Source organism: Moschus berezovskii, chromosome 16 (assembly GCF_049115385.1).
Source record: "Moschus berezovskii isolate FMDL1 chromosome 16, NW_MosBer_1.0, whole genome shotgun sequence".
NCBI classification, from domain to species: Eukaryota; Metazoa; Chordata; class Mammalia; order Artiodactyla; family Moschidae; genus Moschus; species Moschus berezovskii.
This window is the reverse complement of record NC_142475.1, coordinates 82882278-83006668: the sequence shown is the minus strand read 5'-3', so window position 1 is coordinate 83006668 and position 124391 is coordinate 82882278. Positions and strand designations below refer to the sequence as shown.

Below are 124391 nucleotides of genomic sequence, written 5' to 3'. Positions count from 1 at the left end.
CCATGAAGGTAGATAACAAGTGAACATCTGTTGAATGAAAACTCGTCACCTTCTTTCCTGGAGAGGGTGCCCTTTCCTCGGGATCTTGGATTTGGTTGTCAGCCTCCTCCTGGAGACATTCTATCTTGGACACCTGGACAGGGGGCTATGCTTTCTTCTAGCCCCTGGTGCTCAGAGCCTTTCTCTGACGGCTGGCCCAGGGGCTCCCTTGGCCAGGTACTCAGCTCCCTACAGCTTGGATTTTCCATTTTGTTGACTCAGCTCCCCTATTCCAAATTTCCCGGTGGTGCCCTCCTGTGCCCGCTATTCTCCGGATTCTTGAATTTTCCTATTGTCCTTCAAGAACCCAAGACTTCATTCCTCATCAGTTTCTAAGAACGCAGATTTCTGAGTCCTTATAGCACTTTCCCGTTTTAGAGCCATCTACTGAGAAATTTGCAGGTCTGACCTTGGCAGCTGAGTGAGGCCGTGTCCTCGTGACCTGCACTGGTTCTGCGAGTGTCTGCTCTTGAACAGGAGGAGGTGGTGACATCTTGGTATAAGCCAGAGTGCTCATGCTTGACATGAGAGTGGGGGTGAGGACGCAGTCGAAGATCAGCCAGGGCTGGGGTCAGTCTGAGCTGAGCATTCTACCTGGACCTCACAATGGGAGGCCTACCCCCAACCCTCCTCCGACACCCCAGACTGTAATCCTGGCTGAATCACTCTGGCCCTGGGGACCAGGACTGAGCTTTCTTCAGAGGAGATCTCCTCTCCATGTGCTCTGCTCTTAATAGAACATGTCTGCTGGGATCTCCTCCAGCGTGTGAAAATAAGCTTATCATGGTCCAAGCCTCTTCCACCTCCAGTATTATCTCACTGTTGCCCTCTCCTTGGGTTGATGCTTTCTTTGCCGTCTGTGATGGTTACATTTTCTGGGTCGGCTTGGCTGGGCTATGGTGCTGCCCAAGAATTTGGTCAAACATTAGCCTAGTCATTGCTGTGAAAGTTTACTTTAAAGTAAAGTAGATTATCCTCAATCATGTCCATGGGCTTTATATTGGGCTAACCAACCAAAAGCAATCATTCAAAAGCCTTAAGAAGAGAAAACTGAGGTTTCTGGGGGAGAAGTAGTTGTGCCTCAGCACTGTTTTAGAAATTGTCTGAGTTTCCCGTCTGCTGGTCTGCTCTGCAGACTTTGGACTTGCTATTTCCAATTGTGTGAGCCAGTTCCTTAAAATAAATCTCTTAATATGTAAGAACTCTGATACACCATCTGTATTTCCCTTTGGACCAGTACTGCTTTCTTTATATATATGTGTGTATATAGTAACATCAACTGTATGGAGAGCTTTGTGCTAGAAATTAGGGGTTCAGTGTCATAATCAGGCATTGTTCCCAGCTTACTGGCCATATTGAGTACAGAGGAGAGCAGCTGTGAATCAAACAATCACACATAAATGTCAAATTACTGCTGTGATGAATGTGTGGTGCCCGGAGAAGGTGTGGTGGGTGGGTTAGACCCAGTCAGCTAAGGGCAGCCTTCCCAGAGGAAATAATGATTGAAACGATACGAGGGAAGTCTCTGGTGGGAGAAGAACTTTCTAGCAGGCATGACAGCTTATGCAGAGGCCTTGGGTCAGTGCGCTCCACGGAAGGGACCGAATGAGGCTGGCTGAAGTGATCGGCCAGAGGAAGGGAGCTGCTGTGTGTGCGGAGGAGGACAGAGGGCCCAGACTGACCGGGCCTGGTGGCCATGGCACTGTTGATCTTCATCCTAAGGGCCTCTTGAAAGCTTGAAGGGCTTTAAGAAGGGAGTGTGGGAATGGACTGGAGAGAAAGCCGCTGAGTGGAACACAGTAACGAGGCCGCCACAGTTACCCAAGCAAGCAACGCAGGTGGCTTGAACACGGGTGTGCCAAGGAGCGAAGTGGATGGGGTTGAGAAAATTTCAGTGGGTACTGGGTGGACTGGCATCCAGCATGGGTGTGAACAGGGTTCACAGTTGCTGGTATGTGTGCTAGAGCCGCTGGTGACACCAACCCAGAAGGAACAAGACCAGGTTTAGAGCAAAGACCCCGACTCAGGTTTGGAAGTGATGCTGAGAGTGGGTGCCGCTGAGGCTTCCAAGGAGCTCATTCAGGGAGGCAATGCTTCCTGCTCCGGTCCCGCGGGAGAGCCCGCCATGTATGCTAGAAAGATGTCATTTGGGGTTCATCAGCCTTTAGACAGCAAATGAAGCCACGGGAATGGGTGAGGTCACCCAGGAATCAGTAAGTCAGAAAGGCAACAGGCTTTAGGCCTCCTGTGCCTCAGAGCAGCACAAGCCTGCAGAGGGCACAGGACAGAAGCGCCGTGGGGACTCGCGCTCCCCTTGGGCTCAGCAGGAATTCTCTGCAGACAAAACTTCAGTGTTTCCCACTCACTTATGCTGAGTCAGACACCCTCTGGTGTTGGGCCACTGGCTTTTGCACAGTTTGTCCCCATTCAGATTTGCCTCATTAAATTCTGCTCGGCGTGCCAGCTTGGCGAGGCCCTCAGGGATCTTTGCTCCCATCTTGGCTGAGGATGCTTTGTAGGTTTAACAAGCTTCCTTTTAAAGTCATCTTCTGAAGAAGATGGTTGAAGAACAGGGACCTTTATTTAACCTGGAGCCCTCTGTCTGCACCCCCTTTCACTTCCCATACCCCCTGTGGGGGGAGGGGTCAGTCCACATGTGGCCAGCGCACATTGAGCAATACCGGCCACGTGATCATTTCAGTCCTGTTTAACCGCAGGGTCTGCGAGCTTGCAGTCACATCCTGGTGCTGATGGGGAGCTCCTGGGAGGGATCTGCCCAGTCTGTGCCCCACAGGGTCAGCTGGCTTCTGACTACCAGCACCCTCCAGTACTGCTGCCAGTCCTAACATCCCCCACCCCAGGCAGATGGTACAGACACCTCCTCCTCCGGGTGAGGCACTGAGGCACACCACCCTCCAAGCGCCTGGGCTTCCCAGGTCCCCACGACAAGCCCATGCTTCCGGCCTTTTCCCAGCTGTCAAGGTTGGGCTTTGGGGCAGACTGCAGAGTCTCTCAGAGAAGGCGATGGCACCCCACTCCAGTACTCTTGCCTGGAAAATCCCATGGGCGGAGGAGACTGGTAGGCTGCAGTCCATGGGGTCGTGAAGAGTCGGACACGACTGAGCGACTTCACTTTCACTTTTCACTTTCATGCATTGGAGAAGGAAATGGCAACCCACTCCAGGGTTCTTGCCTGGAGAATCCCATGGGCGGAGGAGCCTGGTAGGCTGCTGTCTATGGGGTCGCACAGAGTCGGACACGGCTGAAGCGACCTAGCAGCAGCAGCAGCAGCAGAGTCTCTGGCCTGCTCTTCCTGCCTCCAGCCTCAGCCTTTCTGGACAGCTGCCAAGAGGTCTTTCCAACCCCCTGTTGGATGAAGGCTCCACTTGGGGAAGACTTGGGTGCTGTTGTGGGAGGATGAGGGTCACAGCATATACTGCTCCACACCCCTGAGCCCGGGACAGGCCCCAGAACACAATAGGTGCTCAAGAAACACACAAACTTTTCCCCTCTTTTCTCAAAGAATTCCCACCACAGAGCTGGAGAAGGCACATCGGATAGTGGTAGAAACAGGCCAGGTGCTAGCTGATTGTCTGAGGACGAGCCTCTGGGTTTCTGAGGGAACAGCTGCCCCTCCTTGCGTCTAGAGGCCTGGGGAGGCAGTGGCCTGCGGGGAGCAGGGGACCCTGTGCCCCAGCCTGGGGTTCTGCCAGCCAGAGTCGGGGAGAGAGCCTCAGGGGAAGCCTCTCCAGGTGCCGGTTAGAGGCAGAGTTTCCCAGGAATGGGACCTCGGTCACCAACAGGGGTCATCCCGGCACCCCTCGTAAAGGGGGTAGTTAGAGGCCAGGATGGGGCAGGAGGGCGGGGCAGCATTGCAGAGGGGAGGGGCTGGGGACCGGGCTGCTGGGGGTGTGTGGTTGGGGTTCAGGCCCTCGGACTCCAAAAGCCTCAGCCCAGACCTGTGTCACTCCTTGCCCTGACCCTCGGTTGATGTCTGCTCCTACTGCAGACCCCAGCGTGGGAGCCCACCTCATGTCCTGCCGTCAGCTGCATCAGAGTGATTGCGCGTCGGGCCTCAGCTTGGCCGCATGGCCCCAGAGGCCCCATCTGCGTGCCTCTATCCCTTCATCTGTCGTGGTGGGCAATGTGCTGCCTCCTCCCCCTGCTGCGTGAGGCCCAAATGAGGTGATGTGTGTAACACAGCAAGGGCTGCGTCTGGCAGAGAGGAAGAGCTCAATGCATTTTCTCATCAGCCCAGAGATCTTGACAGCCTGTCAGGTGCCAGGCATGTTGTGGGGACAGCAGGGAGCAAACAAAGAACCTCTGCTCTCTCTGGCTCCATTTCCATGGCCAGGAGCTGCCCAGGGCAGGGCAGGCCTGAAGCTGGAGGGGGAGGGGGAACCCGAAGCTCCCTGGCCCTGTTCCTTGACTGGAGGGCACTCTCAGAGACTGGGAGGGGAGACAGAGGGGAGTGGAGGTGGGGGACTCTAGCCAAGGACCGCCTGCCAGTAAGGGTAAGGGGTGACTGTGGACATGTGGCCTTCCGAAGCCTCAGTCCCCCGTCAGCCGGCTTGTGACGCCGTTTCGTAAGGCTTCTGTCAGAACCATGTGTTTGGTTATCTGCTCCACCACCAGCATCACCGCCATCTCTCACCGCTGCAGGGAACCCAGCAGAAGCCCGCTGGCTGCTAGCAGGCACATGGGCCGTCGACTGAGAGAAGGAGGTGAGGGCGGTGGTGATGCAGGGTGGGAGGAGGAGTGATGTGGGGAAGGGTGAGCAGGTGGAGATAAGGCCTGTGGTGCAGAGCTCAGAGGGCCTCTCTGACAGGTAGCTCTTGGGAGGAGACTGGAGGCGGGTGTGGCACGGGAAGTGAAGGTGTTGAGGGCAAAACCTTGCTGATGGAGGGACAGCCAGTGCAAAGGCCCTGGGCATGCGAGCAGCTGTGGTGCACTTTTGAGGACCAGCCAGCAGGCCTGCAATGTGGAGGGGAACGAGCCCGGAAGAAAGAGGTGGCCATGCAGAGACAGAGGCGAGGTATGAGGGGAACACAGGGACTTTGGATCTTATGCCTGTGAGATGCTGAGGCTCGGAGGGATTTGAGTGGAAGAAGGAACTTAACAGACAGTTCACGTGGTGATATGACCTGGGACTGGGGCTGCAGGACCCTTGTCACTGAGGTCCTCGGGTCCACTTCCAGCGCTTCCTGGGCTCCAAGTGAGCCCCGCAGAGCAAGTTCATGGGCCCTGCCTGGCCCTGCCGCCTCCCTCGCTCCTTGGCCTCTGAGTAAAGGCCAGAGGTCCCCACCTGTCCGCACCTCCTCGCACACATCGACTTCTGCCTGCCGCACGCCTCCCCAGCCCTTGCACAGCTCCTGTGAGCTGTGTCCATCCCTGTTCTGGGTGCCTCTGCGACAGGCCCTGGCCAGCCCTGCATCTGAGGGCAGATCCACTCCTAGCCCTCAGTTCAGCCCAATATGAGTAGAACCTTCGGGGCCTTTCATCAGGAGTCTCTGTGAGCATGGAGGGAAGTGGCAAGGAACAGGGCCGCCTGGTTTTAGGCCTGACTCTGGAGAGCAGTGTTTAAATCTTTGCTCGCCTTTTGCTGGCTGGCTGGGAGAGACACCATGAGGTCATGGCAGGCAGGGCTGTCACCTTTGGGGAGTGAGTCTGTCTTGAAAGTCAGATGACCCAGAGGTGAGGTCAGGGCCTGCATGTCGGGCTCAACACCCAGTTGTGGTGACAGACTTTGGACACTTGGGGTCTTCATTTGCCTACGCTCAGGGCTCGCAGAGGAATAGCTGCTTTTAGGGGAGCAACTTGAGGCCGGCAAGCACACACCAGGTTGCGCTGATAAGGTCACCAAGCTGAGGGTCAAATAGTGGGACTGACACAGGATTAGAGCCCAACCTGGGGGCATTGGCCATCCCCATCATCTGCCACTCAGGCCTCCTTGCCCTTGGCCTGGAGGCCTTCCCAGCTCCCATGCCTGCAGGTGAGCCCTGGGTGAGGCTCTGGGCCAGGGGTCAGCTTGTTCACTGTCCCCTGGGCTCTGGCTGGATCTGGGCGGCACACTCACCCCTGCTTCTTCCTGTGAGTTTTTTTGCCAGACCTTACTGTCTGGTCCTAGGAACATGTCTCTTCTCTCTTCCCTTCTGCAGCGGACGAGAAGTAAAGACTTTCCCAAACCAGTTTCCTCAGAATCTGCCGTGGAGTCCTGGGTTTGTGACCTGAGACCTTTCCTAGAGCTAGGCTCATTTGCTTGGTGGTGGTGATGGACACCTACTTAGGCCGATCACCGTTCAGCCTCCCTGCTCCAACCCTCTCTCCCTAGCATCTTCCACCACAGCGCTTCTGGCCGACGTCCCTCAGGTGGTAGACTCTGATCCCAGGACCCTCTTCAGCCTGTGTGGGTCCTTGAGCCACAGCCTGAGGAATTTCATGATACAATTTTATGATGTAGTGGTTGTTATTTAGTCTCTAAGTCGTGTCAGGCTTTTTTGCAACCCTATGGATCACAGCCCACCAGCGCTTCTCTGTCCATTGGGTGAGTTCCCTTGGTTCAGCTGGATCTCTTAGTTTGTGGTGTTACTGAAAAAATCTGGTTATAGGAGGGAGTCCTAAAAAAAATACAGTTTTGCTAAAATGCTTGTTTTGAAAATGTGAATTTGTTTCAACATGATTGATATATTTGGGAACAATTTGAAAACAGGCAGATTTCTTTTTCTCTCTTTTTGGCCACACTGTGTGGCACGCAGGATCTAAGTTCCCTGACCAGGCATCAAGCCCGTGCCCTCTGCAGTAGATGCGTGGAGTCTTCACCACTGGACCTCCCAGGAAGTCTCAAACTTCCTTTGTTTATGTACAATTTTGTTTATGAGAAATAGGTGAAAACAGAAAGTAAAAACTGCACCCAGCTGAATGGACCACAACCACCTAGAAATGTGCAAGACACATACCTTAGACGTCTGCCAGCGGCTTCAGTTCAGCAGTCAGCACCCTGCTGAGCCACACCGCCTACATCCATGTTACAACCTCCCATCTGATTTCAGACGCTTCACAATAACCCACAAACCACAACCTTTCCCCCACCCACTTCCGTAAACTGGCTGCACGTCTCCTTCAAGGTGAATCCCACATTTAGTGTAGTATTTCTGTATTTCTTAACCACATAACATATGTAAACCTGTGCTGTGATTTTTATCACGTTGTTAAGAGTTTTTGAGTGTATCGTTGGTGACATTTCTGCGTACTGTGCTTCTAGCCCCATTTTCCTCAGAAGCTTTGTGGTGTTTCTTGTGCTGGTTGGACACGGCGGGGCTGCTGCTGGACTCTGGTGGTTCCCGAGCCTCTGGAAGCCACGGTCTGTGAACTGGCACTCAGCATCCTGCCTGCTGCCTCCCGATGTCCCCGGGATGGAGTGCTCCTTCGGGTGGCCGGGACACTCTCCCAGGCCCCTTGAGAGAACCACCAGTGGGAGGACGAATCCTTTTTCTGTGGGTGCCGCCTGCACCTTGCGGGAGCCCTCCCATTGCCACCGCGCCTCCGCACTGGACTCAGCACTGTGTGCTCTGTAAGGCACAAGCAGTCCAACAAGGATGAGACTGACTGAGCATCACCTGCGTGACATGCGCCCTGCTGGCATCCAGGCGACTGTGGTGGCACCACACACATCACGGAAAACTACAGTAAGTGGGGCACACAGACCAACAGGCAGACAGCGAGCACACAGCAGGCAAGGCCGTGACCGGGACACTGAAGCAAAGGCCATCTGGCCCTGGTGGGGCGTCAGGGGCTCATCTCAGAGGAATGATTTCTGAAGGTCTCATCTCTCAGAAGAAGCTAGGTTAGTGGGCTCTTGGTTGGGGACAGGAAGGGGAAGGTACAGAGACCCGGAGTCCAGGGAGTTTGGTGCAGCTGAGGTGTGCAGAGGAGGAACTGGGGGCTGCTGAGCGGTCACCAGGGGCAGACCACTCAGGGCCCTGAGGCCCCGTCAGAAAGCATGGACTTTATCCTGGGTTGTGGGTGGTGGGTGGTGAGAAGGGCTGTACCTTTGAAAGTGTGTGTGTTGGCTTCCTCAGCTGTCACATGGACAGCGTGGTGTCAATACCAAAATGTTGAGCCCTCCAGGGCTGTGCTGGGCAGTCCAGCACCACATTTGTTCTGCCCAAACTGGGAAGTGTCCCTGTGAGAAACTCTACATCTTCAATGAGCAGTAAACAAAGAATATTTTTGTTTCAAATGTACTTTTAATTATTGTTAATTTTGAATTTACTTTGTGGTCAGAGAGCAATTTGTTATAATATTGTTCCATGTAGCTGTCATTCTTTCGTTTTGATATGTACAATAGTTTATACATCCATAATCTTGTCTGTGTATGTTTGGTTTGCTACTATGAACAGACACCGTGAACTTTCTTATACATGTCCTCAGGTGTACACGTGCAGAAATTTATCTTGGACATATCTAGGAGTAGAATTCTGGGTTGTAGAAATGAAAGTTTCCAACTTCACAAGATAATGTCAAATTGATTTGCTGTTTGACTTACTTAGCAGCAAAGTGTGAAGTGATCCAGTTACTGTATATCTTCTCCAGAACTCAATATTGTCAGACTTCTTGATTTTTTTCCAGTTGATATTAACTGATATCTCATTGGAGTCTTGATTTCATTCAACAAGTCAACAAATGTCTATTGAGTGCTTACTCTGTGCCTGGCACTGCTTTAGGACTAGATTTGCAATCCCTTGATAATTTATGAGGTAAACGTGTCATCATGTTTCATGGCCATTTGTGAGATACACATTGCCGTGTCCATCAGGGGGTCTTCTTAGTCTATTAAATATCCAGCCCCACCTTTAAGACGACCAAAGAGCACCCTTGCAACCATCTGTTCAGACATGCAGGGAACACAGACGGCCAGTAAGGGGGCTACACCATCTTTTTCTGAAGCAACCATGGAGTGATCTTTTTAAAAAGTATTTATTTGGCTGCACCAGGTCTCAGTTGCGGCATGTGGGATCTTTAGTTGAGGCAGCTGCTGCTAAGTCACTTCAGTCGTGTCCGATTCTGTGTGACCCCATAGACGGAAGCCCACCAGGCTCCCCTGTCCCTGGGATTCTCCAGGCAAGAACACTGGAGTGGGTTGCCATTTCCTTCTCCAATGTGTGAAAGTGAAAAGTAAAAGTGAAGTCGCTCAGTCGTGTCCGACCCTTAGCGACCCCACGGACTGCAGCCTCCATCCATGGGATTTTCTAGGGAAGAGTACTGGAGTGGCTTGCCATTGCCTTCTCCATTAGTTGAGGCAGGGGAACCCTTAATTGCTGCATGTGGGACCAATTCCCTGACCGGGGATCAAACCTGGGTCCCCTGAACTGGGAGCATGGAGTCTTAGTCTCTGCACCACCAGGGAGTTTCCCATGCAGCAATTTATACAGCCATCAAGACTTCATGTTTGGATCTTAGGTACTAGCCCACACACAAGGGGATGAGATCCACACTGGGCAGGGCTTCCAAATCCTACGCCTCACAGGAGCCATATGTCTTGCAACAGTTGCATAGACCTAACTTCCAGAGTCTCCACAAGGGACATGCTCTGCTTCAGGAGTCACTTTCCTCCAGGAAGCTCAGGGTTATGTCTTCTCTCAGGCATTCATGGTTCATTTCTAGTTTCTCCCTGTCCACACGCAGCTTCCAAGTGGGGTGATTGTTACCCCAATATGTGTCCCTAGTTAAATCACTAACACTCTACCTGTATCTGGTTACCAGGGAAGAGAGTTAACCAAAGGTCAGATTCTCCAGCAGAAGAGGAAATGGTTTGTTAACCTTTTGCCCACATTGATTGGAAACAAACAAACTTTATTGAGGTGTAATTCTCACACAATAAAATGTACCCATTTTAAGCAAGCAGTTTGATGAGCTTTGAAAAATGTGTGTACCGTGTGATTACCACTACAGTGAGGTTTGGAATTCTTCTGTTACCTCCAGAGTTTCCCTGTGCTTTTTCCTAGTCATCCTCACTTCCCATCCCCGGTCCTAACAGGTTAGTCTTCTCTGAAGGAGTAATCAGACAGTGTATGTTCCTTTGTGTCTGGTTTATTTTGTTCAGCCTGGTGTTTTTGAGAGACATCCTTGTGGTTGTCTGCATTACTAGTTTGTTCCTTTTTATGGCTGAGCAGTATTCTATCACATAACTATCATGATGAGTTTATTCCTTTACCTGTCCCTGGACATTTCAGTAATTTCCTTTTTTTTTGGTTATTATGAATAAAGCTTCTATGAACACTTGTATAGTATATAAATCTTTGGATGAAAATATAGGAATAGAACTGCTAGATCATACAATTCAGTTCAGTTCAGTCGCTCAGTCGTGTCTGACTCTTTGCAACCCCCATGAACTGCAGCACGCTGGGCTTCCCTGTCCATCACCAACTGCTGGAGTTTACTCAAACTCATGTCCATCGAGTCGGTGATGCCATCCAACCGTCTCATCCTCTGTTGTCCCCTTCTCCTCCTGCCTTTAATCTTTCCCAGCATCAGGATCTTTTCAAATGAGTCAGTTCTTCACATCAGGTGGCCAGAGTATTGGAGTTTCAGCTTCAGCATCAGTCCTTCCAATGAATATTCAGCACTGATTTCCTTTAGGATAGACTGGTTTGATCTCCTTGCAGTCCAAGGGACTCTCAAGAGTCTTCACCAACATGACAGTTCAAAAGCATCAAGTCTTCAGTGCTCAGTTTTCTTTATAGTCCAATTCTCATATCCATACATGACTACTGAAAAAACTATAGCTTTGACTAGACGGACCTTTGTCGGCAAAGTAATGTCTCTGCTTCTTAATATTCTGTCTAGCTTTGTCATAGCTTTTCTTCCAAGGAGCAAGCATCTTTTAATTTCATGGCTACAGTCACCATCTGCAGTGGTTTTGGAGCCCAAGAAAATAACGTCTGTCACTGTTTCCCCATCTATTTGCCATGAAGTGATGGGGCCAGATGCCATGATCTTTGTTTTTTGAATGTTGAGCTTTAAGTCAGCTTTTTCACTTCCTCTTTCATCAAGAGGTTCTTTAGTTCTTCTTCCCTTTCTGCCATAAGGGTGGTGTCATCTGCATGTCTGAGGTTATTGATATTTCTCCCGGCAATCTTGATTCCAGTTTGTGCTTCATCCAGCCCAGCATTTCACATGATGTACTCTGCATATTTCTTTGCATTGATCACTGAGGAAGGCTTTCTTATCTCTCCTTGCTATTCTTTGGAACACTGCATTCAGATGGGTATATCTTTCCTTTTCTCCTTTGCCTTTTGCTTCTCTTCTTTTCTCAGCAATTTGTAAGGCCTCCTCAGACAACCATTTTGCCTTTTTGCATTTCTTTTTCTTGGGGATGGTCTTGATCACTGCCTCCTGTACAATGTCATGAACCTCTGTCCATAATTCTTCAGTCACTCTGTCTCTCAGATCTAATCCCTTGAATCTATTTCTCACTTCCACTATAACGGATTTGATTTAGGTCATATCTGAATGGTCTAGTGGTTTTCCCTACTTTTTTCAATTTAAGTCTGAATTTGCCAATAAGCTGTTCATGATCTGAGTCACAGTCAGCTCCCGGTCTTGTTTTTGCTGACTGAATAGAGCAAAGAATATAATCAGTCTATCTCAGTATTGACCGTCTGGTGATGTCTAGGTGTAGAGTCTTCTCTTGTGTCGCTGGAAGAAGCTGTCTGCTATGACCAGTGTGTTCTCTTGACAATCTCTGTTAGCCTTTGCCCTGCTTCATTTCGTACTCCAAGGCCAAACTTGCCTGTTATTCCAGGTATCTCTTGACTTCCTACTTTTGCATTCCAGTCCCCTATGATGAAAAGGACATCTTTATTTTGGTGTTAGTCCTAGAAGGTCTTGTAGATCATCACAGAACCATTCAACTTCAGTTTCTTCAGCATTTACTGGTTAAAGCATAGACTTGGATTACTGTGATATTGAATGGTTTGCCTTAGAAATGAACAGAGATCATTCTGTCATTTTTGATATTGCACCCAAGGACTGCATTTCAGACTCTTTTGTTGACTATGAGAGCTATTCCATCTCTTCTAAGGGGTTCTTGCCCACAGTAGTCGATATAATGGTCATCTGAATTAAATTCTCCCATTCCAGTCAATTTTAGTTCATCAATTCCTAAAATGTCAATGTTCACTCTTGCCATCTCCTGTTCGACCACTTCCAATTTACCTCGATTCATGGACCTAACATTCCAGGTTCCTATGCAATATTGTTCTTTACAGCATTGGAATTTACTTCCATCACCAGTCACATCCACATCTAGGCGTTGTTTTCGCTTTGGCTCCTTCTCTTCATGGTTTCTGGAGTTATTTCTCCACTCCTCTCCAGTAGCATATGGGGCACCTACCGACCTGGAGAGTTCATCTTTCAGTGTCATATCTTTTTGCCTTTTCATACTGTTCATGGAGTTCTCAAGGCAAGAATACTGACGTGGTTTGCCATTTCCTTCTTCAGAGAACCATATCTTGTCAGAACTCTAGCATGACCTGTCTGTCATGGGCGGCCCTACATGGCATGGCTCATAGTTTCATTGAATTAGACAAGGCTGTGGTCCATGTGATCGGTTTAGTTAGTTTTCTGTGATTGTGGTTTTCATACTGTAAATATCTGTTATAAACTGCCAGATTGTTTTCCAAAGTGGTTATACCATTTTACTTTTCCACCAGTAGTAATTGAGAATTCCAGTTGCTCTGCATCTTTGGCAATACGCTAATGTAAATCTTTTAATTTTAGCTGTTCTACTGAATGTAGAGTGGTATTTCATTGTAGTTTTAAATTGCATGTCCTTGATGGCTAATGATTTTGAAAATAATTCATGTGCTTACTGGCTGTTTACATATCTTTTTTTCTATATGTAGCTTTTAAACTTGATATATTGTATTTTCATTTTTATTCAATTAAAGACATTTTGTTTCTTTTTTTTTGGCTTAGAGACTTTCGGGATCTTAGTTCCCTGATAAGGGATCAAACCTGCACCCCCTTCAGTGGAAGCAGAGTCAGCCACTGGACTGCCAATGAAGTTCCTGTGTATCTCCTTTTATTAGCTTCCTAAAATTTTTTGCCCATTTAAAAAAAATTAGGTTGAGTGTCTTCTAATTACGACATTCCCTAGTGGCTCAGAGGTAAAGAAACTGCCTGCCAATGCAGGAGACTGGGTCGGGAAGATCCCCTGGAGAAGGAAATGGCAGCCCAATCCAGTATTCTTGCCTGGAGAATCCCACGGACAGGGGAGCCTTGTGCACCATAGCCCACGGAGCTGCAGAAGAGTCAGACAGGACTTATCGACTGAACAACAACACTTGTACGTCTGGATGCAACTGTAACCCTTTGCAAATACATGTATTGCAAATATTTTCGCCAAGCTGAGGCTTGTCATTTTATTTCCTTTTCAAGAGCAAAAGCTTTTAAGTTTATCAAAAAAAATTTTAAATGGTCTGTGCTTTTTGTGTCCTATTTAGGAAATCTGTCTACATTTTATCTAGAAGTTTTTATAATTTTAGCTTTCATATTTAGGTCTATGGTTCATTTCAAGTTAATTTTTGTATCTGTTCTAAGGTAAGGGTGGAGGTTCTTTCTGTTTAATGTTGATATCTAATTGTTCTATTACCATTTGTTTAAAGAAATGTATATAGTATATTTCTGGATTTTCTATTCTGTCCACTGATCTGTATGTCTCCCTGCAGTTCAGTTCAGTTCAGTTCAGTCGCTCAGTTGTGTCCGACTCTTTGCGACCCCATGAATCACAGCACGCCAGGCCTCCCTGTCCATCACCAACTCCCGGCGTTCACTCAAACTCATGTCCATTGAGTCGGTGATGCCATCCAGCCATCTCATTCTCTGTCGGCCCCTTCTCCGCCCGCCCCCAATCCTTCCCAGCATCAGAGTCTTTTCCAGTGAGTCAACTCTTCACATGAGGTGGCCAAAGTATTAGGATGCTATTATTGCAGCCATGAAATTAAAAGACGCTTACTCCTTGGAAGGAAAGTTATGACCAACCTAGATAGCATATTAAAAAACAGAGACATTACTTTGCCAACCAAGGTCCGTCTAGTCAAGGCTATGGTTTTTCCATGGTCATGTATGGATGTGAGAGTTGGACTGTGAAGAAAGCTGATCACCGAAGAATAGATGCTTTTGAACTGTGGTGCTGGAGAAGACTCTTGGAAGTCCCTTGGACTGCAAGGAGATCCAACCAGTCCATTCTAAAGGAGATCGATCCTGGGTGTTCATTGGAAGGACTGATGCTAAAGCTGAGACTGCAATACTTTGGCCACCTCATGCGACGAGTTGACTCACTGGAAAAGACTCTGATGCTGGGAAAGGTTGGGGGCGGGAGGAGAAGGGGACGACAGAGAATGAGATGGCTGGATGGCATCACCGACTCTGGACATGAGTTTGAGTGAACTCCGGGAGTTGGTGATGGACAGGGAGGCCTGGCATGCTGTGATTCATGGGGTCGCAGAGAGTCGGACACGACTGAGTGACTGAACTGAACTGAACTGAACTGATACTCTCTCAATCATTACAGCTTTACAGTAAATTTTGAAATCAGGTCCTCCAACCTTGTTCCTTTTCAAAATTGTTTAGGCTTTTTGAAGTCTTTCATGTTTCCATATATACTTAAGGTGTTTTTCAGTGTCTACAAGAAAGCCTGAAAAGATTTTCATTGGAATTGTGTTGAATTTCTAGATCAATCTGGAAGAGCTGATATCACTATTGAGTCTGATGCATAAACCTGGTGCATCTCTCTATTTATCTTTCAAAATCTCAGAAATGGTTTGTAGTTTTCAGTAGACGTGCCGTGCACATATTTTGTTGTTTGTCACTGAGAAGAAACATAGCAGACCTGAGACTGCCACCCTTAGAAAGGTCTGCTTGGCCTTGGTCATCTGGGAATTTGATTTTGGAGAGTTCCCATAATTCTCCGAACTGATAAACTGATAAGAATGGCTCGCTGTGCCCAACTCTTGGTTCAAACAATGTGGCTTATGCTGAGCTTGTGATTTCCTTCGGAGAGTCTGGAATTTTGTTTGCTGCTGGGTAGACGGTGCCTGTATGACCAGTCCGCTATGAGAAGCTTCGGCACTGGGTTTCTAATATGCTTTCTTCATGGATAGCATTGCATATGTATTGTTCCAACTCACCAACTCATTGCTCAGAGAATTAAGTTCATGCTGTGTGACTACACAGGGAGAAGACTCCTAAAAGCTTTCACTGGGTTTCCTTCACATTTTGTCCCAAGTCTTTTTTCTGTGCAGATTTTGCTTCATATCCTTTCTGTGTAATAAATCATTGCCATGAGCAGGAGTATAGCTGCATCCCGAGTTCTAATGAATCAACAAACCTGAGAGTGATCTTAGAGCGCCTCTGCCATAATCTCTATGCATTCTATGGTTTTGTGATGTACATATAGTTTTAATTTTTTATGTTTGTGGCTATGTATAGTTTATGATTTTTTATTGTTGACTTGTATCCATGACCTTGTCAAACTCTTTTGTTAGTTTTAGCAGGTTTTCGGTAGATTTCTTAGAATTTTCTATGTACATGATCATGTTGCTATAGATAAACACACCTTTTTTCCTTGTCCTATTGTGCTGGTTGGGGCATCCATTATAATATTTTGCTGTTGTTTTTGAGGAAACCTTTAGACATCTTTATTGCTTGGGGGGCAGGGCCTGGGTATGGACAGTCAGCTTCCTCTTCCCCGTCACAGGTGTCCTATGGGCGGTACTGTGCTTCCAGGTGCAGAGGGTGGCCCGTATGTTTGCAGACGGTGGTCCGTGTGCTGGATTCCCGCTTTACAATGACCTCAACGACTTTGCCACTGTTTGTCCTGTGGAGAATCCACATGTTGTAGTGGAAGGTGTCTCAGGGCTGCAGCTGATTGGGTTCTCAGCCAGGCATCTGCTGGTTCCTCTTCATCAGGAGGCTGCAGCAGTTCCGCGAGACCATCCATGCTAATGCAGGGACCTGGCGGCAGAAAAGGTGCCCGTGTCCAAGAGTCCCCTTTTCATAACGACACCAGTCGTGTTGGATTAGGGGCTGCCTGACTCCAGCACAGCTATGTCTTTTCTTTTTCCAAATAGAAGCATAGCTGATTCACAGTGTTGTGTCAGTTTCAGGCTCACACCGCAGTGATTCGGTTATATGTGCACAATGCACACGCATGCTCAGCTGCTTCAGTCATGTCCAGCTCTGTAGCCAGACTGTAGCCCACCAGGCTCTTCTGTCCATGGGATTCTCTAGGCAAGAATACTGGAGTGGATTGCCATACCCTCCTCCAGGGGATCTTCCTAACCCAGGGATCAAACCCATGTCTCTTATGTCTCTTGCATTGGCAGGTGGGTTCTTTACCACTTGGGCCACCTGGAAAGCCCCTCAGCTCTCTGGGGGCAAACCCTGTTTCTGGATTGTTCACATCCTTGATTCCTGGTTCACCTTAAGGAGTGGCAGATGGCTCCTCGGCAATCACCGTTGGGGTGGCAGCATCTGCTGGGCCGCAGGCATTGCGTTCCCTTTGGGAGCCCTCACTCACATTTGGAGGCCCGAAGTAGCTGACGGCTGTGACATTTCTTGCCCACCGATATGGCAGGAAATCTTTCATTTCATAAGGCCTTCTTTAGTAGCATAGATGGGAGTTGAGATGTTCAGCTCTCTGTGTGTGTGTGTATGTGTGTGTGTGTGTGTGTGTGTGTGGTGGGCATTGTTTGCATCTGGGGAGTTCTGCAAGGTCCCCAGTTCCTGACAAGCCTGAGACAAAGCAGAACTCAGGAACACAGAACGTTTTGGCGGCAGATGGGCCAAGCCATGCTGCTGCCTGGGGTGCAGCATCTGGGACTGGTGGGGAAGGGCTGCCTGGGGAGCCATAGCACCTGCCATCAGTGCCTCCCCTCCCAGCGCCCCCCGCCCCCCAGGCCAGGCCCTCACTGTGGGCCTCGCTGATTTTCCTGCTTTTACTCAAACCATTTCCAGGCTCTTCACTGGAAGGTCCCAGTGGTTCATCCCTGCCTGCAGAAGAGTTTGAACTCAAGGTCTGCACCCACAGCTGACACACCTACCTCGACCCTCCACGGCGCTCTCGCCTCCTTGCTCTTCCACCTGCTCCCCCAGATGAGCCTCTGCAAGTTTCCTGGGCTTTCCGTTCTGCTGCCTGCACTCCTCAAGTGCTTCCCACTGATGCTGATGCTGACCAGAGTCCAGAGCCTGCAGCGCTGTCTGCCCGGTCCTGGGGAAGTTGATGCCTGGGCGGCTCATGCCACATAGAGTTCCCCACTCCTTCCACGGTCTACGCCGATGGCACACCCACTCTAGACTAGATTCTGGCCTGGGTGTCAGGATGCGCAGGTCACGTGCCTGTCCCAAAGGCTCCTCCAGCTCCAGAGGCTGAGGGCAGCACTGGTTAGCAAGGCAGGCAGCACGGGGTATCTGTGGGCTGCTGAGTGCGTGGGGTCCTGTGCTGCCCACATGGGACTTTTCGAAAGCGGGTGCAGTGATGGTGCTGAGGCTCGGTGTCCTTTAATCTTTCTTTAAAAAATATTGATTGATTTGGCTGTGCCGGGTCTTAGCTGTGGCACAGGAACCTTTGGTTGCAGTGTGGGAACCCTTCGTTGCTGGATGTGGGATCCAGTTCCCTGACTGGAGATGGAATCGCTTGCACTGGGAGCATGAAGTCTTCACCTCTGGAGCACCAGGAAAGTCCCATGAATCATTTAATCTGAAAACACGAATGGACTTACTGATCAGTCGCGTAAATAAACATTTTGATTGAAGAATAAATTAGTCCTCCTCAAGGCTCCAGAGGAAGCCCACCGACACCCTGTCCCTGGGTGTCTTACACAGTAAGACAGGCTTACTGTGTATTTGTTGGGGGGCCCAGGAAGGACTTGTTCACGTGAACGGGGTTGGGCGGTTGTCCTGAGACTGTGTATCTCAACAGCAACTTTTTGGAAGGAGGACAGACCAGGGGCTGGCTAAAGCTGCCCACTTTGAAGAGCCAGCAACTGCTCAGATGAGGCAGGACAGGATGCACACAGCAGGTCTTCTTTATGGCATGGACGATGCCTGCATCTGGCCTGTGTCCAGACATGATGACAGAGGAGTCTTCTCTCTCGACCCGATGAGGCACAGAGGGGCCCGGTCTGACCTGGTCTTGTGTGAAGCTGCATGTTCTACACCGGAGACCACCATGGCCGTATCTGAGTGTGCCAGGCCAGCTCCCAGAGCTGGGGGCTGCCTCACCTCATCTGAACAGTCTCCCTGGCTGACCTCACCTCTCCTGTGGCTTCTTCACACTCACCCACCCAGTTAGACACAAGCTGCCCCATATCTCCTTCCTGGCAGTGGCGGACACAGCAGACAGGCCACACTTCACCGGCAGGAACACCTGCCCACCTCGGCTGCGCCCCTGACCCCTTCTTGCCACTGCCAGCCGCCGTGAGCCCTGCTCCCTTCTGCTGTCTTGTCTGCTTCCTCCCTGAGCCTGTTGGAACCCAGCCCCTCTTCTGGACACTCTCTCCCTGGACTCCTCTTCCTGAGTACACGCTCAGCAGTGGTTCCTGCCAGTCCCTTTCCCTGGCAGGGCAAGCTCGAAGGCCTCAGCCATGTGCAGCCCTGACCTCCCCTCCCGCAGCGGCCCAGCTTCCGGACCTTGGCCCGGCCCACACCTCTGGCCCCTGATGGTCCCCGGGAGCCTCTGCCAAGGATTCATCTAGCCAAGATTTTGTCCTTGCATTCCCTGAGCAGACACTGGCCCTGCACACTTGGCTTGGGGTTCATTCCTGAGCTGCCCCTCCTGCCTCTGCTGGGGTTCGAAGCCCAGGAGCGCTCCCCGGAACAGGTGTCTGCATGCTTGGCTCCCGCAGGTGGGGGGTCCTGGATGAGGAGCCGCACCTGCTCCGGGAGAGGTAGGGGAGGGGAGTGGCGACACCTGCCTAGCACGTGAAGAAAGCAGAGTGACTGAGGCTAGCGGTGCTGACGTGGAGCAAAACCGCCGTGCAGGGTGAGTTGGACTCTGGGAAGGCAGTGTGCAGCCCGCCAGGGAAGTGGGGCCTGCCTGCGGCTCAGGCCGAGCAAGGTCCATCTCTTGTTGAGGGGAGTAGGGACAGCGGAAGGCGCTCGAGCAGCCTTCAGGGAACGTGGACTTTGTGCCGCTGGCTGCCATCAGGCACGTGGTGTGGTCCATGTGTTGGAAGCATGCCTGGCGACGGGCAGAGGGTCACTGGGGGTGAGCTGTCAGCCGAGCACAGGAGGCCTCGGGGAGGGGTGGGGCAGGATGGACGAGGGTGGAGGGGACACGCGTCTCCAGCCTGGAGGCCCTGTGGATGCTGACAGGGCTTATGTGGGAGCGGCAGGGACGGCATAGGCCATGACGAGGTACTGTGGGTGTGGGGGTGCTGGCTTAGAGCGGGCATCCCTTCAGAGATTCTGGGGTGCTGCCACTGGTTAACTGACGGGTTAATGGGGTGGCAGGTAGGAGCTGGGGAAGCCCTGGGAGAGGGGTCTCAAGCCAAGTGGACAGCAGGTCCCACGGGCGAAGGCCAGTCAGGAGTGTCCACTGGGCTGGGGGCTCAGGAGGGCTCAGGGCTGCGGAGGGACCCCTCTGTGAGGAGGGCAGGGATAAGGGCAGCTGGCTGACACCAGGTACACGTCAGAGCCGGGGCAGCGGGGGTAGGCTCTGGAGGGGGAACAGTGAGAGCCGCAGGAGGCCATGCAGGACCAGCTGGGGCTGAGGTCATGGAAGGGCGGGGTCTGGAGAGACTGCTGGAAGGCGCCAGAGCCAGGCCAGGGGGTCACAGGGTCTCCATCCTGCTTCGCCCTGGGGGCCCTGGTCTGCAGGTGTCTGGGGGTCGTGCAGTGCCATCTGTCAGGTGCCTGCTGATGGGCTCCCAGGGGCCTTTCAGAGCCAGAGGAGCAGGACAGTCCTACCTGGGGGGGGGGTCAGTGATCCGTGTCGCTGCCCCTGAGGCCCAGGGGGGGAACAGTGAGGTCTCATAGAACCCTCCATCACGCCCGGCAGGTCCCAGGCATGAGTGGCAGACAGCATGTGATCTGGGAGCCCTAGGTTCCCTCCATCAGCTGGGCCTCCTGGCACAGCGCTCAGGACGTGGCTTGGAAGGCTGCAAGGAGGTGGAGGCATGGAGAAGCTGCTGCCCTCACCCTCCACCAGAGGCAGGCCTGGCCAGCAACGCCTGTCCGGCTCCTGCCTGTTTGGGTCCTGCTCACCGCCTCACTCTGCCGACACCCAGACCCCTCCCTGCCTCAGGGAGGAAGTGGCAGTGATGAGAGCGAGGAAGGGAACACAGAGTGCAGAGGGTCCCGTTTATTGGAATTTTACAGACAGCAGGATGAGAGGAAGGCACCCTCCTGACCTGGACTGTTCCCTCCTCTCTTCCCTCAGAGCTCAGCACAGGGACGAGACCCTCACCCCGCAGGTCCCCCAGAGGGCAGCACTCCAGTGGGGGGCGGGGGTGGGAAACAGTATACGCCAGGCCAGGAAGCAGGGACAGGAGGGGAGACGTGCACCCTCACCTCGTGGCTCCATCGCTCGCCCCTAAGGCCTGGTGTTGCCCCCAGACCCTGGAGTCGGCTGGCAGACAGGGCTCATGCAACACGGGGTGGGCGGGAGGGGGCACGGAATCCCTGCCCCACTGCCCTGTGGCGGGGTGGGACGGCTGGAAGGGGCCATGCTGGCCGCGGTGGGTCTGGACAGAAGTGTCTGCGGTGTACACACGGGAGGGTTGGGGGGCTCCCTGTCCTAGGCAGCGCACGGGGACGAGAGAGGGGAGCTGAGAGGGGCTGCCACGCCGGGGCAGGGGCCAGGCCGGGCATGCCGCCTGAGGGGCCCCACGCGAGCTGGCTCAGGCTACTCCTTGGCACGGCCAATGATGGTGAGGATGTACAGGAAAATGTTGATGATGTCCGTGTAGAGGTTCAGCGCAGCGAACACGTACTCCTCCGGGCTCAGGGACAGCTCCTTGTTCCCCAGCAGCAGCTGAGTGTCCACTGCCAGGAACTGGGGGTGACAGAGCAGCCGAGTCGAGGGACAAGCCCCCCGCCCAGCCCCCCGCCTGGGCCACGGCCCCGTCACTCACGCAGGTGAACAGCAGAGCGCCCAGCGAGCCGTACACGATCTCCAGGATGCGGTTCCGGATGAAGATGCAGAGGATGGCGAAGAGGATGAGCACCACCGTGCTCACCAGGAGCACGCCCATGCAGGACGTGAAGTCATAGCGGGTCTGCGGGCACAGGCACACACGGGCACTGGCTGCCGCTGCCCCCAGGGGCCTCTGGGCCGGGGGGGGCGGCAGCCCTGCCCCGGGGGGCCCCTCACCTGCATGGAGAAGATGACCACTGTGAAGCAGACCGTCGTGGTGATGCCTACGGCCATGATGACCGCCTCGGTGTTGTAGAAGCTGGCGATCATGCCCACCATGTAGGACAGGCTGACAGTCAGGATCGACTGCGGGGAGACGGCATTTCAGTACCTGAGCCGCAGCCCCGCCCCCCGCCCCCCCTGCTGCTCCAGAGCCTGAGACGCGGGTGGTGCGTGCGGAGGCAGGGCCCTGAGAGTTACCAGCGCAACAAGGTTCCAGGGGTGCTTCCGCCGGAAGTCCCCACAGCAGCTGAGGACAATGAGGGAGACGAAGAAGAAGGCATAGGAGACATAGTAGGTCCAGACGTTCTCCCGGACAAAGCCCTTCACCTCCCCGACGAAGGTGAACACAGCCACGGTGGACAGGGTCACGGACAGCTGCAGGGTCAGCACCAGGAACACCTGGGGAGGGAGGCGGCTCAGAGCCCCGCCAGCACAGCTGCCCACACCCCCAGCCCCTGACGCGCACCTTGCGGATGAAGGCCTGGCGGATGCTCTTGTCGTCCCAGTTGGTGACAGGGAAGTCCTGGTTGTCATAGTAGGATGGGGGCCCCTCCTCGTGATAGTTCCCATGATGAGGTGCTGAGGAGCAGGACGGGCAGTCAGCGCCCCTCACGCAAGTGGGAGCCCCTGCCCTCGCCCTGCCCCGCCCCAATACTCACAGCCAGGGTCCTGTGCTGGGAAGGCCTGTGGCTGTCCGTAGGGGTTGGGGGGAAAGGGGCTCTGCGGATATGGCCCCTGAGGGTATCCCCCTGGGGGGTATGGGCCCTGAGGGTATCCGCCAGGGGGGTAGGGGCCCTGGGGGTAGCCCCCAGGGGGGTAGGGGCCCTGCGGGTAACCACCTTGAGGGTAGGGGCTGGGGCCCTGGGGATACCCTGGTTGGCCATAGGGGGATGGCTGGAACGGGGCCTGTGGGTAAGGGGCCCCTGGGTAGGGTGCCATGGAGGGCTGGGGCCCTCCCGGATATCCAGGGTTGGGGGGAGGATAGCTGTCCCCAGACACCAAGAAACTCTTTTCATGGGACATGGCCTCAGCTTCTGTGGTCTCCCCCTAGAGGACAGAGAGAGAACAGTTAGCCTGCCGCGACAGAAGCCAGCCAGGCGCCCCACCTGCTGCCGGGAACCAGGACTGAAGGAGGGGGATTATGACCTCTGCCCCAGGGCAGCGGGGAGTCCCAAGCTGGGGGCCAGGAGAGGCGGGTGGGGGCCGGGTGGCTGAGCAGGCGGCCTCAGCAGGGGCCGCCACAGGCTGACCCCAGAGGAGGAGGAGGGGAGGAAAGAAGGGATGACTGTCAGCCTCGGGATTCTGGGGCTTCCGCGGTTTTTCACAAGCACCTCCAGGGGCCCTGTCACCGCTGCTGGCGTCTCCGGTTCAGAGCTCACCCTGGGTGTCGGCTGGGGGCGCGGTCGGGGAGGTGTGGGGGTGTGCCCGGACCCTCCCCTTCACATCCCGCCCCTTAAGCAGCTTTAAGGGGCCAGGGCAGGCGGCTATTTCTATCCCAGGAAATCCCCACACCATCTGTGACCAACCAGAGCCCTGAGCCCCTCTCCCAGAGCAGGGCCCGACCGTCCCTCGCTCCCGGGTGGGGGCATTAGGCCTGGATCGGCTGCCAGGCTGCCTGCCGGCGGGGTACGCCAAGATCAGCGGGTTGCGGGGGTGTGTGGGGGATGGAAGAGACCAGAGGGCGTGCAGGGGAACAAAGCGGACGTGGGGGCGAGGCGGGCGGCGGCGGCGGCGGCCACGGACCCCGCACCGAGGGCGGGGTGGGCCCTCTTGCCCGTTTGGGGGGCGCTCGAGCCGCGGTCCTACTGTCGCCGCAGCGCGCCGCCCCCGCCCGCCTGCCCGCGCGGGGTCCTCCGGCTCCCCGCCGCCGCCGCCGCCGCCGCCGCCGCCGCCCGCACCCCCCTCCCCGGCCCCTGCGGGCCGCGCGGCGGCCGGACCGACAGATTGACCCACCGCGACGCCTTTCGGCTGTGCAGGGCTCGCGCGGGGGTGGCAGCGGCCGGCCGGCTGAACCGGTAGACACGCGGCTGTGCTAAGGCCGGGGACTCACCAGTCGCGGGGCGCCTCAGGACGCTGCGCCCACTGTCCGCTGCGCGGCCGCGGGGTCGGCCACCGCTTCGTCCGCACTCGCACCAGCACCCGCACCCGCTACGCTGGCTGCTCGGCTGGGCCTGCGCCTGCGGCTCGGGAGACGCAGCGGGGCCGTGTGACGGGGCGGGGCCTGGGGCGGGGCCGGCGGCGCGGGGCTCTGCGGGAGCGCGGCGCCTCTCTGGATGGATCCTGCCCGATTCCGCCGCCCTGCTGGCGTCTTTCTCGTGCTTCGTCCACCGAGTGTTGGGCTTGGGTTCTGAGAGCTATAGACCTGGAGGCTGACACCTGGCCTCTCCAATTTCGGTCAGAGTGTGGAGAAATTTATTCCTAAATTTGGGACTTGCTGAGTCTTGACTAGCACTCTCCGTCCCTCCTTGACCTTGAAACCCCACTTTCCATTTCATCCAAGTCTATCCCAGATCAAGAGACCTAAGTATAATTGCTCAATCCTCTCCATTAAGCTAGTCTGGGTCCCTACTGGACCGTTTATTCTCACTTCACAAACTCACAAACAGTAAGGGCGACATTCTTAGCCCTGTTTCTCTGCTGAGGGACTGAGGCTTAGAGATGCCCCAGGACCGGAGGTCAAGTTAACTTCCCTGGGCTTCAGGGGTCTTGAGAAGAAGCGCTGCCTGCCCCAGTCAGGAACATCCCCTGTGGCACTGTCTCCTGGAGTCTCTGCAGGAGTGCCTCTCCCCCTGGGGCCTAGGAGTCCTTCTGTACTTTCTGGACTCCTGGATGGTGGCCTCTCCCAGGCCTGGCAGTGGTTGGGAAAGGCTCTGTCCTGTGCAGGGGATGTATTGGTTCCATGTTGAAAACCTGACCCCAACGTGGGGAAGCCCTGATCTGTGCCTTTGCACGTGTCCTTGGCATAAATACCCCATTGTGGCTGATTTCTACTGACCACCAGTTTACAAACTGACTCACAAAGATCCCCCAAAATTGAATAATGTTGTCGTCATGATGTGAGTTGTTCTGGCACACTGCCGCCTGGGCTAGATCCTCCACAGCAGGGATAGGTATAATAAGTAAATTATACATTGTGTTAGAAGACAATGAGTTCCAGTTTAGTTCAGTCGCTCACTCATGTCCGACTCTTTGCAACCCCATGAACCGCAGCACGCCAGGCCTCCCTGTCCATCACCAACTCCCAGAGTCTACCCAAACCCATGTCCCTTGAGTCGGTGATGACATCCAATCATCTCATCCTCTGTTGTCCCCTTCTCCTCCTGCCCTCTATCTTTCCCAGCATCAGGGTCTTTTCAAATGAGTCAGTTCTTCGCATCAAGTGGCCAAAGTATTGGAGTTTCAGCTTCAACATCAGTCCTGCCAATAAACACCTAGGGCTGGTCTGCTTTAGGATGGACTGGTTGGATCTCTTGCAGTCCAAGGGACTCTCAAGAATCTTCTCCAACACCACAGTTCAAAAGCATCAATTATTCTGTGCTCAACTTTCTTTATAGTCCAACTCTCACATTCATACATGACCACTGGAAAAACCATAGCCTTGACTAGATGGACCTTTGTTGACAATGAGTTCCATGAGAAGACAAAGCACAGAGCAAGCAGGGGTGACTTCAGGTTTTGTATAACTAGAAGCTCATACAATTTGAGGGCCCTTTTTTAAAGAAAAAAAAAACTAAAAATGACAAATGTGAAGTTGAGGTAAGGTCTTTAGGGAGGTCCTTGAAGTCTTTTAAGTTCAAGTTAAACCTGCCACCAAGAGGCTAGTAAGGTGAGTTGGGGGGAGGGGTGGCCAGGTGGCTCTGTGGGAAAAGCTGGTCTAGAAGAGGGAAGGGCCAGTACAAAGGCGTCAGGGAGGGAGGGTCTGCTGCACTGGATGATGGAGCGTGGGGGATGCAGGGGGCATTCGGCCAGCAGGGACTGGGGCCCGGTCAGTCTAGCCTGGCAGGTCTTCCAAAGGACTTTGGCTTCACCATGGTCCAATCTCTAGCAGCTGTTGGTGCGACTTATAAGGCACACCCTGCCCTCTGTTGCGGACGGATGGTGCGAGAGGGCAGGAGTGGCAGATTAGAGATCAGTTCAGAAGTCAGATACGTGATCTAGATGAGAGATGACAGAGGCTTGGACTAGGGTGGGGGCAGCTGAGGGTACAGGCTGGACAGGCCCTCAATCCCTTGCAGAAGTAGCAGGGGTTGAGGGGAGTTTTTGTGGCTGAGGGCTAAGTGGGAGGTGGGGGTGGAGAGCACTGTGGGCACAACTCTTCCAGAGGCTGGAAGCCAATGGAATACGGGCACCAGGGAAGGGGTGACTGGATGGTAAGAGGGAGTGTGGGATCTAAAGGTGCAGCCAGGCAAGAGGCGTGGCAGTGCCATGGGCCGGCAGTGATGGGGACGTACCCCCTCCAGGGTCAGGAGCTGAGCTGCTCGCTCTTGCCAGGTGGGAGGTTGGCCACCTTTGAGTTTTTGAAGGGTGAGTGCAGGTGCAGGCACCAAGGTTGCTTGGGAGAGTTGAAAGCCAGCCTCAGCCAGACCCAAAGTCTCTGCAGTGGGGGAAGGGAACACAGAGGCTTGATGTCTTTGAGTTGGGGGCAATGACTCAAGAACCCCAGCGGATTTACCAGGGAGAGTGATTGGCCCTCCTGAGGTTCACAGGGAAGGGTCAGTGGGAGTAGAGGACCTCCAGAGGCCACTCCCCCTATCCTGCTAGCCACTGGGCTGGGGTGGGACAGATGACAGACTGGACCGGTGGGCTGAGGGCTCGGCTGGGCTGGGGAGTGGGGGCGGGGCTGGAACATCCTGCAGGAGGAGCCTGAGGAGGGAAGCACCTGAAAGGCCACACTCCCCCAGCACTGCGGGCTCCTCCCTTCCTGCAACAGTTTCACTTTTGCTTTCCTGTCCCAGGAAAGTGGAGGGAGTCCCGGCTGAAGGCCCGGGCTGGGGCGGTCCAGACTGGGGTTGCGGAGCAAAAGTGGGGGGATATAGTTCGCCTGCACAGTGAAGGGGGCGTCAGGGAAGGCTGCCAAGGGACCTGGGCTGCGTGAGGCGCAACGGTGGGGCTGTTGCCTACCCCCTCTTCCGGCCCCAGGGTGGCGATGGGGGAGGCGGAGGCGGAGGCGGGAGCGGCAGTGGAGCTCAGTGGTCTGCCCCGCAGCGTCCCAGACGAGCTGCTCACGCTCTACTTCGAGAACCGCCGAAGCTCTGGGGGTGGGCCTGTGGCGAGTTGGCAGAGACTCGGCTGCGGGGGCATCCTCACCTTTGAGGAGCCTGCAGGTGAGGGACCGATGGAAAGGGGCAGCCTGGGCCCTGCTGGCCGCCGGCCCTGACCGCACGCTCCCCTTGCAGATGCCGCAAGGGTCCTGGCCCGGCCGGAGCACACTCTGCAGGGGGCTCGGCTGAGCCTGCGGCCAGCCCCACCACGCGCCCCTGCGCGCCTGCTGCTCCAAGGATTGCCTCCTGGCATCGCACCCCAACTCCTGGAACAGTATGTCCAAGCTCTGCTTTGTGCCTCCGGGCACCCGGAGCAGCCTTGCCACGCCCTGGCCAGTCCCCGACCAGATCGCGCCTTGGTGCAACTGCCCAAGCCCCTTTCTGAGGCAGGTAAGAGGCGGGATTGGGGCAGCCTGCCTGTTAGGGGAGGCACTCTGTGCTGACTTGCATCCTCCCCACAGAAGCTGGCGTCCTGGAGGTGCATGCCCGGGCCCTGAGCCTGGAGGGAGCTGAGGTCTCCCTGGCCTGGGTGCCCCAGGCCCGGGCAGTGCGTGTGGTAGGAGGCGGCCCCCCTGCAGACCTGCTGCTGCTGGAGCTGTACCTGGAGAATGAGCGCCACAGCGGCGGGGGGCCCCTGGAGGGCATGCGCAGCCTCCCAGGGCACCTGGGCACCGTGGTCTCCTTCCGGCACTGGCGGGGTGAGTGGGGCGGGACAGGGAGGTTCCCCACCATGGCTTGGAGCCCTGATGACCTTCTGTTCTTTCCCTTCTTCCAAGTGGCCGAGCGGGTGCTGCAGCGGGACCACCGGCTGCAGGGCTCAGAGCTGAACCTTGTTCCCCACTACGATGTCCTGGAACCTGAGGAACTCGCCGAAAACGCCAGCGGAGGGAGCCGGCCAGGCGAGCTGGGGCCTGGGGCCCCTGGGGACGTTCTCCAGGATGCAGGAGGACCAGCAAGGGCACAGGATTATTCTGGAGATGTCACACTGGGCTCTGAGGAGATGCCAGGGCAGTCAGGAGCCTCTCTGAGCACAGGCCCTCACGGGGACAGCTCGTCACTGGCACAGGCCAGGGCAGTCAGCTCAGGGCCCGGGGGGTCTTCAGAAGAGGAGGGGCTGGGGAGCCTGAGGACTGTGGGGTCTCCGGACCCAGTGGAGATCGCCATGCGCTCTTCAGAGCAGGTGGCATCAGTGAGCCTGGGGCCCGCGGGGTCACCGGGGCAGGAGGGCCTGGTGGAGACGGTGCTGGCAATGGAGCCAGGAGCAATGCGCTTCATTCAGCTCTATCATGAGGACCTTCTAGCTGGCCTGGGAGACGTGGCCCTCTTCCCGCTTGAGGGATCAGATACGACTGGATTCCGGGTGAGCAGCCCCTGAGGAGTCCTCACCTTTGATCCTCTTCTGCTACAGGGGGCTCCGGGTGCCTTTCCTGTGCGCTAAACTTGCCAACTGCCCCCCACCCCACCCCATGGTCCTGCAGCTCTGCGGAGCCCTGGCCCCGTGCCGGGCAGCCGAGGAGTTTTTGCAAAGTCTGCTGGGCAGCATTAGCTGTCACAGGCTGAGCCTGAAGCACCCAGGCAGTGCCAGGTTCCTGCTGAGCCCAGAGGGGCAGCACCTTCTCCGGGAGCTGGAGGCACGGTTCCAGTGCGTCTTCGGAACAGAGCATCTGGCTGGGGCCATCCTGGACATGGACTTGGAAGAGGTGGACATGGAGCCTGCCCCGCCCTCCCCTTGTCACCCTTGCCCGGTGCTGCCTCCACCCTTGCTCAGACTCCTTGGGGTACAGGTGTCCTGGGGGCCCTGACACTCTCTCCCAACAGGTGGACCCCACTGAGTCCCTGCAGGCCCTCCCTGGCCTCTCCTCCACCCCGTGGCCTCCAGACGATCCGGACGGTGACCAGGAGAACTCAGGCCTGGGTAGGGCTCCCTGGGGCCCCGGGACATCCCGCAGCCCTTTCTTGACCTCAGCCTCTGTGCTGCTCTGCACTGCGCCCTTCTGCTAGCAGATCCCTTCCAACCCCTGTCTCCATCTTCCTCCAAGCCCCTGACTGCCCTGTCCTGGCTGGGATCGACCCTTGACTGGGTGCCTCTCCCTGCCCCCCAGAGGAGGTCCGAGAGCTGCTGGCTACCCTGGAGGGCCTGGATGGGGAAGACTGGCTGCCGCTGGAGCTAGGGGAGGAGGCGCCTGGGGGGCAGCCAGAGGAGGAGGCGACGACCCCCAGGTCTGGGGAAGGGCCCTCGGCCCCCATCATGAGAGAGCCTGGGCAGCTGCAGGAGGAAGCCGAGCTACAGCTGGTGCTCTACCGGTCCCTGCAGCCGCAGGACCAGGTGGCCGAGCAGGAGGAGGCCGCACTGCAGCAGGCCCTGGCCCTCTCCCTGCTGGAGCCGCCCCCTGTGAGCGGGGAGCAGGAGCTCCTCTGGGGCCAGGACCCGGGTGGCTTGGCCCAGCTGGAGGTGCATGCCACCTTCGAGCGGGATATGGACGAGCTGGCCCAGGCCCTGGAGGCTGCTTTGGATGTGCACCTCAGGGAGGAGCTGGTGGGGGCCCCGGGCTGTGTGCTGCCCGCGGAGCTGTGCGCCCGCCTGGAGCGGTGCCATGGTGTGAGTGTTGCCTTGCACAGTGGCCACATCATCCTCCGTGGCTTTGGGGTCCAGCCTACCCACGCAGCTCGCTACCTGGCAGCGCTGCTGGCTGGCCCCCCGGAGCAGAGCTCGGCCTTTCCCTTGGCGGCTTCCTGCTCCACGCGTGAGTCCACAGCCTGGGAGGGGGTAGGGAGGGCAGGGCGACTGGTGCCCCGGGCATAGCCTGTAGCCTTTTTCCTTCCTGCCTCAGTGCCACAGCAGAGGCCGAAAGAGCCCCTGGGCAGGCTGGAGCGTATCGCTGAGAGCAGCAGTGAGTTCCAGGCGGTGGTGCAGGCCTTCCGTGACACGCTGGACACGGCCCGCGGCAGGATCCATGTGGTGCAGGTGAGGCCGCTCTTGTCTTGCTGCCTCTGGCCTCCGGGTTCCTGGCACATTTTGATTTGCAGAGCCCATGGCCAGAAGCTGCCCAGCAGGTTGAAGGCCATGGTGGGCAGGGGAGCCTGGGCTTCCCCAGCCCCTTTTGCTGCCAGAAGGGTGTTCCCAAGTGTGAAACAGGGAGACAGAAAGCTGTGGAGGTTGGGGGTCCCAGCCCGGGCCCCCACTCTGCCAGTGACAGGTGCCTGCTGCTGACTCCTCTCCTAGAGCGTGGGGTGCTGGCGCCATCTCGTGGCTGCTCTGAGGATTGCTCCTTCCGCAGACTGCTCCTCTGGGGGCTCCCCTGCCCCCCATGGGGGGGTGGCTCCAGCAAGAAGAGGGCTGGCTGCAGCCTCCTCCTGCATTCACTTGTAAAAAGTGGCAGCTCTGAACATGGTCTCATTGCAGAAAAGGCTGGGAACTACTGGTGGGGGGGCCAGAAGGAAGAAAAAGGAGGCTGAGAAGGAGGGGCTCGTGAGGCAATGGGGTGGATGATGGAGTCAGCGGTGTCCCGAGGGCCGGTGGGGCCAGAAGGAAGGGCTGAGGAGGAGGCTGAGTCAGGCGGGTCGGCTGGCATGCGATTGTGAGAGCAGTGCCCAGACACAGGATAGCTGAGCACGAGCTGGGCTGCACACTCACGGCCGAGGGGCAGGAATCTGGGGCCATCCGAGAGCTGGGAAGCCAGGTGGCCCCTTGACTCTTGAGGCTATGGGTGGGTGGGCCTGGGGGTTCGGGTAGTAGCATCAGCAGCCTGGATCTGGTCAGAAATGCAGAACCCCAGGCCTTCCCCAGCCCTGGCCCACTCAGCCAGCAGCAGCACCACCACTCTCCTGGTTCTACTGCTATAACTCCACAGGGAGGACTCTGCTTCCATTTCTGGACTTAGCAGCCATCACTCCTGCCCTTTGCAGAGGATAGACCTCCTGCACTCGGGCCCCAGGCTCCTCTTGAGGTTCGGCTAGTTGCCTGTGCAACTTCTTCCAGCAGGACCTCTGTGGCTGACGTGGTCCGCTTGAGTCTTTTCTCCACTTAATTTTAGAGACTGTCTCTTGCCTCCCTCCAGAGAAGATGTGGAGAACAGGCTTCCCTTCCCCCCATCATTTCTTCCCTCTTCCATTTCACATTTGGTCACTGACGTTATTTTTATGTTGGCAAGGTTGACAAACCAACATCATCGTCTGACTGTCATGAAGCTCCATGCTTGGGCCATCAATTCAGTTCAGTTCAGTCGCTCAGTTGTGTCCAACTCTGTGACCCCATGGACTGCAGCACGCCAGACTTTCCTGTCCATCACCAACTCCCAGAGCTTGCTCAAACTCATGTTTGGGCCTTAGGTTGATTAATATATTATGATAATGAAAAAATATTTACCACTGGACCAGAGTGGGCAGAGGGGTAGGAAAAACCAAGTTATTAAAACCATGTTGCCTGAAAGAGAATATGCTAGGAGTCAAGGCTGTTAATTTCATTTACTCTGCGTTTTTCTTTGTGGTGCTTGGCTGCTGAGTTTCTCCTGGTGACTCCGTTGCCTTCTTGCATAGATTCCTTTTCTGTTTAGTAGAAGTATCTCCTTGAGTGAGTAATAAACATCTTGGACTTATAAAATTATTTTGCCTTTTGCAGTTACAACTTGATATTGATATTTTTTCAAACAAAACATGCTATGTGTTTATTAAAACATTTCTATGAACTTAAGCACAGCTGATTCTTATGTGCCTTAATCTGTCCTTATTTTGTTTGCACCATAAATAGTGTGGCTGGGTATAGCGATCAGGATGAAAATATGTTTTCCTTCAGATCTTTGGAAGACTTAACTCTTTTTCTTTCATCCTTAAAATTTTTTTGTTCTTGGAAAGGTAAGAAAAAAAAAAAAAAAAAAACCAACAAAACCCTTCTGTGGCCTCTTAGCATCCAGTATTAGTGATGAGAAGTCCAGTATGAGAATGTGAGATTTTTTCCACCTTTGTATATCAGCTTTGGTGTGTGTGTGTGTGTGTGTGTGTGTGTGTGTCTGTGTCTGTGTCTGTGTCTGTGTCCTCTTGTAGAGTTTCCTTTCACTTTGAAGGCTGATGTTTTCCCAGCAGGTGAAGGCAATGGCAAGCCACTCCAGTACTCTTGCCTGGAGAATCCCACGGATGGAAGAGCCTGGTAGGCTGCAGTCCGTGGGGTCGCTGGGGGTCGGACACGACTGAGCGACTTCACTTTCACTTTTCGCTTTCACACATTGGAGAAGGAAATGGCAACCCACTCCAGTGTTCTTGCCTGGAGAATCCCAGGGACGGGGGAGCCTGGTGGGCTTCCGTCTATGGGGTCACACAGAGTCGGACACGACTGAGGTGACGCAGCAGCAGCAGCAGCAGCAGCAGGGGCCATGGGTGTGCCTTTCCCATCCTTGGCATTTCTTTCCATCTGAAGATGTTGCCTTCAGCTCAGAGAAACTGTCTTCCATCAAGCCCTTATTTGCTCCTGTCACCTGTCTGGCGTCTTCTTGCGGAGTTCCTACTACTGAGATCTTAGGCCTCCTGGCCTCTCTCCCACGTCAGTCCTCTCACAGTTCCCAGCTCTTTCTTCAGCTCTGCTCTCTGAGCCACTTCCTGATCTCTATCTTCATCTTATTATTTAGCCTCCCCACTGGATGCAGTTCAGCAATTCCATCCTTAATGTAAGAACACTCTACTTTTCAAACTGTTTCTTTTTCACAGTAGGTAGTCTTGTTTCATGGAGAAGGAAATGGCAACCCACTCCAGTGTTCTTGCCTGGAGAATCCCAGGGACGGGGGAGCCTGGTGGGCTTCCGTCTATGGGGTCACACAGAGTCGGACACGACTGAAGTGACTTAGCAGCAGTAGCAGTCTTGTTTCATGGATATAATATTCTTTTGCATCTGTCTGAAGTGACTAGAATTTCTTTAGAAACTTTTTGGGTCCCTGAGTTGGCTCCTCCTGGTTGACTACCAGGTCAGTCACCAGGTCTCCCGTCACTGGGAAGTCCGGGGTATCTCCTGGTGTTGGGGGTAAAGCTCTGCCCGCAGTGCAGGCACCAGGATCAGCTTCTCTCTGTAGAGGTCTGGCTGTGGGTGCTGGGTTTTGGTTAGTGGATGGGCTGTCCACCTGCAGACCCCCCAGAAGCCCTCCAGTACCACTTGGGGCCCCGTGGAGGTGGCAAAGGTCAACCTCATGTGGGCTACTGAGTAGAGCATGGCAGGAGATGTGAGGTCTCCCCAGGCTCCGAACTCCTCCAAGAGGGCTCCTTGGGGCTCAGCCGGGCTGGGTGGCCCAGGGGCACAAGTAGCCTGGCTCTGACTGATCCCCCACCCCCTCAGGTGGAGCGTGTGCTACACCCGCTGCTGCAGCAGCAGTACGAGCTGCACCGGGAGCGCCTGGAGCAGTGCTGTGAGCGGCCGGCTGAGCAGGTCCTGTACCACGGCACGGCGGTGCGCACCGTCCCTGACATCTGTGCGCACGGCTTCAACCGCAGCTTCTGCGGCCGCAATGGTGAGGCCTGGGTCCCTGCGGGGGCATGGGCTCTGCTCCCTGGAACCACCCTGACCCGCGCCCCATTCCGACCCCGTGCATTGCCCCCCGCAGGTGCGCTCTACGGACAGGGCGTGTACTTCGCCAAGCGCGCCTCCCTATCGGTGCTGGACCGCTACTCGCCCCCCGATGCCGAGGGCCACAAGGCAGTGTTTGTGGCGCGGGTGCTGACCGGTGACTACGGGCAGGGCCAGCGCGGGCTGCGGGCACCCCCCCCGCGGCCCGCTGGGCACCCGCTCCTGCGCTATGACAGCGCGGTGGACTGCCTCCACCGGCCCAGCATCTTCGTCATCTTCCACGACACCCAGGCGCTGCCCACCCACCTCATCACTTGCAAGCACAAGTCCCGGTCTCTCCCCGAAGACGCCCCTGCGCTCCTGAGCACCTCCCCAGCCACCTGACCGTAGAGGCCCTCCTCGGCCCGGCCTCCCGCTCCCTATTGCTCCCCGCCCCGCACAGCCCTACCGCCCCGCCTCCTGTCGTGGTGCTGTGTCCCTCCTTGGTCAGGGTTCCCTCCACCCCGGCTTGGGCCGGGCCGACCACCAGGGGTCGGCAGAGCCCGGGAGGAGGCTGGCCGGGCCAGACCGCGCCCGAGCGCGACTGTGTCGTTTGAATAAACGTGTGTGTGAAACCTGGCGGGGGCCCTGCTGGAGCACTGGGTCCGACCTCTGTTTTGAGTGTGGCTAGGGGCGGGGCCGAGGCAGAGCCGCAGCGACTGGGGGGCGGAGGCCGACCCGGCGCGCCCCCGAGCGACCCCGCGTCGCCCTAGTGTCACGCACGTTCCACTAACAACGTCTCCTTGGCGACGGGCCGCCCTCTGCGGGCGGGGAGTGGGCCCTGCCCGGCGGCGGAGGCGGGGGGGCCCTGTCCCAGAGAAGCCGCGCTGGCGCTCCGGCCGCCACAGGGAGCCCCGGCCCCGGGCGGCGCTCGATTAGGGGCCGGGGCGGGGCTCTAGGCTCGCCCCGCCCGCACAGCCTGCGCAGCTCTCCCGGCACCGGCAGTCCGGCCTCACCGGCCGAGCCCAGCAGAGCTGAGCCATCGCGCGCGTAAGTCCTGGGCCGGGACGGGGAGGCGCGCGGCGGGCGGGAGCCGCGGGATGGGGTGGGGGCAGCCCGGAACCAGAGGCTGCGTCGAGGCCCTTCTTCCCTTGGGAGGATGCCACCTCCGCTCGCGGAGACTGCGGAACTGGACGGGCGGTGCCCGGGGTGTGGGCAGGAAAGGCTGCCGGCGGGGTGCCGCTGGCGGCGGGGCGCCGGGCAGGGGGCTGGCCGGGAGGTAGGGTGTGGAGGGGCTGTGCGGGGTGGGACGGGCCGGGGCGGGGCGGCCCCCACCTCGGTGCCCGCCGTCTCCTCCCAGCACAGAGCCCACATTGTGCCCCCGCCCCAGCCCAGCCCCGCCAGGACGGGGCCCCGTTCACCTCCTGCACTCCAGCGCATGGGGCCCCGGGGCCGAGGGGCGTGCGCCCGTCGGTGCCGGTGCGCTTCTGCGGCCCGGGCCGGGCGTGTGCGTGCCGCGCAGGGTGGGCTGCTGGAGCGGCGGCCCAGGCTCCCTCCCAGCCTCGCTGCAGCAGAGCTCCCTCGGCCCACGCCGATGCGGCTTCAGCTATTTATAGGGCTTCACTGCGGAGACCGAGGTGGGGCTGCGCTGGGTGGGGTGGGGTAAGGCGACGGGGAGCCCTGTTGGCTCAGACAGCTTGGAGGTAGAGCTAGTGTTGCCGGTTTGAGGTCTGGGTCCTTCCCTAAAGGCCTCTGAGGGGAGGGGCAGCAGCCAGTGGTTCCCCATGGCCTGGCTTGCTTGCTGATCAGAGGATTAAGGGGAGACAGGGTCCAGGTTTGGCACGGAGGGGCCGGAGGCCAGTGTCGGTGTGATGGGGTGGAGGTTGGGGTCAGTGGCCTCTGATGGGGTGAGACCCTGGGCGATGGTGTGGAGGGGCCAGTGTTTGAGTGACTAAGGCAAGGAAGTGGCAGTGAGTGTTGGGGGGGGTGTCAATGTCTCAGTGCTGCCGGGAGTGAGGTCAATGTCTTGGGTGGGGGGGGGGTCACTGTGTGGGTGTCTGAAGGATGAGCTGGAAGGGTGAGGCCAACCGTGGGTGGCGGGAGAGGGTCGTCCGTCCTGTCCAGGTTGAGAGGGTTCAGCGTGTGGACGAGGCGGGACGTAGGAGCAGTGTGGGTGTCAGTGTCCAGGTGACAGGACGCCTGTGGTGGGTCCTTGTTTAGGTTAAGGATGTGTAGGTCAGTGTGGGGCAGTGTGCCCCCATACACAGAGGTGTGATCCCTCCTGCTTTCTCTCCAGGAGGCCATGTCGGGTGAGGACCAGGAGGTTCGGGCAGTGGTTGAGGATGGCTCCAACGGGGGCAGTGGCTCACCAAGCCCTGGGGACACGCTGCCCTGGAACCTGGAGAAAACCCAGCGGAGCCGGCGAGGTGGAGGTGGCCCCGGAGGAAATGGGAGTGTCTTGGACCCTGCCGAAAGAGCAGTCATCCGCATTGCAGGTAATGCTCAGGAACTCGGCCTGTCCGGTTCATCAGTTCTCTCCCGTTGGCTGAACCCCTGCTGTGTGTTCTGTGCGGGGGGGTTCAGGAATCGGAGGTGAGGCCCGAGGGCGGCTTGCAGGGTGGAGCGGGCGCCTCTCGGTCCCCAGTGACTGCGGGCAGCACAGCGCCACCTGCTGGCCGCGCCCTGTCAGCTGCACGAGGCCGGAGGTGGAGCTTGTGGAGGGCGCCTCGCCGTTCTCAGGACCAGCCCTCAGGCCCCAGTGATGGTGACACTTCCTTAGGTTGCTGGGGCAGAGCCGCCTCCCAGGGAGTAGAAGCATGTACGGGCAGGACAGGAGGGACCACCAGGTTGATGGACCCCCAGCCCCTCCTTGAGCCAAGATCCGGCCTGCCCTCCAGTAGCTGCCATCCTGGAGAAGGAAGGGGAAGGTCCGGGGCAAGGACCTGACCCTGTGGGCTGGCAGCGGACAACGGCTGCGCCCTCTGGGAAGTAGGTGACCCAGGGCCAGAGGCCAGGGGCGGGATGTGCTGCGAAGGGAGGAGCCAGCTGGGGGTCTCCAGGTCAGCCCCGTGGGCAGGACAGAATGATGATGGGGGGCGGGGCGCGGCGGGCGGCGCCCCTGCAGGAGGCCGGGAGGGTGGGCCGACGTGAGTGGGAAGAGGCTGGGAAGCCCAGGGCTGGGCGGGACGGTGCCGGCGGCAGCGACGGACGTAGTGGGTGGGAGCACAGGGACAGCTTGTGGGGGTTCGGAAAGCTGGAGGGTGCCGCTCCCCGGGGCCTTGTGGGCGCGGCTGGACCGCGGTCTTTTTCACACGTCAAATCTGGATGCGAAGGAACGAGGCCCTCTTTCACCCAAGGGAGGGTGAATCCTGAACGTGCTACCGCAGCCCGGACCCCGGCTCTCTCAGCGCCCCCACCCCATCCCTCCGTGCCGTCCCGCGAGCCCTGGAAGCCGGGGGCTTCTGGACACGGGGTGCGCAGCGTTTCCAGCTGGAGGAACGCTGCCGGGGCGTTCAAGGGGAGGGCGTTTCTCAGCCCTGGGAGACGGGGCTTGACAATCTGATGGGCGATAGACATTGTCTTTTTAAAAAATCATATTTTCTTATGTACATTCCCGATTTCAGCCCTTTTATTCGTAGTTAATTTTTTTTTTCTTTTTAGCGTAAGAATTCATACCGAAAACACTCGGTCTCCCAGGTTGCAAGGGAAAGCTCTCGGTATCGGCGGCGGGGGCGGAAGCGGGTGGGCACGCCGAGGGCGGCCAGGTGAGCTCGCTGGGTCTGGCGGCCAGCGAGGAAGGGGGCCCCTGACGGGCCCGGCGCGCAGATTTCGGGACGTCGTTGGGCCGGCGGCCGGGTCGGGGGCGGGAAGGGGCTGTGCGGCCGCCGGGAGGAGCGCGGGGCGGAGACTAGGAGGCTCGGACGCCGGCGGGCTCCCCGGGGCCCCGCCCGCCCGTGGGGCATCCTGGGTGCGGGGCGGGGCGCGGGCGGCCCCTTTAAGCGGCGCGCGCGGCCGCAGGGGCCGAGTGGCCGCCGGGGACTGGAGGTCCGCTCTGCGCCGCAGCGCCCCGCGCGTCCCGCGCCCGCCGCCGCCATGGCCGCCCCGCCGCCGCCCGACGAGCAGGACTTCATCCAGGCCTACGAGGAGGTGCGCGAGAAGTACAAAGGTACGGCCGCGGCCCCCGCCCACCCTGCGGGCTGCCTGCCGGCCGGCCGGCCGGCCCTGACAGGTCCTCCGGCCGGGCAGTTCGGCCTCTGACACCTCGTCTGCGGGGGTCGTCCCGATCGGAGCCCAGCCCCCTGGCCCACCCTCCAGCCTCACTGGACCGGCGCGGCCGCCGGCAGCGCGCTCGGCGGAGCCCGGTGGTCATGCCCTTAATAGGGCATGGTGCGGCGCGGGCGGGTGGGGTGGGCCGCCCTGGCCAGTGTCCTGTGTCCGGCGTCCGTGCACAGCAGACACGTGGGTCAGTCTGAGCTGTCCCCTACCCCTCGGCTGGGCGCGTCCCCTAGGAGCGCGGGTGGCCGCCTCTGTCTGGCAGTGGGTCGCATAGCTGCTGTCTTTCCTCACCTCCCCAAATTGGTGAGCACCTAGGTTGCTGCCCAGCCTTGGCAGGGACCCTGTGATGCCCCTTTGCTGTCCGCTGGGGAGCAGCTGTGGGCTGGGGAAGTTGGTCAGCCGCCTCTTCCTCTCTACAGAAGCTCACTCAGGGGCTTTGGCAGACCCCTGCCCCTGCTCCACCCACCGGGGGCCCCTGGGTCTGCCCAGGCCTCACTGCTGTCCACTGCCCGCAGCCCAGCTGCCTGGGGCATGAGCTCTGAGCAGGCATGGGCACAGCCCTGGCCCCTGGCCCACGGAGGCTTAGCGAGGGTCGAGGTGGGGTGCTGGGCAGGGTTTACAGAGCAGGTCCCAGTGCACACGGCTGGTTATGCTGGCTCTGCCCCCAAGGGCAGTTCAGGGAGAGAGGTCCTGCTGGGACCTTGCCTGGATCCCTGGGCAGCCGCTGTCCACCCACTGACCTCACCAAGGGAGGGGAGGTTTTGCCGGGCGGTCGTCCACTCACGGCTTTCCTGGCCCTGGCCAGGTAGACGTGCTGTGTGCTTCTCCCACCAGCACTGTGGCCGACCTGCTTGCTTCTGTGACCAATCGCTTGGGCTGGAGACACTGCTGTGACTGTCAGCTCCTGAGCCTGCAGGGAGGGAAGGTGCGTCTTGGGCGGGCTGGCCTGGCCCAGGGGCGTCCGTTTGAACACGTCCAGGGCAGGGGGCAGCCACCCACCTGGGCCGCAGCCCTTCTGGCAGGCCCCAGGACGGAACTGTTCATGAACTGGCTGCTCTGAAGGAAGTGGGGACGCCACACAGGACGAACAGCGCTCTGTCCAGCACCTTCCTGTGTTGCTCCAGAGCCCATCAGGGCATCAGGCTGGAGTGGCCCCACCTGAGAAGGCCTGGCACTCTGCTCCCTGGGGTGGTGCCTGCCTCTCAGGAGCGAGGCCTGACAGGACCCTGTGGGCTCCCAGGACTGCCTTGGTGTGGAGCTGCCTTGGCCATGCCCCTCCCCGGCTGGCCTGGTTGCTGCCCATGGGTGCAGGGCGCCTGCCCGAGCTGGCCAGTGCCATGGCTCAGCTCTGAGTGTGGCACGGGCCTGGGGCAGCTGAGAGCAGCAAGCTGGGGGAGCAGGTGTGGGGGCTGCTGGTTGGGGTAGGGAAGGCTTCTGGGGGACCCGAATCTCTCAGCTCCTGGCTTGAGCCATGGCAACGGGTAGAGGGCTGGGCTGGGCCCATGCTGGTCAGGGCCACGGCCAAGGCCTGGGGACGGCCTCCAGGAGGCAGAAGAGGCCGGGCTGTGGGCTGTGGGCCTGACGGCTGTGAGCCCCTTGGGCCCATGGAAGCCTGAGGCCCTGGCCCATGAGGCCCTGGCGCGGAGTGCTGCCCCCTGTGGAGAAGAGGGGTGAGGCCTGCTGGGCTGGAGGCAGGGAGGAGGCAGGAGTTCCCCTCCCCGGGGCACAGTGAACACTAGCAGGCTCAGCCCTCAGGGACCCCTGCCCAGCTCTGCACACCCACTCCTGATCACTCACTGGCCGGGGAGGGCCTAGCGCTGCCTCCTGACCTCGTCCCCGGTGGCATTTGCCCCACCCCCACTCTTGCCCTGTTTGCCCTCTTGGACACACCTTCCCCATTTGCCTCCAGAATCCAACTTCTGCAGCCCTCCCGCCATGACCTTCATGCCCTCCCTGAACCCCGGGGCACCTCCCTGTCCACACTGAACCTCACTGTCCACACTGGACATGTCACTCCCCTGGAAATCCCCCACACTTCCCACAGCGTCCTGCTCCTCCCAGGGCCTTCTCCACTTCCTGTCTGCTGGCCCCTGGCTCCAGGGCAGATCCCCATGGGGCTGGAGAGCCAGGCAGGGCTGGGGGCGGCTGCAGAGGCCTGTGGTCTCTGTGGGAAGGCAGGAAGGGGGAGTTCAGGTGATGCAGGCCAGGCTGTAGGGGGAAGGTATGTGGTGAAAGAGCCCCCCAAAGCTCCATGGCGGCCCTTTGTGCATGTGGGTCCAGAGGCCTGTCCAGGCAGACGGGACACAGAGTCCAGGACAGGGAGTAGGCAGTCCAGCCAGGAGGGTCTGGGCAGCCTGTGGAGAGTTCAAGGCTGTTTCTCGGGGCTGGAAGCCTCAGTGTGGATGGGGGGAGGGGGACTGGAGGGTGCCCACCAAGCTGCTGCGGTGGTCCTGGAGGGGGCACGGACGTGGAGCGGGGAGGGCAGAGGTGAGCAACATCAGTGTGGGTGTTTGTGGGGCAGGTCCTCCAGGCAGGGTTAGGGTAGGGGGTCTGCTGGAGGCACTCCCGGGAGACCCTCTGGCTTAGAGAGGGTGGGGCTGGGAGGCAGCGGCAGTGGTGTGGGGAGTGTCCTTGCGAATGCAGGACGTGTGCCTGGCTGGAGGGGTTCCCTCACCTCCCTGTCCGGCCCTGGGCATCCTGTCACGTTTCCCACCCTGTCCCATCCTGGACTTGATTACCTGTGTCCCTGGCACCAGCCCCAGGCTCTCAGCCAAGACTCAGGGCGCTTGCAGGGTGAGCGGGTGATCGCATGGGGTGTCATTTTTGGTGGCCAGAACTCAGTGGGCAGGATTGGGGTCTGGCAGTTATTTGGGACTCATTGGAAAGGGCTCTTGGTTTGTTTATGGTCAGAAGCTAAAAACAGACAGAAGAGCACTATGAGAATATAAAGAGAAAAGGTGAAAGTCACACTTTGGGTCCCCAGTCTCACTGGCTGTGGTGACCATAGTGTGTGTGCGAGTGAGAGAGAGAGAGAGAATTCAGTGGTTTTAGCAAATTAATAGACTTGTGAAGTCATTCGCACCATTGATTTCAGAACATTTACAGTCCCTAGCCCCTGGCAAACACTGCTCTACTTTAGGTCTCTGTGGATTTGCCTGTGTAGAACATTTCATATTAATGGAATCATCCAACTTTGTGTCTGGTTTCTTTCGTGTGGTGTAATATTTCTTCCCTGTCATAGTGCGTGGTTCTGCACTCCTTTTTATGGTGGTATGATATTCCGTGATGTGGATGGACTGTGTTTGGTTTCCTGCTGCCTCGGGTGATGGGTCTGGGGGCTGTTTCCCCCTTTGGCTATCATGAATATGCTGCTGTGAATGCTTGTCTGCCAGTTTTTGTGTGGATGTACGTGCGCATCTCTCTTGGGTATATACCAAGGAGTGGAATTGCTGGAACATGTGTTAATTCTATATTTAACTGTTTGAAGGACTGCCAGATTGCTGTGCAAAGCAGCTGCACTGTTCCGTGATCCCATGAGCAGTGTGTGAGGTTTCCAGTCTCTTCACATCCTCACCAGCACCTATCATCTGCCGTTAGGGCTCCCCTGGTGGCTCAGATGGTAAAGTGTCTGCCTGTGGGAGACCCCGGTTTGATCCCTGGGTAGGGAAGATCCTCTGGAGAAGGAAATGGCAACCCACTCCAGTATTCTTTCCTGTAAAATTCCATGGACAGAGGAGCCTGGTAGGCTACAGTCCATGGGGTCACAAAGAGCTGGACACCACTGAGCGACTTCACTTTTGATTATAGCCGTTCAATCCTAGTGGGTGTGAAGTGGTTTCTCTTGATTCTGATTTGCATTTCCTGATGATGTTGAGCATCTTTTCTTCTGCATATTGGTTATTTCTGTGTCTTCTTTTGAGAAGTGTTCGTTCAGAGACTTTATCTGTGTTTACCTTGGTTTTTTTCTTTTTATTAATGAGTTGTTAGTGTTCTTCATGTATTCTAGATATAAGTCCCTTGTCAGAGGATTTGCAAAAATATTCTCTGATTCTGTGGGTTGTCTTTTATTTTTTTGATGATGTTCTTTGAAGCAGAAGAGATTTTAACGAGTCCAATTTATCTATTTTATTCTTGGTTGCTATGCTTTTGGTGTCATATCTAAGAAACTGTTGCCTATTCCAAAGTTATGAAGATTTATATGTATGTTTTCTTCCAAGAGTTTTATAGTTTTTGCTCTTACATTTTGTTCTTTTATCTATTTTGATTTTTTGAATACGGCATGAGGTAGTGGTCCAACTTTATTTCTTCTTCTTTTTTTTTTTTTTTGCCACACAGTTTGCTGATTCTTTGTTCCCAAACCAGGGATCAAAGCCAGGGCCCCCGCAGAGAGAGTGCTGAGTCCCAACCACCGGACCTCCAGGGAAGTCCTGCAATTTTACTCTTCTGCTTGTGGATATCTAGTTGTCCCAGCACCATTCACTGAAAAGATTCTTCTTCCCCCACTGAATGGTCTTGGCACCCTCATGCTTTTTAATGGATATAGTACTAAGCATTCCATTATGTGGAAGTACCTCACCTTATTCATCTGGTCCCTTTACATTTGGACATTTCAGTTCAGTTCAATCGCTCAGTTGTGTCCGACTCTGCGACCCCATGAACCGCAACACGCCAGGCCTCCCTGTCCATCACCAACTGCTGGAGTCCACCCAAACCCATGTCCATTGAGTCAGTGATGCCATCCAACCATCTCATCCTCTGTCATCCCCTTCTCCTCCTGCCCTCATTCTTTCCCAGCATCAGGATCTTTTCCAATGAGTCAACTCTTTGCATCAGATGGCCAAAGTATTGGAGTTTCAGCTTCAACATCAGTTCTTCCAATGAACACCCAGGACTGATCTCCTTTAGAATGGACTGGTTGGATCTCTTGCAGTCCAAGGGACTCTCAAGAGTCTTCTCCAACACCACAGTTCAAAAGCATAAATTCTTCGGCGCTCAGCTTTCTTTATAGTCTAACTCTCACATCCATACATGACAACTGGAAAAACCATAGCCTTGACCAAATGGACCTTTGTGGACAAAGTAATGTCTTTGCTTTTTAATATGCTGTCTAGGTTGGTCATAAGTTTCCTTCCAAGGAGTAAGCGTCTTTTAATTTCATGACTGCAATCACCATCTGGAGTGGTTTTGGAGCCCAGAAAAATAAAATCAGCCACTGTTTCCACTGTTTCCCCATCTATTTGCCATGAAGTGATGGGTCCAGATGTGCATGATCTTAGTTTTCTGAATGTTGAGCTTTAAGCCAACTTTTTCACTCTCGTCTTTCACTTTCATCAAGGAGCTCTTTAGTCCTTCTTCATTTTCTGCCATAAGGGTGGTGTCATCTGCATACCTGAGGTTATTGATATTACTCCCGGCAATCTAGATTCCAGCTTGTACTTCCTCCAGCTCAGCATTTCTCATGATGTACTCTGCATATGAGTTAAATAAGCAGGGTGACAATATACAGCCTTGATGTACTGCTTTTCCTATTTGGAACCAGTCTGTTGTTCCATGTCCAGTTCTAACTGTTGCTTCCTGACCTGCATATAGGTTTCTCAAGAGGCAGGTCAGGTGGTCTGGTATTTCCATCTCCTTCAGAATTTTCCACAGTTTATTGTGATCCACACAGTCAAAGGCTTTGGCATAATCAATAAAGCAGAAGTAGATGTTTTTCTGAAACTCTTGCTTTTTCGATGATCCAGCGGATGTTGGCAATTTGATCTCTGGTTCCTCTACCTTTTCTAAAACCAGCTTGAACATCTGGGAGTTCACGGTTCACATATTGCTGAAGCCTGGCTTGGAAAATTTTGAGCATGACTTTACTAGCGTGTGAGATGAGTGCAATTGTTTGGGCCTAAGAGTGATTGTATTTTGGGACTTCTTTGGTGGTCAGTCCAGTGATTGAGAGTCCCCCTTCCAATGCTGGGGACTCGAATTCGATCCCTGGTTGGGGAGCTAGGACCCCACATGTCGTGGGGCAACTAAGCCCATCCACCACAACAAAGATCCTGAGTGCTGCCACTGAGACCTGATGCAGCCAAATAAATGAAGAAATATTTTAAAAAATGATTGTATTTCTAATTTGGCCCCTGGTGTAGATGAGCCAGCAGGGTTTGCTCCCCTTCTCTCTTCCTCCCCCATCCTCTGGGGGAGCTTGGGTCATGGATTAGCGGGGGAAGGGTCTTCCCAGCTGGATGATCAGCGCTTGGCAGGGATTGTTCCTGCTGCCCTAGGGCCAGGAAGGAGGAGGGGGCATCTGCTACCCATATGCATCCTGGGGTGGGTGCATCCAGGGCCCATGCTGCAGGGAGGAAGGGCCTGGAAGGACCCCGGAGGCTGGGAGATCTTGGGCAGGCTGGTGGTCAGGTGGGCCGGGGGCAGCATGGAGGCTGGGGGCCGTGGAGTGGGGAAGGCGTGGCTGGGGGTTCCACCCCCCGCTTTGGGTTCCTGTGGCTGCCATAACAAATCGCCACAGTCTGGGTGACTTAAAACAACAGAAGTTTTCTCTCACAGTTTTGGAGCCAGAAGTCTAAAGTCAAGGTGTTGGCAGGGCCGAGCGCCCCCAGAAGCTTTGGGGCAGGATACGTTTCTGGCCTCCCAAGCTTCCAGTGGCTGCCTCACTGCAGTGTCGCCTCCATCTTCAGCAAGGCCTCCCTTGCATCTTCTCTTCTGTCTCTTGTAAGGACACTGAGGACTGGACTTAGGCCTTCCTGATAGTCTAGGAGGATCTCATCTGAGGAATCTTAACTAAGTTACAACTGCAAAGACCCTGTTTCCAAAAGTACCTTTCGCGGCTTCTGTCTGTTTTTGGAGCCACCATTCAGGGCACTGCCACCTGCCTTCTGAAATTCATGTCTGTCACGTGCAAAAGACATTTGCCTCTCCCAGCATCCCCAAAAGTCTCACAGCCACAACACTCAGTCCAAAATCTCACCTAAATCTCTTCCAAAGCCCACGTCTCATCTAGGTTGTCTGTACCAGGTATAGGTAAGATTATGCATACGGTCCACGCTGGGGTGAAACCCATCTCAATTTGTGGACCGGTGAGCTAGAAACCAAGTTGTATACTTCCAAAGCACAATGTTGGAGAGGCATAGAGTAGACAGCTTCACTCCCAAAGGGAGGAAAAAAAGATAAAGGGGTCACCAGTCCCCAGCAAGCCTGAAACCCAGCAGGGCAAGTTCCAATATGGCTGAAGGCCTGAGAACACCCATCTGGGGCTTAATGCTTTGCTCTCTGTACCTTCATCTCTACCGGCCTCTGTCTCTGGGCTCAAGGCTCTGCCCTTGGAGTCATCTTTCACTTAAAAAAAAAATCTATTTATTTATTAGGCTGCTCTGCCTCTTAGTTGCAGCATATGGGATCTAGTTCCTTGACCAGGGATCGAACCTGTATCCTCTGCATTGAGAGCTTGGAGTCTTAGACACGGGACCACCAGGGAAGTCACAATTTTTCCCTTGATGGGTGGCATATGTTTGAAGCTGAGTAGCTGCTCTGTTGCCCCATTTCCTGCCTGCAGAACCCCTGAATTCCAACATCTTTCCTTCATCCTCTTCCATCCAAGCTGGCAGTGTTTCTGCTGATACAGTACCCTTTTTGACCTTGTGGGTCTCCCTTATATGTCACAGGGACCCATGCCATCAGGGAGGAGCCTCTGTCTTCCCAGAAGGCCCCTCTCTGACCCCAGCTTGTGCTGAGATGGTTGTATCTGCTAGTCAGACATCAGCTCTTTTCAGAGGACGACTGTCCAGTCGCATCATTGGCTTACTCGCCTCACAGCGAGTCTCCCCACAGGCACCTCTCCTGAACCTGAATAGGCGTGAAGTTCCCAGATCACCAGCACTGGCTCTCTTCTTGTTTCACAGTTCCTTCCACGATTGATGTCTTTCCTCCTGCACTTTACTGTAAGGAACAGGTAAAAGCCAGGTCACACCTCCCACACTTGACTTGGAAACCTCCTTAGCTAAAGATCCAAGTTCGTCTCATGCAAGTTCTCCTTTGCACCTGACAGTGGAATTCAGTTCAGCCAAGTTTTTTGCTGTGCTTAATAAGGATCACCTTTCCTCCAGCTTCCGGTGATTTGTGCTCAAGGCAGTCTAGGCTTTTTCTTCCATGCTCCTCAAGTTCTCCAGCCTCTTCTGTTATCCAGTTTCAAAACCAGCGCCACACTTTTATACATTTGTCACTCCTGGTAAAAATATCTTCATTAGTTTCCTGTGTCTGGCATAACAGATAACCAGAAACGGGTGGTCTGGAACAGCAGAAACTTCCTCTCCCCTCTGGAAGCCAGAAGGCCAAAGTCAAGGTGTTGGCATGGCATTGGCTTCTCTGGAGGCTCCAGGGAAGTCCCTGCCTGCCTCTGCCTCTTCCAGAGGTGGTGTGGTGTGCCTTGTGGCTGCATCCTTCCAGCCTCTGCCCCTTCTTCATGGGCCTGTCCTCTGGGACTCTCTCTTCTGCCTCTTATAAGGGCACTGTCACTAGATTTAGGTCCCACCCAGATACACCAGAGTGATCTCGTCCTGATATCCTGAACTTAATCACATCTGCAAAGACACAGTTTCCACTTAAGGTCACAGTCACGGGCACCAGAGGTCTCGACGTGAGCATACCTTCCGGGGCTGCTGGTCAGCGCCGTCCTTCCAGGTTGCCTACAGTGGTTGGTTGGTGTTCTGTAAACTCTTCGCAGCTTTACGTTTTATGCTTGTTTTTAAGAAAAACGTGCACAGTATTTTATAGTATAATTTAGTTTATGTGTAACTTTGTAATCTAATATTGTGAAGTATTTAGGTGCAAACATAACTGCGGTTTTGGACTCTGAATTTTAAATCATAACTAAGATCAAACACAGCTTTATTAATCAAAATAGTAACCATTACAATCAACACATTTTTGCCAACAAGAAATAAGTTTATTCCTATAGTGTAAAAATCCATGCTTTGGGATTCAGTGAACTCTTGGAAAGCATTTTCTGCCTCCTTCTGGCTGTGGAAGCATTTTCCCTGCAAAAAGTTGTCAAGATGCTTGAAGAAGTGGTAGTTGGTTGGTGAGAGGTCAGGTGAATACGGAGGATGAGGCAAAACTTTGTAGCCCAACTCATTCACCTTTTGCAGCTTGGTTGGTTGTGCAGCTGGGCGTTGTCATGGAGAAGACTTGGGCCCTCTCTGTTGACCAGTGCTGGCTGCAGGTGTTGCAGTTTTCAGGGCATCTCATCGATTTGCTGAGCATACTTCTCAGATGTAATGGTTTTGCCGGGATTCAGAAAGCTGTAGTAGATCAGATGGGTAGAAGACCGCCAGTCTCTACCATGACATTTTTCTGGTGCAAGTTTGGCTTTGAAAAGTGCTTTGGAGCTTCTTCCTAGGCCAGCCACTGAGCTGGTCGTTGCCAGCTATCATATAAAATCCACTTTTTGTCTCTCCTCGCAATCTGATCAAGAAATAGTTTGTGGTTGCTGCGTAGAATGAGAGAAGACAATGTTTCAAAATGAGGACTTTTTTAATTTGCGATCAGCTCACAGGTGTTAAGTCAGCTCATGAGGCACCCACCCATTCAGTTTTTTCACCTTTCCAATTTGCTTCAAATGCCGAATGACCTTAGAATGGTCGACATTAAGTTCTTTGGCAACTTCTTGTGTAGCTGTAAGAGGGTCAGCTTTGATGACGGCTCTCAGTCGGTCCTTGTCATTGTCACCGTCCGATGGCTGGCCACTACACTCCTCATCTTAAAGGCTCTCGTCCCCTTTGCCAAACTTCTTGAACCACCACTGCACTGTACGTTGGTTAGCAGTTCCTGGGCCAAATGCATTGTTGATGTGGTCTCCTCTGCTTTACAACCCATTTTTAATGTGAATAAGAAAATTGCTTCGATTTGCTTTTTGTCTAGCATCATTTCCATAGTCTAAAGTACAGATAAACAGCAAGTAATACGTTACTAGAAGAAAAACAAAAAGGGGGAAATGCACATTAACATGATGTATAGCATAGTCACATTTATTTAAGAAGGTATCCTATATCAAACAGCAAATGTCAGCAGTGCAAAAACTGCAATTACTTTTGCACCAACCTAGTGTTTTAGACATGAGATGGCTGGGTGGCATCACCGACTCTGTGGACATGAGTTTGGGTGAACTCCGGGAGTTGGTGATGGACAGGGAGGCCTGGCGTGCTGTGATTCATGGGGTCGCGGAGAGTCGGACACGACTGAGCGACTGAACTGAACTTCTTTTTATTTAATGTTACAACAAATACGATTCTTCTATGACATTAGTTCATGATTTGCATGGTAATCATATCCTCTTTATTTTGTATTATTTATGTCTCTGTGTCTTTGGTCAGCGACAGGTGTAGTAAGGGAGAGAACGCACACAAGGCGTGTCTCGGGCAAGGGGAGTCGGTCCCGCACCATCGCAGCCCCGTCAGCGGTCGGCGGAGGAGCGTGACTGGGCTCAGGCACACATGCCACCCGCTGGTCTCAGCACCGCCTCACTGTCGTGTCCTTGGGCAGCTTCCCGCTCAGGACCGCATCCTATTGAAACTGATCTTCTCCCATGGAACAGCAGGATTGGTCTAGTTCAGCTTTTCTGCTGTTGAAAACTGCTGCATAGAAGAACTGTGTCGCTGGATCATGTGTGTCTATGGCTGTTGTTAGAAATGGAATTTCTGGGTCAAACCAGCAAGATTTAAGCTCTAGCTGCACCATGGTGCCCTTTTTTTTTTTTTTTTTTTCACCTATCAGATTTTCAAAATTCTAGAATCCCAGTTTCTGGATTGTATTGGTGAAACGGTGGGAACCAGGCCAGTGAAAGTGTTTATCAGGCCTAAAAATCGCAGTGCGCATAAGAGCAGTGGATGGGGGCAGTGCCTGAGGGAGGGTGGATGCAGGCCTGCAGCAGGGGACTGCTGGACAGTGCAGGCAAAGGGTCACTGTTTGTGTTGAAAGGGGGAAAACCAAGAATCATGTTTGTATTTACCTGATTTTTCCCCACAAAGAAATTTCAGAGATTTGAAGAGGAAGCCAGACCTGACTTGAGTTACATACTGTGTGCAGGGCAGGGAGGGGACAAGATGGGGGCACTTTTCCCCGTGTCTGGGGAATAACTCCTATTCAAACACAGTATTTTTACAAGGTCCTAAGGTGTCTGCTCTGGAGTAGGAAGTAGCAACCCCCTCAAGTATTCTTGCCTGGAAAATTCCACGGAGAGAGGAGCCTGGCGGGCTACAGTCCATGGAGTCGCAGAGTCAGACACGACTGAGCGACTCACACACACAAGGTTGTCTGCCAGGTTCTGCAGTGCTAAGAGGGCTCGCTCCCCCCACCTACCTTGCACCCCGAGTCAGGGCTGCAGACAAACAGCAGCACCTTGCCGATCTGATATGAAATCACGTGAGCTGGTAAACGAGGCAATTATTAACAGAGTTGGCGTGTGGGGCAGGCGTGCCTGTCAGGAACGCAGTTCTAGTTCGAGCACAGTGGTCCTGTGGGGTCGGACCCCTGCACTGGGAACGTGGGTCTGGGTCTTTCTTTGTGCTTTGGGGGTTTTCTGAATTTAAGTCCTGATGGGTTTGTATCAGTCTATGCCAGAGAAGTTTATATTGTGCACTGCGAATGCAGGGTTTCTCCCACCCTCTTTTTCTAACTCACCATTGTTAGCCTATAAGAAATCTTTCCAGTCTTTAGAAGGATGTTACAAGCCAGCCGTTCTAGTGAGCGCCTTATTGGTTCTGATGGGTGGTCGATGGTGCTGGTTTAGGTGCTGAGGAGGCAAAGGACACTTGTCATCACTCTGTGGTCACAGCGGCATGTGTACGGTTTCCTTTCCTTCTCATCGGCCTGGATCCACCTCGCCAGCAGCTGAGCCCGGAGGCTCGCTCTAGCCTCTGGCCGCGTGGCTTTGGGGACATCCCAGCCACCATCCTGAGTTTTACTGCCCAGCTGCTCCTGCTTCCAGTACTTCCCACAGGGGAAGGCCCCTGGGGCAGTGTCACCGTCAGACTCAGGTGGAAGTCTGGTCTCCTGTTAACAGCTGGCCCTCCCCACCCGTGGTTCGACCACTGGGGACTTTAGTAATTTAAGGTCCAAAAAGTAAAACTTGAATCTGCTGTGGGTGCTCTTTCCATAGAGTTTACATTGTAGTCACAGTTATCTGTGTGCCCCCAGTGGCTCTGGCTCAGTGAAGGATCCGCATGCAGGGCATCAGACCAAGGCTTGGTCCCTGACTCGGGAAGATCCCCTGGAGGAGGAAATGGCAACCCACTCCAGTATTCTTGCTTGGGAAATACCATGGACAGAGGAGCCTGGCAGGCTAGTCCGTGGGGTTACCAGGAGTTGGACATGACTGAAGGGACTGACACTATTTATGTGGCATTTGCACTGTATTAACCTATATGCAAACACTACTTCAGTTTTTATAAGGGACTTGAGCATCCAAGGATTTGAGTGTTGGCTGGGGTTCTGGCACCAGTTCCCCTCAGACCCTGAGAGACCCCTGGACCTCCTTTCCCAGTTTATTGGGCCACTTTGTAAAAATCAGAAATCCCAGTGAGTTTCTATGAGTTGTCAGCAATTTTGAGATTGATACATAGGTTTTCTCCTTTAATCTATTAATGAGGCAAATCTCTGTTAATAGAGTGCCCTATGTGATTACAGGGGACCCTATGTAGAAGCTGTCTGTGGCTATCACCTGCCCACCAATCACTAGTGAGCTGCCGCAGGGCAGGCTGTCACAGAGTGGATGCAGCGTGAAGCTGGGGAGCGCTGGAGGGGAACAGGGCCTTGGGAGCAGTGGGATGGTCTGGCCGGCAGGCGAGGTGTGTGGGGGTGGGGTCCCCCTTGCCTCTGGCCAGGGGCCACACCTGCCAGGGTCTCAGGAGACTCAGGGGGCACTTTGTCCCAGACAGAGGGGCTGGGAAGGAGGGGGCCTGGCTGTGGTGGAGTTGCTCAGCTCAGGTCCCAGTGACCACGGGGGTGTGAGCTGCTTCTTTGCTCATCAGCCTGTACCTGTGGGTGCTGCTGTCTTTGCCCCTGTGACGTCATCACACGCCCCCCCAGTCCAGACCCAATACTCGGTGGGCCTGTGTCAGGAAGGGTGGACGCCTGAAGGTGGCAGCCTGCCTGGGGAGGGTGTGGGCCCCCAGGGAGGAGCCTTGGGTGAGGAGGGAAGACTGGGGTGTAGGCCTGGGGAGACCGGGGTGCCTGTGCCCCACAGCCCTGCACAGAGGACCAGGGTGGAGCAGGAGGCGCGGCCTGGGGCTGACCTTGAAGCCGTGTGCCCGTGGCACCATGAATGAGGTCGAGCTCATCCCACTGGGCAGTGCCAGCGGGGACACTCAGTGTCCAGGAGGCTGATCCTGTCAGCAGTAGGGCTGGCAGTGGGGACCCCGCGAGATGTGCTGGGACCCAGACAGTTGGTGGCAGATGGACAGACCAGATGGTGGAGCCACCAGGACCCGCGGGGCTGACCCACGGCGGGATGACCCCAGGGTGCTGGCCGGATATGCTGGGTGGTGGGTGGTGGGGCCTCCAGAGCTGGGAGACAGGAGCACCCCGAGACAAGCTCGGTGGGGACCTCCCAGTGGGGAGGCGGGGACTGGCTGCCACTTGGGGGGTCATGTCACCCGACAGGCTGAGGTGACCCAGAGGAGCATGTGGGTGGAGCAGGGCCCCCAGCTGTGGGAGAACGGGGAGAGCATGGCAGGTGGGGAAGTGAGCGTGATGAAGGGCCCTGCCTCTGCCCAGTGGGACCCACCTTCGGGCCTCACCCGGGGCGCTGGCTGGGGAGATGGCCAGGAGATCCAGACTGTCGGGCCTCTCCGGCAAGGAGGGAGTGGCCATAATTTCAAGGTCAGGAAAGCCACATACAGGGCACTCCGAGGGTGGCCAGCGGTGAGGGTCGGGGACTGTGTGTGGGGGCTGGGCCTGCCAGGCGCGCCTGGATCCAGCTTGCTGGCCTGGCAGTCTGGCTGGGGTCAGCGGGGTCAGGCGATCGAGAGCCGGAGGCTGGAGGGGTGAGGGCTGCGTCCGACGGGAGCATGCGCCGGCGGCCAGGCCCTGCACATTGATTAGCCGAGGCCACGCCCCAGCGAGCAAGCCCCGCCCCTCGCCTCCCGGCTCCTCCCCCAGGCTGCGGCTCTGGCCTGGGCAGTGCAGTGCGGGGCTGGACTCTGCATGGCGGCGGCCGCGCCGCCCTCAACCCCAGCGGAGACATGGACCCCTCGCGAGCCATCCAGCAAGAGATCAGCTCCCTCAAAGGTGCGGGCCGAGTCCGGGGACCGAGACAGGGGATGGGGTTTGTGGACCAAGCTGTGACCTCTGTCTGTATGCAGTCCCCACAGAGCAGCGATCGGAGTCTGCAGCTCTGGGGGCAGCTTTGGGAGTGGGGAACTGGAGCCCCAGGTGGCTCGGCCCATGCCCCGCCGGGACTGCACCTGGTGCGAGGTCCTCCCGAGGCTGGCAGGGAGGGCTCCAGCCACAACCCCGCGGCCCCGCAGCCCCGCAGCCCTGCAGTGTGTCGGGGGGCGGGGCGGCTGCGGCGGCGGCGGCGGGGGCGGGGCGGAGGCGGGAGCTGGTCTCTGCTGGCGGTCGGGTCGGCACTTTCTCCTCCTGCACTCTGTCGAGTCTCCGCCCAGCTCGTCGGCCTGCCCCCAGCATCCGAGGGGACCCGGCCGGGCCTGGGGGATCACTGAGGGGAGGCGCCAGGCGGGCTGGCCCCGGGCAGATCCACACTGCGGTTCTTTGTTCTGGGATGGGGATGCTGGGGGCTGCCCAGGGCGCCGACTGGTTGCCCTGGAGACCCGGAGGGGCCTGGAGTGGGGTGTAGGGGGCCGCCCTGTCTGCCCGCCCGGGCCCTCCCTTTGCTGAATCAGCCTCTGCGGTTCCCGCAGTGGGGGGGCTGGGCAGAAAGTGGCGTTCTCCCAGCCCTGGGACCTCGGGGGCGCGGGGGGGTGCGCAGGGAGTAGAGCCGAGGGAGGTGTGCCGCAGCCGGCCGCGCGGGCCAGGCCGGGAACATCCTGCCCCAGGTCCCTCTCTGCTCCTCCCCTCAGCCCGCGAGGCCGGGCTGGTGGGCGGGAGGGGGACGCCCCTTCGCGTCCCGCCCCCTTTCTTGAACATCGCGAATTGCTGCCCTCTTCTGCTGGGGGTGGCGGGGCTGCGGCCAGTGCAGGGCTGTGTGGGAGGAGAGACCTTGGTCTGGGGGCCTTGGGTGCGGCTTGAAATCATTTTGGGAGGGGGGATGCTTTGGGATTGGTTTTGTGGGGGACTTGGGGGTTGCGGGGGTTAGATCGGAGAATCAAACTAAGAACGCACTTGGGCGTGCGTTGGGTTTTCGGGGTGTCTGGGAGGGAGAGGAATTCAGCGTGGGGCTGTGGGGTGGGCAGGGGGAGCGCCGGTGGTCTCAGGGAGGGCTGAGGGACAGGTCAGGAGTGGCCTTCCGCGGGCACAGGGCCAGGCCTGGCCGCTGGCCTGAACCCACAGCTCGTGTTGGTTCCGTAAGCCACAAGTCCTGGTGGCCCGCACGGCGCGCGGGCGCCGCTCGGCCGAGGGGGCGCGGCCGCTGCCCAACCCCGCGTCCTCCCAGCCAGCGCCCCGCCCTCCCCGAGCCGGAGTCGGGCCACGCTGGGCCCCTGCCCGCCGGCGGAGGGAGAGTGGCGCCGCAGAGAGCCGGCGGGCAGGGCTGTGGGCACAGTTAGCTGTGCCTGCAGTTTCCTCTGCCACAACTCCAAGCGCGCGCGTGTGCGTGTGTGTGTGTTGGGCTCGGTTCTGCAGTGCCATGGCAACGGCCTCAGAGCCCCGCCCCCACGCGCCGCCTATTGGCCGCCTGCCCGCCGGAGCCTCCCACCTCAGGATCCCCCCCACCTCCGCCCTATTTCTAATCAGTTCCTGGGTTGGCGGTGCTTGGTGGGAATGGGTGTGTCTGCTTGGTGGAGGGGGCAGCCCCAGGTGGGAGAGTCGGGTATCGGGCGGGATGGGGAGGGGCGGCGTGTCTGCGGTTGGAACCTCAGCAGCGAGAGCCTGGTGGGGACCGCTGGGTGTGGCCCGGCCAGGATCCAGGGTCCTCACGTGGAGCATACAGTCCCCTCCCTGCTGCTGGCCCCCCATCACTGGGGTCCCCAGACCCTCGTGTAGCTGGGCTCCCATGCATCTGTCCAGCTGGCTCACAGGAGGCTCTGGGGGGTGAGGGGGCTGGGGGGGCAGACTTGGTGACTTTGATTCCCTGTAGCAGCTGAGAGTTTCTGGCCTCTGACAGCTGGCCTGGGGCAGTGGGGGGTGGAGGCCCCACTCTGAGCCCCCTGCCCTGTGCCCTGCTCGGAGTCCTCTGTACTCAGAGCTGACTCCACGCTCCTGGCCCACCTTGATCTGGCCCGGCATGGCAGGTGTTAAAAAGGGCGGCCAGTGTCTGGGTCTGACATTTGGAGGTGGGAGCTCTGTCCCTTCGCCTGCCTGATGGGCAGCAGCCAGTGGCGCCTGCAGCCTGCCTGTCCGTGTGCTGTAGCAGCCTGCCCCTGCCATGCCCCCAGACCCCTGACCCCAAGACCCCAGCTCTCCTCCTCCTTCCTCAGACTCCAGACCCCTCCGCACCTCCTCTTTGCCCCCCAAGACTTCAGCCCTCCTCCCTTAGACCTGGAGCACCCCCTGCCCAGATGGGCAGCACCCTCTTCAGGTCCTTGTGACTCCTGAGGCCCTGAGACCACAGCGGCCTGAGGACCCTCCTGCCCTCTCTCCTTCCGCTTCCCTCTGCCACCCTTTGGACTCTGGGTCCGTGGCTGCTCCCACCGGCCCGCCCTCCGCCTAGTCTTAGAACCTTGAAGGAAGTGTTTAGAAACTGATGTAATTACTGACGTGGAGCCGCCGGCGGCTCTGAGGGAGGGGGCCTGCCTCGGGGGTGGCCCCTCTGCAAGGTGCCCCCCCCCACCCCGCGAGGGGCCCTGTTGGCTGAGGGTGGGAGGGGCCGCCCTTGCTGCTGAGTCAGAGGGGGCCGGCCTGGGCGTCCTGAAGGGCGGGCGGGCGGGAGGCTCGCGCAGGCGGTGGGCAGGCCGCAGTGCCGGCAGGAATCGCACGGAGCCAGGGAGCCCGGTGCCGCCAGCTGCAAGCCCGGAGCCCGCGCCTTCGAACTCAGCGCTCCGCGCCGCAGCCTGCCTGCCCCGGGGAGTTTGCGCGCTGTGCGGAGGGCGTCTCCTGGTCTCTTCTCTGGGCCCTACCCGCGCCCTCGGCTCACCGGCTCCCGCAGCCATGGTAGCCGGCATGTTCATGCCGTTAGACCAGCTGCGGGCTATTTATGAGGTGCTTTTCCGAGAGGGCGTGATGGTAGCCAAGAAGGACCGACGGCCTCGCAGCCTGCACCCTCACGTGCCTGGCGTCACCAACCTGCAGGTCATGCGCGCCATGGCCTCCCTGCGGGCGCGGGGCCTGGTGCGGGAGACCTTCGCCTGGCGCCACTTCTACTGGTACCTGACCAACGAGGGCATTGCCCACCTGCGCCAGTACCTGCACCTGCCCCCGGAGATTGTGCCTGCCTCTCTGCAGCGTGTGCGCCGCCCCGTGGCCATGGTGATGCCCGCGCGCCGCACCCCCCACGTGCAGGCTATGCAGGGTCCCCTGGGCTGCCCGCCCAAGCAGGGGCCGCTGCCCACCGAGGACCCTGCCCGAGAGGAGCGGTGGGTCTACCGCCGGAAGGAGCCTGAGGAGGGGGCACCTGAGCCCCCTGTGGTGCCTGCTACCACCCCAGGGACCCTGGTGAGGCAGAGGCTGGAGCCTGTCCCACCCACAGGTAGCTGCACCCTGGCCCCAGCTGGAGGGCGGTGATGTGGGGGCCTGGGCCTGGTGGCCGGGGTGGGCAACAGGTGTGCCAAAGCTCTGCTCCTGCCAGCAGGCGGTGCTCTCTCCGCCTGGGCACTCTTGCCAGTGGACACTGGCGCTCCTCCTCCTGGCTTGAGGATCTTGGGGTGGGTAGGCCAAGGAGGAGCCCGTGGGTTACTGCCACCCCAGTAGCCAGGCACACCCCGGGGCTGGGGGTGGGGCTCGCAGTTCTCGGACTGGCAAGACCAGCTGTCGGCACAGCCCTGGCCGGCACCCTGGGCCCTCTTGCCAGCATCACCCTCGTTCTGTTCCCTGCCAGCCCCCTCCCTGCCCCAGGGATTTGTCTGCTCCAGGCTCTCTCTTCAGGGGGTGGGGGCGTGCAGAGGGGGTGCTGGGATGGGACGGGGTACAGCCGCTCTCCAAGTGTGGATGACTGCCTGGTCTTTCTGAGCCGTGGGTTTGTCCAGCGGGGGTGACATCTGCCCCCCAGCTGTGTGGCACAGATGTGATATGGCGACTGGGTGCTTGGTCAGCCTAGGGTGGGTGATGGCCTAGCAGGCAGCCCTGGGCCAGAACAGGAAGAGCAGACCTATGGCCCTGACTGTGCAGGGCTCTGTCTGGGGTCTAGACAGATCCATCCCAGGGAGGACTGGGTCCTGTTGTCCCAGGGGCTGGCATCTCTTGCTGTGCCCCGCAATGTGGCAGCCCCCTGTCCCCAAGGACCTGTGCTGTACCCCCCAGATGGGCAGAGGGTCGCGGGCAGCTCAGGCTCACAACTGTGCTTCTGAGCTCACTGGCCTCCATGTCGAGTGGGGGTAGCGGATCCCCAGCACAGGGTGGGCTCCATGTCTCTCCAGCTGGGGAGGAATGTGGTCTCTGTGGATGGGTGGGGGCCTGGGATAAGGCTAGCAGGGTGGGCAGGAGTTTGCCAGGTGGATGAGTGGGGGGTCAGGGGACCCAGGCGCAGGCCCAGGTCGGGCCTGGACCTACTAACTAGGGCCCAGGCGTGGGAGCCCATCTGGGGGGGTCAGGGAGGTTGTGGGTGGCGGGGCCTACCACGTGGCCTCTCCCACGCCTGTCAGTAAGGTGACCATGTCCCCCACCAGAGACAGTAGTTCTGGGCTGGGCGGCGGTCAGCTCTGACAGCACCTGATGGACGGTCTGTGCCTGGCCTCCTCCCCGACCGTTGCCTTGATGGGGCCCCCGCCCCACTCTGGCTGGCAGAGCAGACCCTCCCTCTTCCTGGGTCGTGGGTGTGGGGAGCCTGGACCCCCTCCTTTTCTCTCCTTCCTTCCTTGTCTGTGGGCTGGCTGGGCTGAGCGGCTGGGCGGGCAGTTGGCCGTGGGCCAGGAGGGGGGACTGGGTGTGGCTCAGCGGGCAGGGGGGAGCCCCCAGCCCTGAGGGGGTGACTCAGTCTTCCCTTCCCGGCCGCAGCCGCTGCCGGTGGCAGCTCAGAGTTTCCAACAGGAAATGAGTTCCAGCTCTAGGCTGACTCAGGGCCGGAGGGCGTGGGCCCCCCTTCCCCGCGGTCCCCCAGGCCGAGCAGGATCTGAGCACCACCCTGGGCACAAGAGGACGCCCAGGGCACCTCGGGTGCTGGGTGGGGTACAGGGCTTTGGCCAGGTCTGCAGGGGTCCTGGTGGCTTGGCTAGGAAGGTTCTGATGACATTGGGAACTGTCGACCTCTCAGTGTTTTAAACATCATCCAGTTGGGCTTCCCTGGCGGTCCAGTGGCTGTGACTCTGCGCTCCCAAAGCAGAGGCTGCATTCAATCCCTAGTCAGGAAACTAGGTCTGACAGGCCCCACCGGAGACCTGGCATGGCCAAATTAAATGAAGAAATAAATACTTTAAAAGTTATCCAGCAATGCATCACACAGACCCCTCACTTACTCACAGCATCGCTCCTCTGGTCCATCTGCAGAAGACCAGGTCAGCACATGGGCCCAGCCGCCATGCTCGTCACAGCGGCCTTGCTCAGGCAGACCCCCTCTACCCGGCCAGCCCCAGCCAGGGAGCCTCAGACCCCTTCCCCCGTGCCCTGGTGGTCTGCTTATCCGTGTGGGAAGGTGTCCACTTGCTTGTTCCGCCACTTACCAGTCAGTCCCAGGCTGAGTCCCTGGCTGGAAGCCCCCAGCATGTGGAATGGATGGGCTGAGTGAAGAGCGAGTGGTCTGGGAGGGCCCCTGTGAGAGATGCCCTGAGCTGAGCCCTGACCGAGAAGGACAGCACTCAGAGAGCTGCCAGGAGGACGGACAGGGTTCCTCTGGGGTTACTGGAGAGATGGACCCAGGGGGAATGGGTTTCATACACGAATTTCATTTCTCAGTGAGTCTGGCTCAAAACTCAGAAAGAACTGGAACTTCAGTAGAGAAGAGGTGCCGTCTGAACACGCTCACCCCTGTGCTTCAGCAGCCTCTATGCTGTGGGTGCAGGTGCCCTGCAAGGCTGGCTACTCCTGCCCACACCGCGCACCTGACTGTCCCACGGGCTTGTCTGCAGGCGCAGAGCCCTGCCGCTCCCTTTCACAGCACGTGGCGCCCCTGCCAGCCCTCCGTTTGTCTCCAGTTTTGTGTCTGGTTGTCTGCAGGGAGACCCGCAGAACTCTGGCAGGTTTTCTAAGCAGGTTACAGTGCAATTAGGTTTGTCTTTTACCAGGTCTCGCGGTGGCTGGGCAGGCCAGTGGCGCGGAAGTGCAGAGACTGGTATTCAGCTAGGAGATGTCCCTTTGTCAAGGCTGAAGGCCTGGAGGCCGAGGCAGGGGAGGGGTCTAGGAGGGGCTGCGGTGGTGCAGGCTGGTGGGGCCAGTGCTTGAGGGGGGAGGCTGCTGGGTGGGCTGGCCCGGTAGTAGGCAGAGGAGGGCCCTCCAGCCACACCTGAGGGCTCAGGGATTGCAGGCAGTCTGGTCTGACCCGTCGGTCCACCGGGCTTCACTCTGCCCGGCTCACTGACTAGGGGTGGCCGTGAGGAGGAGCCAGGCTCCCAGAGCTGGGTGGGGAGGCCAGGGCTCTCGCGAGCCCTCCCTTTGCCTTCCACCCTTTCCCTCCTTCCTGCCTTCCCTTCCTCTCCTCTCTGCCGCTCCAGAGCAGCCAGGCTCCTGGTCGGCAGCCATGGACAGGTACAGCATGGAGGAACTGATTCAGCTGGGCCAAGGTAGGGCAGTGCTGGGCCAGGGTCAGGCCGGGGTGCAGGCCTTTGGAAGGGAGGGGTCCAGGCCTCCAGCTGGGGCTGGGGCTGTGCTCTCCCCACCAGCCTGTGGCCAGGGCCCTGCAGGGGCAGGACCGCAGATTCCGAATGAGCATGGCTCCGTCTCAGAGATGATGCCTGTGGTGTGTCTGGGGCGGGATGGACATATCTCGGGGTGCCAGGCCTTGCCCCAGACTTCCATGCCTCCAGCAGCTGGTTCCCCCTGGTGTCGGAGTATGGATTCCTCTGAGGAGGAGCCTAGCCCTGACCTTCAGAACTGGCCCCTGCAGGCTGGTTTCCTTCAGAATTGAGTTTCTGAAGCATGGGGTTGATGGGCAGGAGGTGTGGGTGGGCCTGACCCTCCACTCTCTCCCCATCGCCCCTGGCCTCCCCACGTGGGCCGGGGTACCCCTTCCCTGGCAGCCAGAGGCCAAGTGTAGTTTGCTGTGCTCTGCTGCCGGCTGCCCACATGCTCCAGGCAGTCGACCGGGGCTGATGTCACGCCCTCGCGTGGCCGGGGTGAGTTCCTTGCTGGTTCTGTGCCTCAGTTTCCTCAACTGTGTGGTGCGGTGAGGCGCGGGGCTTACTCCTTGGAGTTCTCAGAGGGTCAGATTCGACAGAGAGGATGGGGCGGGACCGCGACCCCCACCTGCTGTTTCCTGAGCGCACTTTGGCCCTGGGACGTATGTCTGAGACCCCCAGCAGCCAGGGTCTGTGAGGGCCTGGGCCGGCACCTGAGCGTCCTGGGTTGCGGGGGAGGCCCAGACCGATCTGGCCTGAGACTTGACCTTGGGAGGCTGACCCGCCCGTCCCTCTGGGACAGGTGTTGTGTTTGGTGACCTGGCGGGGGCGGGGGTGGTGGTGCTTGCCAGGGTGGCCTTTCCAAATGCTCCTCCACTGCCGTCCACGCCCCGCAGGGTGGGCAGGGCGGGAGCTGCACCCCATTCAACAGTGACAGGAACCCCCAGGCCCGAGGGCCACCCTGCTCCCAGGTGGACCCCAACACCCAAGGCTTCCCCTGTTGGACTCACCGTGGGAGCAGGCCTGGCGCCGGTGCCCTGGCTCCTCACGTCATGTTCTAAGTCAGGACAGATGACGGGCCTGGCCTGCCCTCCTGGGATATTTATATCCGCGGGCCCCCTGCCCACCCCCCTCCCCCACGGACACAGCTCTGCTGACAGCAGCAGCAGCAGCGCCGTGCCCTCCTCCACGCACCGCCGCGCTCGCTGCCGCCTCCGAGGGGCCTGTGACCCTCCCCGCACCCACACCCACTCGCTGTCGGACCCCTGGGCCCTGCCGCTGTCCCCAATGAAGATTGTGCCGGGTAGGTGGGGCTGCCTCTGAAAGCCCAGTGGGCGGAGGGCGCGGGGCTCTGCTTTCAGGCGCTGCGGGGCCCACCCCTTCCCTGTCTGCTGTCCACGGTGGGGCGGGGGGCGTCGGGTCGCCCTGTCTGGCAGCGGTTGGGTCTGGCCCTGGAGGCCAGCGAGGACCGGGGCGCTGGCAGCTGTCCCCAGGGGCACCCTTGGAGGCAGAATGGGGTGCTGGGCTCCACGGTCAGCCCCTGTGGGGGCGGGGGAGGCCCGTGTGAGGCCGTGAGGGCCCGGGCTGGGCTGGGGTGGGGGTTGCTGCGCTCAGCCAGGCGTCCCCGCAGGCCCCTCCTCCTGGCGGGTGTGGCCGCGGGTGAGCAGGGGTTAAGGCTCCGCTAACCTTGAGCGTGCGAGCAGCGCAGGGCCCGCGGAACGGCGCCGCCGTGGGAGGTGGGGCGGGTGGGGAGCGCGAGTGGCCGGAGCAGGAGGGAGGCGCGGGCTGGAGCGCAGTTAGTGCGGCGGCGGCGGCCGACAGTGGTCGGGCGCTCCCGCAGGGGGCGGTTCCCGGTCCCGGGCGCCCCCAGCTGTCCTCCGCTTTCTCGGGGAAAGAAGGGGGGCTGCCCGGCTTCGAGCAGCCCTTCCGAAGGGAGGCTCCGCCTGCCAAGCGCGCAGGCCGGCGCCTCCAGAGCCATGGAGCCCTCGGGCAGCCTGTTTCCTTCCCTCGTGGTCGTGGGCCACGTCGTCACCCTGGCCGCCGTGTGGCACTGGCGCAGGGGGCGCCCGCGTGTGCAGGATGAGCAAGGTAAGGCCGCTAGTGGCCACCCCCAGGGCTGCTGTTTTTTGCCGCCACCCGGCCAGGGGACTGAGGGCGGGGCGGGCGAGGACCGCCTCCCTCCCGCCCCTAAATTTCCCTATGCCCGCCCCTTCCTGTCCTGGAGGATCTCGCGGGCACGTGGCCAGACAAGGTGTGGACCCCCAGCCCCGTAACCTGCGCTGAAGACCCCGCCTGCTTGTCTGGGCAGGGCCGGGACTCCGCCTTCATCAGCCTGGAGCCAGCTGCTGGGCAGGGCGTGAAGGGAGCTCTGGGGGAGGATTGGGCAGCTGGGGAGGGGGCGGCAAGGGGCAGGGGCCGTCAGTCCGGGAGGGAGGCCCTTCCCTAGCAGCCCGTACGGGGCGAGCACAAGTGACAGTCAATACAGAAACCGCAGCGGGCAGGTGCAGGCGTCCCGGGGACTGAGGCGGGGCCGCCGCAGGAGGTGGGGCTGCGGGAGCTGGACAGGTGCCTGAGCGCCCTTGACCAGGGCCCAGTAACGCCTCGGGACCAGCGGCCGGGCTTACGCTGCCCTCCCCCGGCTCCAGGTCACCCGCTTGAGGCTATAGCCCTCGGCAGTGGCGCCCGGCCCAGGACTGGGTGGGGCCTGCCTCCACTCCAGTGAATGAGCAGGGGACTGGGGTTCTGGCCAGAGGGACGGCCCCACTGGGGACCTACAGGGCGGCCCGGGCGATAGCCTGAGGCGGGGAGGCTTGCCCTCGGTGGGGGTGGCCAGGGCCGCCCCTGGTGGGCCTGCTCCGCGGGAGCCTGGCCGAGGTCTGAGTCCCGATGGGGCTCCTAGGCGTGGCTTTGAGGGCTGGGGAGCGGTTGGTGACTCAGCTGCGGGGACGTTAAACAAAATGGTTCAATAAAATGCTCAGGCCAGCGCTTACCCCCTCAGTTTGGCCCTCCCTCCCTCAGCCTTTGTCTCCTGTGCCCACGTGGGCACGGGGCTCCCCTTCGGCCGCTGGCCTGGCCGCTCCCTGGTCCTGCTGCCCTCGGCGCCCCATTTCGGTGCTTCTGCTCAGTTCTTAGCCCCCTGCTCTGCACACTCGGCCTTTCCCGCGAATCCTGCGGGAGCCGGAGCTTGTCCCGGGAACGCCAGGTTCGGGTAGTTCCCAGTCTCGGTCCTGGGGCAGCCTCCTCCCTCCTGCTCCCAGGCCCAGACGGGTCCTCTCCCTCCAAGCGGGGGCGCGGCTTCCAGGTCCCGGTGGGGCGGGGCGCCCGCCGGGGGCAGGTTCTCAGCGTCCGGCCCTGCGGCTGCGGCGGGGGAGGGTGTGGCGTGCGGAGCCGGCGGCCTCGCGCGTGGGCCGGGGAGCCGACGCACCGTCCTGTTTGCTGTCCGCAGGGCGCCCGGGCTCATGGCTGCGCCCGGCACACGGGGGGAGGGCGTCTCTTTCGCCGCGAAGGAGGTCGTGCTGGAACGGCCATGCTGGCTGGATGGGGGCTGCGAGCAGGCGCGCAGGGGCTACCTCTACGGGCTGCTGTGCTGCGTAGGTGGGTGCGGCTGGAGGGGCGGTGGTGCCGGCGGGGGCACGCGTCTCCGCGAGCGCCGGGGAAGGCGGCGGGGGCCGGGGGCGGTGCCCGGCCCAGGCGCAGCCCCGCCCCCAGGCTCCGTGCGGAAACACCTGGGGAGGAAGGCGGGGTGGAGTCCCCTCTGCCCCTGTGTTCCCTCCGGAGAAGGGGGTGGGGAGCGGGGTAGGCCGCAGGCCAGGGCAGCGGGTTCCGGCACCCGGCTGTTGGCTGTCTGCCCGCGGGAGGTGTGGGGTGGGAGGGGCCGGGGCGGGGTTGCCGTCTCCTCACCGCCCTGCTCTCTCGGCGTCGGCTCCCTTCTCGTCTCCAGGCTTCCTATCCCGGGAGCGGCCCCACTAGCCGTAGAGTCTTCCCTTAGTTTTCAAATCTGTGAAAGGGGGCAGCGCTACCCTTCAGAGGGCCGCGGGCAGTTCTGGGGGACACTGGCCTGGTGGACGGGGCAGGAGCAGCAGTGCTGGGGAGGGCCAGCCGAGACGTGCAGCAGCCTGGCCTGTGGGGGACGGGCCGCTGGGCTGGGCCCGCAGGGGAGGGGTGGGTGGTCTCTTGACTTGAGGGCCTGAGTAGGATGGCCGGATGGGATGGACGGGTAAGGGCGCGTCCTACAGCCAGGGGTGAGGGACTCGCCGGCAGGGCCGCAGGGAGCGCCTGAGAGGACGCTCTCTGAGATCCCGGGGGCGGGGGGCGGGGGGGGGGGGGGAGTCTGGAGGCTGCAGGGCGTGCTGGGGGGAGGGAGCCAGGCTTGGGAGGTGGAAGTGGAACCCTGTTCTGGACAGCAAGCCAGTATCCTTGGAGCCCCTGAATGGCAGAGAGGACGCTGGAGAGGGGCTGGGGCGGGGGACTCCCCCAGCTTGGACACCCGCCCGGGGTGCCTGGCAGTGGGTACGAGCCGTCCTTGGTGACCCTGCACTGGGGCGCTGGCCAGCGTGGGGTCTGATGTGGGATCCTGGAGCACCTCCAGGGGGTGAAGAGCTCGTGTGTGGGGCCTCCCTGGGCCCTGTGTATAAGGGGGTGGGTCTGTCCAGAGTAGGGAAGCGAGGTGACCTGTGGCAGGGCCCTTGGGGTAGGGGTGGGGGCAGTCAGCTCCACCTGGCTGGGGCCCCCTACCCCGTGGGGTGTGGGTGCCCCCCCCGTGGCCACAGAAGGGCAGCGGCTGGGTGGGGTGAGCCTTTCCTGGAAACGAGGCCTGAGGCGCCATGGGGGTGGGGCAGCGGCTCCCAGCTGGATCGCATCAAGCCAAGTCTCCGACTGGAAAATTTTGTGGTCAGGGCGGTGCATTCTTTCCTGCAGTGGCTGGGCAGCTGGGCAGTCCCCGCGCGGCCAGGGCTGCCGTGTGTGAGACGAGAGGGAGCCAGGCGGGACCCTGTGCCCTTTGTCCTGCCACCTTTACAACCTGAGTGGCTGATACCCATGCGCCCTGCCCGCCTGCAAACAACCCCCCACCCAGGCTGCCCCCAGTGCCCCAGGTGCGGCTTCCTTGCCCGTGAGTCACCCTGCCTGCACCCTCTCCCCTCCTCTGACTCACTGGCTGGGCCCCCTCAGGGCGCTCCCTTCTGACCTGGGGCCCCCCTCTCTGATGCAGGGCAGAGTTCCACAGCTCAGGGCTGGGCGGTCCTGCCTGTTGAGTCAGTGCTCAACTATGCGCCCCCTCCTGCCCCGCGGAGCATTCTGCCTTCGGATGGGGGCACTGCTCCAGGATGGGCCTGGTGGGCCGCTTGGGAGGAGCCCAGCCCTCACTGGAGCCTGGTGGCCCTGGAGCCAGGGGTACAGGGGAGCCTAGCAGGGTGTAGGGCGTGTAGGTCTCTGAGGGGTGATTTAGGAGGGCTTCCAGGGAAGGCAGCCAGAGCCTCCGAGCCAGGTGTCACTCCCCTTGGGGGTCCCTCCTTAGAGCCCCTCCACCCGGCAGTTTGGGCAGGCATGGGGTGGCCCTGGGTCAAGTCTGAGCTGGTGTCCACACCCCCCCCCAAGACGCGTGACTGGGCTCCCTGGCCCAGTGGCACTCGGGTACCCCTCCCTGTGGGCGCCCTCTTTGGAGTGGCCCCGGGCATGGTGTGCAGGTCCCTGTGGTGCGACACTTGTCTGTGTGTCGTGAGGTGCAGGCCCCCTGGCACCCGGGTTCCTTCAGGGGCTGCTGCGGACAGGGTGGGTGAGGAAACCCCTGGGTTTCCTGTTTCTGCCCGGCTGTAGGTGTGGCGGTGGGGGAGGGGCTGCCTTCCTGCTTCCCGCAGGGACACTCCCTCTCTGGGGGTGTGAAGGCTGGGGTGGGGCTCCGGGGGCGGGGACAGCAGCTAGGGAGTTCCGAGGGCAGGGAGTGGCCCGCACAGGGCTCCGGCGGAGCTGAGCGAGCAGAGCCCCCTGAGCGAGCACGCCTTACGGTGCTGAGCACCTCCGCCGTGGTGTGTCCTGTGGCTGCGAGCACAGCACCTGGGGGAGGGCCAGAGCGCCGAAGGGGCAGAGCGGCACCATGTCTCAGCAGCGGCTTCGGGTTCCCGAGCCCGAGGGCCTGGGTCACAAGAGGACCAGCTCGGAGGACAACCTCTATCTGGCCGTGCTCAGGGCCTCAGAGGGCAAGAAAGGTAGCGGGACTCTGCACCGCCAGGCAGGGCAGGCGCGGGAAAGGAAGGGCCCAGTTCCTGCCACAGGAAGCCTGGCATCAGGTGGGGTGGGGCCCAGACTGTGAGGCTCTGAATTTAGGGGACAGACTCTGAGACCAGCGTTGGCCCAGGTGCAGAGTTGCTGGGGGGCCAGCCAACCATGCCCAGCATAGAGAGGCTGGCGGGGGCCTCTGGGCCCTGGGTGGTGGGGGACGGAGGGCTCTCCGTGCCCCAGGAAAGGCCCGCCACCCTGCGGGGGACTGAGCTTCCCCTCACCCAGCCCTGCCCAGTCTGGGTCCGGGCCTGCTCGGCCCCCGGAGGCAGCCTGTGTGGGGGTGGGGCAGGCCAGGGCTTGTGTGCTGTGCCTGCAGGTGTGGCTGCCAGCTCCAGACCGTCCCGTCTTGGGAGCCCCAGCAGTGGGCGCCCCCGGCTCTGCCCAGGACTGCCTGGGGCCTTGTTGGGTGGAGGCAGCGTGGTTCTGAGGCACTCTTCAGTGGCCCCAGCCTCTGTGTCTGCCTGGCGGTCGCCTCCTGGGAGCTTGCGGGGCTTCTCCCAGGCCCGGGTAACCTGGCCTTGTCTCTCCCAGATGAGCGGGACCGTGTGCAGAAGAAAACCTTCACCAAGTGGGTCAACAAGCACCTCATCAAGGTTGGTGGCGTGCATGCAGGGCCGCGGGGGGAGGGGGATTCCCTGGCCCTCCAGCCCAAACAGGGGCTGGGCCCCATCTGCGTCCACGCCTGGCCCCCGCTTTCTGCCCCGGGGGCCCACCTCCCACCTCTGAACCTGTCCTTTCTGTCTGCTTCCTCCCCTGGCTCGCTCATCTCCTGTCTCTTTCCTCCTCCTCCTCCTGGTCTCTCCTGGTCTCTCTAGCACTGGAGGGCAGAGGTAGGTGCCTCCTTGGGGGTGGGCATCTTCTGTGGGCCCCCTGCCTCGAGCCTTCTGGGCCAGCCCCGCGCTCTGTCCCTGCAGGCTCAGAGGCACATCAGTGACCTGTATGAAGACCTCCGCGACGGCCACAACCTCATTTCCCTCTTGGAGGTGCTGTCCGGGGACAGCCTGGTACGTGTTTCCACCCACCCCTCTGCGACCCTGCCTGCCTTCCCTCCTGGGGTCTCACCGGTGATTCCCCCCCCAACTCTGTGTCTGGCCTGGCCTCAGCGCCCCCGCGCCTCCTGGTCACTGTCCATTCTGGCCTGGGAGCCACCCGACCCCTGTGCCTGGGCACACGGCCCCACCGCCCACCGTGCTCAAGGCTTGACATCGTAACCTCATGCTCTGCTCTGCTTTGGTTTCTCTGCTGCTTGGACTCTGAACTTTGACCTCTGCCCTTTACCCTTTGCCCTGCTCTGGCCGGGCAGCCAAGAGAGCGGGACGTTATCAGGAGCTCGCGCCTGGTGAGTGGATGTGCCCGCTGGCTATGGCGGCACGTGGGCTCCAGGAGCCTGGCTAATACGGCCGATGGCGCTGGGGTGGGCAGATGGCTCTGCTTCAAGTTGCCCAGCAGCCCACCTGCCACACTGCCCGGGGCCGGAGACCCATAGGGGCTGCCACCACTGGGCAGGAGGACCCCCTCCCCCAAACCACTACCCTCCGCCCTGCGGCTTCCTGGCTATTGTGTCCTCCCCGCCCCCTCCTTCCTTCCCACAGCCTGGCCTTGGACTTCCCAAACCCTTGCTGGGCCTGGCTCCTGAGCCAGCGGCTCCCCTCTCCCAGCTAGGGTGGGTGACCCGGGGTAAGGGTCGTGGATGCCACGGGTGCTCAGGGGTGCTGACCGGCGTGCCCCCCTTGCAGCCGCGGGAGAAGGGGAGGATGCGCTTCCATAAGCTGCAGAATGTGCAGATCGCCCTGGACTACCTCCGGCACCGCCAGGTGAGGCGCCCACCTGGACACAGGCCCCGGCCCTTTCTCCGGCTGGCTCGTGGGTGTGACCGAGGCCCGCTTGCTCGCAGGTGAAGTTGGTGAACATCAGGAATGATGACATTGCCGATGGCAACCCCAAGCTGACCCTTGGCCTGATCTGGACCATCATCCTGCACTTTCAGGTAGCGTGGCCACCCACTTGACCCTCTGCTGCCTCCAGAGTCTGCGGGGTGGGCCTGACACCTGGTTGGGCGTGAGGCCTGGCACCTGGAGCCTTCCTGTCAGCCTGCACTGCAGCCCTGTACTAACTCCATGGCCTGAAGGCCCAGGCCTCTCCAAGGCCTGCCTATCCCATGCCCTCTGGCCCTGGCTCTCCCTTCAGAGGCACGCGTTCTCTGCTCCGTGTGGCCTCCCGCCACGAGGAAGGTTCTGGAGAGGCACCCGCTGCTCAGGCTGACTCACCCACTGCCTGCCCGGCTGCTCAGGAAGCCGCAAATCTGAAAGCTGGGCAGGCAGAGCCTGGCTGGCATGGCAGCTGAGTCATACAGGCGGGCAGACCGACAGACAGATAACTGGGAACAGACAAGCTGTCAGACTTGGGCCCCAAGGATTGGACTGAGTGCAGGGCCAGGCCCAGACTGCAGCCACTTGTGCCCAGTCCCAGGACCCAACCCTGGCCTGCAGCCAGAGAAGCCCTGACCACCCGCCCCCCCCAACACACACACCTCATGATAGCCTTCTCTAGGCCTGGGGCTTCTGGGTGAGCCCCTTGCATGTGCCCTCCACCAACTCTGATCCTGCCTTGGGGGGTGCAAGGTGTAGTTGGGTTGAGGGAACCCACAGGGCACCCACATTGTGGCAGCTGCTGCCTGGGGTGGCATGGACTTGTGATGCTGAGGGGTGGTGGGTCCCAGCGGCTCCTTGACGTAGGCAGGACACGCTTGGGCTCCACTGGCCGGTGGCTCCTGTACGCCGACGGGGCCACACCTGAGCCCCGCTTCCTGCCCACTGTGCGGGCAGATCTCAGACATCCAGGTGAGTGGGCAGTCGGAGGACATGACGGCCAAGGAGAAGCTGCTGCTGTGGTCCCAGCGCATGGTGGAGGGCTACCAGGGCCTGCGCTGCGACAACTTCACCTCCAGCTGGCGCGACGGCCGCCTCTTCAACGCCATCATCCACCGGCACAAGTAGGCCGCCAGGCGAGGCGGGGCCATGTCTGCGGTGGGTGGGGGTGCCCGAGTCTCTCGGCCGGGCGACTGCAGACATGCTGGGGCGAAGGGGACGGCGAGAAGGTGTGTGCTGCGCATGGGGAGCCGCTGCTGGGGGAGATGGGCTCTGTTGCCAGCTGCCTCCCCAGGAGGCCCAGCCTGGCCCACACCCTTCCCACCGCCTCCCGGCCCTTCCCAGTTTCTTCAGGACCTCAGTGCTGTTGGTTTTCACAGCCACGAGCACTGGCCCCACACTGATGCCCCAGAAGAGGCCTGAGTGGGGTCAGTTCTTGGGGGAACCTCAGCCTCCACCCAGGACCCCAGGGCCTGGTGGACAGGGTAGCTGCAGGGAGTCCAGACAAACCCACCCTGGGCCCCTGCGTCCTGCAGGCCCTAGGAGCTCCTGGGGGTGGGACCTGCACTGGGGGCGGGGCCTGCACACAGGCTGCCTGTGTGGGCGGGACTCAGTGCCACATGGGGGTTGCTTCTCAGGGGGAGTGTGGGCTGGGGGCTCTGTGTCCCGGGGATCTGCAGAGGGTCTCTCTGCGTGCTGACTTTCCCAGGGGGCCTCGCTGCTCCCATGTCCCTGCCTGCATGCCCCACCTGCCCCTTTGCCCCCAGGCCCATGCTCATCGACATGAACAAGGTGTATCGTCAGACCAATCTAGAGAACCTGGACCAGGCTTTCTCTGTAGCAGAGCGGGACCTGGGGGTTACACGCCTTCTGGACCCCGAGGGTATGTGCTACTGCCCTCCCTCCCTCCCTGCTCCCCACCGCTGGCGCCCCCCTGATCCCCCTCCCTTGCAGATGTGGACGTCCCTCAGCCCGACGAGAAGTCCATCATCACCTACGTCTCGTCCCTGTATGACGCCATGCCCCGTGTGCCGGACGTGCAGGATGGGGTGAAGGCTAACGTGAGTTCCGGCCGGGTGGGCGGGGGATGAGTGGGCCCCCTCAGCCCCTCATGCCTGTCTCTCCCCTACCAGGAGCTGCAGCTGCGCTGGCAGGAGTACCGGGAGTTGGTGCTGCTGCTGCTGCAGTGGATCCGGGCACACACGGCTGCCTTTGAGGAACGCCGCTTCCCCTCCAGCTTCGAGGAGATCGAGGTGGGTTTCCCTGCTCCGCAGGGTCCTGTGTCCACTGTGGGCGCCCAGGTTTGGCTACTGACACCCCCGTGTCCCCAGATCCTGTGGTGCCAGTTCTTGAAGTTTAAGGAGACGGAGCTTCCGGCCAAGGAGGCGGACAAGAACCGGTCCAAGGGCATCTACCAGTCCTTGGAGGTGAGGGGGACCTGGAGGTGAGGGAAGCCGCCCAGGAGCCTGGGGTCCAGGGGCCCTTCCAGTAGGCTTGGCCTGCATCCTCACTAAGCTGGGGCCAGGGCTGTTTCAGGGCAGGTGGGCCCGGGGCCTGGGTGGCTTGGCACCATACCTGCTGGCCTAGGCCTGAGTTTGGCCCTGCCCACAGGGGGCGGTACAAGCAGGCCAGCTCAAGGTGCCTCCTGGCTACCACCCGCTGGACGTGGAGAAGGAGTGGGGCAAGCTGCATGTGGCCATCCTGGAGCGGGAGAAGCAGCTCCGCAGCGAGTTTGAGAGGTAGGCAGGCGCGGGCTGCCGGGCGGGTGGGGCAGCGGGTGGGGCCCTGAACAGCAAGGAAGCCACCCGAGGGTGAGTCACTGCCTGGGGAGGAAACCCCCACCCCCGGGCTGGGAAACCCACACTGGGGCCAGCTCAGCTGTGGGCCACAGGCCGGCAGGGAGGCCTGGAGCAGGAGGGAGCTGTGCTCTGAGGCGGGAAACCTGGCAGGCGGTCGCCACTCACGGAGGGGGGCTGTGCTTGCTCTTGACCACAGACTGGAGCGTCTTCAGCGCATCGTGAGCAAGCTGCAGATGGAGGCTGGGCTGTGCGAGGAGCAGCTGAACCAGGCTGACGCCCTGCTGCAGTCGGTGAGGGCTGGGCCTGGGCAGGGGGGCTGGACGGAGGGAGGAGCCCCAAGCCCGCCACGCCCTGCAGCCGCTGCTCCTGCTTCCTGGCGTAGGGCCATCTCTGACCGCTAGATTGGACAGAGCCTGCTCCTGGGCACCAGGCCTGCCCTGAGCCTCCTGCTGGCTAGATGTGGCAGAAGGGGGCCCAGACCGTGGGGCCAGCGCTGGGGCTCTCTCAGGGAGGACTTTCCTGGGGTGGGTGATGGGAGACAAGGCTGAGAAGCACTTGGCTCTGGGACCCAGTGGAGGCCTTTGTACTTGACCCCGGTCCCTGCAGAGAACTGGGCCTGGGGGTTTGGCCAGAAGCCTTAGAGACACGTACGGTGCTGACTGGGGAGGAAAGGGAAAGGATGGGCTGGGCCTGGAGGTGGGGGCGCAGGGTGACCAGACTTTGAGTCAGGGCGATTGCCTTGCAGGACGTCCGGCTGCTGGGCGCAGGCAAGGCACCGCAGCGGGCGGGCGAGGTGGAGAGGGACCTGGACAAGGCCGACGGCATGATCCGGCTGCTGTTCAACGATGTGCAGGCCCTCAAGGATGGGCGGCACCCGCAGGGCGAGCAGATGTACCGCAGGTGGGACGTGCCCCTCCAGGGCCTGCAGCGGGCAGCCCTGTCTGCGACCCCCCTGACCCCTGCCCTGCCCACAGGGTGTACCGCCTGCACGAGCGTCTGGTGGCCATCCGCACTGAGTACAACCTGCGTCTGCGGGGCACGCCACGGCACCCCGAGCTCGAGGACTCCACCCTGCGCTACCTGCAGGACCTGCTGGGCTGGGTGGGGGAGAACCAGCGCCGGGTGGACAGTGCTGAGTGGGGTGCGGACCTGCCCAGCGTGGAGGCACAGCTGGGTAGCCACCGCGGCTTGCACCAGTCCATCGAGGAGTTCCGGGCCAAGATCGAGCGGGCCCGCACTGACGAGGTGTGCAGGCAGCGGGAGTGAGGGTGGTGGGTGGCGGGCCTGGGCGGGTCCCGGCCGCTGCAGGCCTCACCCTGCTGATCTCCCTTAGGGCCAGCTGTCCCCCGCCACCCGTGGTGCCTACCGGGACTGCCTGGGTCGGCTGGACCTGCAGTATGCCAAGCTGCTGGTGAGTGGGGGCCAGGCGGGAAGCGGGCTCAGGGAGGGATCCTGGGAGGAGGCGGCCGCTGACACAGCCCCCGCCCACCTCCCTGCAGAACTCCTCCAAGGCCCGCCTCCGGTTCCTGGAGAGCTTGCATGGCTTCGTAGCAGCTGCCACCAAGGAGCTCATGTGGCTGAGCGAGAAGGAGGAGGAGGAGGTGGGCTTTGACTGGAGCGAGCGCAACAGCAACATGGCCGCCAAGAAGGAGGCCTACTCGGTGAGGCGGGGCCCCTTGGTGGGTGGCCAGAACCCTGGGTGCGTGGTTGGGACCTCTCGGTGAGGTGGGACCCCTCATTGAGGTGGGGCCCCTCGGTGGGTGGCCGGGCCAGCCCAGGCCCCAGGAGCACTCGGTGGGAGCCAGGGTCCCCAGTGCTGCCTTGGCACTGCTCCTGAGGCCCCTGCCCCTGCCAGGCCCTGATGCGTGAGCTGGAGCTAAAAGAAAAGAAAATCAAAGAGATTCAGAGCACTGGGGACCGCCTGCTCCGGGAAGACCACCCTGCCCGGCCCACGGTGGAGGTAAGAGGGGCCTGCAGGGAGCCCCTCCAGGCACCCCTGGGGGGAGGGTGGGAGCTGGAGGGCCCCTGGTTGGTGGGGCGGGGCCTGATGAGCTGCGTGCTGTGTGGCAGTCCTTCCAGGCAGCCCTGCAGACCCAGTGGAGCTGGATGCTGCAGCTGTGCTGTTGCATCGAGGCGCACTTGAAGGAGAACACCGCCTATTTTCAGGTGAGGCCTGGGCTCTCCCCACTCCCAGCCCACTGCAGTGGCCTCGAGGGGTCCCTCTGCCATGGCCTCGAGAGGTCTCTCTGCCGGCTGCAGGTGTGTGCTGGGTCCGTGCACCATCTGTCTCACTGACCCTAGTCAGCGCTGTCCCTGGGCGTTGGCCTGGCCCCTTGGCCTACACTGGGGCAGCCGGGGCTGGGGGCTCTGACCCTTTGCTGCTGCTCCAGTTCTTCTCAGACGTGCGGGAGGCTGAGGAGCAGCTGCGGAAACTGCAGGAGACGCTGCACAGGAAGTACACCTGTGACCGCTCTATCACCGTCACGCGGCTGGAGGACCTGCTGCAGGACGCTCAGGTGAGCTGCTCGGCCAGCCCAGGGGCAGACACGGAGGCCTGGTGGTGTGGCCGGTGGGGCTGGAGGGCACCCACAGCCGTGGGCGGTCCAGGGCTGGGGACAGCACGGGGGGAGGCAGGCCTACTGTCCGGGCTGATGCTAGGGGAAGGTCCCTCTGGAGGCAGAGGGTGGCGACTGGAGGGACCAGCAGAGGTCAGGGGAGGTTGGATGGGGGGAGGTCAGCATAGCGGGATGGATGTGGGTGGATGAGAGCTTAGTGGCAGGGCCCTGGCGTGAGGGTAGGTGGCTGCCCAGAGCCAGTGGAGAGCCGACCCTTGGGGCCGCGGGAGCAAGCATGGACCTGAGTCAGCCGCTGCGCTGTCAGTCCCATGCTGTAGGAGGCCACCAGCATTCCAAGCCGGACAGTCTGGGGCAGGTGGGGCTGAGGTGGACTCAGAGGCGGTCTAGCATGGTGCTCAGGTCGGGCGAGATGGAGGAGGGGGGCTGGGGGCCCTGCTGACCAGGGGTCCTGCATCGGGACAGGCGCAGGCAGCTTCCACTGGACTCTGACCCACAGCCTAGGGTGGTCCTTGGTCCCTCAGAGGGGCTGAACTGGAGGAGGTGTGCACCCTTCCACAAGGACCGGTGAGGGCAGGGGGGAGAGCGAGAGGATGACATGGCACCCTCCCTGAACGACGCAGCTGTGGTGGGGGTGGGGAGGGGCACTCGGTCCTGCCCAGGGAGGAGGGCGTCAGTGGAAGCCCAGGGGCCTGTCCTGGCGAGTGCCCACCCCTGCCACATTCCAGGGACTGTGGGAAGGAACCCCTGGTCTCAGGGCATTGTGGGGCAGCGGGAGCATGTGTGCATTTCCTGGGGCAGGCATGGGGGTCCTCACAGAGGGTCTCGGACCCCCCTACCCCCACCCCTCCCCTGCAGGACGAGAAGGACCAGCTGAACGAGTACAGGGGGCACCTCTCAGGCCTGGCCAAGCGGGCCAAGGCCATTGTGCAGCTCACGCCCCGCAACCCCACCCAGCCCACACGGGGCCGCGTGCCGCTGCTGGCCGTTTGCGACTACAAGCAAGTGGAGGTGAGGGCCTGGCCGGGCGGGCTGGGTGCGGGGAGGGCCGGGCTGGGCGCGGCCGCGCGGTGACAACTCTGGATGCTGCAGGTGACCCTGCACAAAGGTGATGAGTGCCAGATGCTGGGCCCCGCACAGCCATTCCACTGGAAGGTGCTCGGCGGCTCCGGCAGTGAGGCCACCGTGCCCTCTGTGTGCTTCCTCGTGCCCCCGCCGAACCAGGAGGCCCTGGAGGCCGTGGCCAGGTGCGTGGTCCTGCTGGGGCAGCCAGCTGGGGGGTAGGGCAGGTGCCTGGATACCTCTGACTGTGCCCTGCCCGCCAGGCTGGAGGCCCAGCACCAGGCCTTGGTCACGTTGTGGCATCAGCTGCACACGAACATGAAGAGCCTTCTGGCGTGGCAGAGCCTCAGCCGTGACGTGCAGCTCATCCGCTCCTGGTCCCTGGTCACGGTACGGTGGCCCTGCCGGGTGCTCAAGGCTGGTGGGGTGTGGGACCTCTCTGCAGCTATGCTCACCCCCTGGTCCCTGGTCGTGGTATGGCGGCCCCACTGAGTGCTCTGGGTGGGTGGAGTGTGGGTTTCCCCGCGGCCACGCTCACCCCCGCCTGCCCGCCCGCCCGCCCACAGTTCCGCACGCTAAAGCCCGAGGAGCAGCGCCAGGCCCTCCGCAGCCTGGAGCTGCACTACCAGGCCTTCCTGCGGGACAGCCAGGACGCCGGTGGCTTCGGGCCTGAGGACCGGCTGCAGGCCGAGCGCGAGTATGGCTCCTGTAGCCGCCACTACCAGCAGCTGCTGCAGAGCCTGGAGCAGGGTAGGTGTGGGTAGCTTGGGGGTGGTGGGAGGCTCGTGGTGGGCTATCCGTAGCCAGGCGGTGTGCGAGCGGGATTTGTTACCCAGGCGAGCAGGAGGAGTCGCGTTGTCAGCGCTGCATCTCAGAGCTCAAAGACATCCGGCTGCAGCTGGAGGCCTGCGAGACACGCACGGTGCACCGCCTGCGGCTGCCGCTGGACAAAGAGCCCGCGCGGGAGTGCGCCCAGCGCATCGCCGAGCAGCAGGCAGGCCCCAGCCCCTCCCCCCACACCACACCATACCCCACCCCGGGATCCCAAGGGTGCTGCCTCTCGGGCTCACGGGCTCAGCTTATCCCCTGCTCTGTCTCCTCAGAAAGCACAGGTGGAGGTGGAGGGGCTGGGCAAGGGGGTCGCCCGGCTCTCTGCTGAGGCCGAGAAGGTCCTGGCCCTGCCTGAGCCATCCCCTGCGGCCCCCACTCTGCGCTCAGAGCTGGAGCTGACCCTGGGCAAGTTGGAGCAGGTTCGCAGCCTGTCCGCCATTTACCTGGAGAAGTGAGTGCACCAGTCAGCGGCCGGGGGCAGAGACCGAGGGGGTCTTGAGCAGAGCGGGAGGGTGCAGACAGGCTGACAGGCCGGGGGATGCAGCCATGAGGAGGGTCTGCTGAGGGATAGCAGGCGTGGACCTGGGGGGCATCGCGCATTGGCCGGAGGGGTTCCATCCTGGCGTGCCTGCGGCTGGCTTCCCAAGGACGGGCCGAGGGGTGAGAGCAGTTGTGGGAGGAGGACTGGCACCCCCGCCCACAGGACACCACAAGGTTGGGGGGGTCACCAAGATGTGAAAGGCGGGTGTGCAGAGTCAAGGGGCCGGGCGCTTGGGGAGCCCAAGAGGGTGAGGAGTGCTGGGGGAGAGGCGTGTCCAGTGAGGGTCAGAACCTGGCTTGGGGGGCACTGGCAGCCTCAGGGGAGGAGCTTCTTGGTGGAAGGTGGGGTCAGGTGGGCCGTGAGTGACACAACAGAGACCCAGGGTGCTAGGAGGGCCCCCTCCCCCTCCCCCACAGGCCCTTCCCCGCCTCATTCCTCCCCACCCTCACTCCCAGAAACGGGCACCTTTTCCTCCGATGTTCATTTAGGCATACACATTGACATGGGTCGTAGATTGTTTTCAGAAGTTTCGTGGGAACCCCCCACACTCAGTCCCCCGTGAACCTCCCTCTGGGGCCTGGCCTTGGTCCTCAGCCTCTCACCCAGCCTGTCTTCATGTGGCCCTGCCCTCCTGTAGGCTCAAGACCATCAGCCTGGTGATCCGCAGCACGCAGGGGGCTGAGGAGGCACTCAGGGCCCAAGAGGAGCAGCTCAAGGAGGCCCAGGCTGTGCCCGCTGCCCTCCCAGAGCTTGAGGCCACCAAGGCTGCAATGAAGGTACTGCCGCCAGCCTGCACCCACTGGCAGGGCCTGACGGCATCAGGGGTGGCAGCCGGGGCCTCGGGGTGAAATGGCTCCTCTGCTCTGACCCAACAGAAACTGCGGGCCCAGGCGGAGGCACAGCAGCCTGTGTTCGATGCCCTGCGGGATGAGCTGCGGGGGGCGCTGGAGGTGGGCGAGCGGCTGCAGCAGCGGCATGGTGAGCGGGACGTGGAGGCAGAACGCTGGCGCGAGCGTATCACCCAGCTGCTGGAGCGCTGGCAGGCTGTGCTGGCCCAGACCGACGTGCGGCAGCGCGAGCTCGAGCAGCTGGGCCGCCAGCTGCGTTACTACCGGGAGAGCGCGGACCCACTGGGTGCCTGGCTGCAGGACGCCAGGCGGCGGCAGGAGCAGATCCAGGCCATGCCGCTGGCCGACAGCCAGGCCGTACGCGAGCAGCTGCGGCAGGAGAAGGTGGGCCCGGGCCAGGCGGGCAGGAGGGGTGGGTGTGGGTGTGCCCCTTGATCGCTGACCACCCTGACGCTCCAGGCCCTGCTGGAAGAGATTGAACGCCATGCGGAGAAAGTGGAGGAGTGCCAGAGGTTTGCAAAGCAGTACATCAACGCCATCAAGGTGAGGCTTTGTGGCCTCGGGCCCCGGGGGAGACGTGCAGTTGGGGGTGACCTCTGGGGGCCCCCCGTCCAAGGTTCTGCTGGGCAAAGCCTGAGGGCAGGTTCAGGGGCAGAGTGGGGCGGGCAGAGCTGGCAGCCATTGGTGTCTCTTTGCAGGACTACGAGCTTCAGTTGGTCACGTATAAGGCGCAGCTGGAGCCGGTGGCCTCGCCAGCCAAGAAGCCCAAGGTCCAGTCGGGGTCCGAGAGCGTCATCCAGGAGGTGAGCCTGAGGGGCGGTGGGGCTGGTGGGTGGGCAGAGCCAAAGCCATGCAGGGCCTGGTGGGCTCTGGGCAGGGGCAGGGCTGACTGTGGGCGTCCCTCTCCCCCTAGTACGTGGACCTGCGGACTCGCTACAGTGAGTTGAGCACGCTCACCAGCCAGTACATCAGGTTCATCAGTGAGACCTTGCGGCGCATGGAGGAGGAGGAGGTAGGACTGCCAAGGTGGGGAGGCCATCCCACCACCCCCCCCAGATGTGGCCCCTGGGACGCGTCCGAGAGCACCTGGCATAGCGCTGCCCACCCCGTGCACCTGGGCTGCCGGCTCCCCCGCAGCACAGCCCACCCCACATGGCCTGGCGCTGCACGGCTCTCCCCATGGTGGCTGGCGTGTGCCCCTGGGCCGCCCCCTGGCTCTGTGTGTCCCTTCTCGGGGTTCAGCATTGGCCTTTTCACTTGGCTGCCTGCTCTGCAAGGATTCGGGTTTGTTCTGTCGTGGGGGCTGGGAGTGGCATCACAGCGAGGCAGGGCACTGTCCCATCCGTCTCCTCCCGCCCCCCGGGTGAGCCCTCTGTCTGGCCTACCTGCAGTCTCTTCCCTGAGCTGAACCGCAGACTGTAGGGTCTACACGACGCCCACGCTGGCCACCTGCCCTGCTGGATCAGTGCGGGGCCAGAGCAGGCCACGGGCATCAGCTGTGCTCAGGCAGGGCCGTGCGGTGTCGTGGTTCCTGAGCCCTGCAAACCTCCTGCTTTGCTCTCTATCTGTCTCCATCGCCTGTCTGCGGGAAGAGGGGAGGATGCCTGGGTCTCCTTCCTTGGGCTGGTGAGCACTGTGGGGCCAGGCTGCGCTCGCTAACTCAAGTGCCCCAGGGGGGGTGCACGTGATTCCCCTCGGCCAGGTCATGACCTGTGTCCTCCCCCGACCCCTGCACCGCACTGAGCTGTGGTGGCACTGAGTTGCGTCCCAAGAGCAGCCGCGGCGCGCTCACCGCTGTCTCTGGTTCTCTTCCTCTCTCTGCTGCGGCCTCAGAGGCTGGCTGAGCAGCAGCGGGCAGAGGAGCGGGAGCGGCTGGCTGAGGTGGAGGCTGCACTGGAGAAGCAGCGGCAGCTGGCCGAGGCCCATGCCCAGGCAAAGGCGCAGGCGGAACGCGAGGCTCAGGAGCTGCAGCGGCGCATGCAGGAGGAAGTGGCGCGCCGGGAGGAGGTGGCGGTGGATGCACAGCAGCAGAAGCGCAGCATCCAGGAGGAGCTGCAGCAGCTGCGGCAGAGCTCGGAGGCGGAGATCCAGGCGAAGGCCCAGCAGGTGGAGGCAGCTGAGCGCAGCCGGCTGCGCATCGAGGAGGAGATCCGAGTGGTGCGCCTGCAGCTGGAGACCACGGAGCGCCAGCGTGGCGGGGCGGAGGGCGAGCTGCAGGCCCTGCGGGCGCGGGCGGAGGAGGCTGAGGCACAGAAGCGGCAGGCCCAGGAGGAAGCGGAGCGTCTGCGGCGGCAGGTGCAAGACGAAACCCAGCGCAAGCGGCAGGCCGAGGCCGAGCTGGCCCTGCGCGTGAAGGCCGAGGCCGAGGCGGCGAGGGAGAAGCAGCGGGCCCTGCAGGCACTAGAGGAGCTGCGCCTGCAGGCCGAGGAGGCGGAGCGGCGCCTGCGACAGGCGGAGGCTGAGCGGGCACGCCAGGTGCAGGTGGCGCTGGAGACAGCGCAGCGCAGCGCCCAGGCCGAGCTGCAGAGTAAACACGCCTCATTTGCTGAGAAGACAGCGCAGCTGGAGCGCACCCTCAAGGAAGAGCACGTGACCGTGGTGCAGCTGCGTGAAGAGGCCACACGCCGGGAGCAGCAGCAGGCGGAGGCCGAGCGCGCCCGCGAAGAGGCCGAGCGCGAGTTGGAGCGCTGGCAGCTGAAGGCCAACGAGGCGCTGCGGCTGCGGCTACAGGCGGAGGAGGTGGCACAGCAGAAGAGCCTGGCGCAGGCCGAGGCGGAGAAGCAGAAGGAGGCGGCAGAGCGGGAGGCACGGCGGCGCGGCAAGGCGGAGGAGCAGGCGGTGCGGCAGCGTGAGCTGGCGGAGCAGGAGCTGGAGAGGCAGCGGCAGCTGGCGGAGGGCACTGCGCAGCAGCGCCTGGCTGCCGAGCAGGAGCTGATCCGGCTGCGCGCCGAGACGGAGCAGGGTGAGCAGCAGCGGCAGCTGCTGGAAGAGGAGCTGGCGCGGCTGCAGAGCGAGGCGGCCGCGGCCACGCAGAAGCGCCAGGAGCTGGAGGCTGAGCTGGCCAAGGTGCGGGCTGAGATGGAGGTGCTACTGGCCAGTAAGGCACGGGCCGAGGAGGAGTCACGCTCCAGCAGTGAGAAGTCCAAGCAGAGGCTGGAAGCCGAGGCCGGGCGCTTCCGCGAGCTGGCAGAGGAGGCTGCCCGCCTGCGCGCGCTGGCAGAGGAAGCCAAGCGGCAGCGGCAGCTGGCGGAGGAGGATGCGGCGCGGCAGCGGGCAGAGGCTGAGCGGGTGCTGTCCGAGAAGCTGGCCGCCATCAGCGAGGCCACGCGGCTCAAGACAGAGGCGGAGATAGCACTCAAGGAGAAGGAAGCTGAGAATGAGCGCCTGCGGCGGCTGGCAGAAGACGAGGCCTTCCAGCGGAGGAGGCTGGAGGAGCAGGCAGCCCAGCACAAGGCTGACATCGAGGAGCGGCTGGCACAGCTGCGCAAGGCGTCTGAGAGTGAGCTGGAGCGGCAGAAGGGGCTGGTGGAGGACACGCTGCGGCAGCGGCGGCAGGTGGAGGAGGAGATCCTGGCGCTCAAGGCAAGCTTTGAGAAGGCGGCTGCTGGCAAGGCGGAGCTGGAGTTGGAGCTGGGGCGCATCCGTGGCAACGCAGAGGACACGCTGCGCAGCAAGGAGCAGGCAGAGCAGGAGGCGGCGCGGCAGCGGCAGCTGGCCACGGAGGAGGAGCGGCGGCGCCGGGAGGCTGAGGAGCGCGTGCAGAAGAGTCTGGCGGCTGAGGAGGAGGCCGCGCGGCAGCGGAAGGCCGCGCTGGAGGAGGTGGAGCGGCTCAAGGCCAAGGTGGAGGAGGCGCGGCGCCTGCGCGAGCGCGCAGAGCACGAGTCTGCGCGGCAGCTGCAGCTGGCGCAGGAGGCTGCCCAGAAGCGGCTGCAGGCGGAGGAGAAGGCACACGCCTTTGCGGTGCAGCAGAAGGAGCAGGAGCTGCAGCAGACCCTCCAGCAGGAGCAGAGCGTGCTGGAGAAGCTTCGTGGCGAGGCCGAGGCTGCCCGGCGTGCGGCAGAGGAGGCGGAGGAGGCACGCGAGCGGGCTGAGCGAGAGGCGGCGCAGTCCCGGCAGCGCGTGGAGGAGGCGGAGCGGCTCAAGCAGGAGGCGGAGGAGCAGGCGCAGGCCCAGGCGCAGGCCCAGGCCGCCGCGGAGAAGCTGCGCAAGGAAGCCGAGCAGGAGGCGGCACGGCGGGCGCAGGCCGAGCAGGCGGCCCTGCGGCAGAAGCAGGCGGCCGACGCGGAGATGGAGAAGCACAAGAAGTTTGCAGAGCAGACACTGCGGCAGAAGGCCCAGGTGGAGCAGGAACTGACGGCGCTGCGGCTGCAGCTGGAGGAGACTGACCACCAGAAGAGCATCCTGGACCAGGAGCTGCAGCGGCTGAAGGCGGAGGTGACGGAGGCCGCCCGCCAGCGCAGCCAGGTAGAAGAGGAGCTGTTCTCCTTGCGCGTCCAGATGGAGGAGCTTGGCAAGCTCAAGGCACGCATCGAGGCGGAGAACCGTGCCCTTATTCTGCGCGACAAGGACAACACGCAGCGCCTCCTGCAGGAGGAGGCTGAGAAGATGAAACAGGTGGCGGAGGAGGCCGCGCGGCTGAGCGTGGCGGCTCAGGAGGCGGCGCGGCTGCGGCAGCTGGCGGAGGAGGACCTGGCTCAGCAACGGGCCCTGGCGGAGAAGATGCTCAAGGAGAAGATGCAGGCGGTACAGGAGGCCACGCGGCTCAAGGCCGAGGCGGAGCTGCTACAGCAGCAGAAGGAGCTGGCCCAGGAGCAGGCCCGCCGGCTGCAGGAGGACAAGGAGCAGATGGCCCAGCAGCTGGCACAGGAGACCCAAGGCTTTCAGCGGACCCTGGAGACTGAGCGGCAGCGGCAGCTGGAAATGAGCGCGGAGGCTGAGCGGCTCCGGCTGCGTGTGGCCGAGATGAGCCGGGCCCAGGCTCGCGCAGAGGAGGACGCCCAGCGCTTCCGGAAGCAGGCGGAGGAGATCGGCGCAAAGCTGCACCGTACAGAGCTCGCCACGCAGGAGAAGGTGACGCTGGTGCAGACGCTGGAGACCCAGTGGCAGCAGAGCGACCGGGATGCCGATCGCCTGAGGGAGGCCATCGTGGAGCTGGAGCGCGAGAAGGACAAGCTCAAGAAGGAGGCTGAGCTGTTGCAGCTCAAGTCCGAGGAGGTATCTCGCGGCAGAGGGCAGGGACCTGGGGTGGGGTCTGCTCTGGGGAGGGTGCGCCTGGCCGGGTGTCCCTGACCGACCCCTTCCCCCTTGACAGATGCAGACGGTGCAGCAGGAGCAACTGCTGCAGGAGACGCAGGCCTTGCAGCAGAGCTTCCTCTCCGAGAAGGACAGCCTGCTACAGCGCGAGCGCTTCATTGAGGAAGAGAAGGCCAAGCTGGAGCGGCTCTTCCAAGACGAGGTGGCCAAGGCACAGAAGTTGCGGGAGGAGCAGCAGCGACAGCAGCAGCAGATGCAGCAGGAGAGGCAGCAGCTGCTGGCCAGCATGGAGGAGGCACGGCGGCGGCAGCGTGAGGCTGAGGAGGGTGTGCGGCTCAAGCAGGAGGAGCTGCAGCTTTTGGAGCAGCAGCGGCAGCAGCAGGAGCAGCTGCTGGCGGAGGAAAACCGCCGGCTGCGTGAGCAACTGGAGCACCTGGAGGAGGAGCATCGGGCCGCACTGGCCCACTCCGAGGAGATCACCGCTGCTCAGGCGGCGGCCACCAGAGCCCTGCCCAACGGCCAGGATGCAGTCGACGGCCCAGCCGCAGAGCCAGAGCATACCTTTGACGGCCTGCGGCAGAAGGTGCCGGCCCAGCAGCTGCAGGAGGTGGGCATCCTGAGCACAGAGGAGCTGCAGCGGCTGGCGCAGGGCCGCACCACGGTGGCTGAGCTCTCACAGCGGGAGGACGTGCGCCGCTACCTGCAGGGCCACAGCAGCATCGCCGGGCTGCTACTGAAGCCTGCCAATGAGAAGCTGACCATCTACGCAGCCCTGAGGAGACAGCTGCTGAGTCCGGGCACTGCGCTCATCCTGCTCGAGGCCCAGGCAGCCTCAGGCTTCCTCCTGGACCCCGTGCGGAACAGGCGGCTGACTGTCACCGAAGCCGTGAAGGAGGGCATTGTGGGCCCCGAGCTGCACCACAAGCTGCTGTCAGCCGAGCGCGCGGTCACCGGCTACAAGGACCCGTACACCGGGCAGCAGATCTCCCTCTTCCAGGCCATGAAGAAGGACCTCATCGTGCGCGAGCACGGCATCCGCCTGCTGGAGGCCCAGATCGCCACGGGCGGCATCATCGACCCGGTGCACAGCCACCGCGTGCCCGTGGACGTGGCCTACCAGCGCGGCTACTTTGACGAGGAGATGACCCGCGTGCTGGAGGACCCCAGCGACGACACCAAGGGCTTCTTCGACCCCAACACGCACGAGAACCTCACTTACCTGCAGCTGCTGGAACGCTGCGTGGAGGACCCTGAGACAGGCCTGCGGCTGCTGCCACTCACAGATCAGGCTGCCAAGGGTGGTGAGCTGGTCTACACTGACTCGGAGGCCCGGGATGTGTTTGAGAAGGCCACTGTGTCAGCGCCATTCGGCAAGTTCCAGGGCAAAACAGTGACCATCTGGGAGCTCATCAACTCTGAGTACTTCACAGCCGAGCAGCGGCGGGACCTCCTGCGGCAGTTCCGCACAGGCAAGGTCACCGTGGAGAAGATCATCAAGATTGTCATCACCGTCATTGAGGAGCACGAGCAGAAGGGCCAGCTCTGCTTCCAGGGCCTGCGTGCCCTGGTCCCTGCTGCTGAGCTGCTCGAGAGCGGGGTCATCGACTGGGACCTCTTCCGCCAGCTACAGCTGGGCGAGCGCTCCTTGCAGGAGGTGGCTGAGGTGGAAGGCGTGCGGCGGGCCCTGCGGGGCTCAGGTGTCATTGCAGGCGTGTGGCTGGAGGAGGCGAGGCAGAAACTAAGCATTTATGAGGCTCTGAAGAAAGAGCTGCTGCAGCCGGAGGCAGCCGTGGCCCTGCTTGAGGCCCAGGCTGGCACTGGGCACATCATCGACCCTGCCACCAGCACACGGCTGACTGTGGACGAGGCGGTGCGTGCCGGCCTGGTGGGCCCTGAGCTGCATGAGAAGCTGCTGTCGGCCGAGAAGGCTGTGACTGGCTACAAGGACCCCTACTCGGGGCAGAGCGTGTCCCTGTTCCAGGCCCTGAAGAAGGGCCTCATTCCCAGGGAGCAGGGCCTGCGTCTACTGGATGCCCAGCTGTCCACTGGGGGCACCGTGGACCCCAGCAAGAGCCACCGTGTGCCCCTGGATGTCGCCTGTGCCCGTGGCTACCTGGATAAGGAAACCAGCACTGCCCTCTCGGCACCCAGAGATGACGCCAAGACCTACTACAACCCCAGTACTTGGGAGCCGGCCACCTACAGCCAGCTCCAGCAACAGTGCCGCCCTGACCCGCTGACAGGACTGAGTCTGCTGCCGCTCTCGGAGGAGGCAGCCCGGGCTCGGCAGCAGGAGCTCTACTCTGAGGTCCAGGCCCGCGAGGCCTTTCAGAAGGCCACCGTTGAGGTCCCTGTGGGCAGCTTCCAGGGCCGGGCAGTGACCATCTGGGAGCTCATCAACTCTGAGTACTTCACGGCCGAGCAGAGACAGGAACTGATGCGGCAGTTCCGCACTGGCAAGGTCACCGTGGAGAAGATCATCAAGATCGTCATCACCATTGTGGAGGAGGTGGAGACCACGCGGCAGGAGAGGCTCTCCTTCAGCGGTCTCCGTGCCCCAGTGCCAGCCAGCGAGCTCCTGGCCTCCGGCATCCTCAGCAGCTCCCAGTTTGAGCAGCTCAAGGATGGCAAGACATCAGTCAAGGACCTGTCAGAGCTGGACTCAGTGCGGACCCTTCTCCAGGGCAGCGGTTGCCTGGCTGGCATCTACTTGGAGGAGTCCAAGGAAAAGGTGACCATCTACGAGGCCATGCGGCGGGGCCTGCTCAGGCCCAGCACTGCCATCCTCCTGCTCGAGGCACAGGCGGCCACGGGATTCCTGGTGGACCCCGTGAGGAACCAGCGCCTGTATGTCCACGAGGCCGTGAAGGCTGGTGTCGTGGGCCCCGAACTGCACGAAAAGCTGCTATCGGCTGAGAAGGCCGTGACCGGCTACAAGGACCCCTACTCGGGCAGCACCATCTCCCTCTTCCAGGCCATGAAGAAGGGCCTGGTTGTCCGCGAGCACGGCATCCGCCTGCTGGAGGCCCAGATCGCCACGGGCGGCATCATCGACCCGGTGCACAGCCACCGCGTGCCCGTGGACGTGGCCTACCAGCGCGGCTACTTCGACGAGGAGATGACCCGCGTGCTGGAGGACCCCAGCGACGACACCAAGGGCTTCTTTGACCCCAACACACACGAGAACCTCACGTACAGGCAGCTGATGGAGCGCTGCGTGGAGGACCCCGAGACGGGCCTGCGGCTGCTGCCACTGAAAGAGCCGGAGAAGGCAGAGGTGGTGGAGACCACGCGGGTGTACACCGAGGAGGAGACGCGGAGGGCCTTCGAGGAGACGCAGATCGACATCCCCGGGGGCGGCAGCCACGGGGGCTCCACCATGTCCCTGTGGGAGGTGATGCAGTCCGACCTGATCCCCGAGGAGCAGCGGGCCCAGCTGATGGCCGATTTCCAGGCCGGCCGTGTGACCAAGGAACGCATGATCATCATCATCATCGAGATCATCGAGAAGACTGAGATCGTGCGCCAGCAGAACCTCGTTTCCTACGACTACGTGCGCCGCCGCCTCACAGCCGAGGACCTGTACGAGGCCCGGGTCATCTCGCGCGAGTCCTACAGCCTGCTCCGGGAGGGCACCAGGAGCCTCCGTGAGGTGCTAGAGGCCGAGTCTGCCTGGCGCTACCTCTATGGCACAGGCTGTGTAGCCGGCGTCTACCTGCCCGGCTCCAGGCAGACCCTCACCATCTACCAGGCCCTCAAGAAGGGGCTGCTGAGTGCCGAGGTGGCCCGCCTGCTGCTGGAGGCACAGGCAGCCACGGGCTTCCTGCTGGACCCGGTGAAGGGCGAGCGGCTGACCGTGGATGAAGCCGTGCGGAAGGGCCTGGTGGGCCCCGAGCTGCATGACCGGCTGCTGTCGGCCGAGCGGGCTGTGACTGGCTACCGTGACCCCTACACAGAGCAGACCATCTCGCTCTTCCAGGCAATGAAGAAGGACCTGATCCCTGCCGAGGAGGCCCTGCGGCTGCTGGACGCTCAGCAAGCCACAGGTGGCATCGTGGACCCACGCCTGGGCTTCCACCTCCCGCTGGAGGTGGCCTACCAGCGTGGCTACCTCAACAAGGACACACACGACCAGCTGTCAGAGCCCAGTGAGGTGCGCAGCTATGTGGACCCCTCCACGGACGAGCGCCTCAGCTACACTCAGCTGCTCCGGCGCTGCCGCCGCGATGAGACCAGTGGCCTGCTCCTCCTGCCGCTCTCGGATGCCCGCAAGCTGACCTTCCGTGGCCTGCGCAAGCAGATCACGGTGGAGGAACTGGTGCGCTCGCACGTCATGGACGAGGCCACAGCTCAGCGGCTGCAGGAGGGCCTGACCTCCATTGAGGAGGTCTCCAAGAATCTACAAAAGTTCCTCGAGGGCACCAGCAGCATCGCTGGCGTCCTCGTCGACGCCACCAAGGAGCGGCTGTCGGTGTACCAGGCCATGAAGAAGGGCATCATCCGGCCCGGCACAGCCTTCGAGCTCCTGGAGGCGCAGGCAGCCACCGGCTACGTCATCGACCCCATCAAGGGGCTCAAGCTGACCGTGGAGGAGGCCGTGCGCATGGGCATCGTGGGCCCCGAGTTCAAGGACAAACTGCTGTCGGCTGAGCGCGCCGTCACTGGCTACAAGGACCCCTACTCTGGGAAGCTCATCTCCCTCTTCCAGGCCATGAAGAAGGGCCTCATCCTCAAAGACCACGGCATCCGCCTGCTGGAGGCCCAGATTGCCACAGGCGGCATCATCGACCCCGAGGAGAGCCACCGCCTACCCGTGGACGTGGCCTACCAGCGCGGCCTCTTCGACGAAGAGATGAATGAGATCCTCACTGACCCCTCGGATGACACCAAGGGCTTCTTCGACCCCAACACAGAGGAGAACCTCACGTACCTGCAGCTGATGGAGCGCTGTGTCACCGACCCCCAGACAGGGCTGCGGCTCCTGCCGCTGAAGGAGAAGAAGCGGGAGCGGAAGACGTCCTCCAAGTCCTCAGTGCGCAAGCGGCGTGTGGTCATCGTGGACCCTGAGACTGGCAAGGAGATGTCCGTGTACGAGGCCTACCGCAAGGGCCTCATCGACCACCAGACCTACCTGGAGCTGTCGGAGCAGGAGTGTGAGTGGGAGGAGATCACGATCTCGTCCTCGGACGGTGTGGTCAAATCCATGATCATTGACCGCCGCTCGGGCCGCCAGTATGACATTGATGAGGCCATCGCCAAGAGCCTCATCGACCGCTCGGCGCTGGACCAGTACCGCGCCGGCACGCTCTCCATCACCGAGTTCGCTGACATGCTCTCGGGCAACGCCGGCGGCTTCCGCTCGCGCTCGTCCTCCGTGGGGTCGTCGTCGTCCTACCCCATCAGCCCGGCCGTCTCCAGGACCCAGCTGGCCTCCTGGTCCGACCCCACGGAGGAGACAGGCCCTGTGGCCGGCATCCTGGACACCGAGACCCTGGAGAAAGTGTCCATCACGGAGGCCATGCACCGCAACCTGGTGGACAACATCACGGGCCAGCGGCTGCTGGAGGCGCAGGCCTGCACCGGGGGCATCATCGACCCCAACACCGGTGAGCGTTTCCCCGTCACCGACGCCGTCAACAAGGGCCTGGTGGATAAGATCATGGTGGACCGCATCAACCTGGCCCAGAAGGCCTTCTGCGGCTTCGAGGACCCACGCACCAAGACCAAGATGTCGGCTGCTCAGGCCCTGAAGAAGGGCTGGCTCTACTACGAGGCGGGGCAGCGCTTCCTGGAGGTGCAGTACCTAACGGGCGGCTTGATCGAGCCTGATACGCCGGGCCGTGTGCCCCTGGACGAGGCCCTGCAGCGCGGCACAGTGGACGCCCGCACCGCCCAGAAGCTGCGCGACGTCAGTGCGTACTCCAAGTACCTCACCTGCCCCAAGACCAAGCTCAAGATCTCCTACAAGGACGCACTGGACCGCAGCATGGTGGAGGAGGGCACGGGGCTGCGGCTGCTGGAGGCCGCCGCCCAGTCCAGCAAGGGCTACTACAGCCCCTACAGCGTTAGTGGCTCCGGCTCCACGGCTGGCTCGCGCTCTGGCTCACGCACCGGCTCCCGGGCCGGCTCTCGTCGCGGCAGCTTCGACGCCACGGGCTCAGGCTTCTCCATGACCTTCTCCTCCTCGTCCTACTCCTCCACAGGCTACGGCCGCCGCTACGCCTCGGGGCCCACGTCCTCCCTGGGGGGCCCCGAGTCCGCGGCAGCCTGACCCCTCCTGCTCCCTGCCTCCCGCTCTGCATGTGGCCTCCCGCCCAGGCGCTGGGGTCTCTTTAACGTTGAAAGGTGTCTTCCTCCCAAGCGGTGCCTAAAGTTTAACCAAAAAGACTAGACTAACGTATTAATATATACCTGCTGTCCAGACAGCCTGTCTCCCGGGGACGGGGCCAGTCTAGCCCCACTGACCACTCCATCCCCCGGATCTCCCTGCTCCTCTTTACCTGCCACTCACCACAGCCAGGTGCCTTGGAGGGTCCAGAGATGGGCCCCCCAACTCAGCCCTCCCATCTCCCCAGGGGGTTCCGTCTGGGCGAGCTTCCCCCAGCCCTGTAGATCAGCCCCACCCAACCCCCAGCCCGACCTGCCTGGGCAGTGGACGTAGCCCCCAGCAGCAGGGCCGTCGGGACCAGCGCCTCTCTGTCTCCAGGACTGAATCGCTCGCTCTGCATGGGCAGCAGCAAGTCCTGGTCACCCTCCTCTCCTCGGCTGCTCAAGAAGCCCCTTCCCCACGGGAGGGTGAGGTCCCCGAGCAGATCCAGCCGGCCCAGGCCAGGCCCCCCAGACCCCAGGCCTCTGGCTTCAGCCTTCCAGCCTCAGCTCCCTAGTAAGTGCCTTCTGTGTCCCCCTTTGCACCCCAGGCCCCAAGGACCCAGACCTGGGGTGGGAGACAGACCTTCCTGGTGAAAGGCTTGCCACTGCCCAGCTCTCAGGCGTGCCAGCCAGGTACGGCGGGACCCCCGTAGGTTTCTGCCCTCTATGGGCCCAGTGCCCCCCAAGGCCTGTGGGGCACCCCTCCCCCGGGTGCTGCCTGCCTGCCTCTCCCAGGGAGCCTCAGCCCCCGAGTGGGCCCGGGACGTGGCCAGGGCGGTCCATGCTAACCAGGCCGCCCTGCTGGTGCCACCTGCTCCTGCTCCATCACCCCAGGCCCTGGCGGCTCCACCCCCACCTCCACCCTCTGACTGAGCTTTGCATGTTCCACTAACCCAGGGAGGTGGCGGGTGGAGGCGCCCGGCTTCAGCTGCCTCCGAGGGCAGAACACTAACCTGACCACGGCGGGCCTGCCGCGCTCGCCCCAATAAAAGCAATTCCAACCTCCCCGTGGTCCTGTGTCCCTTCTTGTCCAGAGCTCAGGTGGCGTGTCAGGTAAGGGTGCTGCAGACCCAGGCTCTGAGCTTGGCCTGGGTGAAGACGCTGGCTGGAGGCCACACTCTCAGAGAGCGCCCCAGGCTGAGGGACCCAGAGCACAGAGGAGGTGGAGGCCCAGCCAGCTGGGTCTGCCTGCCCAGCACCCAGGCTGGGTCTGTGATGGTCACTTACACCTGAGGTGAGGCCCTGCAGTCGGTCACTCTGTGCCCCCTGAGTACATGGTTTGGCCAAGGGTAGCTGTCTAGAGAAGGGGGCGGTCGGTGGGCAGAACGTCAGCGTCTCTGCCATGGCCTCCCTGCCACGCCCCTGCTCATCACGTTCAGCTGATTCCAGCTTCTCCAGGATTCGTTCCGGGAGAACTTTAAAGAGGAGGGTGAGTGGGTCAGCCACAGCCCCGCTGAGGTCCTGCCTGAGCTGTCTGCCTGCTCTGCCTAGGGAGGGCCAGTCCGCCATACCCAGGGGTGAGTCCTGGTCCCACACCCTTGGGCTCTCCTCTCTTGCCCACTTGCAGTTAAAAATGAGCCTGCCCAGGGCATCAACCCTCCCTCTGCGTGGTGGTCAGGGGTCTCCCAGCCAGGACGGTGCCCACTGGGCCGGCTGGCCTCCCATGATGAACAGCTGCCCTGCCGGGTGGCTGCTGAGGCCATGAATTGAGGGAGCCCCCACCCTGCCCCGGACAGCCATGTCCTCCCTCGCTGACCGGGACTACTGGGCTGTCACTGACTGGTTGCAGGGACAAGCAGCACGCACCCCAGCGGGTCCCGGGCCTGTGGGGGTTGGGCCGTCTCAGCCTCCCCTCTTGGGGTCCTTGGCTCGAGGTCCTGCCCACATGCCATCCCACGGGGTTCAGCCGAGCCAGGCCAGCAGCTTCCAGAGGGCCTGGCATCCTGTGGCCCTGGATCCATGCAGCCCCCCTCAACGGAAGTGACTCTGAGGTTCGAGGGGTTGTTTCCAGGGACCTGGGGGCGAGCGAGAGGCAGGGCAGAGAGCTGAAGTGGCCATCCGCCCCTTGTTGCTAGCTGGTCTCTGGTTGCCATCGCCTCCAGGGTCTTGCTGGGAGGCTGCTGTGCACAGTGAGAGGGGCTGGGCCCGGCTGGGAGGGGCACCTCACCAGCCTGCACAGGGCCCACCTCAGTGGGAGCCCACGTGCAAGCACGGGTGACCAGTATCCCACAGCCCAGCCGCGCGGGTTGGGTGGCCCAGTGGCTGCTCTGCCCATGCTCCTAGCAGATGTTGGCGTGACCTCACCCCCGTGTCCACCTATACCTTGGCCACTCCTGCTCCTCTCAGGCCCTGTCCCGCCAGCCAGGCCATGCCACCCAGGAGCCACTCTCCTCTCATCTCGGGGGTGGGGGGAACGGAGTTGGGGGAGCACCCAGTGCAGGGCCGAGGCTCCAGCCCGGGGTTTCCTTCGCTGCTGTCAGCCCAACACGCCACGCCTGCCATGGTGGGCCAGGCCAGGCTTCCTCCTCCTCCAGTCTTGTCGCAGGGGCCCCCTGCAAGGCTGTCGTCTAGCAGTAGTAGGGGGCACGGGGGTGTGGGCCACCTGCCCGTGTCGCCCCCTGGCTCTGAGTGAGCCTGAGCTGGTGTCCACCCCGCTCACCCCAGGCCCTCGGCCAGCCGCCCAGCTTTGTGTCAGTGTGTCTGTTGGGGGATGTCAACTGTGCAGACCAACCAGCCTTGGGAGCATCCTAGGACCGGCCCTGGGGAGACCACACATCCTCCATCCTCACTTCCAAGTCAGGGCTCCCCTGGGCCTCTCCAGAGACCCTGAGTCACAGCCTCACTGCCCGTGTTCTTTTAAGGGTGGCACAGGCCAGGACTTAACCCTGACCTGCGCCCACTATACCTGTGTACTCCCCCACCCTTCACGCAGCCTGAACGCCATCCACCCCAGGTACCAGGACAGCCAGCGTCCAGCCCCCACAGGAGATGAGCAGGTGGGCGTTGCAGCCCCAGGCCCCGCTGCACAGGGTGCTTCCTGAGACCACGTCTGACACCAGCTGTCTCAGGTCAGTTCCGAGATGCAGAGCCCGAGATTGCGATGCAGGTGCTCCTGGTGGGGTGGGGGGCTCCCAGGGAGGGTGTGCAGAAAGAATCGGGGAGAGCCACTGGGTGAAGGTGCGGTCTCTGCAAAGCCTCCTGCGGCCTGATCCTGGGGTCCCAGGCCTCAGAGAGCTGTTTCTCCAATGACAGGTGGTCTGGGCTGATATTCCCTGCCTCCCAGCCATGGGCTGCGGGCTGCCCTGAGGTGGGCACCTTTAGCGGGGCAGCTCTCACTAAACAGGCTGGTGCGAGTTCGTGGCAGCTGTGGATGGGCACACCCACTCCCAAACAGGCCCTGAGTGGATCGCTGGTTGCACCTGCTCCGACAGACCCATATCCCGAGGAAAACCCTCCACCTGTAACTCTTCCAGCTGAGACCTCAGGCACCTGAGGGCTCGAGAAAGGAAAGGGAAACCTCAGGTGAGAAATGAAGCCACACTCCAGCGTGGGGGCGACACTGCCCCAAGGAGTCTGCTGAGCCTACCCAGCCCAAGCCTCGGTCCCAGCAGACCCTCAGGAGTGGGGCACGCCCTGGGCTGCACAGGCTGGCACTGCGTGACCCCCGCCTCCCCACGGCTCTGCTTAGCGAGCACATCTCTGGGCACACCCCACCATGGCAGATACTGGCAGGGGAACCTCCTCGGATCAGGAAAACCGTCCGCTGCACGTTTGTAACCTCAGGTCCTCGTCTTGTGCTTTCTGGGGAAGTCCATGCAGAGAAACGTTAAGGCCCTGGCCCCAGGTTGGCTGTGTCTGGGCCTGGCATGAACAAACACAACCTTCTCTGGGCGTCTTGCCTCCAACGCCTTGCAGAATTCCCACAGATAAAACCCAGTCTTTGAAACACCATCTCACAATTCAAAATTGTAAGACAAGTGAAAATAAGCCATTATGAATAAATCAACATAAGCAAAAGCAGAATTAGAACCCAAAGGACTTAGGACATTGGAATTATTCAATAAAGAATATATATTGATAGTAACTGTGTTGAAAATGACTATGAAGTGAGAGAGAATTTACAAGTGAGACTTATTGTTTGTAAAGGAGAAGACTGTAAATGAATTTAGTTGAACTACTAGGAATGAAGGGCTTCCCTGGTGGCTCAGCTGGTAAAGAATCTGCCTGTAATGCAAGAGACCTGGGTTCGATCCCTGGGTTAGGAAGATCCCCTGGAGAAGGGAAAGGCTACTCACTCCAGTATTCTGGCCTGGAGAATTCCACGGATGGTATAGTCCATGGGGTCGCAAAGAGTCTGACACGACAGAGCAACTGTCACTGGAAATGAAACATAAAACATTTAAAACTCAATGGATTCATTCAACAGTGGATTAGACATAAGTTGAAGGATGTTAAATTGGAAGATAAATCTGAATGAATGACTCAGAATTCATCCCAGGTAAGGGCAATGAGAAAGAGGATAACAGACAGCTCATAACAAAATACTCCACACTGGTCTAACTGTAGTTCTGGAAGAAGATGTCAAAACACATATGGAGATAATTTTTGAAGAAATAAAAGCTGATAATTATTTTCCAAATTGACGAAAAACATGAATCATTATATTAAAGAAGCACAGTAAAATTCAGTCATGGCAAGTGACATATTTGTATCAAAACACACTAACACAATTATAGAGAACTAGATGGGGAAACAGTGTCAGACTTTATTTTTTGGGGCTCCAAAATCACTGCAGATGCTGATTGCAGCCAGGAAATTAAAAGACGCTTACTCCTTGGAAGGAAAGTTATGACCAACCTAGATAGCATATTAAAAAGCAGAGACATCACTTTGCTAACCAAGGTCCGTCTAGTCAAGGCTATGGTTTTTCCCGTGGTCATGTATGGATGTGAGAGTTGGACTGTGAAGAAGGCTGATCACTGAAGAATTGATGGTTTTGAACTGTGGTGCTGGAGAAGACTCTTGAGAGTCCCTTGGACTGCAAGGAGATCCAACCAGTCCATTCTAAAGGAGATCAGTCCTGGGTGTTCATTGGAAGCACTGATGCTAAAGCTGAAACTCCAATACTTTGGCCACCTCATGCGATGAGTTGACTCACTGGAAAAGACTCTGATGCTGGGAAGGATTGGGAGTGGGAGGAGAAGGGGACGACAGAGAATGAGATGGCTGGATGGCATTACCGACTCTGTGGACATGAGTTTGAGTGAACTCCGGGAGTTGGTGATGGACAGGGAGGCCTGGCGTGCTGTGATTCATGGGGTCGCAGAGACTCAGACACGACTGAGCGACTGAACTGAACTGAACATGATAAATATGTCACAATTAGTGAACCAATATGTTATTGTCACTTAAAATTTGTATTCTATTCAGATTTTCTTATTTTTTACACAATGATCTGCTGTTACAGGACCTCTCTTGGACACCACATTATATTTAGTCATCATATTGCCTTAGGCCCCTCTTGGCTTTGACAGTTTTGCAAACTTTGAGACGGTTTTGAGGACTGGTTATGTATTCCCCACACTGATGCTTGAGAAGCACAGGGCTAAATTGATGCCAAGTTTTATCACTTAAGAAATAAGGTGAATAACCATGTCCCCCTTCCCCACCTCTATTCCGCATTGTATCTGAGAGTCTAGCCCGGACAGTAAAGCAAGAATGAAACAAAAGCAAGATTCAAAGGAAAGCGGCAAAACTCTGTGTGCAGGTGACATGCTCTCAAGAAATCCACTAAAAAACTATGAGAGCCAGTAAACGAGTTCAGCAAGTTTGTGAGATACAGGCCAATATACAAAAGTCAATTATATTTATATACATTTATAATAATCTGAAAATTAAGAGTTCCATTTAAATAGTATCAGAAAGAATAAACTTGGGAATAAATTTAGCAAAAGTCATGACAAATTTATATTCTGAAAATTACAAAGCACTGTTAAAAAAAATTAAAGAACTAAATAAATAGAAAAACATCTCATGTTCATGGATTGGAAGATTTAATATTGTTCAGACAACAATACTCAAATTGATCTGCAAATTCAATCTCAATAAAAATTCCACCTAGATTCTTTGCAGAAATTAATAAATCAATCCTAAAATTCATATGGATATTAAGGAATTCAGAATACTCAGAGCAATCTTGAAAAAAATGAACAAAACTGGAGAAATCACACTTCCCTTTCAAAATTTGCCTCAAAGCTACAGTAATCAAAGCAATGTGATATTGGCATGAGGACAGACATATAGTTGGATAAAATAGAACAGAGAGTCCAAAAATAAGCACATATTACCTTAGTTATATGGTTATAATTATGGTCCACTGATTTTTGACAAGGATGTTGTTCTTTTCAGTAGGGAAAAGAACAGTTTTTTCAACAAATGGTGCTGGGGAAACTGCATATCCATCTGCAGAAGAGTGAAATTAGACCCCTACCTCACACTGTACACATAAATTAACTCAGAATGGATCAAATACCAAATGTGTTTTAGAAGAAAATGTAAATATTCATGACCTTAGATTAGGCAATAATTTTTTTGTTTGTCTTTTGACCCTGTAGCATGCTGGATCTTAGTTCTCCAAACAGGAATCAAACCCAAGCCCCCTGCAGTGCAAACTCAGGATCTTAACCACTAGATGGCCAGGGAAGTGCCCTAGGCAGTAAGTTTTTGATATAACACCAAGCACAAACGACCAGTGGAAACAACAGATAAATTTGACTCTATAGAAATTTAAAACTTTTATATATCAAAGGATCTCATCAAGAAAATGAAAAGAAAATCCATAATGTGGGAAAAAATATTTAGATATCTCATATAATCTGAGAAGGAGCTTGAATTCATAAAGAATACCTACAACTCAATAATAAAAACTCAAAAGTCCAATTTTAAAATGGGCAAAGAAGCTCAACAGACATTTCTCCAGAGAAGATCTGCACGTGTCAGAAAAGCGTATGAAAAGGTGCTTAATGTCATCAGCCATCAGCCCGTGAGATGCAAATCAAAACTACAGTGAGATACCACTTCCCAGGCAGTACAATGGCTGTGATAGAAAAGACAGACAACCGGAGAGGCTGTGGGGAAACTGGGACTCGTAGACGTTGTCGGTGAAAGCGTAAAGTACTACTGCAGCTTTGAGAATCAGCAACTTCTGTCAGTTTCCCAAAAGTCAAACATGAAGTCGCCATGTGGCCCAGCAATAGCCCTCCTACACATCAATCCATAAAAAGTGACGCGTGTCCGCACAGAAACTCTCACACAGGTGCTCACAGAAGCCCAAAGGCAGAAGCATGCCAAGTGTCCATCAGACGACGATGGAGAAGTAGAGGGTCGTGACTCCACACAGTGGAAGATCACTTAGCTAAAATAAGAAGGACGGAGCATGTGCTACCCCATGGGTGAACCTTGAAAATATTATGCTACGTTAAGGAAGCCAGTGATAAAAGACCACCTATAATATGAGGCCATTTATGAGAAATGTCCAGAAGAGGTAAGCCCCCCAGGCCAAGAGGCACAAACAAGAAAAAGACCTACAGAACATTTCTGAGAGAAATTGAAAAGCTCATCAGTGGAGAGTCAGACCTCGTGCACAGATGGGAAGACTATACTGCTGAGACACCTCTTTCCGATCCAGACTGCAGAGCCACTGCAGCACACCTCAATTCCAGCAGTGTTTTTGTTTTTTAAAGACATTGACAAGCTAATCCTAAAATTCACGTGAGAATGCAAGGGCAGAAGTGGCCAAGACAAGCTTGAAAAGGACAAGCAAATTTGAAAGACTTGCACTCTCTGACTTTAAGACTTACTGTGAAAAAAGTGAAAGTCACTCTGTGTCCAGCTCTTTGTGATGCCATGGAATAGTCCATGGAATTCTCCAGGCCCCACAGGGCTCGGACCCAAGTCACCCACATTGCAGGAGGGTTCTTTACCATCTGAGCCACCAGGGAAGCCCAAGAATACTGAAGCGGGTAACCTATCCCTTCTCCAACGGATGTTCCCAACCCAGGAATCAAACTGGGGTCTCCTGCATTGCAGGCAGATTCTTTACCAGTTGAGCTACCAGGAAGCCCTACTTACCGTAAACGTATAGTAATTGAGACAGCTTGGAACTGATGTCAACATACATCAATAAAGCCCAGAAATAGAACCTTGTGTGTATTGTCATCTGATTTGAAGTAAAAATCACAAAAATAAGCCAGTGGAGCAAGGGTAATCTTTCATCAAATGATGCTGGAGCCACTGGATGTCTACATGCACAAGACGAACCTCACACTGTTACAAAAATGAACTCAGAATGGATCATAATTGGGATCTAAAACAACAAAAATCTAAAAGGAGATATATGATAAAAATCTTTCTGAGCTTTCGGTTAAGCAAAGGGTTCTTAGACATAACACCAAAAGCACAGTCAATAGAGGACAAAATTGAAAATTAGATTTCATCAATATTAAGAATTTATGGGAATTCCATGGCAGTTCAGTGGTTAGGACCCCCCCAGTTTCACTGCCGAGGGCCTGGGTTTGATCCCTGGTTGAAAAGCTAAGATCCCGCAAGGCAAGCCAAAGTGGCGCGGTCAAAAATAAAAAGCTGCAGACTGGGAAACGATAGCTGTAAGTCACATCACTGATAAAGAACTTGCATCCGGAATAACACTCAATGAAAGGACCCATCCCAGCCTGAAAATGGGCAGAAGCTTTGGACAGCCACTTCAGGGATGAAGATGCAGAAATGGTGACCAGCACACGGAAAGGGGCTTGGCTTCACCTGCCGTCAGGGAATATGAATTAAACCTGTGATGACAGAACATCCCGCACCCACTAGAAAGCCTGAAAGAAAGCCAGTGCTGGTGCAGAGGTCAGGCCGCTGGAGCTCTAGTACGGAGCTGGGGGCGGGGGTGCTTCACCGCTTTGGAACGTCCCTTCAACCAGAATATTCCAGCATCTACCGTAGTCCGGCGTATTCACCCAGCAGGAAGCAACGTGTCCACGCAGAGCAGCCTTACTGGTAATGGTCCCAAACCGCAGGGTAACCAGGTGTTCATCCGCACGCTGGTGGGTAAGCTCGCTGGGCTGTACACACCAAGAAAACAGCGCAGCGGTGAAAGAGGTTCACTGGTGATACCTACAGCGCCATCGCTGATTCTCGGGACACTTAGGCTGAATGAGAGCTGGATAACGAGAAAGCACATGCTGTTCGATCCCGTTTATACAAAGTTTTGGAAACGCACATAACTCAGAGCGATGGGAAGGGGCTCAGTGGCTGCCTGGGGCTGGAGGACGCTTGGGGGCACGGGCAGCTGACAGTCAAAACATACATATTGACAACCCCTGGCACCCGGCATTTGCACAAATAGGTCTCTACAGGGAGACTCTCACACAGGCCCAAGGAGACGTGGCCAATGTGCCTCATTCTTGGATGGAGGGTAAAGTTGAAGAAAGCCACTATTAATGAAAAATTAAACAGTCGATCTGAGAAAGACATGGAAACTTTTATTTGAGCCAAATTTGAGGATTATAAGCTAGAAAGAGCATGTCAGAAAGCTCTGAGAACTGCTTCCTGGTTAGAAGTCGAGACACAGGCTGTGTAAGTTGTGTAGGAGTGGAGGGCTGCGCCTCAGACGTATCATTGAGTTTCCCTAACCCAGGTCTCAGCACATCCCAGTGGGTCACGTGACCCCTTACAAGCTCAAGGAGGAATGTTATCTTTTAGGGAGTTGTCTCCTTGGTACTGGAGAATGGCTCTTTGCAGTTGAGCAGGTATTTCTGCTGCTGGCGGAGTTTTGGTGGGTGTGTAATGCAGATACATGGTGCACCCTGGGGGAAAGACTTCTTGTTTAACTTTTTCTTTTCCTGCCATAAAGTGTGAATTGCATTTCACACCATGTAACCCAAGTTACTCCAGTGGGTGAGATATTCACATATTGGAATAAGCAGAGGTTACAATGAGAGAGAAAAGGTCTGTTTAAAATATAAGACATCAGTAACATGTAAAATGGAAGCACACCTGGCTTAACATGTGTTACTCCACAAGGGTGTGGATCTCGGCTCATTCTGGACTTGGTTACATAACCATGTTACAAATGGGGGAGTGACCCTTAAAAGGGTGAAAGAACAGAGTCCTGGCCAGAAGCAGGGCAGAGGAGGAGCCTCTGACAAAGGGGTCCTTCACAGAGGCACCCCCGCAGATCCAGGCAGGGACCGCTGAGAACGTGTGTTATTTGGCAGACAGAAGACAGCCTCTCAGCCGGCTCTGAGGGACAGCTGTGGCGAGGTGAGGGAGGGGCCAGGATTCATAGCACTTATTACAGCACAGACCTGACAGTCAGAACATCAAAAGACACTGTTCATTAAAGAGAAACAGACAACTCAGGTTTCTTTCTATGTGTGGGAAGACGCAAGCGGCAGGGCTCTCGGAAACCATTCCTTTGATCTGCACCTCGGCTACCTGGGCCCAGCGTTCTCTGCTTGCTCACCTGGGTCCCTGCAGGCTGCTTCGTGAGGTGGGTGTGGTTGCCGGCTGCCGGCTGTCGCTGCCACATCCTTTGTTGACTGATTCATCGGGGACATTCTATGTGACCTTCTTCACCCACCCTTACTGCAGAACCGGTTTGTCTTTCCCTGTTTCTAAGGGAGTTTGTCTGCTATTGATTCGCATGGTTCTTCAAGGTCCCCAGGTGACTGCATAATATCACAGATTTCATTGTTGAGATAGCGAACCCCAGCCAGGGAGCAGGCAGGTGCCCAGCAGTTCTGGAAGCCCAGCGGGCCTCATACTCATGCTGCTGGCAGGCCTGGCCTGGCCAGACCGCTGGGCTCCGGTTGGTCTAGGAAGGGCTTGAGCTGTGCCCAGATGTAGCCAGAGCGCTGGTGCCCTTGGGGGCCCCACCCTCAGGGCTGAGGCGGAGCCATTCCCCGCCCGGAGCTGAGTCTGTCTTCCAGGCTGAGCCCTTTTGGGACCCCCCGCGCTGCTGACAAAGGGCCTGACCTGGGGCAGGTGGAGCCCAGGCCAGAGGTAGCCGCACACAGCCCTGTTCAGTGAGGAGCGGACCAACTTGTCAAAGAAGGGTCCTGGGAAGACAGAGTGTCCCTGTGCAGGAAGGAAGCGTGATGCTCACCTCACACCGTGTACAAAACTTAACTCAGAGCATGTCAAAGATTTAATTTTAAGACCTAATACTATAAAGTCTTCTCTAGTGGTCCAGTGGCTAAGACTCAACACTCCCAGTGCAGAGGGCCTGGGTTTGACCCCTGGCCAGGGAACTAGATCTGGCATGCTGCAGCTGAGACCTGGTGCAGCCAAATCAATAAATATATATTTTAAAAAACCTGTTAAACACAGAATAAAAAAATGCATGACTTTGAATTAGGCAATGACTTCTTAGGTATGACACCAAAGGTACAGGCAACAAAAGAAAAAAACAAGGGAAATGAGATTTTATGAAAATTTTTAAATTTTGTTTGTGCAAAGACACTATTGGCAGACTGAAAAGGCAACCCAGAGAATGGAAGAGAATCTTTGCAAACCACATACCTGAGAAATGATTATAATTTAGAACACGTGGAGAACTCCTAAAACTCAACAGGAACAAAACAAACAACCCAGTTCAGGAATGGACAAAGGATTTGAACAGACATTTCTCTAAAGAAGATGCAGAGGCAGCCGGCCGTTGTTGTTCAGTGGCTCAGTCGTGTCCGACTCTTTGAGACCCCATGGACTGAAGCTCGCCAGGCTTCCCTGTCCATCACTAGCTCCCAGAGCTCACTCAAACTCATGTCCATTGAGTCAGGGATGCCATCCAACCGTCTCATCCTCTGTCATCCCCTTCTCTTCCTGCCCTCAATCTTTCCCAGCATCAGGGTCTTTTCCAATGAGTCGGTTCTTCGCATCAGGTGGCCAACGTATTGGAGTTTCAGCTTCAGCATCAGTCCTTCCAATGAATATTCAGGACTGATTTCCTTTAGGATGGACTGGTTGGATCTCCTTGCAGTCCAAGGGACTCTCGAGAGTCTTCTCCAACACCACAGTTCAAAAGCATCAATTCTTCAGCGCTCAATGTCATAACATCGGGATACAGAATCTACATGCAAGGACTCACCTCCCCACGTCCGTCCAAGCCCTGCAGGGGGCAGTGTGCTGAGGGGTCGGGGTCCCACCGCCTGCTCCTGCAGCGGCAGCCTCACCTGAGGAACCACAGCCAAGGGGAGAAGGGTGGGAGCTGGGAGCAGCTCCCCTCCTCATCCTGGCCTAACCTAAGGCCGCTGGACACAGACGGTGGAGACACAGGTTTGCCCTTCACCCCCTCTCCAGCCTGGCGCTTCCTACTCTCCACCACCTCCAGGGGCCTGAGAATGGAACGTGGTCACGGCTACACCAGGGTGGCGGGGCCACTCCGGCAGGTCCTCTGGGATTGACTCAATCTTCAGGGTTGGTCCAGGCCGGGCAGCAGGAGTGGGGAGACCTCCGGGGTTCTTTGAATGACCACAAGAGCCTCCTCTCTAAGGAGGCAGGGCGGTCACCTTTTTGGTGCAGACGATTGCAACTCATTTTCACTGTAACTATTCAGTCATCTCCTGCAATTGATGGCTAAGTGGGTGTTTATTAGGAGAGTTTTGAGCATTCTTTGGGATTAGAATGAAAACTGATCTTTTCCAGTCCTGTGGCCACTGCTGCGTTTTCCAAATTTGCTGGCATATTGAGTGCAGCACTTTCACAGCATCATCTTTCAGGATTTCAAACAGTTTAACTGGAATTCCATCACCTCCACTAGCTTTCTCGTAGTTATGCTTTCTAAGGCCTACTTGACTTCACATTCCAGGATGTCTGGCTCTAGGTGAGTGATCACACCATCATGATTATCTGGGTCATGAAGATCTTTTTTGTACAGTTCTCCTGTGTATTCTTGCCACCTCTTCTTAACATCTTCTGCTCTGTTAGGTCCATACCATTTCTGTCCTTTATTGTGTTCATCTTTGCATGAAATGTTCCCTTGGTATCTCTAATTTTCTTGAAGAGATCTCTAGTCTTTCCCATTCTATTGTTTTACTCTCTTGCATTGCATTGATCGCTGAGGAAGGCTTTCTTATCTTTCCTTGCTATTCTTTGGAACTCTGCATTCAAATGGGTATATCTTTCCATTTCTCCTTTGCCTTTCACTTTTCTTCTTTTCTCAGCTATTTGTAAGCTTTCCTCACACAGCCATTTCTTTTTTTTTTTTTGCATTTCTTTTTCTCATGGATGGTCTTGATCACTGCCTCCTGTACAATGTCATGAACCTCTGTCCACAGTTCTTCAGGCACTCTGTCTATCAGATCTAGTCCCTTGAATCTATTTCTCACTTCCACTGTATAATCGTAAGGGATTTGATTTAGGTCATACCTGAATGGTCTTGTGGTTTTCCCTACTTTCTTCCATTTGAGTCTGAATTTGGCGATAAGGAGTTCATGATCTGAGCCACAGTCAGCTCCCATCTTGTTTTTGCTGACTGTATAGAGCTTCTCCATCTTCGGCTGCAAAGAATATAATCAAGCTGATTTCGGTATTGACCGTCTGATGTCCATGTGTAGAGTCGTCTCTTGTGTTGTGAAGAGGGTGTTTGCTATGACCAGTGCATTCTCTTGGCAAAACTCTGTTAGCCTTTGCCCTGCTTCATTTTGTACTCCAAGGCCAAACTTGCCTTTTACTCTAGGTATCTCTTGACTACCTACTTTTGCATCCTAGTCCCCTATGATGAAAAGGACATCTTTTTGGGTGTTAGTTCTAGAAGGTCTTGTAGGTCTTCATAGAACCGTTCAACTTCAGCTTCTTCAGCATTACTGGTCAGGGCATAGACCTGGATTACTACAGTAATTGTAGTATTGAAATGTAGTATTTATGAATTGTAGTATTGAAACCATATTGAATGGTTTGCCTTGGAAATGAACAGAGATCATTCTGTCACTTTTGAGATTGCACCCAAGTATTGCATTCTGGACTCTTTTGTTGACTATGAGGGCTCCTCCATTTCTTCCAAGGGATTCTTCCCCACAGTAGTAGATATAATGGTCATCTGAGTTAAATTCACCCATTCCAGTCCATTTTAGTTCACTGATTCCTAAAATGTCAATGTTCACTCTTGCTATATCCTGTTTGACCACTTCCAATTTGCCTTGATTCATGGACCTAACTTCCCAGGTTCCTACGCAGTACTGTTATTCACAGCATCGACTTTACTCCCATCACCAGTCACATCCACAACTGGGTGTTGTTTTTGCTTTGGCTCCGTCTCTTCATTCTTTCTGGAGTTGTGTCTCCACTGATCTCCAGTAGTATATTGGGCACTTGCCGACCTGGCGAGTTCATCTTCAGTGTCCTATCTTTTTGCCTTTTTCTTTTTTTTTACTTTTATTTGCATTTATTTGTTGCGGCATTTATTCCCGGGCCATAAGTTCTTGTTTCTTCAGTTTCTTCTGGGATATCTTTTTCTTCTGTGCAACCTCCTCTTCTGGTTTATGACCAATCTGTTCTTTTTCAGGAAGAATTATCTCAATGTGGCAGGGAGAGCTCATGGAGGGGTTGATCCGACTGTGAGCTCTGAGTCCTGCGCTGCATCTTGGCGGCTTTGTCCACCTGGATGTGCTCACTGACCAGAGAATCTACATCTAAGCCCTTAAGCTCAGCACTACTCTGCATTTCTGAGCATGTGTAGTAAACTTCAGCCCTCTTCTTGGGCCACCGACCCTGCGTCCAGCCCCACTGTTTGGCCTGCGCACACCTACCAACTCCACCATTGTGACGACAGAATGGCACACACTGCTTCTTTAAAGTGACCTCCTTCAGATACTTGGTGGCTTTTTGGATATGCATACCCTTTATGGCCTGGGCAGTTTCACGAGTGTTCTTAAAGTGAACACGAAGATTTGAACCTCTTGATTTGCATGATTTTGTGGGGTTTTCTGGGTCAAGTGAATAGCACCGTTTTTAGGGTTCACCTCAGGCCGCTTACAGGAAAAGCTCTTTTTGCCTTTTCATACTGTTCATGGGGTTCTCAGGGCAAGAATATTGAAGTGGTTTGTCATTCCCTTCTCCAGAGGACCATGTTTTGTCAGAACTCCACCAGGACCCATCTGTCTTGGGTGCCCCTACACAGCATGGCTCAGAGTTTCATTGAGTTAGACAAGGCAATGCCAAAGAATGCTCAAACTCCTGCACAGTTGCACTCATCTCACATGCTAGCAAAGTAACGCTCAAAATTCTCCAAGCTAGGCTTCAGCAGTACATAAACCGTGAACTTCCAAATGTTCAAGCTGAATTTAGAAAAGGCAGAGGAATCAGAGATCAAATTGTCAACATCTGTTGGATTATCGAAAAAGCTAGAGAGTTCCAGAAAAACATCTACTTCTGCTTTATTGACTATGCCAAAGCCTTTGACTGTGTGGATCACAAAAAACTGTGGAAAATTCTTCAAGACCAGACCACCTGACCTGCCTCCTGAGAAATCTGTATGCAGGACAAGATGTAACAGTTAGAACTGGACATGGAACAACAGACTGGTTCCAAATTGGGAAAGCAGTACATCAAGGCTGTATACGGTCACTCTGCTTATTTAACTTCTATGCAGAGTACATCATGAGGAATTCTGGACTGGATGAAGCACAAGCTGGAATCAAGATTGCTGGGAGAAATATCAGTGACCTCAGATATGCAGGCGACACCACCCTTATGGCAGAAAGTGAAGAGGAACTAAAAAGCCTCTTGATGAAAGTGAAAGAGGACAGTAAAATAGTTGGGTTAAAACTCAACATTCAGAAAACTAAGGTCATGGCATCTGGTCCCATCATTTCATGGGAAATAGATGGGGAAACAGTGGAAACAGTGTCAGACTTTATTTTTCTGGGCTCCAAAATCACTGCAGATGGTGATTGCAGCCAGGAAATTAAAAGATGCTTACTCCTTGGAAGGAAAGTTATGACCAACCTAGATAGCATATTAAAAAGCAGAGACATTACTTTGCCAACAAAAGTCCGTCTGTTCAAGGCTATGGTTTTTCCAGGGGTCATGTATGGATGTGAGAGCTGGACTATGAAGAAAGCTGATTGCCGAAGAATTGATGCTTTTGAACTGTGGTGTTGAAGAAGACTCTTGAGAGTCCCTTGGACTGCAAGGAGATCCAACCAGTCCATCCTAAAGGAGATCAATCCTGGGTGTTCACTGGAAGAACTGATGCTGAAGCTGAAACTTTGGCCATCTGATGCAAAGAACTGACTCATTGGAAAAGGCCCTGGTGTTGGGAAAGATGGAAGGCGAGAGGAGAAGGGGACAACAGAGGATGAGATGGCTGGATGGCATCACTGACTCGATGGACAGGAGTTTGAGTAAGCTCCGGGAGTTGGTGATGGACAGGGAGGCCTGGTGTGCTGCAGTCCATGGGGTTGCAAAGAGTCAGACGTTGACTGAAAGACTGAACTGATTACTAGCAGAGTTTCCAGCAGGTGGCAGCACAGTGCCTCCTTCTAACAGTCTATTACTGCAGCTTTCTTATAATCTTCAAATTACCATCCTCTATTACTTAAAAAATTTTAATGGAAATGTTCAGTTCAGTTCAGTCGCTTAGTCGTGTCCGACTCTTTGCGACCCCATGAACCACAGCACGCCAGGCCTCCCTGTCCATCACCAACTCCCGGAGTTCACTCAAACTCATGTCCATCGAGTCGGTGATGCCATCCAGCCATCTCATTCTCTGCCGTCCCCGTCTCCTCCTACCCCCAATCCCTCCTAGCATCAGACTCTTTTCTAGTGAGTCAACTCGTCGCATGAGGTGGCCAAAGTATTGGAGTTTCAGCTTTATCATAAGTCCTTCCAATGAACACCTAGGATTGTTCTCCCTTAGGATGGACTGGTTGGATCAACTGATGAGTGTGGATGGGGACAAAGCGTTCATCCATCATCATAGTAAACATGAAAATGTGGTCTGCACAGCAGTAATAACAGTGAGCATGGAAAGATTTTATAGTCTGGAAAAGGTAACAATCTATGCTACAGAACAGACACCATATTAAAAATTTAGGCCATGTACTGTGATTGACTGCTCAGTTACAGGCCTCTTCCATTTAATGGCAAGAGACGATTCCCAAGAATTAGACATTCTCCATAAAGATAGAAGCTGGAAGTCTACATGGGAAAAATTATAATATAACTAAAAGCCAGTCAGTAAGTACACATACGTGTAAGTGAAGCGCTTCCCAAACACGGGGATGAACACGGACGTGAACACGCCTGTCTGCAGGGGTGCAGCCTCTCACGGCCCCAGCTCACTCACCACCCACATGGGCAGGTGTCGCTCCCTGAGCTTTGCATGACACCCTGGCGGGATGGTGATCAGCCAGCCATGAAGTCTGAGATTTCATTCTCCTGCACATCATTCTGTTAATGTTCCTTTATCGATTCAGAGTGCTATTCATAGAAAATGTGCCCGTGTAAATATTGCTAGGACGAGAACACCTGTGGGGTCTAGGTATTAAAACCGGAGCTGTTCAAGGGTGGCCATGTTACTGGGGAGGGGATCCCTGGGTCTGTAGCAGGCGCGGCTTTGGGTGCGGCAGAGGAGCATCTGGAAGACTACACACACAAGATAAGGGATAAGGCAGAGAGTTTTCACTTGGCAGAATCCATAGGAAATTTCATAACATGACGCCAGATCACTTACGAAGGCAGCGTTCAGTGCCAAGGCGACTGCTCATTACTAACAGGATGAACTGCAAGACCGAATGGTTGAGGTGGGGTAGGTAGGCGCGGCAGTTGTCAACAGAGGAGGGGAGGGCTGTGTGCTCACTGGTGCCAGCGCCGCTCCGGCCATGCACAGAGGGCCACACTGCCGCCTCTCGTGGTCAGCGGGACCGTGTGACCAGTGTTGGCCAACGGGGTGTGAGGGGACATGGCATGTGGCCTCTTCACACCAGAGCGTTTAGCTGCTGTATAAGACCTTCCAGAGTTCTTTTTCCTTAAGCCAGAAAGACCATATCCAAGAGTGGTCATCTCTTCAGCCTGGCTCCTGAAGTAAAGAGGGCAGGCCAGAGCCCCAGCAACCCCCAGCCATGCAACATGAGTGAGGACAAGCATCCGTGAACACGTGAGATGGAAAGCATCACTGGGTGCATACACAGGATGGAATACAAGTCAGCCTTCACAAAGAATGAAATCCTGATGTATGATACGGCATGGATGAAGCTTCAAGTCACCATGCTGTGAGACATAAGCAGACACAAGAAGACAAACCATGAAACGAAAAGATGCTTGCTCTTTGGAAGAAAAGCTATGACCAACCTAGACAGCACATTAAAAAGCAGAGACATTACTTTGCCAACAAAGGTCTGTCTAGTCATAGCTATGGTTTTTCCAGTAGTCATGTATGGATGTGAGAGTTGGACTATAAGGAAAGCTGAGTGCTGAAGATTTGATGCTTTTGAACTGTGGTGTTGGAGAAGACTCTTGAGAATCCCTTGGACTGCAAGGAGATCCAACCAGTCCATTCTAAAGGAGATCAGTCCTGAATATTCATTGAAAGGACTGATGCTGAAGCTGAAGCTCCAGTACTTTGGCCACCTGATGCGAAGAACCAACTCATTGGAAAAGACCCTGATGCTGGGAAAGATTGAGGGCAGGAGGAGAAGGGGACGACAGAGGATGAGATAATTGGGTGGCATCACCGACTCGATGGACATGAGTTTGAGCAAGCTCCGGAGTTGTGATGGACAGGGAGGCCTGGCATGCTGCGGTCCCTGGCGTCACAAAGAGTCAGACACGACTGTGCGGCTGAACTGAACTGAAGAGGACAAGCAAGGCCTGATTCCACTTAGACGAGGTCCCCAGCATGGTTCCTGATAGAGGCAGAGCATAGAGAAGTGGGGACTAGGGGCTGCAGGAAGGGAGCATGAGCCGTTAGTGTCTGATGGGCACAGAGCTTTAGTACAGATGATAAAACAAACATCCTGGAGATGGATAGTGGTGGCGGTTACACAGCATTGTGAGCATACTCAATGCCACTGAGCTCTACATTTAAAAATGGTTAAAGTGGCAAATTTCACATTATGCATATTTTAATACAATAAAAAATTAAGGAATCAAATAGAAATTGTGGAGTTGAAAAGTATAAACCCAGGAATAAAAAATTCACTCAAAGCACTTAACAGCACATTTGAGCAGGCGGAAGAATCACTGAACTTGCAGACAGGTCAGTATAAGAAACAGAAAGAAAAAATTAAAACATCAGAGCTAAAGAGACCTGCAAGGCACAGCTAAGACTCCAAAATACCTGGAATAATAGTCCCAGAAGAGGAGCAAGAGAAGGGGAAGAAAGACGATACGAAGAAGGAATCACCAAAATGTCCCAAATTTGATTTTAAAAAGACATTAATCTGCACACCCAAGAAGCTCAACAATGTCCAAGTGGGATAAATCTAAAGAGATTCAAACCTGTATACATATTAACTCAACTGTTGAAGGGCAAACGCACAGAGAGTCTTCAAAGCAGCAATGAAAGTGACTCACCGCATACATGGGGTCCTCAGCAAAAGTCACATCTCTAGGGCTCCCCTAGTGGTCCAGTGGTTAAGAATCTGCCTCCGGATGCAGGGGACTTTGCCTTTCAATCCCTGGTCAGGGAACTAAGATCCCGCATACCTCGGGGCAACTGAGCCTGCAAACTGAATCCACCAGCACATAGCAAGGACTGTACGGTGAGTAAGTGGGATTTGTGCCAGGAACGTCAGGTTCGCTCAACATGTGCAACTTAACCTGTGCCACAAGTCACACCAAATAAATAAGGGAAAGAAAGCCACATGATCACCAATAGAGGCAACAAAAGCATTCGAAGAAACCTGACTGCCATTCATGACAAAAACACTCAACCAACCAGATGGGAATGTTCTCCACCCGATAAAGCGTCTCCAAGAGGGACCCACAGTTGACACCACACTTCATGGTGAGAGGCCAACTGCTTTCCCACTGGGATCAGGCGGGCAAGGATGTCCACCTCACCACTTCTCTTCAACACTGCTGGAGGCCCCAGCCAGGCAGTTAGGCACGGAAAAGCCAAAGGAAGTGGAAAGGAAGACATGAAACCATCTTTATTTGCAGATAACATGCTCTTAAGTACAGAAAACCCTAGAAAATTCACCAGAAATCTACTAGATCTAATAAGTGAGTTCAGCAAGATTGTAGAATGTAAGATCAATAAACAAAAGTCAGCCACATTTTGTACTAACAGTGAACAATCTAAAAATTAAATTAAGAAAACAATTCTACAAATGATCTCATTAAAAAGAGTCAGTTACATGGGAATAAATTTAATCAAAAAGTGCAACACTTATATACTGAAAACTATAAAATAGTATTGAAAGAAATTAGCAAAGATCTAAGTAAACGGAAAATCATTGTGTTCCTAGATGGGAAGCTTTCATCAAATGTCATCATTCCCTGAGTTAATTCCACAAACAGTGCAGTCTATGTCAGCATCCCAACAGCCCTTTTTTGAAAACCTGAACAAGCTGATCTTAAAGTTTATGTAGAATTACAAGAGACCCACAATAGCCAAAACATTCTTGAAAAAACACAAAATTGGAGAACTCACACTTATAAATTGTAAAATTTACTGTGAAGACTTAAAAACTTATTATGGGACTTCCCTGGTGGGGGCAGTGGAGAAGAACCCGACTGCCAATGCAGGGGATGCAGGTTCGATCCCTGGTCAGGGAATTAATATCCTATGTGCCGAGGAGCAGCTACTGCGTCTGCGTGCCACTACAAAGATTCCGCATGCCACAACTAACACTTGATGTAGCCAAATAAATAAATATCTAAACAGAAAACAAAAATTAACAAGAGTTGGTGAGGATGTGGAAAAATTGGAGCCTCCTTCATTGCTAGTAGGAATGTGAAATGGAGCGGCTACTGTGGAAAATAGTCTGACATTTTCTCAAAAAGTTCAGCATAGAGTTACCACACGACCCAGCAATTCCACTCCCAGGTAGTATGAAAGAATAATTTCAAGAGAGTTACATACATATGTCTGTACAAAAACTTATATAATAATGTTCGCAGCAGCATTATTCATAATAGCTAAAAATGAAACAACTTGAAAGTCCATCAAGTAATGAATGGATAAAAAAGATGTGGTCTAGCAATACAAACATATTCAGTTCAGTTCAGTCACTCAGTCGTGTCCGACTCTTTGCAACCCTATCAATCGCAGCACGCCAGGCCTTCCTGCCCATCACCAACTCCCAGAGTTCACTCAAACTCATGTCCATTGAGTCAGTGATGCCATACAACCATCTCATCCTCTGTCATCTCCTTCTCTTCCTGCCCCCAATCCCTCCCAGCATCAGGGTCTTTTCCAATGAGTCGGTTCTTTGCATCAAGTGGCCAAAGTATTGGAGTTTCAGCTTCAACATCAGCCCTTCCAATGAACACCCAGGACTGATCTCCTTTAGAATGGACTGGTCGGATCTCCTTGCAGTCCAAGGGACTCTCAAGAGTCTTCTCCAACACCACAATTCAAAACCATCAATTTGGGGGGTTCAAGATGGGGAACACACCAGGGCAGATTCATGTCAAGTATGGAAAAACCAATACAATATTGTAAAGTAATTAGCCTCCAATTAGAATAAATAATTAAAAAAAAAATAAAAAAAGTCTTCTCCAACATCACAGTTCAAAAGCAAAAAAATAAAAAATAAAAAGCAGAGACATTACTTGGTCAACAAAGGTCCATGTAGTTAAGGCCATGGTTTTTCCAGTAGTCATGCATAGATGTGAGAGCTGGACTATAAAGAAAGCTGAGCGCCGAAGAATTGATGCTTTTGAACTGTGGTGTTGGAGAAGACTCTTGAGAGTCCCTTGGACTGCAAGGAGATCCAACCAGTCCATCCTAAAGGAGATCAGTTCTGAGTGTTCATTGGAAGGACTGATGTTGAAGCTGAAACTCCAATACTTTGGCCACCTGATGCAAAGAACCGACTCATTGGAAAAGTCCCTGATGCTGGGAGGGATTGGGGGCAGGAGGAGAAGGGGATGACAGAGGATGAGATGGTTGGATGGCATCACCAACCTGATGGACATGGGTTTGGGTAGACTCCGGGAGTTGGTGATGGACAGGGAGGCCTGATGTGCTGTGATTCATAGGGTCGCAAAGAGTCGGACACGACTGAGCGACTGAACTGAACTGAAGACAAAAGAAATTCAAATATAGTTTTATCTCAAGATATATTCTGCTGGGAATTTTTCTCTAACAGTGAAAAGAACTGGGAAAACCACACACACACACAAAGCATCAATTCTTTGGCGCTCAGCTTTCTTCACAGTCCAACTCTCACATCCATACATGACTACTGGAAAAACCGTAGCCTTGACTAGACGGACCTTTGTTGGCAAAGTAATGTTTTTGCTTTTTAATATGCTCTCTAGGTTGGTCGTAACTTTCCTTCCAAGGAGTAAGCATGTTTTAATTTCATGGCTGCAATCACCATCTGCAGTGATTTTGGAGCCCAGAAAAATAAAGTCTGACACTGTTTCCACATCTATTTCCCATGAAGTGATGGGACCAGATGCTATGACCTTAGTTTTCTGAATGTTGAGCTTCAAGCCAACTCTTTCACTCTCCTCTTTCACTTTCATCAAGAGGCTTTTTAATTCCTCTTCACTTTCTGCCATAAGGGTGGCGTCATCTGCATATCTGAGGTTATTGATATTTTTCCCAGCAGTCTTGATTCCAGCTTGTGCTTCATCCAGCCCAGCGTTTCTCATGATGTACTCTGCATATAAGTTAAATAAGCAGGGTGACAATACACAACCTTGACGTACTGCTTTTCCTATTTGGAACCAGTCTGTTGTTCCATGTCCAGTTCTGACTTTTGCTTCCTGACCTGCATACAGGTTTCTCAAGAGGCAGGTCAGGTAGTCTGGTTCCCATCTCTTTCAGAATTTTCCACAGTTTATTGTGCTCCACATAGTCAAAGGCTTTGGCATAGTCAATAAAGCAGAAATAGATGTTTTTCTGGAACTCTCTTGCTTTCTCCATGATCCAGCGGATGTTGGCAATTTGATCTCTGGTGCCTCTGCCTTTTCTAAAACCAGCTTGAATATCTGGAAGCTCACGGTTCACATATTGCTGAAGCCTGGCTTGGAGAATTTTGAGCATGACTTTACTAGCCTGTGAGATGAGTGCAATTGTGCAGTAGTTTGAGCATTCTTTGGCATTGCCTTTCTTTGGGATTGGAGTGAAAACTGACCTTTTCCAGTCCTGTGGCCACTGCTGAGTTTTCCAAATTTGCTGGCATATTGAGTGCAGCACTTTCATAGCATCATCCTTCAGGATTTGAAATAGCTCAACTGGAATTCCATCACCTCCACTAGCTTTGTTCTTAGTGATGCTTTCTAAGACCCACTTGACTTCACATTCTAGGATGTCTGGCTCTAGGTGAGTGATTGCATCATCGTGATTATCTGTGTCACGAAGATCTTTTTTGCACAGTTCTTCTGTGTATCCTTGCCACCTCTTCTTAATATCTTCTGCTTTTGTTAGGTCCACATCATTTCTGTCCTTTATCCAGCCATAAAAACGAATGAAATACTGACACATTATACCACATGAATGAACCTAGAAAACGCTACAGTAGGTAAGAAGCTGGTTACAGGACCACGTATTCTGTGATCCCACCGACATGAAATGTCCAGGGCAGGCAAATCCACAGAGAACTATTTCCACAGAATATAGATCAGTGATGTCCAGGGTCTGGGAGGACTGTGGAAACATGTGCGGTTTCTCCAGGGAATGATGAAATATGTTGGAATTAAATGGTGGTGATGGTTGCTCAACCTTGTGATATGCTAAAAAGCCACACTGAGCTGTATACTTTTAAGGAGTGAATTGTGTGATACGTGGGTTGTGTTTTGCAAGAGGGATGCTTAGACAAGAATGGGGTGGTTTGCAGGCAGGATGAGGGCAGGGAGCCCGAGCGTCACCTCAGGGAAGAGACAGCTGCTGCTCATCCCTAAGCAGGCTGAGTGACGGGAGCCTGTTAGATCTCCGCCTTAAGTCAAGGATTACACAGGGGCTGCACCACACGCCAGGGTTAAATCCCTGGAGGATTAAGCTGGCACCTGCTAAATCCTTTAAGTCACAAAACGGCTCAAGGAAGAGACTAAAGGCCCTGGATGGGACCAAAGTCATCATGAATAAGTCAAGAAAGGGAGAACCAACTTGGTAAATCTTCATGTCTGTCTAGGAAAGATCCACAGGCACAGTGCAGGCGTGTGGGTTTCCCTGGAATAAGATGGGTAGAAGCCAAATGTTGCTGTTGTTTAGTCTCTTGGTTGTATCCGACTCTTCGCAACTTCACGACTGCAGCCCGCCAGGCTCCTTTGTCCATGGGATTTCCCAGGCAAGAATACAGGAGTGGTTTGCCATTCCCTTCTCCAGGGAATCTTCCCAACCCAGGGATCAAACCTGCATCTCCAGTATGAGCAGGTGGATTCTCTACCACTGAGCCACCAGGGAAGCCCCGAAGAAACCAGTTAGCTTTATTTAAAAACATTTTATAGTGGGGAATTTGAACACGTACTAAAGTAGACGAGGGAAAATAAAGGACACCCTTCGCCCTCCAGCTTCCGCAGTTAGGAAGTTGTGGCAGCTTGTGGCCTCTGACCCCATCCTTTGCCCGCATCCTCTCTGTCGAGGACAGGGGCTGTTGCACACAGTGACACTCACATACCTGTGTCATGCCTGAAGAGCAGGAGCGCCAAAGGTCATCAGATAACCAGCGCCCCTGCACTCGCACCCAGGCACCGCGTGAAGGAAGCCACAATCACACTTAGGCCGGGCTGACACTCTTGGGTCCTGCGTTGTCCTTTTCTATTTTCAGATAGATGATTCATTAGCTTCATAACATGAGCTTGGTAGATTTTCTCTTTTTCCTTTTTTCTTGAACACAAATCATGAGTTAGTAAAAAAAAAAAAATTGTTTTGAAAGTTCAGTTTGCAAAAGTTTGGGACGTTTTGAGGTGGAAAGCCTCACAACTTTAGCCACTTTTATGTATTGAAAGTTCAGCTTTGGCATTTTGTCTCCAGGAATGTGGCCATCGTATTTGGGTATGAAATGCCTTGACTTTTTAGAGATCATGTTTAGAGCTGTAGTTTTTCCCTTTTCACTGTTATTCTAATTTTTATTTACATCTTCTCTTTCTTCTCTTTTTTTTGGATCATTCTTGCCAAAAATCTCTTTATCTTACTAATCTTTCCCAAAACACAATATTGGCTTTGTTGTTTGTTACTGATTGAATCTTTGCTTGGTTGACTTTCTTCTTTTATTTATTTTGTGTGTCTTCAGTTTGCTCCAATCTTCTTTTGCCAGTTTCTTGAGTTTAACTCTTAACTCCTTTTGTTTTGAACTTCATTTCCTGATAAGTGTCTTTAAAACTGTACAGTTCCTTGACAAGACTGCTTCAGCTGCGCCCTGCGAGATATCCGTGCTATTTCCATCATCCGTGCTCTCAGCACTTTGCGCTCTGAAATCTCCATTTGGATCTGAAGGTTCTAGGGCAACCTGTTTAGCTTCTCACCGGATGGTATGTCCCCTTAGGGCATAGAGCAGGCTGATCCTACAAGGAGACCAAGGGGTAGTAGCTTCAATAAGACTGAAGCTTGTTTCTCTAACACAGAACATCCACCCAGGAGTGGGCGTGCGGACTGCCTGGCCGCTGTCTAGGAGACCCGAGACTTTGTCCACCTGCTGGAGACCCAGCTGCACCAGGTCCCAGCTGCTGGGGAAGGGAAGGGGTGACCCAGCCACCATTGACTGCTTGGGCTCTTGGGTGGGGTGGTCCCTGGGGGCAGCGTGTGCCCACCTGACATGCAGGCCAGGGACATCCGGCCAGTGAAGATGGGCATGGGGTGGGGGTGGGGGCGTCCCTGATCCGGGGGATTTTGTTGGTGGAGGTTGGGCAATTAGCTGAGTGACCATGAATTAATTTCATTTCTTTTTGGTCAGAGGACCACTTGGGTACCACTGACCATTTGGGATGTTCCAAAACTTCCTGGCGATAAGGGGGCAAAGACATCTGTGTGGACTCAGGAGGCGCATGTGCTCCATCTGTGGGAGCAAGCATCTACGGCGTCTGCGCGTCTGGCAGGTGAGGCCAGAGTTATGCTGCATCTTCTGTCTGTCTGTCCACTTTCCATGACTGAGCTCGTGGTGTCTGCTGGGGCCTGCTGCTGGTGGGTCTGTTGGCCCCTGCGTTGCTTTATAGATTGAGGGGCTGCCGGGGGCTGTGTTTGAGCCGGGACACACAACGTCCCCCTCTCCTCGTGACCTTGTCTGTGGTCCCCTCAGCCAGAGTCCTCGTGACCTTGCCTGTGGCTCCCCTCAGCCAGAGTCCTCGTGACCTTGTCTGTGGTCCCCTCAGCCAGAGTCCTCGTGACCTTGCCTGTGGCTCCCCTCAGCCAGAGTCCTCGTGACCTTGTCTGTGGTCCCCTCAGCCAGAGTCCTCGTGACCTTGTCTGTGGCTCCCTCAGCCAGAGTCCTCGTGACCTTGCCTGTGGCTCCCCTCAGCCAGAGTCCTCGTGACCTTGTCTGTGGCTCCCTCAGCCAGAGTCCTCGTGACCTTGTCTGTGGCTCCCTCAGCCAGAGTCCTCGTGACCTTGTCTGTGGCTCCCTCAGCCAGAGTCCTCGTGACCTTGTCTGTGGTCCCCTCAGCCAGAGTCCTCGTGGCCTTGTCTGTGGTCCCCTCAGCCAGAGTCCTCGTGACCTTGTCTGTGGTCCCCTCAGCCAGAGTCCTCGTGACCTTGTCTGTGGCTCCCTCAGCCAGAGTCCTCGTGGCCTTGTCTGTGGTCCCCTCAGCCAGAGTCCTCGTGGCCTTGTCTGTGGTCCCCTCAGCCAGAGTCCTCGTGGCCTTGTCTGTGGTCCCCTCAGCCAGAGTCCTCGTGACCTTGTCTGTGGCTCCCTCAGCCAGAGTCCTCGTGACCTTGTCTGTGGTCCCCTCAGCCAGAGTCCTCGTGGCCTTGTCTGTGGTCCCCTCAGCCAGAGTCCTCGTGACCTTGTCTGTGGTCCCCTCAGCCAGAGTCCTCGTGACCTTGTCTGTGGCTCCCTCAGCCAGAGTCCTCGTGGCCTTGTCTGTGGTCCCCTCAGCCAGAGTCCTCGTGGCCTTGTCTGTGGTCCCCTCAGCCAGAGTCCTCGTGGCCTTGTCTGTGGTCCCCTCAGCCAGAGTCCTCGTGGCCTTGTCTGTGGCTCCCTCAGCCAGAGTCCTCGTGGCCTTGTCTGTGGCTCCCTCAGCCAGAGGCCGGGACCGCTTCCCTTCAGCTCACGTGCTGCTGTTCCAGCGTTGCCCGCTGCTGACAGCACGCTGTTGGGTCTTGTTGGGTCTTTTCCCAAACCCAGCCTAAGTGTCTCTTCTCATTGGAGAGTTTAACCCATGCCACCACGCACCCGCTGCCACGCGTGCTCAGCCGTGTCCGACTCTGTGGCCCTGTGGACTATAGCCACCGGTCTTCTCTCTCCATGGGATTTTCCAGGCAAGAATACTGGAGCGGGTTGCCATTTGCTGCCACACTTGGACTGATTTTTACCACCTTATTCCGTGTATTCTACTTTATTAAAAATTTTTTAAGTAATTATTTACTTTAGGCTGTGTTGGGTTTTTGCTGCTCCGGCTTCCCTCTGGCTACAGTGAGCAGGGCTAGTCTCTAGTTGGGATGTGTGGGCTTACTGTGGTGGGATCTCACCACTGCACAGCACGGGCTTTAGGGCACTCCGGCTTCAGTAGTTTGGCTCCCAGATTCCAGAGCACAGGCCGGGTAGTTGTGGTGCACAGGCTTAGTTGCTCCGAGGCATGTGGGATCTTACTGGATAAGGGATCGAACCTGTGTCTCCTGCCTTGGCGGGCGGATTATTTACCACTGAGTCACCAGGGACGTCTTGTTTTTCTTTTTCTTTTTTTCCCTTTTCTGTTTCCCATTGGATAAACCAAGCTTTCTATGGCTGCTTTTAAAAGGAACGCGTTGTACTTGTTATCTGATCTTGGCCACTGTCAGGTTCATACCTGTGTTCACTTCCTCCTCAATACCTGCCCCTCCCCTAACTGGGCCAGCCCTCAGCCCCCTCCTGCCCCACACCCTCTTCAGTTATTTTGTTATTTCCTGGTGGAGAAGAGTGCGGAGCACGAAGATGTCAGGCCAGCAGCGTACCCAGCCCCGCCCCTCCTGCTCTCTGACTGCCATGGAGACCCCGCCTGCCAGAGAGGAGGGGCGTTGGGGGCGCAGGCCTACCTCATGCACATGAGCTCCTGGGGGAGACACGTGCACCCCCATGTACCCCAAGGAGGAGCTGTTCCGGGCTTCTCTGCTCATGTTCCTCTCCCCACAGCAGATCTGGTGGGCTTCCTGCAAGAAGAGCACCTTGGTGGCCCTTGTGCTTTTCCAGCACAAATACAAGTAATCGTTTCTTCCTGCCAGTGAACGTGACGCTGGCCCCCAGAAGGAGAGTCTGCACGCCAAGCCCTGCCCGTGGCCCCAGCCTTATCTGGGGCAGGGTCTTTGTGACGTAAGGTCAAGCACGAGGAGACGAGGACACTCTGGGTTGCTGTGGCCTTAACCCAACAGCAGGCAGTCCAGTAGAGACCCACCGCAAAGAGGCAGCATGGAGCGGCGGCCAGAGCCCCCAGAGCTGGCGGGCGCCAGAAGGGACTCCCCAGCAAGAGCCTCTGGAACAGGCACACCCCTGCCCCCACCCTGATTTTGGACTCTGGCCCCAGACCAGTGAGAACAGATCTCTGCTGTTTCAGGCACCAGGCACCGTCGGCGATCGTTTATTGCGTCCGTCCCAGGAAGTGCCAACGCCCCTTTCCCACACAGAAAGCAGGCCCATCAGCTGCTCTGCCCTTCTCCTCCTGGTCCTGCAGCCCACACAGTGTCGCCATGCCTTTCCCACGGCTGCCTGGTATTTGGCAGCGTGGATAGACGGCGGCCTCTTCATCGGCCCTGATGATGTCGGGATCACCCCACACCTCCTGCCCTTGCCAGCCAGGCGGCAGAGAATGCATGCGTGCAGGCTCAGTCATTCAGTGGTGTCAAACTCTTTGCAGCCTCATGGACTGTAGCCCGCCAGGCTCCTCTGTCCATGGGGATTCTCCAGGCAAGAACACTGGAGTGGGTTGCCATGCCGTCCTCCAGGGGATCTTCCTGACCCAGGAATCGAACCTAAATCTCCTATGTCTCCTGCATGGGCAGGCGAGTTCTTAACCACTAGTGCCACCTGGGAAGCCCTGGCACTGAATAACCCTGAATGAAGTTGCTGGAGACCACAGGTATGTCAGCAAGGCTCACAGCTGAGTGCACCTGTGACCTTGCTCAGGATGGCCAAGTTGCCCTTGCAGCTATTCCATTTCACACCCGGGAGAGACACAGCTGAAAAGAGATTGCCTTTTGCCTCTTGGCCTTCCTCTCCTTCCTTCTTGGTGTGTAGATGTGACAGTTGGAGCCCCTGCAGCCTTTTCTCTGTCTGTGAGGATAAGAATGGCAGATCAGAAACACAGATGGAGCCTGGGGCCTTTGAGGAGCTGTGCGCCAGCCTCCAGCAGCCCCCGTGGCCTGACCTTTGGGGAAGGGGAGAGGATAAGCCCTTACTGTGGATAAACTGCTGTACTAGCAGGCGAACCTATGAGACACGAGTTTAGTGAGTCCCTTTGGGGGCTGTCACCATTCTCCTGCCCACTGTCTCAGAATCCCACGTGCTGACCCCACTCAGCCCGCGAGAGGTAGGCTCTCCCCTCTGTGGTCACTCAGCACTCCAGCCAGCCCACTTGGGAGAGGGTGGGCAACCCATGGGGGATGGGGAGACCAGCCTGGGTGGCCTCTGGACACACGTGTGTCCTTCCTGTACAGCACAGTGGGGGAGGGGTGGGGCTCAGGGAGGCAACAGGAACCGAACGAAGCCACGACCTCATTTTCGTGGCTGGAAGCTGGTGTCCTGAGCCCATGTCTCCGTGCCTGTTTCGTTTCTTCATTAGCTTTGACCTCAGTGGGAGGGGAGGTCTGATCCATCACTACCTGAAGCGTCCCCGCCCCATGCTCAGTACTGGCGGAGCCTGCTGATCCAGCCCAGGTCCTGGGAGGCAGGCAACTCCCTTGGAAGGGAGGGAGCCCTGCTGCCCTGAACCCTGTGTCCCCTGAGGCCACACTGCTCGTCTTCTGCACCCTCCCTGGAAGCAAAAAATAATTGGTTGGGAGGATAACGCGGTGGGAGGCAGGGCTGCTGAGTTGTGGAGATGGGGGAGCGAAGCTGGGGGCGGAGACCGTGGCGGCCCCGGAGGGGACAGGCAGGGACACAGCAGGCCCTCCTCACAGCCATGGGGCCTCCAGCCTCGGGCCTTTGCTCGTCTGGGACCGGATCCTCCAGGTCCCGGGGGAGCTGACGTCCAAGCCCATCCACGAACTGAGAGTGATGTCATGCAGGGCTGGCGGGAATGGGGGTTCCCTCCTCTACACGGGAACCCTTGGTGGGTTCTGAGGATGCAGTGCTGGATGCAATGGAGCCTCCCAAGGGAGGGGACAGGCTTTGACCAAACTGCTATGAAAACGACAGGTTCTTCCTAGAGAATGGCTGTGTTGTACTGGCTGCCACATGTGTGTCCATGTGAGGAGGAGACCTGGGCCCTGGCTGGGCTTCTGGGAAGAGAGTCCCAGGCAGGGATCTGGGTGAGAGCGGGCTGTCAGGGAGAGAAACCAAGAGAGGCAGTTGGGGTGGGGCAGAGGGCCAGAGGGCATGGCCCACGGACAGCCAGGGTGCTAGGTGCCTCCCGTGGGGTGCTCAGGGGCAGCGGGGCCTGCCCAGGGCTCGCCAGAGCTGGGGGCAGCAGGTGTACCCCTGACGCCCCCCGGGACTTACGTGTCTATGCGCACGGGCCATGTGCGCCCCCAGCGGCCAGGAGACCCCTTGCGGTGAGGTCCGCGGGAAGAGGCCGCTCGCTGGCTCAGGTCCACTCGCTCCCCACAGGCAGGCTGCCCACTGCCCACTCAGGACCGGAGCTGGACCGGGGCTGCTGTGATTTCCAGAGAAAAAGCAAGGCCCCCGAGAGGCCCCAGCTGGCTCCGAGCCTCCTCCTCCCTCCACCTCCTATCTGCTGGCCGCTCACTGCCCAGGGTTCAGGCCTGGCCCTGGGGGTGGGTGAGCTGGCTGTGCACACACAGGGGGCCTGGGTCACTGTTAAACACCCAAGTCCTCTGAGTGGCGCCCCAGCTCTTTGTGGCAGTCAGGTTGACGGCTGGACAGAGCACCTGCCGGTCCACCGGCACATGGATCCTGGAGTTACCAGGGACGCCTGGCATCTCTGGCTGAGCCGGACGCCCACTGTGTGTGGAGGGAGCCTCTGGGGCCAGGGTGCAGGGCGAGGCAGAGAGGGCCCGGGTGCTGCCACCTCTGCCCGCACAGACCCCCGCTCCCCACATTGGGGCTGCAGCAGCTCGGGCACCAGGGCTACGGGCTTGAGGCCCACCCAGTCCCCAAGGGCAGCGCCCACTTCAGGGGCTGTGACGCTGAGCTGTGCCTTGGCTGTGCCTCTGGGAGACACCGCTGGGCCCCTGAGGGGGGCCGGTGTGGTTCCTGCTTGGCCATGATGTGGGCACCTTGGTTTGAAATCATCTCAGCAGGCAGAGCTCTGGACCCCAGGAAAGGCCCCCGAGCGCTTGGCATTTTCTTGGGATGAAGGGTGGCTCATGTCCCACCTCCAGCGGGCAGTCTCCCCTCCTGCCTCAGGCCCAGGGGGTCCCAGGACCTCGGGTCTGGTCGTGCAGGCCTCACAGGAGTCCTGTGTCATGAGGCCGAGGTGGTGGGCAGTGGCCCCCTGCTGGCCCCATCCAGAGGGTGGAGGGAGGGTAATGAGGGGCGTGAGGCACACAGAGGGCAGCAGGTGCCAGGCCACAGGGGAAGGAGAAGGCAGGGGGATTCGGAGAGCGAGGCAGAGGGCTGCCCATGGGAGCCTGGTGGAGACTGGCCCCGACGCAGGGCAGCAGGGTGCCCTGGAGGCACGTGGACGTGCCGGGTGCAAGCCGGCCTTGCTGTCCGATCACGCAAACATGTATTTGGACTCTCTAGTGGTGTCCTCTGCTCGCTGAAGCCTCAAGAAGCCTCTAAGGTTTTGTAACTGTAGTCGTCTAACCAGTAGGACTTGAGCCACGAAATAGGTGTGCGATTTGTGTAACAGTGTCGGCCTGTGACCTCATTTGTACCCTTAAGCCCCACCCCCAGACTCAAGACGCAGCGCCCCTTCCACGGTTCTGCCCTCGGGGTCCTGCTCATGTCTGGGTTAGCTGCCTGCTCCCAGGTCAGCGCACTCCCGTCCCCTGCTGGGGGCCGCCCCCCTCCCACCTTCTAGTCGGGCATCCGGGCTACTGACTCAGGAGGGACCGGCTCCCTTGGGACCGCCGAAACAAAGGCCCACAAAGCAGGCCGCTGGGAGTAACCGGGAAGGACCCCCAGTCCTGGAGGCTGGGGCTGGAAGCTGCGGGGTCAGCAGGGCCACCTCTGTCTGGACCGCTGATCCCTTCCTGGCCTCTTTCAGAGGCTGGCTCACTGCCCATCTGCAGTCCTGGCCGCTGCATCCCGGGTGTCTGCCCCTCACGTGGCCTGTCCATGTGGCTCCCTCACCTGCGCTTCAGGCGGTTGGATTGCGGCCCACCCTGATGACCTCATCTTAGCTTGATTACATCGACTGCAGAAACCCACTTCCAAATAAGGTCAGATCTGCAGGTACTGGGCTACGGTTTCAACATACCTTTCTGAGGGGGCACAATTCAACTCATAATAGCGGGTAAGCCAGTGACAGTCGGTGAAGTTAGTGTGACTCTCTGGAGCTTCCAGGAGAGAGAGGACTGGGTTTCTTTCCCCTGCTCTGAGATGTGATCCCAGGTGGCCACCTGGGCCACATGCGCCCTGAGAGCGGAGCCAAAGAGCGGGAAGTAAAGCTGAGAAAGGGAGAGAGCGTGTGCAGTGGACTGACACCTGGATCAAGCTATACCTGAAGGCCTGCTGCCCTGGCCACTCCGCACACAGGCTGGCACGTCCTCTTTTCTGCCGAAAGCACCTTCTGAAGTATTGTGTCACGGCCACCCGAGGAAAGTCCACGGATGCGAAACTGGTATAGGGAACGGGCTTTCAACATGGCCTGAGACAGATGGGCCACTTCCCTGGGGGAGCAGGCAGTCAGCCCCGCCCAGCAGGAGGCAAACAGGTCAAGTAGTGTGACGCTGGGCCAAGGGGATGGACGGCGGACAGGGCCTCACTGACTCAAGGGGGCTGCACGGGAGTGAGGTCGGAGGCCGGTCAAAGCTTCTGGAAGCTGTTCAATGCCTGGGCAACTCAGGCTCCAGGGAAGAAGCAAGCAGCTTCCTTCTCCCTGCTTTTCCCTCCAGGGCAGCTGGGGGGCCTGAGAGCAGGTTGGGAAAGAGAGGCCCAGCCCTGACCCAGTGAAGACCACCCCACAGTTCACTGTTTCTGGTGACCCACAGAGACAAGCGCTGCTTGTTGCTCCAGGGGCTACAGGGCCTCTGCCAAGACCCGCTCCGGGCTCGGGGGCCCCCTGGCACACGGCCCGGCACACGGCCGCCCTCCCTCGGGCCTCAGGTTCCCCCTCGTGCTCAGGGCTGTCGAGCACACAGACACACACACGTACTCGACAGCGACAGACCAGGACTTTAGCTATGTCTTCTCCTGGGTAAATCTTTGTGTCTGACCAGGAGAAGCCTCTTCTTTCACTGTACGCGCCCTGAAAATCAGGAAGGTGGCAGACAGGCCTCTGCCTCAATCAGTTCCCCCAAGGGATGCCCCCCCACCCCCATCCCAGCCCACCTGCAGGGGCTCAGAACCTCCAGAGTGGGAAGGGCCTTGGGCACCAGAGGGACGGTGTCCCGCGCCCTGAACCCGGCCCTCAGCCCAGACCAGGTAGAGGCAAGGGCCCCATCCCCGGTGCCTCCTGCCCCTCCTTGCTCACCGCCCACTCCAGGCACCCAGCCACCCTGGGTGCTACCCTGCCAAAGCTTGCCTGTCCACACCGCTCTGACCAGGCCCACCTCGGGCCAGCCCAGCCTGACTTGGGCCCATCGCCACTCGGGACACGACGCAGTGTTCACCAGTTCAGTCCACCCTGATGATGGCCGGAACTCTGCTGCGATGCCTGGCGTGACCGGGCGGGTCCAAAGGCCGAGTCTAGCTCAGTTGGCACCTGCCCTTTGGCTCAGCCCTATCTTGGAGAGTGGGGCCTGGGTGAGGCTACAGGGCCCTCTCCCTGCCCCTCCTGGGCCCCCACCCCTCTCTGGGAGGCCGGGTCGGGTGGTCAGGGGACCCAGTGTTTGCAAAGTGTGTGTGTGTGTGTGTGTGTGTAGTGGAGGGGAGCAAAGGCCCGGGCACGGCACTGAGAAGGAGCCCCAGGATGGACAGACAGCAGGCACATGTGGCCGTGGGCTCCAGCAAGCCGAGTCAGCCGGTGGATGCCCGGTGTGGGGGCGCCCGGCTGGGGCCTCTGCCACCACCGTCCATCCCGATTGCCCACGTTAATCGGCCACTGCGTGAAGGGAGCGCACAACGGAGGGCGGGCAAGGCCGTCTCGGGCTGGTGGGCGGCAGCTGCTGGCCTGCCAGCAGAAGCGCGCTTCAGACCAGGACCTCGGCCCTAGGCGCCCTGTGGGAAAGGCTGGAGGTTTCCTCAAATCTGCTCTGAGGTCTTCCCGGGCCCCCCAGCCTCCTGATTCTGGCACGGGCCCCCGGCCAGCTGGACCAGAGGCTGATGGGGGACACATCCAGACCCAGACACTCACCCCCTTCCTGTGGGGGCCCTGGGAAGGGCAAGGCGAATGGAGCGAGACCTAGAGACCAGGTGGGCAGCTGGGGACCCCTGGGCCCTGCAAGAACACCCTCCAGCCCCCAAGGCTGTCATGTGACCCGGGCCTGCAGGGTGGGCTGTGCTGAGTGTGGGGTGGACAAGCCCCTCCCAGGAGACGCCTGGCACTGGTCCACTCATGGCGTGTCCATCAGCCTGCCCCAGCCTGCCTGCCCACCCCACCCAACATTCTCTGATGGAAAGTTCCCAGGGCAACAGCAGCACAAACCCCGTGGAAAACACAGGCTTGGGCAGGAGCAGGCCGGGGGGTACAGGCAGGGCCTGACTGCACCCCTGGGCACCCCGAAGCCTGGGTTCCCTCCTTTGCAGACCTGACCTCTGGCACCTCCTCCCCAGGGAAGGTGTTCCTGGGAGATGGCAGCCCAGCACGGCGTGGACATGGGAAAGTCCTGGCGTGTCTGCTGGACGCAGTGCCCACCCCTTAGTAGAGACCAGCGTTGGGGAGAAGGATCAGCAGGTGAATGAAGGAATGCGGTGCCCACCGGACCACCTACCGCAATGCACGTTAGAAAGCTGTGAGCCTGCAGGACTCCGGGCCCCTCTGCCGGGCGTTGCCCCGTGTAGGGTTTCCAGGCTGGAGGCGGGGCTCCTGACCCCAGTCCGGGTGTGGCCAAGGTGTGTGGTTCCTGGAAGCAAGAGCCACCAGTGTTGGGTGTGGGGAGCCACAGGGGGCGGGGTCCAGGCCCTGAGGGTGGGGGACCAGAGGCAGAGGGGGGCCCGTGAGGTGGGAGGCAGATGCCGCCCAGGGTCCAGGGTCTTGGGCAGGAGGGGCCTCTGCGGGGGTGACGGGGAGAGAATGCAGGGGCGGCTCACCGATCCCAAAGGAAGGGGGCTCCCCGAAGCGTGTGCCCTGCCCTCCTCCATTTACACCGACCCCCGGGGCAGGCTTGGCACCATCTCCAGCAACAGCCCCCCTCACCCCACAGCAGTGCAGGGAGAGTGGACGTGGCCTGGATGGGTAATGACAGCCCCCCGACCCCTCCACTGTGCAGGCGACCGAGGGGGCGGGGTGCAGCTACAGGGCTGCAGCCCCTTCCCCGGCCCCCGCCCCACATGGCTGAGGTCTGCCTCCCGTTTCCCGGGCAACAGGTGGCTGGCAGGACAGCTGGGACTGTTGCTGGCTCTGTTGGGCCGGAGGGCAGACGGGGCAGGTACACTTGGGGCCGTGCGGCTGTGGGAGCTGCCGGCAGTAACCCCCCAAGGCGTGATCCGGGCCCTGGCCTCCTGCGCAGGGGTGGTGAGAGGGTGGGGTGAGCCTCAGGGCTCCACCCTGTCGAGGGCCCCCAGCCTCGCCACAGCAGAGCCACCCTCAGCACTCCTCCTGCAGGCCGTGTCCCAGTGAGACCCCCTCTTAATCCTGGGCTGCCTGGGGCGGGTGAGGAGCCCTGCTTCCGCCAGGGGTCTCCCAAGCCTGGTGGAGGCTCCAGGCCTTGGAGGGGACAAAGGTGATGGGGTCTGTGGGGTGGGCCCTGGTGTGGGGGCGGCGGCCCTGGTAGGGTAGAGGTCACCCGTATCCCCGCCTCCCAGAGCTGGGACAAAATGTGTTCCCATCCCCAGCATCCCCAGGCCCCTGGATGCTGCCTGTAGCTGGCTGGACAGTGGGGAGAGACGCAGGCCTCACAGGGACCCTCGGCACCCGACCCACCTGGCTGGGGGAGCAGGAGGTTCAGGTCTGCGGCCCAGGTGGGAGGAGCACTGTGGGACCCCCGGACCTCCTGAGATTTGGGCTGAGCCCTGGCCCACAGCGATGGCCTGTAGACCAGGGTGGCAGGTGCGGAGTGGGCTTTGCAGGTGAAGGTGAGGCTGCAAGAGCCTCCGAGCTCACGAATGGAGGCCGGGCAAGGCCTTGGGGGCGTGGGTGGGGGGACCGCCCTCTCAGTCCCCACGTGGGGGCTCAACCCTGCGGCCAGAGTGTCAGGGAGGCCCTTGGCACGTGCCCAGTGCTGCTAACCAGGCGAGAGGCTCCTGGCTGAGCCATGGGGGACCGGCTGGGGCCTGAGAGCTCTGTGGTGCCCACCAGGGTGGGCCCAGGGTGGGTGGGGTGGGGGGCATAGGACTTGGTGGGCGTGTGCTCACAGGGCGTGGGCGAGGGGACTGTGGCCAGGGCAGATGATCTGGTAAGGGCTCTGGAGGCGGGCTAGGGTTGGGGTGGGTGCCCAGGTGCCGGGGGAAGACAGGGTGTGTGCCCAAGCCCGCGTGTCAGGGTGGCCCTGCCTCTTCCTGGCTGTGTTCCAGGCAGAGGTGGTGCCTCTGGGGGCTGCTGGTCAGAGGCTTGGGAGCAGGACCCCATGCCCAAGGCCACATGAGGCAGCTCTGGCCGGTGGAGCTGGCAGTCAGTGAAGAGGGCTGTGACCTGCAGTCCATGGGGCCCAAGCTTTGAAGGGGCCTCAGGGGCTGGGAGGATGGGGGCTGGCCATGGCGTCCTATGGGAGGAGAGCACGACCTCAGGGA

The 124391-nt window shown here is 58.0% G+C and overlaps 3 protein-coding genes and 2 long non-coding RNA genes across 25 annotated transcripts; 3 read left to right on the top strand and 2 right to left on the bottom strand.

The window, feature by feature from the left end:
• Nucleotides 1–20389: 20389 nt before the first annotated feature.
• On the bottom strand, nucleotides 20390–23670 carry GRINA (glutamate ionotropic receptor NMDA type subunit associated protein 1). Its single transcript, XM_055432302.2, has 7 exons — nucleotides 23511–23670; nucleotides 22120–22507; nucleotides 21927–22039; nucleotides 21659–21859; nucleotides 21416–21544; nucleotides 21177–21320; nucleotides 20390–21097 (listed from the first exon to the last, which is right to left on the bottom strand). Exons 2-7 carry the CDS (start codon nucleotides 22481–22483, stop codon nucleotides 20948–20950), a joined length of 1101 nt encoding a protein of 366 aa, XP_055288277.1. The 5' UTR covers nucleotides 22484–22507; nucleotides 23511–23670; the 3' UTR covers nucleotides 20390–20947.
• Nucleotides 23671–26396: 2726 nt separating this feature from the next.
• Nucleotides 26397–33900, top strand: PARP10 (poly(ADP-ribose) polymerase family member 10). Of its 3 annotated transcripts, XM_055432181.2 has the most exons (10): nucleotides 26401–26784; nucleotides 26857–27111; nucleotides 27183–27419; nucleotides 27498–28081; nucleotides 28200–28421; nucleotides 28540–28636; nucleotides 28824–29465; nucleotides 29553–29686; nucleotides 33038–33209; nucleotides 33303–33900. In XM_055432181.2, the coding sequence occupies exons 1-10, from the start codon at nucleotides 26607–26609 to the stop codon at nucleotides 33647–33649; spliced, it is 2868 nt and encodes a 955-aa protein (XP_055288156.2). In that variant the 5' UTR covers nucleotides 26401–26606; the 3' UTR covers nucleotides 33650–33900. The 3 variants fall into 3 exon arrangements, with proteins under 3 accessions (XP_055288159.2, XP_055288158.2, XP_055288156.2); XM_055432184.2 differs by lacking the exons at nucleotides 33038–33209; nucleotides 33303–33900 and adding an exon at nucleotides 30873–31381 and having other exon boundaries at nucleotides 26397–26784; XM_055432183.2 differs by lacking the exon at nucleotides 28200–28421 and having other exon boundaries at nucleotides 26400–26784.
• Nucleotides 33901–34143: 243 nt separating this feature from the next.
• PLEC (plectin) lies at nucleotides 34144–87978 on the top strand. Of its 16 annotated transcripts, XM_055432125.2 has the most exons (34): nucleotides 34144–34294; nucleotides 35541–35739; nucleotides 65362–65423; nucleotides 65646–65660; nucleotides 65745–65834; nucleotides 66567–66644; nucleotides 66725–66817; nucleotides 67656–67822; nucleotides 68465–68580; nucleotides 68652–68758; nucleotides 68831–68950; nucleotides 69029–69124; nucleotides 69309–69436; nucleotides 69693–69786; nucleotides 70242–70396; nucleotides 70471–70741; nucleotides 70830–70907; nucleotides 70996–71157; nucleotides 71352–71456; nucleotides 71567–71662; nucleotides 71887–72012; nucleotides 72928–73080; nucleotides 73162–73316; nucleotides 73395–73521; nucleotides 73698–73881; nucleotides 73968–74125; nucleotides 74235–74413; nucleotides 75141–75279; nucleotides 75379–75735; nucleotides 75811–75894; nucleotides 76050–76154; nucleotides 76265–76363; nucleotides 77185–80565; nucleotides 80663–87978. In XM_055432125.2, the coding sequence occupies exons 2-34, from the start codon at nucleotides 35547–35549 to the stop codon at nucleotides 86873–86875; spliced, it is 13686 nt and encodes a 4561-aa protein (XP_055288100.2). In that variant the 5' UTR covers nucleotides 34144–34294; nucleotides 35541–35546; the 3' UTR covers nucleotides 86876–87978. The 16 variants fall into 16 exon arrangements, with proteins under 16 accessions (XP_055288100.2, XP_088700643.1, XP_088700644.1 ...); XM_055432121.2 differs by lacking the exons at nucleotides 34144–34294; nucleotides 35541–35739 and adding an exon at nucleotides 54603–55319; XM_055432137.2 differs by lacking the exons at nucleotides 34144–34294; nucleotides 35541–35739 and adding an exon at nucleotides 58318–58500.
• A 24506-nt stretch (nucleotides 87979–112484) lies between these two features.
• Nucleotides 112485–115765, top strand: LOC129560269 (uncharacterized). 2 transcript variants are annotated; one of them, XR_008686722.2, is made up of 4 exons: nucleotides 112485–112623; nucleotides 112717–112808; nucleotides 113046–113187; nucleotides 115416–115765. It is a non-coding gene; the product is annotated as an uncharacterized LOC129560269 (long non-coding RNA). The 2 variants fall into 2 exon arrangements; XR_008686723.2 differs by lacking the exon at nucleotides 115416–115765 and having other exon boundaries at nucleotides 113046–113704.
• A 645-nt stretch (nucleotides 115766–116410) lies between these two features.
• Nucleotides 116411–122559, bottom strand: LOC129560268 (uncharacterized). 3 transcript variants are annotated; one of them, XR_008686719.2, is made up of 4 exons: nucleotides 122435–122559; nucleotides 117936–121284; nucleotides 116990–117249; nucleotides 116411–116549 (listed from the first exon to the last, which is right to left on the bottom strand). It is a non-coding gene; the product is annotated as an uncharacterized LOC129560268 (long non-coding RNA). The 3 variants fall into 3 exon arrangements; XR_008686718.2 differs by lacking the exon at nucleotides 122435–122559 and having other exon boundaries at nucleotides 116990–117756; nucleotides 117936–122428; XR_008686716.2 differs by lacking the exon at nucleotides 122435–122559 and having other exon boundaries at nucleotides 117936–122428.
• Nucleotides 122560–124391: the final 1832 nt, after the last annotated feature.

Coding starts and splice junctions, on each gene's coding strand:
- GRINA (XM_055432302.2), bottom strand. CDS start 22,483: ATGTCCCATGAAAAGAGTTTCTTGGTGTCTGGGGACAGCTATCCTCCC. Junction 22,040..22,119: donor CCCAGCACAGGACCCTGGCT/GTGAGTATTGGG, acceptor CCTGCTCCTCAG/CACCTCATCATGGGAACTAT. Junction 21,321..21,415: donor TGGTCATCTTCTCCATGCAG/GTGAGGGGCCCC, acceptor CTGTGCCCGCAG/ACCCGCTATGACTTCACGTC.
- PARP10 (XM_055432181.2), top strand. CDS start 26,607: ATGGGGGAGGCGGAGGCGGAGGCGGGAGCGGCAGTGGAGCTCAGTGGT. Junction 28,082..28,199: donor CAGATACGACTGGATTCCGG/GTGAGCAGCCCC, acceptor ATGGTCCTGCAG/CTCTGCGGAGCCCTGGCCCC. Junction 29,687..33,037: donor GCAGGATCCATGTGGTGCAG/GTGAGGCCGCTC, acceptor CCACCCCCTCAG/GTGGAGCGTGTGCTACACCC.
- PLEC (XM_055432121.2), top strand. CDS start 54,782: ATGGTAGCCGGCATGTTCATGCCGTTAGACCAGCTGCGGGCTATTTAT. Junction 69,125..69,308: donor GCATCTACCAGTCCTTGGAG/GTGAGGGGGACC, acceptor CCCTGCCCACAG/GGGGCGGTACAAGCAGGCCA. Junction 69,437..69,692: donor CTCCGCAGCGAGTTTGAGAG/GTAGGCAGGCGC, acceptor TCTTGACCACAG/ACTGGAGCGTCTTCAGCGCA.